We start from the raw sequence: 131,229 nt of genomic DNA, 5'->3' as shown, positions 1-131,229 counted from the left end.
TTTCATCAGGTGACCCAGAGTTCTTTTGTTATGTGAAGGGGTAAATAACACTTCCTTGTTACGCTCTCTACACCAGTCATGATTTTTTGACCTCTATCATATCTCCCCTTAGTTGTCTCTTTTCTAAATTGAACAGTCCCACTCTTTTTAATCTCTCGTCGTATGGAAGCTGTTCCATACCCTGATCATTTTTGTTGCCCTTCTCTCTACCTTTCCCAATTCTGATATATCCTTTTTGAGACGGGACGACCAGAACTGCATGCAGTATTCAAGGAGTGGGCATACCATGGATTTATATAATGGAGTTATGATATTTTCCACCTTTCCTGATGGTACCTAATAACCTGTTAGCTTTTTTTTTTCACTTCAGCTACACACTGACCAAATATTTTCAGAGAACTATCCACAATCTCTCCAATATCTCTTTCTTGACCCCATTATTTTATAGCTATGGTTGGAATTATTTTTGTCAATGTGCATTACTTTATACTTGTCAACATTGAATTTCATCTGCCATTTTCTTGCCCCGTCACCCAGTTTAGTGAGATTCTTTTGTAACTCTTTGCAGTCAGCTTTGGACTTAACTATTGAGTAATTTAATGTTGACCTCAAATTTGGCACCTCTGTGTTCACCCCCTGTCATGACTATGGGGAGAATGGTAGCAACCTTTATGTATGCAGTATCATAAAATCCCTCCTTGGCAGCTGTACTGGATTGCCTTATCTGTAAGGGGTTAAGCAGTTCAAATAACCTAGTTGGCACCTGACCAGAAGGACCAATGAAGAAAGAAGATACTTTCAAATCTGGGGTGGAAGAAGGATTTGTTTTTTTGTTCTGTGTGTTGTTCCCTCTCCGGAGAGAGGGAGAAGCCAAGCAGGTACAATATCTCCTGCAAATATACCTGGAATAATCCATCTGAAATCACAGAAACTGTGAGTAAGGCAAGGAAATGTGTTAGGTTATCTTTTGTTTTGGCTTGTGAATTTTTGTAAGCTACAGAGGTAGTTTTTTTCCCGTTTTTGTAACTGTGAAGCTGAGCAGAGAGGGGAATCCTCTGTGTTTTAAATCTTTTTATTACCCTGTAAAGTTACCTTCCATCCTGATTTTACAGGTGTGATTCTTTTATTTTTTTCTTTATAAATAAATTTCTTCTTTTAAGAACCTGATTGATTTCAGTGTCCTGAAGACAAAGGGTCTGGTCTGTGCTCACATTGCTAAGGCAACTGGTTGGTTATTATTCTCAAGCCTGAAGGGACTTGGGGGGGATAGGGATTCCCTTCCCTGAATTTTTGTGTCAATCACTTTGTGGTGATAGCAATACTGTCCAAGGACAAGGAAAGGAATTTGTAGCTTGGGGAAGTTTTAACCTAAACTGGTAGAATATAAACTTAAGGTGTTTTTCATTCGGGTCCCCACATCTGCACCCTAGAGTTCAGAGTGTGGGGGAACCCTGACACCCCCTTTACCAGATCATTTATGAATATGTTGAATAGCACAGTCCCAGTACAGATCCTTAGGGGACCCCACTATTTACCTCTCTTCACTATGAAAATGGACCATTTATTCCTACTTTTTAACCAGTTACTGATCCATGAGAGAATAATAAAATCTCAGGAAGTCATCTAGTTCAACCCCTTGCTCAAAGCAGAACCAATCCCCAGTTTTTGGCCCAGATCCCTAAATGGCCCCCTCAAGGATTGAGTTGACAACCCTGGGTTTAGCAGGCCAATGCTCAAAGCACTGAGCTATCCCTCTCCCCTCCTATCTCATGACTGCTTACTTTGCTTAAGAGCCTTTGGTGAGGGACCTTGTAAAAGGCTTTCTGAAACTCCAAGTATACTATATCCACTGGATCACCCTTGACCATGTTTTTTGACACCCCATTTGCTTGGTACCAATGTTAGGTTTACTGGCCTGTAATTGTCAGGATTGCTCTGGAGCATTTTTTAGAAATTGGCATTCCATTAGTTACCCTCCAATCATCTGATACAGAAGCTGATTTAAGCAAAGGGTTATATAACACAATTAGAAAAGGAGGACTTGTGGCACCTTAGAGACTAACAAATATATTTGAGCATAAGCTTTCGTGAGCTACAGCACACTTCATCGGATGCATGCAGTGAAAAATACAATAGGAGGATTTTATATACACGGAGAACATGAAACAATGGGTGTTACCATACACACTGTAACGAGAGTGATCAGGTAAGATGAGCTATTACCAGCAGGAGAGAAAAGAAAAAGGAAAAAAAAACCTTTTGTGGTGATAATCAAGGTGGGCCATTTCCAGCAGTTGACAAGAACGTGTGAGGAACAGAAGGGGGGAAAAAACATGGGGAAATAGTTTTACTTTGTGTAATGACACATCCACTCCCAGTCTTCATTCAAGCCTAATTTAATTTGCATCCGATGAAGTGAGCTCTAGCTCATGAAAGCTTATGCTCAAATTTGTTCGTCTCTAAGGTGCCACAAGTCCTCCTTTTCTTGTAACACGGTTAGTAATTCTGCAATTTCATATTTAAACTCCTTCAGAACTCTTGGGTGAATACCATCTGGTCCTGGTGACTTACTACTTTTTAATTTATCAATTTGTTCCCAAACCTCCTCTATTCATACCTCAGTCTGGGCCAGTTCCTCAGATTTGTCACTGAAAAATAATGGCTCACATGTGAGGATCCCCTCCATATCATGTGCAGTGAAGATCGATGCAAACAATTCATTTAGCGTCTCCACATTGGCTTGTCTATTTCTGATGTCCTTACATTTTTTTGCTGTTAGTGTTTGTGTATTTAGCTAGTTGCTCTTAGATTCTCTCTTGGCCTGCCTTGTTATACTTTTACACTTGACGTGCCAGAGTTTACGCTCCTTTCTATTTTCCTCACTAGGATTTGACTTCCAGTTTTTAAAGGAGGAATGTCTTTTTGTCTCTAACTGCCTCTTTTACTCTACTGTTTAGCCATGGTGGCATTTTTTTGGTCCTCTTACTGCTTTTTTTGATGTGGGGTATACATTTAGTTTGAACCTCTATTATGCTATTTTAAAATAATCTCCATGCAGTTTGCAGGCTTTGCACCCTTGTGACTGTACTTTTTAATTTCTGTTTAACTGGCTTCCTTATTTTTGTGTAGTTCCCCTTTGTGAAATTAAATGCTGGTGCGGTGGGTTTCTTTGGCATTTTTCCCCCTACAAGGATGTTAAATTTAATTACATTATAGTCACTATTACTGAGCTATATCACCTCTTGGACCAGATACCGTGTGCCACTTAGGACTAAATGAAGAATTGTCTATCATATTGTGGGGTCCAGGACTAGCTGCTCCAAGAAATGAAGTCTAGAAATTTTATCTCTGCATCCATTCCTAAAATGACATATGCCCAGTCAGTATGGGGATGGTTGAAATCCCCCATTATTATTGCGTTTTCTGCCTTGGGAGGGACGTTCAGGGCCCGGCGGGTGGCTCAAAAGGGGGAAGAGGGACTGTTCCAGGATGTTCTCTCTTCTTACGAAGGAGAATTGCCCACCAGTTCATTTCTATCTGTGGCCTATCAACCTTGGGGTAGACTCATGGGGTCTCACATAGCAGTTCTCAGTTACACTAAGAACAGTGTGGAGGAGCAAGTGCTAATTGCGGAATAGCCCCTTCTTGAGCAGTAGTGTCAAGTTGTATGGTCCTAAGTACTGGCATCTAAAAGCTGCTTTGTTCCCTGCTACTCCTGACCCATCAGTGTTTGCTAAGGACATGCATGTGTAGAAGGCTCTGTCCTCTTTCTGTGCAGGAGGCTGTTCCAGCTTAGGTGGGAAGAGATTTCATTTTAAGCAGGTGGGGGACTGGTACCCATATAGACAGTGCAATGCAGGACCTGGGAGATTTAGTGGTGACACATCTACAGGCTGCCATGCCCCTTTTTCCTCTTTCAGGAAGGATAAAGAGATCAATTATCAGAGGGGTAGGCGTGTTACTCTGGATTTGTAAAAGCGGCAGAGTCCTGTGGCACTTTATAGACTAACAGACGTATTGGAGCATAAGCTTTCGTGAGTGAATACCCACTTTGTCGGATGCAGGTAGTGGAAATTTCCAGAGGCAGGTATAAATATGCAAGCAAGAATCAGGCTAAGGATAATGAGGTTAGTTCCATCAGGGAGGATGAGGCCCTCTTCTAGCAGTTGAGGTGTGAACACCACGGGAGGAGACGCTGTTTTTGTCATTGGTGAGCCAGTCACAGTCTGTGGTTAATCCTGAGCTGATGGTGTCCAATTTGCAAATGAACTGAAGCTCAGCAGTTTCTCTTTGAAGTCTGGTCCTGAAGTTTTTCTGCTGCAGGATGGCTGCCTTTACATCTGCTATTGTGTGTCCAGGGAGGTTGAAGTGTTCCCCTACAGGTTTTTGTATATTGCCATTCCTAATATCTGATTTGTGTCCATTTGTCCTTTTACGTAGAGACTGTCCAGTTTGGCCGATGTACATAGCAGAGGGGCACTGCTGGCACATGATGGCGTAGATTACATTGGTGGACGTGCAGGTGAATGAACCGATGATGGTGTGGCGGATCTGGTTAGGTCCTGTGATGGTGTCACTGGTGTAGATATGTGGGCAGAGTTGGCATCGAGGTTTGTTGCATGGTGTTAGAGTTAGCGTTAGAGTTACTATGGTGCGGTGTGTAGTTGCTGGTGAGAATATGCTTCAGGTTGGCGGGTTGTCTGTGGGAAAGGACTGGCGTGCCTCCCAAGGCCTGTGTTGCCGGCACCCAGTGCCAGAGGCGAACAACAGCAAGATTCGTTGCCCGGTGTGCGTCACCCAATAATCACAACGGGGTGGAGAAGCAGAAAAGTTTATTTGCAGCTGCAACAAGGTACAGGGAGAATAGAATCTCAAATCCTGCACACAGAGCAGGAAGTTACACAGGCTTTTATACATCCTTTCTCCAGCATACTTATCCAATAGCAAGCTGCCCTAAGTATCCATATAGCCAGCCAATCCAGTTACCAGCTAGTTCCCTTGTTCTCTGTACCATCTGTTAAACCATACATAAAGCTGCTTTATTCAGCATTGTTCTTCCATATCTGCCCTGTTTGGCCTTGTTTAGTTTCAGGCAGTCTGACTTTGCAACATCTTGTTGCAGATCCTCAGTATAACTGCTGTGAGTGCCTCCAGGCCGGGGGGCCAAGGACACTTGGGCCTAGTACGCATAACTGCTGCAAGTGCCTCCAGGTGGGGGGGGCCAAGGACACTTGGGCCTAGTACGCATAATTGCTGCGAGTGCCTCCAGGTTGGGGGGGGGGGTGCCAAGGACACCTGGGCCTAGTGCGAGGGGGCTTCATCGACACTCGTGGTCTTCCATCCCCTCGAGTTACCTAGTGGCCATGCCTAGTGTCCCCAACACCTCCCTCCTTTGAGAACACTCAACAGCCTTGGCTCTGAGTTTTCTCACTTGGGCTACTTATTTCTTTACAATAGGACTTTGCATAAGCACTTTGTGATAGCCTTGAAAAGAATGACTTATTAACTTTTGCAAAAGGGTCCTGACACATGATACTGCACAGCATAATACCATTAATACAAGCAATACACGAAAGAGAAGTTTCAATAACAGGCTAAATAAACCACCCAGCCAAAACGACAAACCCCAGCCTGAAAACAAGGTTTGCAACCAATCGCTCTCGGGGGCAGTATAGGCAACCTGTGCTCCGGCTCGGGCATGGGCCTCAGCCTGTACCACCTTTTCATAGATCTCATAACTGCTATTATTTACATATACACAACATCGGGGCCCAACGAGGGCACAAACCCCCCCTTGGGATGCCAAGAGATAGTCCAAAGCCAGCCTGTTTTGGAGGGAAAAGGTCCTGAGCTGCTGTACCTCTTTATTTAATGTTTTTACTGCTGACCCTAAATCACTAACCGAGTCCTCTAACTCTAAGGCAACTTTCTCAAGTACCATTTGCAGCCTTACAGTATAGCGGCCTATGCATGCCATGGCTGGCCCGGTAAACAGTGGTGCTATTCCCAGTACAGAGCACCCTACAAGCTTCTCGGTTGTGAGGGAATTCTTTATATTGCCCTCCAATGCCGTAGTCAGTCGCCGCAGGGTCTTTTCTTGTGACTCAACAGAGGTATCTCGGGCATTTCTAATCTTTGGGCAGTGTGGCAGTTATTGACAGATGAGGAACTCCATGAGCTATAAGAAAAGGAGTACTTGTGGCACATTAGAGACTAACCAATTTATTTGAGCATGAGCTTTTGTGAGCTACAGCTCACTTCATCAGTTGCATCCATCACACTCAGACGAGAGTGATGGATCCAGTTCTTGTGTTCCTCGATCTTTGCCGCTGTATGGGAGATCAGCAGGACGGTATAGGGTCCTTTCCACTTTTCCTGGAGAGGCTTGTCTTTCCAGGTACGAACAAGCACAGAGTCGCCGGGCTGTAAGGAGTGGACGGGAGAGTCCAAGGGGAGAGGCTGGGAATCCTTGGTATACCTGTGAAGAGACAAAGGAACAGCAGACAGGGAACACATATACTGAGACAAAAAAACATTACCCAACTCCCATTCCCCTGACAGAACCGGGGTGCCATTCATAAGCCATGCCCTTCCAAACATAATTTCAAAGGGACTAAGCCCTAATCTACCCTTTGGGAGAACGTGGATACGGAGCAGGACGAGGGGCAAAGCATCAGGCCATCACAGTGAGGCTTCTTGGCACACTTTTGAGAGATGCCGTTTAAGGGTCTGATTGGTATGCTCCACTACACCACTGGCTTGCGGTCTCCAGGGCGTATGGAGTTTCCAGGGGATCTGTAAGGCATGTGAGATGCTTTGAATGATTTTTGACGTGAAGTGTGTCCCGTTGTCAGATTCCATCCACTGGGGGAGTCCAAAGCGGGGAATGATCTCCGTAACAAACTTGAGGGCCACTGTTCTGGCAGTGGAATTACGGCATGGGAAGGCTTCTGGCCATCCGCTGAACTGATCCACTATGACAAGGAGATATTTGAACCCTTGGGTCCGGGGAAATTCAGTAAAGTCTATTTGCCACACCCGTCCAGGGCCCGGAGTGGGTTCTAGGGCAGCTGGTGGCACAGGATGTCCCGGTCGGGGGTTATTCTTTTGGCAGACTAAGCAGTCTGCTTGTACCTGGGCAGCCAGGGGTCGGAGTCCGGAAGTGATAAAGTATTTTCCCATTAGTTGGATAAGTGCTTCCCTGCCAGCATGAGTGTTTTGATGTAGTTTCTGCAGCACCGGCCGGATCAGGCCCTTTGGTAGGAGGACCTTCCCTTGCGGGGAATGGAGCCATCCCTCCTTTTCCCGGAGACCGAGTTTGTCAATTAGCTGTCTCTCCTCCCCAGAGTACTGAGGGGTTGGAAGCTCCCCTACTGATGGGATAAGGGCATGCATATGGGCGTTCTCAGTCTGAGGGGATGGCAGGGTGGCAGCATGCTTAGCCTCTCTATCTGCCCGGGCATTACCTCTGGCCACGTCTTGATCTTCCCTTTGATGGGCTTTACAGTGTACCACCGCCACTTCTGAGGGAAGTTGTACGGCTTCTAGGAGCCGGAGGATTTGAGGCCCGTACTTGACTGGGGAGCCTTGGCTGTCAGCATTCCCCTTTGCTTCCATAGGCCAGCATGAGCATACAGCACACCAAAAGCATACTTTGAATCAGTAAAAATGTTGACCCGCTTTCCTTTTGACAGTTCAAGTGCACGGGTCAGGGCTATTAGTTCGGCCAGCTGGGCAGAGGTCCCAGCAGGCAAACCTTCAGCTTCCACAGTGTTATGGAGGGTCACAAGAGCATAACCCGCCCTCCTTTGCCCATCTATTACAGTACTGCTACCATCAGTGTACTACTCATAATCTGCATTTGGGAGGGGTACATCCTTTAAATCCGGACGGCTGGAGTACTGGGCATCTATGATCTCTAAACAGTCATGTTCCTGGTCCTCTGTTTCTGCCAAGAGGGTGGCTGGGTTAAGGGAGGGGCAAGGCTGTAAGGTGACTTCAGAGTTTTCTAACAGCTTAGCCTGATACCGAGCAATCCGAGCCTGGGTGAGCCAAAGCCCTCCCTTTGCATCCAATAAGGCTCGGACCATATGGGGAGTATAGATTTGCATAACCCCTCCCAATGTTAGCTTCTCAGCTTCCTCAAGCGCTAGGGCAGTTGCTGCGACCGCCCGTAAACATGCCGGCCAACCCTTTGCAACCTGATCCAGTTGCTTAGAAAAATAAGCCACGGGACGTCTCCATGCTCCTAACAGCTGTGTGAGCACTCCTAGGGCCACCCCCTTTCGTTCATGTACATACAACTGAAACGGCTTAGAGAGATCTGGCAGGCCCAGAGCCGGGGCTTCCATCAACTTCCTTTTCAAGATTTTAAATGCCCTGTCAGCCTCTGGGGTCCAGTAGAAGGGGTCATGATCTGCTCCTTTTACACAGTCGTACAGGGGTTTAGCCCATAGTCCAAACTCTGGGATCCATATCCTGCAAAAGCCTGCCATACCCAGAAATGTCCTGAGCCATTTACGATTACTTGGGGTAGGAACTTGGCATATAGCTTCCTTCCTTTTGTTTGAAAGCTGACGCTCCCCTTGCCGTAAGTGAAACCTGAGGTACCGTACCTCTGGGAGGGCGATTTGAGCCTTACTTCGTGCTACCCGATATCCCCGGAGTCCGATAAAATTCAGGAGGCTCACGGTGGCTTTAAGGCAGGGGGTTTGGCCCACAGTGGCAATTAACAGATCATCTACATACTGCAGAAGGAGGGCCTCCTCATTATCCCACTCCTCTAGGTCCCTGGCCAGAGCCTGGCCAAAGAGGATGGGGGAGTTTTTAAATCCCTGGGCCAACACTGTCCAGCAAAGTTGCTTTTTAACCCTATTTCGGTCCTCCCACTCGAAGGAGAAGATCTCCTGTGACGGGGTGGCAACTGGGATGGTAAAGAAAGCATCTTTCAGATCGAGGACTGAAAAATGGGTATACTGTCCCCCTATAGAAGCCAATAAGGTATATGGGTTAGGGACAAGAGGGTGCAGAGCCTTAACCCGTTCATTGACTGCCCTTAGGTCCTGTACCAGCCGATACGTCCCATCAGGCTTCCGTACGGGTAGAATGGGAGTGTTCCAGGCTGACTGACATTCCCGGAGAATACCATACATTAGGAATCGATCTATAGTTTCCTGTAAACCTTCTCTGGCTTCCCTCTTGATTGGATGCTGTTTTACTTGCACTGGGCCTTTCCCTGGTATGAGCTGAATAGTAATGGGGGTCTGGTGGGTGGCCTTTCCTGGAATCCCTGATGCCCACACGAGGGGGTACACCTGGTCTTCCCACGGGCTCCATTCTGGGGCTTGCATAGCTGAGGGCTCAACTGCAAGGGTCATGATCTATGCATTCTCAGGGGGTAAGGTAAGGGTTATTTCATCCTCAGTAAAATGCAGGGTGGCACCAAGGCGACAAAGCAGATCCCGTCCCAGCAGAGGTGTTGGACACTCAGGGAGGTATACCAGCTTGTGGGATATAGTCCTGTTTCCCAAAGCGCATTCTGCTGGGGCATACACTGGGCACTTGGTGTCTCTGCCTGTGGCTCCCACCACGGTAAGGGAATCTGCTACTGGCAACTGAAGGGGTCGATTTACGGCAGTTCATGCCGCTCCAGAGTCCACTAAAAAATCTATTTCTGAGCTTCCCACCTGCATCTTTACTCGGGGTTCTGAGGGTAGGGTGGTCCGTCTCCCCTGACATCCCTATTCCTGCTCCGCCATCGCCATCATAGAGGTGCCCCCCTTTTCTTTCCTCTTTGGGCACTCATTTTTCCAGTGTCCCTCCTGTCGACACAGGGCACACTGGTTGTGACCCAGTCGTCTTTCCTGCGAGCCTTTCGCGTCCACGGCCCCTTCCTCCCCGGCCACTTCCCTTAGTGCCGGCCTGTACCGCTGTTACCATCAATCTCACTTGCTTTCTCTCCTTCTCTGTCTCTCTCAGACTATAAGCTCGGTTTGCAGTCTCTAAGATTTGTGCCATGGTCATGCCCATTAAATCCTCCTTTTTTTGTAACTTTCTCTTAATATCAGGGGCTGCTCTGCTCGTAAAAATTCCCTTAATAATTGACTCAGTTGCCTGCTCATCGGGGTCTGCATTAGTGTTCTGTTGAATCGTGTCCCGAATACGCTGTAGAAAGGCCCCTGGGCTTTCTTTTAAATCCTGCATTACTTCATATGGCTTTGCCCAATTATTATGTCGGACAGCCGAGTGACGGAGTCCATGCAAAAGAAACTCCTTATAGGAGGTAAGGTGGGTCATATCCCCAGGATTATTTGGGGTCTGCTTGGGGGACTTGTGCATCCGGGTCAGGGACATTAATACTATCCTGGTCGTACCGTTTCTGCACCTCCTCCCTTGCCTTGGACACAACCTGTTGTCTTTCAACCTCAGACAATAAGGTTCGCAGGAGGATGTTACAATCATCCCAGTCCGGCTTGTGGCTGCTAAGACATCCCTCAAAAACTGAAATAAACCTGCTTGGGTTGGTGGAAAACTCTCCTGCCTGTGCTTTGAAAGCAGCCAAATCCACAGGATTAAAGGGCACATGAGTATAGATCTGCATAGTCGTGGCCGGATGCCTGTCCGATCCAGACCGGGCGACTTTAGTTTCGGTGATTAAGGGGTATAAGCCAACCACTGCGGACTTATAAGGTGTGGGTGTAGGGGCTGAAGGGGACACCGGCTCTGCCATTACAGTGGGGGTGGGGGTCTGGGGACTAACATTAGCTGTTACCGAACCAGTCGGAGGCAGATTACATTGCTGTAAAATATCTAGTCGAGTACATAAAGCCAAAAACAAATGCGCATACATATGTTCATTCCATTTCCTTGTTTTCTGACAGAACAGGAGTAACTGGAGGATCGTGTTGTAATTAATTGATCCTCCTGGTGGCCACCACTCCTGGTCGTCTAGTTGATATTGAGGCCAGTCAACTGTACAGAATCGTTTTAATTGACTCTTAGTCAGCGGATCCGCACCAAATACCTTCCAGTTTGCTAGAATGCATTCTAGGGGCGTACACCGTGCCCTACCCCCCGAGCTCTGTCCCTGTCCCATACCTACAGGGTAACTCTGGGCATCCCCAGGTTCCAACAGAACATACAATCCGGATTTCAAAAGGTTCCTACCTTATCCAAGGGACCAGTTCTCCCAATGTTCCTCACCGTCGCCCACAGCTGCTCTCCACTATATGAGTGCGTTGCACCGTTGTGCCGTCCGGGGTCGATCAAATCGTGTCTCCTCCGAGGCCCCCGATAAACTCACCAGTGTGCGCTGGGTGTCGGTTCTCACCGCAATCCTCGACCTCCAGGAGGGGTCCGGCCAAGGCTAAATAGCAGCCTTGTCGCCCACCCAGGGACGCCAAAAGCTGTTGCCGGCACCCAGTGCCAGAGGCGAACAACAGCAAGATTCGTTGCCCGGTGTGCGTCACCCAATAATCACAACGGGGTGGAGAAGCAGAAAAGTTTATTTGCAGCTGCAACAAGGTACAGGGAGAATAGAATCTCAAATCCTGCACACAGAGCAGGAAGTTACACAGGCTTTTATACATCCTTTCTTCAGCATACTTATCCAATAGCAAGCTGCCCTAAGTATCCATATAGCCAGCCAATCCAGTTACCAGCTAGTTCCCTTGTTCTCTGTACCATCTGTTAAACCATACATAAAGCTGCTTTATTCAGCATTGTTCTTCCATATCTGCCCTGTTTGGCCTTGTTTAGTTTCAGGCAGTCTGACTTTGCAACATCTTGTTGCAGATCCTCAGTATAACTGCTGTGAGTGCCTCCAGGCGGGGGGGCCAAGGACACTTGGGCCTAGTACGCATAACTGCTGCGAGTGCCTCCAGGTGGGGGGGGCACCAAGGACACTTGGGCCTAGTGCGAGGGGGCTTCATCGACACTCGTGGTCTTCCATCCCCTCGAGTTACCTAGTGGCCATGCCTAGTGTCCCCAACACCTGTGAAAGTGAGGGATCGTTATCCAGGATGGGTTGTAGATCACTGATGATGCGTTGGAGAGGTTTTTGCTGAGGACTGTATGTGATGGCCACTGGAGTTCTGTTGGTTTCTTTCTTGGGCTTGTCTTGCAGCAGGAGGCTTCTGGGTACACGTCTGGCTCTGTTGATCTGTTTCCTTATTTCCTTGTGTGGGTATCGTAGTTTTGAGAATGCTTGGTGAAGATCTTGTAGTTTTCTGGAAGATCACCAATGCATTGTAGTTTTCTCAGGAAATCAGTGGTGTCACAGAGATAGCTGGGAGTGCTGGTGGCGTAGGGCCTGAGTAGAGAGTCCACATATCCAGACAGTCCTTCAGTGAGAGAGCCAATGCCCAAGATGATGGGGCGTCCTGTTGTACCAATAAATTAAAAACCAGCAGGATCTTATTAAAGGGAAAAAGGCAAAATACCACATTTATTGTGAATACAGAAAGAATCATAGTAAGCAGTTAGTTACAGCTGTAACATTCCATTCAATCTCATCTTTATTCACTCATTCATTCATACTCACACACACAGGTTCTGCAAGGTTGTTATCATAGTAAGCAGTTAGTTATAGCTATAACATTCCATTCAATCTCATATTTATTCACACATTCACACACACACACACACACACACAGAGGTTCTGCAAGGTTGTCATCATAGTTACCAGCCTTAGAGTTGCTCATGCCAAGCCACTGGCCAGGTGGCCTGGACATGAGGAGGGAGCAGGGCCTTGTCAGATGCTCATCTGATGCTCCTGGAAGTTGGTTTGCAGAATCAGACCCCAAAGTTCTCACTTTTTAAGAGTCTATTTTTATAGGAATTTCTTCCTATGCCAGTCTATGGGAATTGCTTCATCATGCTGTTGCTGAATCAATCAGCAGATAGCACATTCCTGACGGCTCCAAGAAGTTATCTTGTTCTTTGGTTCTCCCATTCTTGAGGCTGTTGGGTGGATTCCAGTCTGCCCTCCGGGGGTCCTCTGGTTATTTCCACTTGACGCCTTCTTCAGCCGATGGACACTGGATTCTTAGGCTGGCACCTCCCTGATCATTCAGTTATTATCCACACCAAGCATCCATCCACATACATCCTCTATCTCTATTTTAATCACAATTGTTAATACAACAAAAGGGCGAGGAGTCTCTGGGTGCTGTTTCTGTTGTTAGAGTATTGCTTTGAGTCTCTGTGAATTGCTTTGAGAACAGACTCTGTCTTAGAATGTACTAACACAATTAGCAGCTTGCAAGTTTCACACATAGAGGGAGAGAAACAGTACCAAAACCCAAGAGACCTCTTAATTAGTAATACCCTGGAATTTAAACTATGGGGAATCAAACTCATTTGTGATTTTAATACAGAACTTCTTTAATATGATCCAACAGTCCAGGATTTCCAGGTTGGTGGATCTTGGGTAGTAGATAAAATAACCCCGGTCAGGGCTCTAAGGGTATGTTCATTTGTTCCTGTGTTAGTGTAGTGATTGTCCTGAGTAGATGGTGCAGTTTCTTAGTGTATTCCTCAGTGGGATCTGAGGAAAGTGGCCTGTAGAATTTGGTATTGGAGAGTTGTCTGGCAGTCTCCTTTTGGTAGTCAGACCTGTTCATGATGATAACAGCACCTCCTTTATCAGCCTCTTTGATTATAATGTCAGGGTTGTTTCTGAGGCTGTGGATGGCATTGTGTTCTGCACGCTTAGGTTATGAGGCAAGTTATGTTGTTTTTCCGCAATTTCTGCCTGTGCACGTCGGCGGAAGCATCCTATGTGTAGGTCCAGACTGTCATTTTGACCCTCAGGAGGAGTCCATGTGGAGTTCTTCTTCTTGTGCTGTTTGTGGGAGGGTATCTGTGTATCAGTGTGCTGTTCAGTGTTATCTTGAAAGTATTCTTTGAGTTGGAGAGGGCAAAAGTAGGCTTCCAGATCACCGCAGAACTGTATCGTGTTTGATGTTCCTCGAGAGGACAGTTTGAGTTAAGTACACTTTGAAAGCTCTGCTCATGCCAAGGGAGTGACAGCATGTCCTCAGTTTGAGTCAAGGACAAAAATGCTGGGGAGGAAACTCGCTTGATTCTTGTGGAAACTGGAAATGGCCTTGGGAAAATGCCCCAAGACTACAAGCTACTTAGACTGGATAGAAAATTCGGTAGGAAAAGAGATGCAAGGGCAGCAGACTCTTCCTTCAGGCTCAGGAATGTAAAGGACTCCAACAAGGCCACCTTCCAAACTGCAGGGTAAAGGTGGGACAGCTGTTAGCAGGATTTCAGATGGAGTGAGGTGAAAGCTAGTGAAGCACTATGTTAAGTTTCCAGGGAGAAACAGGAGATCCTGCCACAGGCCTGAGAAAAGACCGAGAGACTGGGGGGGGAACTCCTGGGTGATCCCATTTACAGATCCCTGAGAGACCCTAACGTGGCCACTTGCACCCTGAAAGAACCTGGGGATAAGCATTTATCACATCCAGATTGAAGAAGGCAGGAACCGAAGAGCCCCCTAGCCTTATTTTCCTCTCCCTGAGCCATGATGTAAAGAATCCCCACTGTAATAGGCATCGTGGTGCCTGCTCTCCAGGAGACCAAGGGTGTGGTGATAACCCTGCCTGAGGAGCAGTTTGCGGGGTGGGCTGACTGACTGAGCTGTCTTGGGGTCTGGGTGGGAGATGGTGTGTTGCGCTCAGAAGGCCTGGAAACACAAGCAACCTGATTGGACATGCCAGCGCAAACTGGAGCTGCTTTGTAGCAGGACCTTCTGAGACCGCTTCCGGCCTGCAGGACCTCCTTCGTTCTGCCCTGCCTTTTTTAGAACTTGTCTGCAGTGAGGTATTGGAGGAGCATTGAAGACACATGGGGAAAGTTCCCTTGGACTTGTGTGTCCAGGCCTGGTGGGTTCAGGGTAACAGTTGCAGATTTTACACGCTGACTTTGAATTTGTGAGGAGGGCAGCGGGCTGGATGGAGCCCACGCGGGCAAAGTACGAGGCTTTAATTTGGAGGCTGAGTGACTCCTCCCCAATGACCTGCTTAGCTAGCCTGCCTTTGGATTGTGGGATGAAAAAGGTTCCTTCAGCCCACAAAGTGCATTCTACCCACACAAAGGATTTTGTGACTTCTTTGAGGTTTGCGCCAGTTGAGATCCAGCACTACGGCTGGATTGTCCAATCTTACCAGGACGTGTTGACCTTGAATTTGAGGGGACTTTGGCTTGATGGCTTCTGACAGCCCTTAGTGCCAGAGAGGCTGTCCACAGACAATCACATTGCTTGAGCTGTAGGTTGTGTATAGGAATCCCCATTCCAGAAGATGAGTCCTTAGTGATGTTAAGCCATCAGGAGATAACTCTTCAGCATGTTCTTTCTGCCTTATGCATTTGGATGCCTGGAGGAGGGGACAGCTCCACTTTTGGATGGTTGGGAGAGCGTCAAGTTTCTAATAGGAACAGCGGCATGGAAACAGCCACTGCCACCGTCACCATCGCCTTCCGAAGGCTGGAGAGCCATAACCAGATTGGGTAAAAAAGGATGGAGCTGTAGGGTGAATCGTAGGATGTCATGGATATGTAAACAGACCTCCTTTAAATCTGTCCAGGCTGAAAGGTCACCCAGACTGCTCACTGCTGGACATGAAACCAGATTCTGAGCTCTGCATCAGCACATGTCCGATACACTGTATTAGCTAAAGAAGTTGGCATTTTAGGTCTAGTGCTGAATGCATCCTCATGGCTACATGGCCCCTGAGAATTCTCTTGAACATGTTCCTGTATGCAGCCGCTGCCCTGGCACATGGCCTATGGCCTTTACTGCAGCTGAGAAAGCTGCTGCTCAACACTGGAAGAAAGGGAAGAAAATATTAGTTTGGGAGAAGGAGGAGGCGCCAGAGTCCGTGAGACAATTGAGTAACCCATTTGCCCTGTGTCGTGGCTGCCCACGTTTGCTGAAAAAGGAAACTCTTGGTCCTCTGAGTGTCCTGCTTAGAATTGGGAGAGGCTGGTTCAGAAGTGGAAAATGTGGGAGACAGGGATGTTTCTGTCAGACTGATAGGCCTGAGGAAGGAAACGAATGAGGAATCTGTCTCTGGGTTGCTTGTGCTTTCAGGGAGGTTAGCAGATGGAGGAGGGAAGGTCAGGGGCTAGACCTGAAAAGTTTTTGAGAACAACTCCTGTCGTTAATCTGTGGTAACGTTTTCAGAAGTATCCATGTGACTTAGGAGCCCAAGTCCCACAATGATTTAGGTGCTAGGAGCCTAATGCTCAGAGGACAATGTTCACTGCAGTACAGGCAGCCACCTCCAGCTGCAGAGGCAGAAAGGAAACTGACTGGAGGCAGGAAGGGGTGGAGCTGATAGTACCAATGAAGGCTGCTCTCTTCATAACCTGCCTGACTGCAGCAAGGAGGATGAGCTGTCCCATGAGCCCTGAGCCACAGAAACGTTGCTGGCTTTAACATTTTGTGGCTGCCTGACACGAGCGAACTGCCTGGTGTTGTACAGTGTCATCTTTGTGTTCACATGGGTTTATAAAGGGTTCACTCCTTGGGGCAGGTCTGTCATTCCGTTCTGGGTTTGGCAGCTACCAGCTCAGTGGGACTTGGGTCTTTAATTCTAGCCCCTAGGTGTTATTGCAATACAAATAACTAATAATGCCAAGCCTTGTAGAGTAGGAAGCATTTCTGCTGTCCTTGTGTTTGACACCATAAGTGTTCACAGCAAGATGCACTGACCGGTTGATAAATTGGATGTAACTTCAAATCCTAGTGGAGCCGAAGAACAAAAGGCCCCATGTGTGCAGGAGGTTGGGGTTTGGGACGAGGGCTAGTCACTTATCACAGTAGTATCTGAGCACCTTCGAATTGCACATTAAATTACATGACCTACATCGATCACGTGTCCATTCTGTCATCCCCTGACAGGGAGAAGGGTGTGCAGTAGTGGGTTTTAGTTTTGAGTTTTTGTATTACTAAATATATACCCCTGTGGCTAGACATTGACGTTAGAGAAGGCAAAGTCAAAGACATTTTCCGTGTACTGTGAGCAGAAGGTGGGGAGGGCTGGAATGGTCCTTAGTTCCTGGAAAAGTTAATTCCACAGCCTCGGACCAGCCCCTGAGAAAGCTCCATCTCCCGTTCAGGCAAGGTTTACCCTTATTGTAGAGAGCTCCATTGGGCCAGAGGAGTACGGTGGACCACAGAGGTTCCCTCTGTGTAGGACTGAGGCTCTATTGAAGGGTTGGGGAAGCAGTAGGAGGAAGTGGAGAGTCTTATGTCAGCCCTGCTGATTGAGGGAGTGTGTCTGTCATTTGTGAAGTGGGGTCATAGCTTAGAGGCTGTGTTAGAGCTTTGGCTGCTGGTGGACTCCCAGGGAGTAGTTGTGCTAAGAGGAGTCCTTGTGGCACCTTAGAGACTAACAAATTTATTTGGGCATAAGCTTTCATGGGCTAGTACCCACTTCATCAGATGCATGGAGTGAAAAATACAGGAGCAGGCATAAATACATGAAAAGATGTGAATTGCCTTACCTCACACTTGGTAAGGCAATTCACATCTTTTCATGTATTTATACCTGCTCCTGTATTTTCCACTCCATGCATCTGATGAAGTGGGTACTAGCCCATGAAAGCTTATTCCCAGATACATTTGTTAGTCTCTAAGGTGCCACAAGGACTCCTCGTTGTTTTTGCTGATACAGACTAATACAGCTACCCCTCTGAAACCTGTGCTAAGAGTGTTTCTTCCAACTACGCCTGGCAAGATGAGGGTGACCATTTATATTGGATGAAGGGAACTTGCTGCTTGTATCTGCACCAGGCTGCTGTAACGTGGTCTTCATGGGGCTGTCTCCTAAGGAAACCTGGAAAGTGAAACTGGTGCTGAATTTGGCTGCCTGGATTTTTGGTGGAGCTTCATATCGGGAGTCCTGGCTCTTCACTGAGTGTTTTATTCTTTACTTGTGGAGTTTGTTTTAAACTATAAAGCTCTAGGGCAGTAGTTCTCAAACTTTTGTACTAATGACCCTTCACATAGCAAGCCTTTGAGTGCAACTCCCCTTATAAATTAAAAACACTTTTTAATATATTTAACATCTTTATAAATGCTGGATGCAAAGTGGAGTTTGGGGTGGAGGCTGACGCTCGCGACCCCCCATGTAATAACCTCGCGACTCCCTCAAGGGTCCCAACCCCCAGTTTGAGAATCCCTGCTCTAGGGCCTGGCTCCACAAAGGACTTAAGAACGTAGAAAATCACAGGAATACATAGAGATTCCCAGAGTCTGAATTAGGCACCTAGGCTCCCTATACAATGAGTGGGGAGGGTTAGACATCTAAGACTGGGATCCCCAAAAGCCAGCACACTGTGCAGGGACTTGCATGAGCTAGCTAGTGGAAGATACTGAGGAGAGGGTGTGTTCTAAGCCCTCTCAGGGAGCACCTAGCATCCAGGCTGTAGGGAACTACCTATCTCTGCTTGTGATCCACCACTGGGAACCCCTCTCTGGAGTCCAGCGACTCAAGGACGCAAGTTGTTTCATGTGAGAATTAATTAGTCACCTGCCTGACTCCACACACAATGGCCAGAAAAGGAGGAAGCAGTGGGAGTTCTACCCTTATCACTTTTAGCCCAGTGGTAAGAGCACTCACCTGGGATGTGGGAGACCTGGGTTCCGTTCCCCCCATGCTTGATGCAGAGAAAAGATTTGAACAAGTGTCTACCACCTCTCAGGAGATGTGCTAACTACTGTGCTTTGGGATATTCTGATGTGGGGCTCCCTGAATCTCTCTTGTTGAAGCCTCTTCCTCTGGCCAACTTTCGAGTGGGACATGATCCAGTAAGTGGTCTCTGAGCATGCCTGCCAGATTGGGCCCCACAGATGAGTTGGGTGCTCCTACGCCTGTCTTCTGTCAGGTCGGGGGTTGCTGTGGGGAGTCAGGTGGGAGATAGGCACCTTAACCCCCAGAGGGAGGCAGCAGTGTTCATGCCCAGAGGCAGGAATTTAGGTGCCTAGGGAACTTGTACAACAGAAATGTAGGCACTGAGTGATTTTAGACACCTATGGGGTTAGGTGGCAGCTGAGCGGGGGTTTTGTGCATTGCCGTAGCACCTAAAACTGGAACTTAGGCTCCTAAATATGTAACCTTTTTACAATTTTTCATAACATTTTCTTTGCCAGAAGACGCTGTTTGGGTTTCACGAGCCACCCTCTTCAAAGCCCTGGGGGCGCTCTGTGTGGCGTGCGCTGGTATTATTGGAAGCCAGTACATGAATACTCACACCTGAGACTGGGGTCCCATCGAGCCTGCTCCCTGCCCACAGGTGGGTGTCCTTTGACTCTACACTGCCAAGTTACATTTAGCCATTAGCAAACGAATCTGTCCACAGCGATGTCCCATTAGTAAACCCATTTGTCTAACATAGTCTGTATGCCAGATGGAAGCTGGTTAAGTGACTCACACTGTATTCTAAGTAAAATATGCTTAGCAGTTCATTAGACTTTGGCATCCATAACTAATTGCATTTGTAGCATCACTCATAGGCACCGACTTTTTGGTTCCCAGGGGGTGTTTGACCTCACGCTGCTCTGGGCCCCGCCCCTTCTCCACCCCTTCCCACAAGCCCCCACCTCTGCCTTGGCTCTTCCCGCCACTGCCTCCCCCACCCCGCCTCTTCCTGCTCCCTCTCCCCCAGAGCCTCCTGCACACCCTGGAACAGTTGATCGCGGTGCGTGGGAGGCACTGGAAGGGAGCGGGAGGAGCTGATCAGCAGGGCTTCCGGCGGGCGGGAGGTGCTGGGGCAGGTATAAATATGCAAGCAAGAATCAGGCTAGGGATAACTAGGTTAGTTCAATCAGGGAGGATGAGGCCCTCTCCTAGCAGTTGAAGTGTGAACACCAAGGGAGGTGAACACCAGTTTCTCCTCGCTTGGTGTTCACACCTCAACTGCTAGAAGAAGGCCTCATCCTCCCTGATTGAACTAACCTCCTTATCCTATCAGGTGCCACAGGACTCTTTGCCGCTTTTACAGATCCAGACTAACACGGCTACCCCTCTGATGCTTATAAGGCAGGGCTCTTACACTGCAATATGCTCATGTCACAGAGACACTGCCCCAACTCAGGGCCCATTCGTGGCGATAATAGTTTATATGGTCTCTGGTCAGGGCCTTTTATCTGTGGATCTCCCAGCCCTTCAGGAGGCGCTCTAAGTAAAACTCTGTTTCAGTCCAAGAGAGGATGTCCCTTCTTCCTGTTCTAAGTACCTTGGGCCCGATTTTTCTGCCCCGGTTCAAGCCCCTTTGCACCACCCAGTTGGCACAGAGAAGCTGAATCTGGCCCTCAGGATTTCCCCAGCATAGCATAGTTAATGCAGACACCAAATACTCCCCACCCTGCCCTGGTGTGGGGTGGTGCCCAGGGTGGAGCATGTCCATGTTACACTGATTCGCAGCTGGCTCAAGGCATATAGGGTCCCTATATTGCTATGGCATCTAGAGGCCAACCAGGTCAGGACCTTGTTGCACTGTGTAAACCTAGTAAATGACAGCCCCTGTCCCATCCGATGAAGTGAGCTGTAGCTCACAAAAGCTTATGCTCAAATAAATTTGTTAGTCTCTAAGGTGCCACAAGTCCTCCTTTTCATTATATGCATGTTACCTAGAACACACTGCTGCTATCGCCTAACCTGACGTATGTATTTTCATTTTTTTCCAGATCCTCTGTCCACCTGGATCTCACCTGTCATCCAAAATAAAAAACATCAGCACCTGTTACTGTTTTGTGTTTGTGTTAATACAGAGCTCCAAAATTAAGGTTGTTGCAACGAGCTTCTATTATAAAGTCCTATGTTAATCCACCAAGAATTTTGGCTTTGAAAATTGATTTGGTATGAAAGTTACCAGATTTGCTCTGAAGGCAAAGGAAAATATTTCTGCAAAGTTTGAAGAAAATGAATAAAACAGTTTTTGAGATACAGATCATTTAAAAAAATACCCCATGTGAAACTAGGCATGTCTAACATTTTCATTGGGTCCCTCTAGCTCACAAAAAGACTTGTTTGTTATCCTTCAAATTTTCATAGAGTTAAATTTCCTGGAAAACACATGCCTTGGCTCTGTTGGGAGAAAATAGATGTAATTAAGCAAACTTTATTAATGTTTTTTGCTGGGACCCAGTTCTGTTCCCATTCCTAAGTATGTGATGCATTGGGGTTTGTTTGTTTGTTTGTTTGTTTGTTTGTTTGTTTGTTTGTTTGTTTGTTTGTTTGTTTGTTTGTTTGTTTGTTTGTTTGTTTGTTTGTTTGTTTGTTTGTTTGTTTTTGGTTATTGACTGCCGTGGGAACAGGACCAGGTACTATAGGTGTGTGTGTGAGTAAGTTGATCTCCATTGGTGGGTTACAGTTTAGAAAGGATATAAGGTTCCTTCTATATCTGAGAGCTAAGCATAGCTTTCTTTTACTTCAAGTTTGGACTGAGTTTAGAGCTTCAAGATCAGGGTTCTGGATCCACCTTCTGCACCCTGTGTGGTTTGTAACTGTGAAGATATAGCCCAGGGGTGGGCAAACTTTTTTTTGGGCCACATCTGGGTATGTATGGTGGGCCATGAATGCTCACGAAATTGGGGGTGGGGGTGAGGGCTCTGGCTGGAGGTGTGGGCTCTGGGGTGGGGCTGGGGATGAGGGGTTGGGGGTGCAGGAAGTTGCTCTGGGCTGGGACGGAGGGGTTCGGAGGGCAGGGGGGATCAGGGCTGGGGAAGGGGGTTGGGGTGCAGGAGCGGATGAGGGGTGCAGGCTCTGGGCAGCACTTACCTCAAGCAGCTCCCAGAAGCAGTGGCATGTTCCTTCTCCGGCTCCTACGTGGAGGCATGCCCAGGCAGTTCTGTACGCTGCCCTGTCCACAGGCGCCACCCCTGCAGCTCCCATTGTCTGCGTGTCCCATGTGGAGCCCTCTGGCTGCCCCTATGTGTAGGAGCTGGAGGAGGGACATGCCGCTGCTTCTGGGAGCTGAGCGGGGCAAGCCCTGGACCCCTCTCCCCGGCAGGAACTTGAGGGCTGGATTAAAACGTCTGGAGGGCTGGATACGATCCCTGGGCCGTAGTTTGCCCACCCCGATACAGCCTCTTCATAGGTAAGGTTACAACGCATTAGAAAGCTGACTTTGATCCCCTTTGTTAGACAAGAAAGAAGGGGGTTAAAAAGACAAACCATCTTGTTTTCACATTTATAGGGTGGGATATCAGTGACAATAGAATATTTTCCAAAGTTTTTGAGTAAACTGAGTAAGGGCTTCTTGAGATTTACGTAATTTGAAGTGCCTCCTTTTTGTAATGTGTGGAGTGTGTCTGTTGTGTCTGTGTAATCATGCTGGGCCAAGAGAGGGACAATGTACCGTGAGTGTGAAACATAAGTAGATCTTGAGAGGGGCTGAAGCAAGAGGCAGTTTTCAATGTTAGGAATAGTAAATGTTTACAAAATTGCCATTATTTGAAAACTAGACATTAGTGTCTGTCAGTGAAACCAAGGAGAAAAAACTTGGTGATCGAGAATTTTCACTGTCAACCTCTGAACTAGCCCAGGTTACTCCTCAAAAGCGAGAGGAAACATCAATGGGAAAATTCTGGCCCTTTTGAGATCAATAGAGATTTTTCCCTTGACTAAGGTGGGGCCAGGACTGCACCCTAGGGCAACTCTTCTTGCCTTTCTGGCCAAAGTGCCCCCTTCACCTATGGGTAATACGTACTGGGGTAACTTTTTTGGGGGGAGGGATAACTCAGTGGTTTGAACATTGGCCTGGTAAACTCAGGGTTGTGAGTTCAATCCTTGAGGGGGCCATTTAGGGATCTGGGGCAAAAATTGGGGATTGGTCCTGCTTTGAGCAGGGGGTTGGACTAGATGACCTGCTGAGGTCCCTTCCAACCCTGATATTCTATGAAAATATAAATTCCTTGGAAAAGGTTACATAAGAAGTTTTGGATAAGGCTGGGGACAGAATCCTGCTACAGATTTAAGACTAGAAAGGAACATTCTGATCATCAAACATAGCACAGGCCAGAGACTTTCACCCAATATTCCTACAGAAAGCTGAATAACTTGCTAGGAGACCCATGTTGTATCCAGTACACCACACTGCCTGTCATTGTTTCAAATCTGTGCACTTAGGTCAACAGTCAGTTTCAGCTAATACATCCTCTCCACCCTTTTAAGATGATTTGGGAACTACATGTAATAAAGCAATATAAATGCAAAACATTAAAACACAGGTTCAGTAGCCTAACAGTAATGTGGCCTAGGGAGTTAGACACTAGCTGTGGAACCAGGAGAGCCAAGTTGTAGTCTTGGTCTGATGCTTAATCTGCTAAAACTAATGATTTGTGTTCAGAGTGGTGAAGGCCGGCTGTATGGTGTGTGCAGGGCTCACTTAGCTACGTTTGTGTAGCTTGTCGGCTGTGTTTTGAATGTGGCAGGGCTCTGCAGGAACCAAAATCAGTTTAGCGGGCACCACCCACCTCTTTAATTTAATAATTTGGTGACATAACCCATTAATTTAACGCTTTAAAAGCTTTCTTCATTTACTTTACAAAATATAAGAAAATCGTGTGTGCTTACATAGGCAGTGTAGGATTTGTTACCCAGACTTAAAAAGTATGATCAATAAGAAGACTTTGCAATTACATTGGGCCAGAATTTGATCCCTTTCTCAGCCTTAGTGTCTTACACTATCTGAAATCCTTTTGGTGTGAATGAGTCTCCTCTGGAGTGAGGTGCTACTCAGAGCAGGTAGGGCTTCAGAGTCTACCCCATAGTGGTTTTCTTAAGTGGTAGAGCTCAAGGTGGTTGTTCATGTTTTCCTGCTGGCCTGACTACAGAGATTTGAAATGGCATGCCTAAAATTCTGTGGGCTAGTGGATAAGATGGGGGTCGACCACCTTAAAGGTCAGGGCTGTCACAAGCTGTACCTCAAATCTCCTATGTTGCTTTCAGCAAGTCATTAAAATGTTGGTTTTCTTATTTCCCAACTGATAAATGCCCATTCCTTTGAGACTAGGGCTGTGCTGGCAGGGTATGGAGGAAGAAGTCATTTTGCCACATTTTAGCATTTAATTTCACTTTTGAGAAGTAACCCTGGCTGATTTTTGCAGATTAACAAAAAATATTCTCTCACCACTTGTGTCCCCTGCACATCAGTTCCATTGATAGAGACTCATATTTAGTATTCAAATAATGCAATTTCTTAAACATGTTTATTCTTCTTGCCTTTAAAAATTGCCTTTGTCTTGAACCATATTCAGAATCTGCCTGTGTTTTAGATGTAATGGCACACTATGATTTTATTGGGCAGAGTGAGGGAGACAGAAATATTTGATACTTTGATACTACATGATTTAGGAGCACATCTCATTGACTTTCTTTAGGATTTGTGCTCCTAAGTCACTTGGGCACTATTGAAAATTTAATCCAAAAATACTGTTGCACATTTTAGTTGTAAACTCTTCAGGGCAGGGACTTTCAGACTGTGGGTCTGTATAATGCACAGCACAATGGGGCCCCAATCTCATGGGGCCTTTAGACTTTACTGTAACCACTAATTAATAACACTTTTATCAGAATTTTTCAGAAATTTTTTGAGTGTCAGAGACTTAACTCCTCCTGCTTCCACATGGTGAGGGTTTTCTTTGTAGGGTTGCCAGGGTAGGTCAAAATTGGTCTGATAAAGGGATGGGGGTTGCAATGTAAATAATAACACACAACTGCAGAGTCAGAACCCTCTTCTAGCTCCAAAATACCCAGGCATCCACCACTTAAGAACATAAGAACGGCCATACTGAGTCAGACCAAAGGTCCATCTAACCCAGTATGCTGTCTTCTGACCGTGGCCAATGCCAGGTGCCCCAGAGGGAATGATCCATCCCCTGTTGCCCATTCCCAGCTTCTGGCAAACAGAGGCTAGGCCTAGGGACACCATCCCTTCCAATCCTGGCTAATAGCCATTGATGGACCTATTCTCCATGAATTTATCTAGTTCTTTTTTGAACCCTGTTATAGTCTTGACCTTCACGACATCTTCTGTCAAAGAGTTCCACAGGTTAACTGTGCTGTGTGTGAAGTAATCTTTGTTTGTTTTAAATCTGTTGCCTATTAATTTCATTTAGTGATCCCCTAGTTCTAGTGTTATGAGAAGGAGTAAATAACACTTCCTTATTTACTTTCTCCACACGAGTCATGATTTTATAGACCTCTATCATATCCCCCCTTAGATGTCTCTTTTCCAAACTAAAAAGTCCCAGTTTTATTAATCTCTCCTCATACGGAAGCTGTTTTGTACCTCTAATAATTTTTGTTGCCCTTTTCTTAATCTTTTCCAATTCCAACTGAGCTAAAGGAAGATCTCTTTAGCTGTCGCCTATAGAAATATCCTTACGTTCAATCTAATCTGAAACCAGCCAATAAAGGGCAACAAATATACAGTGCCCAATCTTGCAATCACATAAACCAATGGCAAAAAAAGCCTCAGCTGATACCAGCAAAAGCAAGATTGAGCTGAAAATTATCCACAACAAAAATCATTAATAACTTTGGTTAATTACAACCTATTTTAATCAAATTTAGTGGCTGAACAAGTTCAAAAGGTGATTTAACAATACATACAATTTAAAGGGCCAAAAAACAACCCATTTCTGAGCTAGAAGGAGATGAGCATTAATTCAGTGATATTTAAAACAATGGAATGGTTTATGTGACTAATTGTTTTCAAAACGTGCGGAAACATTTTCCTTTGCCTTCAGAGTAAGGCTATGTTTACACGAGCACTTTTGTCCATCAGGAATGTGAAAAAAGCGCCCCCCAGAGTGACGTAGGTTTCAGTGACAAATGCACCGGTGTGGACAGTGGTATGTTGGTGGGAGATGCTTTCCCGCCGACACAGCTACCATGGCACAGAGTGGCTACGTGGGAGATGGTTACAGCGGCGCAACTGTGCTACTGTAAGATCTGTAGTGTAGACATAGCCTAAATGTGGCAATTTTCAAGCCAAATCAGATTTCCAAACAAAAGGAGCCTAGGATCACAACAAAGGGCACAGCAAAAATGACAAGATCATGGAAGAGAGGTGGATGGGGGGGAAGAAGCCCAGATGAAGCACCTGCTGCTCTTGGGGCATGCATTTTGTCCATGGCAAAGAGATCTGCCTATTGTTTGGCTCAGTTTTCCTACATTGGAAAGACTTTTTTAATATAATGTTGGTACACCAGAGAGTTCTATAGTCATGAGTCCGGCACCAAGAGATTGGTTTAAAAATCATGACTTTAAAGATAGATAAACACAAGTTGCTTTTTTGTTTTGTGTCTTTTTTTTATTTGCCTTTGGCTTCTGTACAGTGCGGGGTCACGTTCTCAGGCTTCTCAGTGCAAGCACAAGGGTTAGAAACTTCCTCTTTTTGAAGTGAGAGGAGAGTCTCATGGAACCACCTGACTCCAGGCGCTGGGGCTTGGAGAAAAACACCAGGAGCCTGGCAGTATCACTCCAGTGCCTGGGGTGGGAAGGCGTGCTGCGGGGGCACTATGGCTGGGTGTGGGGGCCCCAGGGAGGCAGGGCAGTGGGTACCCCCTCAGGGAGGGGCCAGCCTGGCTCAGCCCCCCAGGGCCAAGCTCTAATGAGCCACCGGGTTGTCCGGGACCAGCAGCGCTGGGGGCAGGGCCTGGTGCCAGGGAGGGGCGGGGGAAGCCGGCTGCGCTGGCGGAGGAGAGGCTGTCCCAGGCCCGGGGGCGGGGCCCTCTACAGCCTCTGCACATCTCAGACCTCCGGGCCAGGCGCTACCCCTTTAAGGGGGGGAAGGGGCGGGCTCCAATTGTGGAGACAAAGCCGGGCGCGCGGCCTCTCCGTGGTACCCGGATGGATATGAGGGGGGATGCGCTCCCATTGGCCGGCGAGGGAAGGAGGCGGGGCTAGTAACGGGGCCACAAAATGGAGCCTTGCTTCCCTCCGTTTACATAACGTGACCTTTCACCCTACGCGCTCTGCAGCCGAACTTGTCCACTAAGTGGGCGGGGCTAGCCGAGTAGACAGGCGCGCTACATGGCCACTAGAATGTGCATGGCCCAGACTGCGACCAATCGGGCTGTGCCGTACGCGGGAAGGGCTGGCCTGGCGGTAATAGCAGGTTAGGGTGCGCGCGCAGCACTTCTGCCGGCCTCTCGCTCGGGAGGGGGGAGGGGAATCTCCCGCCATTTTTCAATCCTTCCGCCCGGGTCGCACCGCTGCCGGGGTTGCTGCGGGGAGCCGCCGGGGCAACTCCCCTTCCCGTCATGGCGCCACTGCTGGGCCGCAAGCCCTTCCCGCTGGCCAAGCCGCTGCCGCCAGGGGAGGCAGGCGAGAGGTTCATCGTCCCTCACACGCAGGAGGCCTTCCGCACCCGCGAGTATCCGCCCAGCCTGTGGGGCCTGAGGGAGGGGGCCGGTGCGGGGCGGGAGAGGCGGTTCCGAGTGGGCAGGGGCCGTGCCGGCTCCGTACGGCTGCTGACCCCGGTGCCGGGAGGGGGGTGACTGAGCGGCCGCTGCCCGGGCTAGCGTAGGGCTGCTGGTGCTGTCCCGCGGCTGCGAGGAGCTCCCGGCTGGGCTGGGGCGGGCGCTAAAGCGGCGCAGGCGGGTCGAAAGTGCCCCAAGCGCCGGCCGCTGCCCCTCGTGGCTCGGCGCCCGTCCGGGGGCAGGGGGGCGGCGCCCGCTCCTGCTGACCGGTGCCCGCGGGAGTTCCCGATGGGGGAGTGTCAGAACCCCCTGGGCCCGCCGTGCTGTTGACAGCGCTCCGAGCCCCGGCGCTGTCAGTCCCCTCGGAGCCCCGGCGTCTCGCACAGCGGCTGGTCGCGAAACATCAGCAGGTGGTCGGGGGCTCGGGAGGTGGGGTCCTGCCTGGACCTGCCGGCCGGAATTGGCTGCATCTCCGGTGATTGCTGTCCAGCTTCTGCCCTGGGCGGTGCTTCGCCCGCCAGTCCAGCCTCGCACCGAAAGTCAACTAGTCAGTTTCCGTTTTGTTTATAGTCCGTTTCTGTTACCCGATGCTGTGTGATGTGTGTGGCAGATGCTTTGCAGGAGGGTTTAACTCCTAGCTTACACTTCTGTTGAGAAATCCCAAACGTTTCTGTTAGTTTGTCACGTCTTCAGAGTTCCACCAAAGCTGCTTTATAACTCCCTGTTTACTAGATTATTGAATGGTTTGTCCTACCGGGCAAGAAAAAGGGCTTCAAGCTCCAAAAACTGATCAAGTAACTGAATTCTTAAGTTTATATCGTTAGCCTGCTAGTAAATGCAGATGGTTTTAGGAAAAGTTGCTTGCGTCTCAGGATATCCTTGTAAAATTCAGTGTGCGTGTTATGATTTTTAACTTTATAAAGTAAAGGGAATGGGGGGAGGGGAGAAAGAACCCAAGTGTAAGGGTTAATTTGACAAAGCATAATATTTTAAGAATTTCTGACATACATGCTTGCTGCTTAAACACTTGAAATGGTAAATATGTTAAGAAAACTAGTCTTGCTGAAGCTTAGGCCCTAGAACATTGCATATTTTGTTTGTTTTTGTAGCCTGCATTGTAGGAGCTTGCGACTATAACTCTTTTTGAGGACAGATAACTATTAGATTTAACCCATTTTAATTCTTCTTGATTATTATTGGCCCTCCTTGGCATATAAGTGCAGGTCTACATTTTAAACACTGCAGCAGCACTTAAGTGAAGATACACCTACATTGAGGGGAGAGCTCCCATCAGCGTAGTTAATCCATGTCTGTGAGAAGCAGTAGTTATGTCAATGGAAGATGATCTCCCGCTGACCTAGCATTGTCTACACCGAGAGTCAGATTGATGTAACTACTTTGCTCAGGGGTGTAGATTTTCACAGCCCTGCGTGATGTAGACCTGGCCTAAGTGTTTGTAGGATCAGAGCCAGAGTAGAAAGTTAGTGGTTCCTGCTTGACAAATTTATACTCCAACTTAAGATGTGGCAAAATAGTTTACGTAACAAGAGAATGAGGCGGACAACAAGAACACATAAGCTGGGACTGTATGCAGGCATAAATGTTTGAATGTCTTAGTATGAATATTAATGAGATAAATATCAGAAGGCCCAAGTGGCCATCTATGTAGTAGTTGTCAATAGGCCTCAGTTTACTGTAGTCATTGGAGCAGAATTGGGAAGGGATTTAAAGGATTGATTTATTTAGCAAGTGTATTTCTTGCATAAGTGGTGGTGTGGAAAACATAAGTCTTATGGGAAAAATTAAGAAATAGACAACAGAAGTTGCTTGCCTGCAGTGGATTCTTTTCTCTATATATACAGTTTGAAAGCCCTCTGGGATTCTCCATATGAAAGGTAGGCTATAAATTCATGGTATTACAGCATAATAATCAGTGTTCATCACTTCTTGGAGGGATGAAGAGGGAGAAGTGGGTGTTAGGCAAATCAAACAACAATCATAGGAGATGCACCAGTAATTCTGTGCAGAGGACTTAGTGTCTACATAGATAGGTGTGTGTGTGGTGGGGTGTGTTTTTTTTTTTTTTTAAATGGGCTGTAACTCTGCAGACTACTGCCCCTGGAGACTGATCTCGCCTCTGTACAACAAGTGGGATGGAAACCACAAGGAGAACTTAGATTATGGAGGAAATGTATAAACGTCTATAATGTGTGAGAGATCTTGGCAGCGTGTGAGACAAAGGGTCTCCACAACTTGTAAAAGCTCTTACGTTAGAAAATGTTCTGTTATTTCACTATGAAGTGTAGCCAGGTAATGCCCATAGGAAGGATTATGTAGCCTTTGAGAAGGAAGTGTACGTCTGAGATTCAGACAGGTATTACTAATGCATTCAATACAATGAAATGGTGTTGGGGTGCCTTAACTCAATGTGAATGTTCATTTTAAATCATTTAAGTCTGAATAAACCTACAGGTTTCAGAGTAACAGCCGTGTTAGTCTGTATTCGCAAAAAGAAAAGGAAGACTTGTGGCACCTTAGAGACTAACCAATTTATTTGAGCATGAGCTTTCGTGAGCTACAGCTCACTTCATCGGATGCATACTGTGGAAATTGCAGAAGACATTATATACACAGACACCATGAAACAATACCTCCTTCCACCCCACTCTCCTGCTGGTAATAGCTTATCTAAAGTGATCATCAAGTTGGGCCATTTCCAGCACAAATCCAGGTTTTCTCACCCTCCGCCCCCCCACAGACAAACTCACTCTCTTGCTGGTAATAGCCCATCAAAAGTGACCACTGTCTTCACAATGTGTATGATAATCAAGGTGGGCCATTTCCTGCAGAAATCCAGGTTCTCTCACCCCCTCACCCCCCTCCAAAAACCACACACACAAACTCTCTCTCCTGCTGGTAATAGCCTATCCAAAGTGACCACTTGCCTTACAACCTGAATGAAAATCAAAGTGGGCCATTTCCAGCACAAATCCAGGTTTTCTCACTCCCCCACCCCCATACACACACAAACTCACTCTCCTGCTGGTAATAGCTCATCAGAGACATGAAGGTCGCTATCTTACAACAAAAAAACTTCAAATCCAGAGTCCAGCGAGAAACTGCTGAATTGGAATTCATTTGCAAATTGGATACTATTAATTTAGGCTTAAATAGAGACTGGGAGTGGCTAAGTCATTATGCAAGGTAGCCTATTTCCCCTTGTTTTTTCCTCCCTCCCCCCGACGTTCTGGTTAAACTTGGATTTATGCTGGAAGTGGCCCACCTTGATTGTCATGCACAGTGTGGGGAGAGTGGTCAGTTTGGATGAGCTATTGCCAGCAGGAGAGTGAGTTTGTGTGTGTATGGGGGAGGGGTGTGTGTGAGAGAACCTAGATTTGTGCTGGAAATGGCCCACCTTGATTATCATGCACATTGTAGGGGGAGTGGTCACTTCGGATGAGCTATTACCAGCAGGAGAGTGAGTTTGTGTGTGTGGTTTTTGGAGGGGGGTGAGGGGGTGAGAGAACCTGGATTTCTGCAGGAAATGGCCCACCTTGATTATCATACACATTGTGAAGACAGTGGTCACTTTTGATGGGCTATTACCAGCAAGAGAGTGAGTTTGTCTGTGGGGGGGCGGAGGGTGAGAAAACCTGGATTTGTGCTGGAAATGGCCCAACTTGATGATCACTTTAGATAAGCTGTTACCAGCAGGAGAGTGGGGTGGGAGGAGGTATTGTTTCATGGCGTCTGTGTATATAATGTCTTCTGCAATTTCCACAGTATGCATCCGATGAAGTGAGCTGTAGCTCACGAAAGCTCATGCTCAAATAAATTGGTTAGTCTCTAAGGTGCCACAAGTCCTCCTTTTCTTTTTAATAAACCTACAGTTCATGTGACTGACATCTGAGGTGTGGTGGGATATGACATTGAAAGGAGCTTAGAAGAGCAACAAGAATGGGGCTTGGAGGCCTCAATGAAGATTAGTTTCAATATATAGCAGGGTGGATTGACTTTAATCATTGGTTTTAATAATGTTTTAAATCAGTAAGCAGTAAACCTTGAGTTAAACCATTTGATTTTAATTGTTATACATTTGTACTTATTTATTTTCCTAAAGAAAAGTTGCTTTTTATTAGTTGGTAACTATTAAAACATGTTAATTTGCAACTAAATATAGCATTTACACTAAATTTGGTCCTTCCTTTTTGCAAGGAGGATATACTAAATTGATATACATTTATTTAAGCAGTTCTATAACATAAGGTACGTTTATTCAGATTCTTTATTCACCATTTTCTAAAAAAATGTAAAAATTATGTACTAGATTAATTTTTTACTTGTGGTTTATATCAAATTCTTATTTGGTTGGGAATTCCAAAGCAATTAAAAATGCTGAAAAACAAAAAAAACACCCCCAACATTTAAAAGCCTTTTTACATTTTTTTAAATAAAACTACCTTAAATGTGCTGGAATACATAAGAAAAAAACTTCTGAAAACATGTTTTGCATTTGAAACTAACTGATTTATTAAGCGAAGAAAGTATTATCTGCAGTTAATGAATTAAACTTACTGTTTTTTGTCAGCATGCCCTTCAGATTTTAGAACTAGTAGATCTCACTCTTACGCCTAGTTTTCATTCATGGTTTGGAAGTGTGTATTTTCAGTTTACTATTGGTTTTTAAGAACTAATCATTTAATTGAACTAGCAGTGACAAATATATTCTCTATTCCTGCAGAACCAGCTACTGCTGTCAAAAGCTGGTTTAGCACTTCAACAAACTTTGGTTACAGTGCTTAGCCAGTGGCCTTCACCAGTTCAGTGGTTTGCTTCCAACAACTTAATGAAAGTCAAACGTACACTTTTTATTGTTTAATTTAAATTATTTTAATAGATTAGAATACATTTACACCCCAACACTAGTTGTCATAATTTCAAATATAATTTTAAATAGGTTAAATTTTAAAAATAAACCTGTATTAAATTTAAATTAAAAAATCTGATTTAAATAAAATCATTTTAAATCATATATTTATCCACCTTGATATGTATGTGTTGGTTAACTAGTAAGGGGGTGTGAGGTATATGTCTGCAAATGGTTGAAGGGTGTAATTGCCAAGGAAAAAGAGGAATTGGTTAGTGTCAAGAGAGGTGAGGGGAGTGGCAGGGTGAAGAGTCTACTAAAGCTGCTTTCAAGGCAATCAGACTCTAAGACATTTAGGCCTTATCTTCCCTAGGAAAAAAGGTGCGTAAGGGCATGTCTTCACTAGCAACCTTAAAGCGTTGCCGTGGCAGCACTTTAATGTGGCTGTGTAGTCGCAGCACCTCCACGAGGGGAAGTAGTTTCCAGGTCTGGAAGCATGGTCTATACTGCCGCTTTACAGCGCTGACACTTGCAGTGCTCGGGGGGTGTTTTTTCACACCCCTGAGCGAGAAAGTTGCAGCCCTGTAAAGTGGCAGTGTAGACAAGGCATTAGTGAAGAACGAAGGTGTCAGTTAAGAACACACTGTTTTCCCTAGCTAAGACAACCTTCAACACTTTCCTCTGTGTTGTGTAGGTTCTTATACTGAATCCATCAACATGATGGAAAGTGGAATCTGGTAGCACCTTAAAGACTAACAGATTTATTTGGGCATAAGCTTTTGTGGGTAAAAACCCACTTCTTCGTGTAAGAAGTGTTGGTTTTTTTTACCCACAAAAGCTTAGGCTCAAATAAATCTGTTAGTCTTTAAGGTGCCGCCGGACTCCTTGTTGTTTTTTGGATACAGACTAACACTGCTACCCCTCTGATGATGGAAAGTGAAATTCTTTGGATTTTGTCTACGGGTTAACCGTAGGTCATACTTACTAAAATACGGAAATTAAAGCTCTCTGCGGGAAAGTATGAAGGGTGGCAGACAGTGGTGAGCTCAACTTCCATCTGGGCAGGGACACAGGAAGTGTCTAGAGAACAGAGTGGGTGGAGGGATGGGCTGGTCAGTGGAGCTTGAATACTTATTTGGGCTTAGTGCTTATTTGCAGCTGTGCATGGCTGCCCTCCACCACCAAATCCCCTTAAAGCCTTTTTAAAGGAAAAACACCCTGCAGAGTCTACTGCATGCTAGATGAAACCTTAAGCTTCTGGTCTGTGACCTGGAATGAGCCTTGTTAATTGTGTGGCTCTGGAGAGAGAGGTGGGATGAATCACTTGGCAAAGCCAGAAATACTCTTCTGCACAGGTTGGCTAATGAGTCTACCCAGAATCAGGTAACATTACTTGACATCTGACTTGGCTTTATGCAGGATACACATGGGAATGGGAGCAGTCTGCAATATGTGTTTTCCTAATTCAGGAATCTGATATCCTGTCAAAAAAACAAACTTTGCCTTCTGTGTGGCCCAAGTGTCTCTTTTCCAGTGTGTAGTGTTGCTAGCTTGTGACTTCTTTAGAGATGTATTTCATTTACACTGATTGTGGTTTGGAAAGCTGCAACTGGTATGCACTGTGCAAAATGCACAGTTTGAGACTCCACTTAATTGAGCTGAGAGTGAGGGAGAAAATGCTGAAATCAAGTGGCCTGCCCATAAGCAGTATAATTTGTTTGAAAGCAGTGTTGCTTTTCCCAAAAATAAAGCTTGCTGCTCTCACTTATTTGTCTCCTTTTGTTTAGTAAGTGTTCTAAGGCAATGCGCTGGGTCTGAAAGAGTTCAAGATCTCCTACTTTGGAGTAGCACAGAAAATGGTAGAGGGAGAGGTTTCACAAAAGGGAAATGCTTTGCAGATGGGCAAAGCACAAACTTTCAGATCTTTGCATGTGGGTGTCCAGAAAGTTAAAATATGGTTGGAAAATAGTATTATTGGCAGCACCAAAACAGTATTGCATCATACTGAAGTGACTCTTAGTCATAGGAACTTTGTTACCCTTGTGGCAAATTATTTTTAAAGCCAAGACAAAGTAAAAGCATGTTTGATATTAAACACTGTAGTTACTACAAATGTGACAGTGTCATCATCAGACTAAGAATCAGTTTGTTGTAAGTACATTAACCATGTTTATGGTAAGTGATTGCTTTCTCGGTGGTTAATGCAAATGGCAGTAATTCATAGATGAATTCTCAAACTGTTGCCTGGTTGATACTACTTGTAGGAATATTAATGGCTTCCCAACAATGAATAAACTGCGTAGTTGCTTTAATCAGTCTTGTATGCGTTAAATTGGGTTTTGGTTTTGTTTTTTTTTTTTTTTAGATTAAGCATTCTTTAAAAAGTGTCTTTGTTTTAGCACAACTTAGTCTTCCACTTTTTAACACCTGAATGCTCTTTAGTGTTTTACCTAAATGTGAGATATTGTCTATTGCCAAAGTGCTACTCATCTGTTAAATTGAACTTGCATGTTATCCATAGCTATTTTTGCAAGTTGATCAGTAGCTGATGTTCTGGAATTTTTTTTATTAATACATCCTCAAGGCCCATGGAAATTGCAACCACCAACTCAGTGCTGTTGGTGGAGAAACTATTTGGTTATAACACAGTGACACAGTCCTGAATCTGACCTGTCAGGTGGCTTGGAATTAGAGAGATTGGATCTCTTTCCAATTTAAATGGAAAGAACTAAATAGAAATTGCACACCTGAATGGTTTAACATATAGTAATCTCTGTACTAGCATCATCCTGTTTTTCTGGGTTCAGCCCCTGAATCACAAAATGCTGTCTAGCCTATATGCTTCCTGGCACTGTTTTGTAAGAACTGGGAGACACAAAAAGCAGGCTAGCCTTTGTGAACATGAAGCTGGAATACTAGTTAAAGAATGTGGCCAGAGGTCAGTGTTGATGGGCGCTAACCAGCTGTAGTTGGAGTTGAGTTGCATTTGGGCAACAGAGCTGGACTGGAATGGGGAGGCACCCTCTGGATTGTAGACTGGTGAGTTTTTATACCTGCTGGCTTTAAAATTATACTCTAAAAGCATAGAATTTTTATACACTGGGATTATGCTGCTTTGTCCGTGAACACAAGGACAAAATGTGTACAGAAAACCTGGAAGTGTGGGAAATAGTGTTAGAAATTTGTTAGTCCCAGCTAAGACAAGGCATTTACTTGCTCTCTTTCAGACTGCCCACAGAAAGAGCTGAGTCTGTCTTCAGGGACAGAGAGAACAAAGGCCCAGCATGTTGTGTGGCAGCAAAGCAGACCCTTAACTATCTTCTCCAGCCACAGATGCAGCACGCAGTCTACCAATTTTGCAAACATTTAATCACTTTTAGACATCAAAGATGTATGTTCTGTTACCATTTGTTAAACATTACGTTAAATATTTAACAAGTAAGGGCACCCTCTCCCAGTCTTTCCTCTGGCAATTATGTGTGCTAGTGTAACTGAACACTCGGTGTTAAAATATTGTCTTTATTTGGTGGGTGTGTGGGTGGTGTGGGGGATGATTCCCAAAAGACGGTTGGGACAACTGCTGCTTGCATGTTTGGGATTCTGTCTACACAGAGAGCTGAGATTGTCCGTGCTTCTCAAGAGAAATGGATTTAGGCACTTTTCGTTCTTGCTAGAAAGTTGTGGGTAGGGATTTAGTTCAGTGGCTGCAGTTTCTCAGTTTATTGCTGAAATGGTTGGTAGTGGCTGTATATGCAAGTAGCAATCGTAGTTTCACAATTAGCTGTCTCTGCCTGGCATCTCTAGAGAGCTGGTTAAAATAACATCTCAGCCAACCTGTGTACTTGATGCAGTATCAAGAAAAGACTTCTATCAGGGTTCACTGCAAAAAATAATTTGTAAAGGATATTTCCTATAAGTGAAGGCAAAGATCAATTTCTGGAATTTGAAAAAAGAAAAGGAGGACTTGTGGCACCTTAGAGACTAACCAATTTATTTGAGCATAAGCTTTCGTGAGCTACAGCTCACTTCATCGGATTTGAAAGTTAGTGATTCCATCTAGCATACTAAACAGGTATTTAAAATGGAAACAGGGCACAGTGAATGCTTCTGTACACTTAATATTGGTGCAAAGATTGGGAATTCCAGAGGCTTTTTTTTTTAAACACCATTTTATCATCAAAGCACACTTTTGGAGGAGGGGAATTTCTAACGCTTTCGCTAGTGGCAACCTTCTCTAAAGATGAGCTATTCCCAGTTTAGTCTCTTGCATGACATCGGTTGCTGTGGATACAAATACAATAGCTACTTGCCACATGCATCATATCATTTGTGGCTCAGTTTTCTCCATCTGGAGTAGTGAAGGGGGACCCACAAACACTGGGATTAATTGTTGTATGTCTTTCCTTCTTAACCAGACTCTGTGGAAAAGTGTAATGCTAGTATCAGTAGCCCAAAGCTTAGTTTCACGGGGAGACACTAACTGTAGGCACCATAATATCCTAGAAGTAATTTCCAAAACTAAATAGCACTGCCTTCCATAGGAGCATAAGAGTGAGACATCCTTCACAGGAAGGGTTGTAAACTACTCAGTTAGCCAAACTGGATTTATTCCTCTGTCATTGCAGTGATACATAGTTATTGTAAGTGTGCTTTACCTTCCATGCTTGGTGTTCTATTGCAACTCTGTTTCCAAGGTAAAGACACTTTTCCTTGCCTCTCCTCTACTTTTTGCCCCCTTAATTCCCAGTGTTTAATGACCAAAAAAACGGCAGCTTGAGGCTGGTGTTGATATATGAAAAAGCTAATATTAAAGTTCAGCTGAATGGAAAGGAACCAATTCTACTAACTTAACAAGTTGCTTGTTTTGGGAATTCAAGGAGACTTGCCATGCAGTAATTTTAAATCTCTAATAAACTGTCTTTAATTCTGGAATTTGAGTACAGGATGGAGTAAGAACCTCGCCAATATTAATTTTCTTTTAATCACATTGTTGCGCATTAGTACAGGTGCTTTTTATACTATTTTTCAAACACAAGCTCTCCAATTTAACTTTAAAATTTAGAATAGTGTGTACATACGGAAGCTAAGGTTTGGCTCTGCAGAACTGCAGCATAATATTGTCTCCTAGCCTAGTCAAATGGAAAGGGCTACATAGTACTTCGGTTTTGCTGTCTGCTCCCTGAATCCTGTTTTCCTGAGCTGATGCTCCTACAGAGAATATGAAGCACGGCTAGAGAGATACAACGAACGAATATGGACGTGCAAAAGCACAGGAAGCAGCCAGCTGACGCACAAAGAAGCTTGGGAGGAGGAGCAGGAAGTTGCCGAGCTGTAAGTAACAGAGCAGAAGTTGGTATGCATCCATCTTTAGAATTTGGGGGCAGGAAAGCTGCCTTTAGAATGATAGGTGGCTGCTAGTTACACAGCAAGGAGTTTTTTTTAAGGTTATGACTAGTTCCTTAGGACTTTGTAAGATGAAAGAAATTGGGCTCCAAATTTGACATACTCACTAATGCAGCTTAATCTGTAATGATACTTGTACAGGACTCTACCTCTTGATGTTCTTTTCACAAAATAACTTGGAGTACAACATTTGGCTTATATCTCAAAACTACCTACACAAAGAGGGAATTTTTTGTAATTTCTCCTGTTCCACTCGTTGAAGGAGGGGAAAAAACAAAAACACCTAGGTATTGTGACTTTTATTGATTTCCACATAATGATGGTGTGCATACCAGCTAACTTTGCAGCAATTATTTTTCCCCCCAGATCTGTGCAGGTATCAACCAGTGAACTGGTGCCATTCAATTCAGTGGTATTTTGGAATAAGGTATAGGTGATCTGCTCCACTTGAAACAAACTGCAAAAAAGCAAAATTGCAAGGGTAGTTCTGCCAAGCTCTCTCTCTATTTCCCTACCAGTTGGCCTACTCCCTTTTGTCAGTGTCACAGAGTGGCCAGACCTTTGGTTTATATCCAACATAAAACTCGCCATGGTGAAGGAACCTTTCAAAAGGCAAGCCCTTGATTGAACTGTTTAGGTACCTTATTCCTTAGTTGCTGTACCCAATGAAAGTCAGGGAGCTGAACACCTAACAAAGGGCATATCTTTCTCAATTTTACATACTGGCAACTTTGGCTTTGTCTCTTTCATTCTATAAAGATGACCTGATCCCACCTTTTAGTGTGTGTGTTTGTAGATTAAATCTGTTTTAGATATTCCTTCTACTGTGTTTACTGGAGAGAGAATTCATCATTTTGATTGGAATAAGAGGTGGTAGTCCGTGACCTAGAGAGGAAATGCTGGCAACATTTTTCTTGTGCAATTAAATTGCACCCTTTAAAAATCTACTCCCCAACTGTCCAAGGTGCCAGGAGCCTTAGACAGAGATATTGTTGTCTTTGATCTCTCCCCAGCTAATACTCTTCAGTATGAGGGAAATGTATGTTGCCGGTTCTGTAATTGCATAAACTTAAAGTAGCTGAGTCAGTGGATAACTTGCCTAGCTTTGCTGTCTTAATCTGATGCAGTGATACAGGATTAGTTAACTGCTCCTGTTTTTCTGAAAGTTTTCAGTTACATAAATGAGAGAGTGTCTCAATTCAGGTTAGATACAGATTTTATATTCTTAAACCAAATAGACATTCAGTAAAATGTCTCTTAGAGACCAGTCTCCATGTTGAATGAGAATTACAATAAAAATTTCATGCAGCTGCATATTTAACATTTTAAAACATTGATCTGAATGTACAAGTTTAGTCAGCCTTTGTCGTGAGGAATCCACTGGTGAGTAATCTTAGAATAACTACAAATGAGAACTCAGTCAGCAAGAGCTACCTTAAATCTAAGAAACAAGAAAACTTTTGATAGGGTGAAGTGGAGTTTTTCTATCACTAAACAAACTTGAATTTGGTGCTGTCATTCATTTTTTTTTTTTTTTTTTTTTTTAAAGGGAATGTATGGCAAGAATTCAAACTGACAAATTGCTCTCATTTAGGAATTGACCAGGCAAGGTTTCCCCCATCCTTCTAATTCAGTGGTTCTCAAACATTTTTTTGTACTGGCGATCCCTTTTACACAGCAAGCCTCTGAATGCCCCCCCCCCCCCCCATACATTAAAAACACATTTTTTTTATATATTTAACACTTTTTAAAACTGCTATTTTGTTTGTTAATATCACTTTTCACAGCAGACTTGCTGGCTAGCTGGGTGGCAGGTACTCGTGACCCCCACATAACCTTGTGACCCCCTGAGAGGTTGTGACCCCCCCCCCCCCAGTTTGAGAACCTCTGTTCTAGTTAATCATCCTTCATGCAACTAATTCAAAATCATCCAACAATATTAGATACATCAGTTAGTGGAACACACATTTGCACAGACTGAAATATTGCACAATTATTTATTTAAGTAAGTCCTACTTACTGCATTATAAGAAATATAAAATATTTGAACAGTATAAACTTAATATGGGAGAAAATGCGAAACTTCAGTTGGGATTGCAATACTCCTAAAGGGAAAACGTGTCTTAAAATTAAAAGTTGAAAAGTAGGCCTATCAATTAATCTCAATTAACTCATGCAATTAACTCAAAAAAATTAATCGCAATTAATTGCACTGTTAAACAATAGAATACCAATTGAAATTTATTAACCTTTTTTGGATGTTTTTCTACATTTTCAAATATATTGATTTCAATTACAACACAGAATACAAAGTGTACAGTGCTCAGTGTATATTATTTTTTATTAAAAGTACTTGCACTGTAAAAATGATAAAACAAAAGAAACAGTATTTTTCAATTAACCTCATACAAGTACTGTAGTGCAATCTCTCTAGCCTGAAAGTGTAACTTACAAATGCAGATTTTTTTTGTTACATAACTGCTCTCAGAAACAAAACAATGTAAAACTTTAGAGCCTACAAGTCCACTCAGTCCTATTTCTTGTTCACAGAGTTGCTAAGACAAACAAGTTTGTTTACATTTACAGGAGATGCTGCTGCCTGCTTCTTATTTACAGTGTCATCTGAAAGTGAGAACAGGCATTCACGTGGCACTTTTGTAGCCAGTGTTGCAAGGTATTTACGTGCCAGATATGCTAAACATTCGTATGCCCCTTCATGCTTCGGCCACCATTCTAGAGGATGTGCTTCCATGCTGATGATGCTCGTTAAAAAATGAGTTAATAAAATTTGTGACTGAACTCTTTGGGGAGAACTCTGTGCCTTCGGCTCGGTTTTACCCGCGTTCTGCCAGATAGTTCATGTTCCATCAGTCTTGGATGATGACTCAGCACGTGTTCGTTTTAAGAACACTTTCACAGCAGATTTGACAAAATACAAAGATACCAATGTGAGATTTCTAAAAATAGCCACCGTACTCGACCCAAGGTTTAAGAGTCAGAAGTGCCTTCCAAAATCTGAGAGGGACAAGGTAGGGAGCGTGTTTTTCAAAGTCTTAAAAGAGCAACATTCAGATGTGGAAACTATAGAACCCGAACCACCAAAAGAGAGAATCAACCTGCTGGTGGCATCTGATCAGATGATGAAAATGAATACGCATCGGTCCGCTCTGCTTTGGATCGTTATCGAGCAGAACACATCAGCATGAACGCATATCCTGTGGAATGGTGGTTGACGATGAAGGGACACATGATTCTTTAGCGCATCTGGCATATAAATATCTTGCAACACCAGCTACAACAGTGCCATGCGAATGTCTGTTCTCACTTCTAGGTGACATTGTAAACAAGAAGTGGGCAGCATTATCTCCTGTAAATTATAACCAAACTTGTTTGAGCGATTGGCTGGACAAGAAGTAGGACTGAGTGGACTTTGTTTTATTTTTCAATGCAGTTATTTTTTGTACATAATTCTACATTTGTAAGTTCAAATTTCTTGATAGAGATTGCACTACAGTACTTGTATGAGGTGATCTGAAAAATACTATTTGGTTTTTACAGTGCAAATATTTGTAATCAAAAATAAAGCGAGCACTATATACTTTGTATTCTGTGTTGTAATTGAAATCAATATATTTGAAAATGTAGAAAACCTCCAAAAATATTTAAATAAATGGTATTCCATTACTGTTTGTTAATGCAATTGAGATGAATTTTTTAATCGTTTGACAGCCCTAATGAAAAGATAGTGTTCATATGTCTCATAACTGAGTTACATAAACTAAATTGTACACCTCTCCTGGACAGAGTACAAAATAACCTGAAGAAAGATTGGTTCCTCTAGGCACTACTGCAGTAGAAATGTTTAAGAATAAAAAATATGAAACTTATTTTTTTGGATAGGAATAATATTAAAAAAATCTACTGCCATGTTTTTGGGTCAGTAACACATGTTTGGTGTGCAGGCAACACTTCATAGGGAGATGGCAATCTCCATCAAGATAAGCACTGCCAGCATGGCCCTGTTGCACAGATGTGCTTTGTATTTCTTGTGGGTACAGAAGGGAATTTATATTGGTGACCGTATGAACATTTTTTTTTTCTTGTGATAAATCCCACTCTGACCACTTGCATTATTATATATTCTAACGTGGTGTCACCTTGAAGTGTTTAATTCACTGTCAAAATGCTCTCAGTGGCATGAACTGGCAGATCATATTGCATTTCATATTTTGTTCGCTGGATGATGTAAACTTTTCATATCCTTGTTCAGTTTGAAGGAAGAATTTCCCAGCTGGTATGAGAAACTGGTACTGGAAATGGTCCACCACAATACTATCTCCTTGGAGAAGCTTGTAGATGCAGCCTGGCTAGAGATCATGACCAAATATGCAGTGGACGAGGAGTGTGACTTTGAGGTGAGGCTCTAGTTTCAAATACTTGCCATGCTTCTGCTTAATTCTGCTATCCTCAGGAGAGAGGTAAGAGGGAGCCATAAACATTTTTCCCCCTCCAATCTTAATGACTCTCTAAATTTGGTGCAGAATGGTAGTAATCTCACCTCTTTGTGGAATTCCCTTGATAATGCCTATTTCCAAAGCAATAGTATGGAAACCGGTTTCTTAAGCAGAGGCTAACGTGGTGTTCTCAGAAGATAGGAGTGGCTTGGGCAACGGAAACTTATGTCATGCCTAGCAGAAGAAGAGTTTCACATCTAACTGCTGCTTCTGCTACAGACACTCTGCTATTCCTCTTGGGAACATGCTGTGTAACTGACACAACTTGCACTAGTTCAGGGATGGGCAAACTTTTTGGCCCGAGGACCACATCTGGGTATGGAAATTGTATGGTGGGCCATGAATGCTCACAAAATTGGGGGTTGGGGTGTGGGAGGGGGTGAGGGTTCCAGCTGTGGGTGCAGGCTCTGGGGTGGGGCTGTGTATGAGGGGTTGGGGGTGCAGGAGGGTGCTCCGGGCTGGGACCAAGGGGTTTGGAGGATGGGAGAAGGATCAGGGCTGGGGCAGGGGCGCAGGCTCCGGGCAGCGCTTATCTCAAGCAGCTCCCAGAAGCAGCGGCATGTCCCATCCCAGCCCCCTGGCTGCCCCTACGCTTAGAAGCCGGAGAGGGGACATGCTGCTGCTTCTGGGCACGCTCCCCGGCTGGAGCACTGGAGCAAGGCAAGCTTGAGGGCCAGATTAAAAAGTCTGAAGGGCTGTAGTTTGCCCACCCCTGCATTAGCTTCATTCTCCTGCTTCTTGGAAAGGTCTACAGCAGTGGCAGAAGCTCAGGTGTGATTAGAGGAAGCCTTCCCCACCTTCAATTAAAAAAATTGTGGGTTGGGGGGACTGAGTGGAAAGTCAGGTTTGTCAAAAAGGAAGGGGAAGATGCAGTCGTGGTCCTGTGACTGTATATATTTTGGACTGAGTTGTGTCGTCTGTTTCCTGAGCTGGGACCATTGAGATGGCGCACAGAACCCCTTGCAACACATCTGGAAGACTGAGGAAGTAGCAATGGTGGACTTAGGAAAAACCGCACACCAGCTTTTCTGTTCATTGGAGTAATAAGCAGGACTTCTGAATAGGGCAGGTAATAGGGAGATCTTGTAAGTCTGACAGAGGAAACTATAGGAGTGTCACACTGAGGTCAAAGATTAAAAATAGTGTGTGTGTCTCATTTTGTTTCTCCTTCCTTCCTTCCCTTTAAGTGTTTAAAAAGCTGATCAGCTAGTATTACCTGCCTAGTTACTGTTTTTTTGATGCATTTTTCTGCTCAGGTTGGAAAAGAGAAAATGCTGCCGGTAAAAATTGTGAAAGTACATCCATTGGAGAAGGTGGATGAGGAGGCCGCTGAGAAGAAATCGGATGGAACGTGTGATTCCCCATCCAGTGACAAAGAGAACTCCAGTCAGGTAGCCCAGGACAACCAGAAAGAGTCAGTCCTGAAGGAGGATGACAGCAGAAGAGAGATTATGAGTGAGTAACAAGACAGCCTACTTTTAAGGGGTTGTGGTTTCGAGGCAAAGGGGAAGGACAAACCCAAATGTCCTCAGGCCTGGGTTATGAAATACTGTACATGCTCTCTGAAGAGCACTGTGTCGATCTTCTCACTCAAAGTAACCAGATACATCACTAGCTGTCACAATTTTGGTGTAGTTGTAATGGAATTAAAAAGCACTGAGAGTCACAGAAATCAACATGTGTTTAGATTTGCCTTTGTCCAGTATAGTCATAGGAACCTTTCTTTAGTAGTCCTGTTAATTACAGCATGTGTGCAGTTTCTTTAGGACCTTTATTGAAGCTAAGAAAAATTGGGCATGTTTGTCACTGGTGGAGCTGCTCTTGTGGTGGTGATGATAGAAGCTGTAGTATAGCCAGGGCTTGTGTCTTCATCAGTATGTTTAACTTCACTCAGCGTAAGGTTAGATCAGATAAGGGTAGATACAACTGAGCCATGACTATGCTGTAGCTTCCAAAATTGCTGCCGCTGGCTGACAATTGTCAGTCTAGAGGCAGCGTTATTTATTAATCCCAGGCACATGGAGGCATACTCATCGCACTTGAATGACATACACCAAGAATGTCGACTATCCAATGTCCTGTGCACACTGCAGCTGAAATAATGTCACTGAAACAATGGCTAAGCTTCGCTCAGTTGATGCTGTGGACAGGACCTAGATGTTGCTGTCACTTTGTTGGTGTTTAGAGGGAATCATTGAGAGACTTTTCCACTCTGTTGTGGGAACGCTTCAAGACTCTTCCTGTATTTCAACCCCCTGCTGGTACCAGACACTTCTGTTCTCCACTCAGTCATGAAGATGCATCTCATTCTCTCTGGGTTTCCTGCTGGAGCATAACTGATTGCACTGATACTTGCAACATTGCTGTATTTAGGGTCACTTTCTACATAGTGACCAGCAGACAGCAAAATGCAGCTAAAACAGAGCATTGTCAACAAAAACATTGAATCAGCAGAACTAGGGAATGGTTTGCACTTCTGAAAGGTCAGTAGTATTTAACAAGGAAGAAAATACCCTCTGAGAACAACTGGGGTGATGCATGCTTCGTGATGGGGCTGGGAGTTAGGCACTAGCTAACATCTAAGTGTGGTAGAATTTCTGAGTTAGATTTATATTTCTGTCAACCACATCTTGAATTTAGAAGGCGTAGCTTGACACATGAGGTCCAAAAGAATGGCTGATATGAGCAGGAGGCAAATCAAAAGCAAGGAAAACTACAGCTGAGCTTTATGCTCTAGAGCTAATTTTTGTTGTGATTTCCCATCCCCACTTTCCTTCACAGCCCGACCATAAAATCGACCAACCCTTGACTCTAAAAGTTGTGGCTCTCTATTTTGAGTCAATATTTAGTGTTTTCTCACCTCCTCAATAGGCCTTAGGAGCCATTTCTTTCTTTCTTTCAGGCTTAGAGCTGATTGGAAAACCAAAATCAACTTTGGAAAAATCTGGAGGTTACTATTTTAAGGTTGGACATAAAACAATTTGTTTAAAAATTGTTTTTCTTCCTCTTTCTCTCTCTCCACCCCTTTTTCCCATTGAACACAACAAAATGAATGTCCAAGGCTTTTTCCATGTTTTCATTTTTGTCTTTTGCTCTTTTATAACTCTTGAAAACTTCCTCAAGTTTGGAAAAGTTAGTGTCAAAAGGAAAAAATGGAACTCTAACACTACCCTCTGTAACTCTTAAGAACTTAAACTTTTTGCAAAAGTTTGTGGTTAAGAAAAGGCCACTTGAATGAAAAGTTTCAGCCATCTCTGACCAGGCTAAATATCAAAGCTTATGTTTAAAGACACTTCACTAATTCTGGTAAGGTGCTTGTTATTTAAACGTATGTAACACCTGAGGGGGATGAGCATACTCCCCATTTTACACATGAAGAAACTAGTAGTACAGGTGAAGTGGCTTATGCACAGTGACACAGCAAATAACTGGCAGAACTGTAACTGGAACCAGATTTCCCAACTTCCAGTCCTTAGCTTCTATGGATTCTCACTGCAGATAAGGAGCTTTTGTACTGAAGGAGTATTTGAGCTGTGGACTATGTACATGTTAGTAATATTTGTAATTGTCCGTACTATCTGAGAAAATGTTAACATATGGAGAAACATTCTGGCCTTATAGGGTAGACACAGCCTTAGAGTTTAAGTAGAGTGTGATTCCTCTACTCTGTGTACATACTCGTGGTAGCTTGGGGAAAGCTAGCATGCATATTAATAGTAGTAGTGCTGAGCAGTGTCAAGTACAAACCCACTTGAAACTGGTGAATATGTACTTGGTATGGCCTGCCATGCCTCTGCGGTCACTACTGCTGTTTATATTCACGCTAGCTCCTGAGATCTAGTGCAGGTATGTGCCCATAGGCAGGGGAATCACACCCCTAGCTCATAATACAGACATAGCCAATCAATTTATTAAACAAATTGCTGCATTAGTAATGCTTGGAATGGGGCTAAAGTGCAGTAATTTGGTTACTGAGGAAGGAAGAAATAGCAAATGCTTGTCATTGGGCAGTAATTGGCAAGAAATCGTGGAATATATTTGGTTTATTCATAGTATCATTAAACAAAATATTACAGGAGCACAGAAACCCCCAATCAGTTAACTTCTGTATGGGGCTGTTCGAGGAACACAGCCTAGCCATCTGTGCTTCAGTGTGGCTTTGTGGTTGTGTCAGAGTTAAGACTCCTGAGTTTTATTGTGGTTTTGCCACTGATTCTGACTTTGGTAAAGTGACTGGTCTAATCTCTGTTTAAAGTTACCCCCTTGTAAAATAAGGATGATGCACACTGTAAATAGGAAGTTTAACACTGTAAAGTGCTTTCAAATTATCAAAAGTGTTGAGTATATAATTCCATACAAAATAATCTCTTAATAGAAATGGTAAGAGTACACCTTTAAACTCCCAATATTAAGCAACTTTAATTCTGCTATCTTGTGTGAATGCACAATATTCTTTTAATTACATGGCTGATGCATTGTATGAAAAATAGTAACAATGCACTTTTTCTACAATTTTAGATACCCATGTGTATGTTATAATACTTAGCAGAGTTCCAGAGTCCTTGAAAATAAATATGAAATGCTTACTGTACTTATACAACACACTATAGATGTAGTAATGAAAATGTCTGGTATATATGCCAACTTCAGTTAAGGGGGCAGAGTAAACCGTAGCACTTTCTTGGCACTCTTTGTGCCTTTTTTTTTTTTTTTTTGGTAAAAGGGATACATAAAGTAGCTTCAGCTCTTGGGTTTGAAGCCCTGCTGCCTTGCAGAGGTTCATGTATAGTGCATGTTGATTCTATAACCTGGATATATCTAATCTGCAGTAGGCATCCCCTGTCCTACAGACACTAGGACGGGGTGGGCAAACGTTTTGGCCTGAGGGCCACATTTGGGTATGGAAATTGTATGGCGGGCTATGAATGCTCATGAAATTGGGAGTTGGGGTGTGGGCTCTGGGGTGGGGCCAAAAATGAGGAGTTCAGGGTGCAGGATGGGGCTTTGGGCTGGTGGAGGGGAAGAGGGGTGAGGGCTGGGAGTGCAGGTTATGGTGTGGGGCTTGGGATGAGGTATTGGGGGTTCAGGAGGTTTCTCCAGGCTGAGATGGAGGGGTTTGGAGGGCAGGAGGGGGATCAGGGCTGGGGCAGGGGGTTGGGGCATGGGAGGGGGGCAGGCTCCAGCAACGCTTACCTCAAGCAGCTCCCAGAAGCAGTGGCATATCTCCCCTCTGGCTCCTCCTGGTCAGTGGGAGCTGCGGGGGCAGCGTGCTGAACCCCCTGGCTGCCCCTACATGTAGGAGCCAGAGGGGGGACATGCTGCTGCTTCCAGCAGCTGTGCGGAGCAGGGCAAGCCCCCGACCTCGCTGCCTGGCTGGAGTGCCACAGTGGCGCAAGCCCCGGATCCCGCTCCCTGGTGGGAGCTCGACAGCTGAATTAAAATGTCTGGAGCACCGGATGTGGCCCCCGAGCCATAGTTTGCCCACCCCTGCACTAGGGCTTGGGAAGAAACCCCTCCTTTTATATATCATATGAGTAGTTCAGCTGGAAAGGGCTCCTAAGATGCACAAACAAGGCCTGCATTCCTGCATGCCTTTGGAGGTCCACCAGCATGGAATGGGAATAAGTGGGCTGGCCAGTTTAAATAGATTAGGAGACTTCAGGAATCTGGGAAGCCATAAATTTAAATCCACTAATGTTGGAAAAACTAATTTCATTAGCATTTAAGCTGTTTTATGATTTCTGTGTCCATGTGCGCAAGTCTGTGGGGTACTCTTTGCAAGTTTAGTGAAAAAAATGTACTGTATAGTCATAATGCAGTTAAATCAAAAGCAACTTTCTCTGGAGCAAGGCTGAGTATTGCTCCTCAAAGGCTATTTCAAATTGCTTAAAATGAGTCAAACTTCTTAGAAAGTGAGCCAAAAAATCTGAACAGAGGCAAAGTATTAACCTTCCACTTGAAAAGTATTTTCCTAAGACTCACTCTGAGCCACTGGAAGCAGTTATATAACCTGAACTGTAGCCGTCACAAAACATTTTTGGAATATCCAAAATATTCAGTAAACAAAAGGAGACCGTTTCATTTGGATGATTTAGGATCTTAACACTGTTTGGTTAATCCAGGTCTTGCTGGAGAATAACTTGTACCTGTAGAAGACTTTTAAAATCAGATTGTAAATTTCTAAAAATGTGGTCGCATTTTTAACTCTAACCTTTATTATATGTAGTCGATGTATGCACAGCCAAAAATGTGTCTTAGCATTCGGACACTGTTCTGCTCATTCAGTTCTTTGCTTTCTTTTTCTAAGACCCAGATCCTCCAAGCTATTTAGGCTCCTAACTTCCACTGAAATCAATGGGAGTTAGCTGCCTAAATAACTATTGAGGATCTGGGATGAAATGTTTTGCACACAACTTTCATTGTGCTCTTGAGCAGTAAAAACATAATATGGTAATGTCCCTTCTATGACTATAGTCAGTAATAGACTGTTAAAATGTTAACAAATATTTGTAGAACAAATGCATAAGACCAACTTATGACTTATGCATCCTGAGCAGCCAAGAGTGCCTCTCTTGTTAGCTGATCTTGACAAGAAGAGTGTAGCCTCTTCTTTCAGGCCTCTGCTACTGTGTTTTGGGCCTTTCTCTTCAAGACCGAGCTAGTGTAGTGTGCTATGCATGCGGGCACCGCCTTTTAGACTCTGGAAACTAAAGCTAGTGCAGAATGTGGTTGCCCATTTATTAAATGGTACTTCATGCAGAGAACACATTATACCTATGCTCTGTAATCTAATCAACAATGCCTCCTTATTAATTCTGGAAGGAGTTTAAAGTGTTGGCTGTTTAACTTGTAAAGCCTTAATGCTTTAAGACCTGGCTGTTGGAGACTGATTCTCTCACCGTGCAATAGTGCCGTAGGTAGAATCAGCTGAAATATTTGAGCTTATGGTCTCCTGGTTTAAAAAGGAGAGATTTTCCCTCTTGCATAATGTTAGGGGGCTTATTCCTTCACCCACTTACTTCCCTGGTCCTTCTCGCATGAACAGAGAGCAACAATACCCGAAGTCCAAAGGTGCAAACAATTCGATGTTTATTGGGGTGAACTTCCAGCAAGCATGATTCCAGTTTCCTTCCTTAGTGTCCCCCTTCCCAGCTCTGACACCATAGAGCCTTACATCTGTGTCCCTGTTCCCATTTCCCCCTTTAGCCAAACATGATTCCAATTTCCCCACCCCATTCCCTTTTCCCATTCCCCCCCACACCCACCCACTTCCTGATTGACTGCAGACTATATAGTAAAACTTGAGTTCTGCTTAGCTATACCTTAACCAATCATTTTCCTGAAATTTAACTAACCAATCCTAACATATTGTAACATGATTATGTAACCGATTATATCCCACCACCTTAATTAGTTTACACCCAGCAAAATTAATTATACAGTAGACAGAAACAATCACAGAACCAGACAGATTATACAGACAAACAATAGCAAAGTGGGAACTATAATGACAAAACAATACAGAAGTGAGGATTTCACATCCCAGCTATTGATAAGTGAGTTCTTGCCAGACAGGATGCTATCAAACTAAGTTTCCTTTTACATCTTCTAGGCACTTCCCTTTCTCTGGAGGTGACAGGCATTATCAGGACAGGAGTGTATTCCTAACAGCCCAATAGCACCTTATTTCAATGGGACTAGTTTGGAATGTGAGGATGTGACCGGTCGCTTCCCAGCTTATGGCTGCCTCTGTTGCTTAGCCAAAGGCCTTAACCTAAGAACAGGGCCTCAGACTGTCACAGTAAGAGAAGGACCTTACACTGGCAGACAGTGATTTTGATTCTTTCTAACTAGCCAAGTGATAAGAATACACCTAAATTCTTAAAGTACAGGCCTTTGCAGACAGGCCTGAATATCTATATCCTAACACATAATATTTTTCTGTGAGGGTGTGATGCTTCCCAGGGTTGTGAGGCACTTTGCTACCACCGGCCCTTAGCATGAGAGAGCCTTATCTATACCTGCCAGGGGTCAGGTCCCTGACAACGCTGGCCACAGGCAACACAAGTATTACCTTCTCTGGCTCTGCTGTCCCTCTGCAGGCAAGCGGTAAGTACACACCAACCCACAAGCCCTTCGAGCGTCTCTCTGGAGTGCCCAGCCACTGTTCTACTCAGCACTCACAAATTCACTACTCCCAAAGGAATAGTACACACCAGCTTACTAGTTCTAACTCAGGATCACCACTCCACTTAACAAACAGTACTTGATAAACTTTTTTTCCACTATAAATATACATAAGAACTCAGATTCAAATTATAGAAAGTAACAATAGTGGAAACAAATGTTTACATATAAACCAAAATCATAACACGCTTTCTAGAGCCTAAACTTAACTCACCTAACTTACACCAAATGCTTTTCCCAGCATTTTTAACCAGGATGGCTGAGATCCCCTTTCAAAAAGATCAAGTCTCCTTGCAGTTTGTCTCTGCAGATTGAAGGATGCCAGTGTGTCTCACTGCACCCCCAGATGTACCAGATCTCTGATCTTCACCTGAAAACTGTCCCATCTGTCCCTCCATCTTCCTGTGCTGTTTACCTTTTCCTATTAATTTCCTTCTGAAGTCTCCGCAAGCCCTTCATTAGCACTTGACTCAGTATGCTAGTAGAAAAAGAAAAGGAGTACTTGTGACACCTTAGAGACTAAAAAATGTATTTGAGCATAAACTTTCGTGAGCTACAGCTCACTTCATCAGATGCATGCAATGGAAAATACAGTGGGGAGATTTTATATACTCAGAGAACATGAAACAATGGCTGTTACCATACACACTGTAACAAGAATGATCAGGTAAGGTGAAAAGAAAAGGAGTACTTGTGGCACCTTAGAGACTAACAGATTTATTTGAGCATAAGCTTTTGTGAGCTGTAACTCACGAAAGCTTATGCTCAAATAAATTTGTTAGTCTCTAAGGTGCCACAAGTACTCCTTTTCTTTTTGCGGATACAGACTAACATGGCTGGTACTCTGAAACCAGGTAAGGTGAGCTATTACCAGCAGGAGAGAAAAAAAACTTTTTGTAGTGATGATCAAGGTGGGCCATTTCCAGCAATTCACAAGAATGTCTGAGGAACAGTGGGGAATAAACATCGGGAAATAGTTTTACTTTGTGTAATGACCCATCCACTCTCAGTCTTTATTCAAGCCTAAGTTAATTGTATCCAGTTTGCAAATTAATCCCAATTCAGCAGTCTCTCGTTGGAGTCTGTTTTTGAAGTTTTTTTGTTGAAGAATTGCCACTTTTAGGTCTGTAATCGAGTGACCAAAGAGATTGAAGTGTTCTCCAACTGGTTTTTGAATGTTATAATTCTTGACGTCTGATTTGTGTCCATTTATTCTTTTACGTAGAGACTGTCCAGTTTGACCAATGTACATGGCAGAGGGGCATTGCTGGCACATGATGGCATATATCACATTGGTAGATGTGCAGGTGAACGAGCCTCTGATAGTGTGGCTGATGTGATTAGGCCCTATGATGGTGTCCCCTGAATAGATATGTGGACACAGATGGCAATGTGCTTTGTTGCTGGGTTAGTGGTTCTGTTGTGTGGTGTGTGGTTGCTGGTGAGTATTTTCTTCAGGTTGGGGGGCTGTCTGTAAGCAAGGACTGGCCTGTCTCCCAAGATCTGTGAGAGTGATGGGTCGTCCTTCAGGATAGGTTGTAGATCCTTGATGATGCACTGGAGAGGTTTTAGTTGGGGGCTGAAGGTGATGGCTAGTGGTGTTCTGTTATTTTCTTTGTTGGGCCTGTCCTATAGTAGGTAACTTCTGGGTTCTCTTCTGGCTCTGTCAGTCTGTTTCTTCACTTCAGCAGGTGGGTATTGTAGTTGTAAGAATGCAAGTACAGTGGTCTCAACCAGTGGTATTTGTATCCCTGGGGGTACGCAGAGGTCTTCCTGGGGTACATCAACTCATCTAGATATTTACTTAGTTTTACAACAGGCTACATAAAAAGCACTAGTGAAGTCAGTACAAACTAAAATTTCATAGACAATGACTTTTTATGCTGTTCTATATACTATACACTGAAATGCAACTACAATATTTATATTTCAGTTGATTTATAAGTGTGTGGTAAAAATGAGTAGGTAAGCCATTTTTTAGTAGTAATGCGCTGTGACATTTTTGTCTGATTTTTGTAAGCGAGTAGTTTTTAAGTGAAGTGAAACCTAGGGGTATACAAGACAAATCAGACTCCTACAAGGGGTAAAATAGTCTGGAAAGGTGGAGAGCAACTGTGCTAGTAGACTTTTGTTTTAAGACGCATGCAATATGCAATGGTCCAGCAAGGGGATAAGTGTCTCCTGTTTTCTGTCTGGAGAAGTTTGTCTCAAGGCACCTATGAGTGACCTGCCTTTAACTACAAGACCTAGAGAACATAATTTTCAACATATCTGCATGACTCCTCACACATGTTCCGTACACATATCTCACAATGATTGATGACCAATGTGACACATGCTTTCATTAGAGACCTCACATGACATTTTGGTGAATCCAGGGATCTGTGTACTCCTGTGCCTTCTGCCAGTTGGCATCAGGAGGTCCTTGGGTTACAAAGAAATCCTCAGTCTAGATACTTGTTCCTCATTGACATTGTCTACCAGATCTCAGCTGCCTTCTGAGCAGACTGCAATGCCATCTTTTTTCCCCTTTACATCCAGATTGTAAGTGGAGTGAGGGATAAAGGTGATTAGATGTGGCAATGTTATGATTTTGTTGACATACTGATGTTTGGATAGTCTGTTGCTAGGGATTTATCTTTGATATTTGTATGACGTGCTTTAATTGTTGGTGTCTAGAGGTGTTAAGTTTGTTAAAACCATAATGTTTACAAATAGACACAATGGTGTATAGAAGTCTGTTTCTAGCCTACGTCTAGAATTTGCCTAGGTACACAAACATGATCTCTTTTTTTAATTCATAGCAATGAGTGTTAAAAATAAAACTTGGGGATGGTCTTCCACAGCAAGTTCTTTTTTAATAAGATTTTTTTTTTTTAGGAAAGACAAACTTCTGGCTATTTTCTGGTCAAGAAATGTCATTGTTCCTTTGAACAACTTAATTGTAATATGTGTATTTCAATAGACTGAGCATCTTGTGTTGAAGAGAGCTGACCCACTCAAATTCTCCTGATTATATCTTTTCTCAGAATCTGAGTAACTTAGAATTCTCACTCACATTTTCATAAGCCATTTAAGACCATTAAAAGGTTAGCTTGTTCTGTACCATTAGTTTGTAGCAAGTCTCCGTGGTGGAATTATTTCCAGAAATAAGTGGTCTGATCAAATTTCAGCAGCTCTAACTGGTTGTTAAAAATAAGCATGAATGTCACACCGAAAACACCACTAAGAAATGTATACTTAAAACTTCAGTCTTGCCCTGTTATGTTTAGTACTACAGCTCTTTTGGGATGTGATCATCTACTTTATGCAGGCCATTGCATTTGCTAGGCACTGCTGGGAGGGATAAAGTGAATGGTGCATCTAAGTATCAGTTTCACAACTAGAGCTTTTGGCAGCAACACTGACCAATTTTATCTGTTGGTGACCAGCTCAAAGGTTCTGAGCAGGTGTAGAGGACTAGATCACTATAAAACCCTCCTCTCTGTGAGTAGATGGTTATAGGCAAACCACTGTGAAGATGGGCTCAGTGGTGGTCCCTCATGCATGTTAAGGTGTCCTAGGTGCTTTACTGAGGGAACTTTAAAGACTGGGGGGGCATTAAAGGAACATGTGACAAGTCTAAGCATGATCTTTTAATGGTCTGACTGTAGTCTTTTTAATTCTGTAGCCCCTAGGTGGGTCTGTCTCAGCAGTGCATCAATAACTGTCTGTCTTCTGGTTGATCAGGTGACCGGGCACGCAGGTCCCCTCGGAAACTTCCTACTTCTCTGAAAAAGGAAGAGAAGAAGTGGGTGCCACCTAAGTTCCTGCCACACAAATATGATGTCAAGCTGCAAAACGAAGATAAGGTGAGTTGCCTGTATGAATCTTCTACTACGCAGCATGACAGAAAAGGATGAAATGAATAACCCCTATGTGCCATCAAGCAGCAGTGAAGATTCCTTTAACCACATTCAGTATTGTATAGAAAAGTTGTCTGAATGGTGTGACTTATGCCTTGGTGAGTAAGCTGGCTGTTAACTGGCTAATACCTGATCTGTCTGCCAATTGGTTGATGAAACCTGGCCAGTGATATAAAATTTTTTATTAAAGCTAATGTAAAAAAATATATATAATACACAGGTTAGGAAAAGTGTGTCTGTACATGTGGGTATAGTGCTTAGATTGTCCACAAATACAAAGTTTGTTTTAAAAGTCATAAGATACGTATAGCACATAATCAGCAATAACCTAAATTTAACAATACAGTTTAGATATTAACATCCAAGTATTCGGGTACATCACTGATAAAAAGTTGCACAGAGTTGTTTGTGGAAAGCAAAATATATCCAAGTAAAGATTGTCCCGCAGTAATTGAGAATTTAGGGTGGGTTGTCCATTTAGAATATACAATCCATTAGGAAAATATTTCAGTTACTTTCCCAACTGCTCTTCTCATCGGCAGTCTAGCTCAGCGTTTCCCGAACTTTTTTGGCCACGGAACATCTGGTATATATTTACGGAACACTTCTAATATTATTTTGTAGTAGTTTGGTTTTCAAATAAAAAATTGCTTTATTTATGCTCAAATATATTTTATTTTATAAAACAAAGCAAAAATGCAAATTTAAAATAACTTGAACTAACAATTTCTAACTGGAAAGCGGGTATAAACTAGTACAAAATTCAAGTGCAAGACCCTTTTTTTAATTAAGATTCTTTCACGGAACACTTATTCACATTGTGCAGAACACCAGTGTTCCGCGGAACACAGTTTGGGAAACGCTGCTCTAGCTCATCCCTCCTGGTATTGCTTGTAGAAGTGACCAAGAGTAACTGCTTATATGTAACTGCATCTGAAGAAGTGGGTTTTTGCCCATGAAAACTTATGCCCAAATAAATCTGTTAGGCTTTAAGGTGCCACCAGACTCCTCATTGTTTTTTGTGGATACAGACTAACACGGCTACCCCTCTGATGCTTATATTTAATTAACCAGTAATACTTTGAGAGTGACATCATAGCTAATTACACTTCAGGAAGCTCTCTGGTTTGCAGCACTGCTGTATTCTTTCTATCAGCTGTTCACTAGGGTGATCATAATCCTGATAGGAAGGCAGCAAGGACTTCAAACTAATGATTACAACTTGCAGAGTAACTCTCCTGGTCTCAAAAAGGGTTTGATAAACTAGTCTCTTTTCTTTAACCAAATATTAGTGATTGGGTGGTGTTGCCAAAGCAAAGTAGTAGACTTTGGCAAGGAATCTGCAACATAAGTTAACATTTCAAATATTTCAGTGACAGTTTTTAGCTAATTGAACATCCCACCAACTTCTTTCAACTCTCAGTGCTACAAGTGCTATTTGTTCTAATCTGAGGTTGCAATAATCAGGGGTCACACAAAGAAAGGGGTGGATGCGTCTTGGCTAAGAGGTGATGTAGTGTACCATACCTGTGCTCTTGTGCTGTGTGGTGTTTGAGAGAATACATAAAAATTGAATGTTACCAATCTGTCTTTGTGTGATGTTTCAAAGATCATCAGCAATGTGCCAGCAGATAGCTTAATCCGTACAGAGCGACCACCCAACAAAGAAATCCTGAGGTATTTCATCCGCCATAATGCACTACGGGCTGGCACAGGCGAGAATTCTCCATGGGTGGTAGAAGATGAATTAGTGAAGAAGTATTCTCTTCCCAGTAAATTTAGTGACTTTCTGCTAGACCCACATAAGGTAAGAACTCTCATTTAAAAATCTGCTTGCAAGGTAGGGCTGGGGGTGTGGAAGGGACACTGGCCAAGATTTTCAAGTGAATAATTTTTTTTGGAGGCTCCAAACTTGAGACATCTTGTTGGGGCTTAGTTTTCAGATTGAAAGCCCTGCAGTTTCTGAAAATCAGCTCCTTTAAGGCAACTTTAGATGAGTACCTAAAAATAGTCCTCTTTGAAAAGACTGGCTGGAATGGGTTTAGCTGGGCTATGGGAGGCCTCAAACCCTCTTAAGGAGTGGAACTAGGAGTGGAGACACTTCATTTGAAGTTAATTCTATTGTAAATTGTGTTTCTCCTTGCCAATCAGTGGCAATTATATAAAGAGCCCCCACTCTTGGACAAGAAGAAGAATAAGTTTAGATAGACACAATATTGTCAGCAACAGATCAATGAAATAAACGTTGCTTTTTTCTAGGTGGTCACTCTTGACCTTTTTTTTTTTTTTTCCCCCAATCCCCTAACCATCCAGAAAAAATACTTGTTTGTGAAACACTGAAGTGTAGAAAATTTTGGTAAAGGAGACCTACAAATACTATTGTAAGGCAATGTGTTTATTCAATGAACTTATTTCATTTAGAGGCTTTTGTCCCTGACACAGGGCACTGAAAATCTCATGGCACAATTACGGTGGTTGCATTTTCTTTGCCTTAGACAAGCAATGTAAATCCCAACTGTTGAAGCTAACTTGAGATGTCAGGAGTTTACTATATAGGAGAAAACTATAACCTTTATCCAATAGTGTGAATTACTGAATCATTTATCTGTTTATGGTAGTTTAGAGGTTGTAGTTGAGATATTAAATATTTTGGTTTTGTAACTGTTTCCGTGGTCCCTGCAGAATTAATACTTAACTTTCTTATAGTGTGCTGGATTCACAGATCTTAAAATACTTTACAAAGGAAGGTCAGGGTTACCCCCTTTTATAGGTGGGAAATTGAGGTGTAGAGGTGAAGTGATTTGCCCGAGTGCGTTAGCACGTCAGTGGCAGAGCTGAAAATAGGACTTGACTCTCCCAGTCATGTACCCTACTTTTGGACCATACTGTCTCTAGAATAGATAACCTATTCTATTATGTTATCCTAGATGCAGGTTTGCCATCCCCTAACTGAAGGAGCTACTTTTGGCAACCCCGTGGCAATTATCAGATTTCATACTGAAAAAAGAACAGGAGTACTTGTGGCACCTTAGAGACTAACAAATTTATTAGAGCATAAGCTTTTGTGGGCTACAGCCCACTTCATCAGATGCATAGAATGGAACATATAGTAAGAAGAGAGATATAGATATAGATATATAAAGTTAAAGTTGCCATACAAACTGTGAGAGGCTAATTAGTTAAGATGAGCTATTCTCAGCAGGCGAAAAAAACTTTTGTAGTGATAATCAGGATGGCCCATTTAGACAGCTGACAAGAAGGTGTGAGGATACTTAACTTAGGGAAATAGATGGAATATGTGTAATGACCCAGCCACTCCCATACTGAATATTCCACATAGCAATGATAAAAGGGGCTTTCAGTATTGTGGTTAAACGAGACTCATCCCTCACCCCCAAAAAGGTTAAGTATTGCACCATTGCCTCAATATACACCATATTGAAACCCTGCTGGAGCACGGAATTTGCCCTTGAGAGGTGTGCATGTTGGGAAAGTCCTGTTTTTTTCCTTTATGGAATAATTCTAGCATGGTTCAGACTTAGTAAAACTGCACCCTAGAACAAAAAAGGATTTCCTTACATCTTTCTACTTGCCCTAGTAGGATGGCTCCATGCTCTAGCAGGAATATTTAGGCTCACATAGAAGTCTGGTGTAGGTTCATTTAAAGGAAAGATTAATATAAAATCATTAATATGCAGACTGCCTCTTAATTTGGTATAGTATTTGGGACATTCAGTTACTGAAAATACATAATTAAAAAGTATTTGACCACCCTTAAATGCTTTGAGTATTCAAAGTACCAAAGGAGGTATGCTATCAATGTAAATAATTTTATTCTATTTGCACTTGCAGTGACTTATCTACACTGCTGCAAGTCTTTGGTAAATAGTACATTTGCTGTCCCTAGAACAAGAGAACTGTTTTTATGAAACTCTTAGCCCTGGTCAGCTTGAGATGGTATTTGAGCCTGAGACACAAGTGTTGTGCCTATCCCCTGTCATTGGAGGGCCTACAGTACACTCTGTTTAACAAGTGTAGCAAAAAACTTGCAAATCTGTTGCAACCTGTTTTACTTTGGGCGGGGGGTGGGGAAGAAGAGCTACTGTTACTTTAATCCCATTCACTGCCACTTCTAGTTAGTTCCTATGAGGAAACCGTAAAACTGAATCTGTGGGAGAAGCTGAAAATTGTTTTCAATTTCAATTGAAATTTCAATTTCAATTATTTCACTGTAAATATTTAGGGAGTCCTGTCCATCTGTTGAAATGTTAGAGAATTTTTGTCATAACAGCCAATGTCTGGTTTTTTAGAACTTTTACTGGCAAATTCTAAGGGTATGTCTTCACTACCTGCCATAGTGTAGACGAGGGCTAAGAAGGGAATTGGGGTAGCATACTGTCTGGAGAACTGGCAAGTGAAGACAGGACATAGGAGCTAAAGTTAAATAATACCAAGAGCTTGACAGAAAAAATAAATTGTCAACATTTGACTGCTCTTACTTCCCAGAAATTTCCCCAATATAGATTTGTTCTTTTCTTGTAAAGAAATGCCTAAACCATATGATGATTTGACAGACAACTTGTTGCCAAATGTAGCTACTTAAAAAAAAAAAAAAAATCAGTTATCTATAGTTATGCAAGTACAAAAGAGCCTGCAGGGACAATGATATAACTGTCAAGCCAGAGGAGATCAAAGTATGGAATAGAAACTTTTTTGATCACTGGTCCTGGACCAATGCTTGGGGAAAGTTTTTGCTAATCCTAAGAGCATCTGCACTGATACTGCCAAAGTAGAGTTAACCCTGATACGTTATGAAAGACTTTCTACTGTGGGTTGTTATAGTTGTTTGTAATCTCATAAAACATCTTAATCGTCACAGAGAATGTAAAGTCAAAATTTTCACCCATGCTGTTTCCCTCTCTGAAGTCTGCAGCTTAAACATACCTTCAGTAAAACACCTGCGGCTGGCCCACATCAGCTGACTCGAGCAGGGTCTGTAGGGCTATAAAATTGCAGTGTAGGTGTTTGGACTCTGGCTGGAGCCTTGGTTCTGGGACCCTCCCCTCTGGCAGGGTCCTGAAGCCTGGGCTACAGCTAGAGCCCAAACATATACACTGCAATTTTATTGTCCTGCAGCCCAAGCCCTGCAAGTCTGAATCAGCTGACATAGGCTGGCCATGGGTGCTCTTTTCAGTGTAGACATCCACATGGCTCTCAGGGTATACCTTAAGGATTTCCTATGTTCAAGAGGCAGAATGTAACCGACTTAAGGGAGAGTAAAAGCAAATGACTCTTCACCCCGTAGCTTCTCTTAAGTGGAAACAAGAGCTGCTTATGACAGCTGAATGTCAGCTAAAGTGCCTTCATTGCCCTGTGGGGGAGAAAGAATAACTCTGTAAGTGCCTAGGAATTAATGTAGTAGTTAAGGTTACTTGAGGACTTTCATAACCACAACTCTGAGAATCTTTAGGGAGGAAGTTTTCCATGCTTGGCCTTAGCTCAGTGGTAAATTCAAACCATTTTAAAATCTGAAATTGTTGGAGGACAAACCAATCTAGAATTAGTTCCTCAGTTCTGCCAAAATAACGTTGAGTTGTCAGCATGTTCAACTGGCGCACATGCAGTTGTAATATCTAACATAAATGGTTATGATGGTTATCACTAATATGCTGAAAATAACTTTCTCCATAGGTGGTCTCCTGCAGTGTTTATATGCTGTCTTCAGTGGAGCTTTCTGCAATAGGGACACCAAGGGCATTAAAAGAAAACTAAATTTTCATTAAATGGTTAATCTTAATGTAGTAGTAAACATTCAGAAGTAATGAAATAAAAATGCTAACAGTGCTATGAGAAGTGTAACTTGATTACAATGGGCATGTTTACTATATCTGTTCTGAAATATGTACCTTATTATAGCAATTTTTAGACTGTTGCACATCCTGTATCTTTTGTTATGCTTGACATGACAGAATTTTTCACTAAAACGTTAACTTTTTCACTCTGACTTCTGATGGTTATAATCTTCATGTTATAAATATTATTGCAAGTATCGTGTGTTATTTTTGAGTTCTTGAAATTAACCCATCCAGTGCTCATAAGGCACATATGTGACCTGAATCTCAGAAATGCTGAGCACCCAAATACCATTGAAATCAATAGGAGCTGGAGGTGATCACAGCACCTTAAAAATTAGGTCGCTAAACTACCACTGTGTAGTCCTTTATTGGACCAACTTCTGTTGGTGAAAGAGACAAAGGAACTTTCACCAACAGAAGTTGGTCCAAGAAAAAGGCTTTTTGTCACCCACCTAGTCTCTCTAATATCCTGGGATCAACACAGCTACACCAATGCTACAAACAATTGTGTAGTTCTGTTGATTAGGTAACAACAGTCCTGAACAATAGAACTGCATTGACAAATGGATCACTCCAAAGGCTAAAAACCCTCCAAATCTACCCCTGTATCCTCAGGAAAGCCCTTAGAGCAGGCCTCCGACACTAATCTGAGACTTCTTTTTACCATACAAACTTTCAAGCAAACAAATTCATAAATCTGTAAAAACTAGAAAGCTTTTTCATGTAATGCAGTTGGAAGTGACTTTAAAACATCATTGAAGCAAACAAACTTAAACAAATTTTAAAGCTGAAAGTTAAATCCTCCTAAGATGGGCTATTAACTTTATAACCTGAGGAACTCTTTATAGCAAATTGAAAGCCATTGTAGTGGTCTGTGTCCCCCGTCCCCCACCCTTACCTGTTAAACTGAACAGGGAACTGAACTAAACTTAGATGTTAAAAATAATTTTCATAGAAAGGTTCTTCAGACATTGCCCCTGCTTAGATTGGTTTTATATTAATATCTCTTCTTAAATTCTAGTACATGACTCTCAACCCCTCAACCAAAAGGAAGAGCTCTGGATCACCTGACAGAAAGCCCTCCAAGAAGTCCAAAACTGATGGATCTTCACTGGGTCAGCCACTGAGCCCTACGCTGTGGTGTCATGTGCATTTGAAGAAATCTATTATTGGCTCCCCACTAAAAGTGAAGAACTCTAAGAACCCAAAATCCTCCAAAGAGGAGTTGGAGGAGGTGATGAAAATGGTGTCTCCAGGCAAACTTGGCGCTGACTTCCACATTCCTAAGAGGAGCCGACTAGGGAAGGGCAGCGACAAATCCTTAGACAAGAAACAGAAAGGCAAAAGGGTTCTGAATGGGCAGAAGTCCCCTGGGAAATCAAAATCACCTAGGAAAGGTCTGAAGAATCCCAAGATGAAACTGAAACAAATGACACTACTGGACATGGCAAAAGGCACCCCTAAGGTGTCTAGAACTCCGAAGAACTCAGCAGGGACTCCCAGGTCCTCCAGCAAACCCCAGAAACATCTTCCTCCTGCTGCACTCCACCTCATTGCCTATTACAAGGAAAACAAAGACCGGGAGGATAAAAAAAGTGCCCTTTCCTGCATTATCTCCAAAACAGCCCGGCTACTCTCAAATGAGGACCGTGCCCGCCTTCCTGAAGAGTTGCGAGGGATAGTACAGAAACGCTATGAACTCTTAGAGCACAAAAAAAAATGGGCCTCCATGACAGAGGAACAACGCAAGGAGTATCTGAAGAAGAAACGGGAGAAGCTGAAGGAGAAACTAAAGGAGAGAGCAAAAGAGCGGAAGGAAAAGGAGATGCAGGCAAAACTGGAAAAGCAGAAGAGGTATGAGGACCAAGATCTTAAAGGAAAGAATTTGCCTGCTTTTAAACTAGTGGATACTCCAGAAGGACTTCCCAATACTCTCTTTGGGGATGTGGCCATGGTGGTGGAGTTCCTGAGCTGTTATTCAGGCTTACTGATGCCAGATGCTCAGTATCCCATTACAGCAGTCTCCTTGATGGAGGCTCTGTGTGCCGAGAAAGGGGGCTTTCTCTACTTGAACCGGGTGCTGGTCATTCTTCTGCAGACCCTGCTGCAGGATGAAATTGCCGAAGACTATGCTGAGTTGGGAATGAAACTCTCGGAAATCCCCCTTACCTTGCATTCTGTTTCTGAGCTGGTCCGCCTGTGTCTCCGCAAGTCAGATGTACAGGAGGAAAGTGAGGTTTCTGATGATGTAGATGAGAGCAAGGATTCAGCTACCTTTGAGGATAATGAGGTACAAGATGAGTTTTTGGAGAAGCTGGAGACATCAGAGTTCTTTGAGCTGACATCTGAGGAGAAGCTACAGATAGTTGCAGCGCTCTGCCACCGAATCCTAATGACTTACTCCGTGCAGGACCACGTAGAAGCAAAGCAGCAGATGTCAGCTGAGCTGTGGAAGGAGCGGCTTGCTGTGCTGAAGGAAGAGAATGACAAGAAAAGAGCAGAAAAGCAGAAACGGAAAGAAATGGAGGCTAAAAACAAAGAGAATGGGAAAGATGAGAATGGGGTGGGAAGGAATGACAAGAAAAAAATGGAGATGGTAAAAACAGAGCAACAGATGGAAATAGAGGCTGAAGATATGATCAGTGCTGTGAAAAGCAGGAGACTTCTTGCCATTCAAGCCAAGAAAGAGAAGGAGCAACAGGAGAGGCAAATGAGAGGTACAATACTGGAGTGTGTGAGAGAGCGGGGGAATGGGATACAAAAGTAATGTAGACAATTCAGTTCTCCATTTTCAATAGTGTTACCTGGCCATGAGGGATTTTATGGCTGGTGTTTAAGGTCTCTAGTTCTGTTGATGGGAGGCATTGTGCAGCCTGCAGGATTTTCAAAACCACAGCTATGTGGTGTTTTAATATTACTCCAGTAGCTCAAAATTTGGTGTGCTATGTGTCAGATCCTCTTTCAGTTTTGCCTCTTCAGAAGTCCCCCGCAAGTACCTTCCAGCAAGTCTATTTTTGGTGGAGGAAAGTTCTCTTGTGCTTACCAAAATCTGGCTCCTTCCAAGAGATGCAGAAGACCTCTCTCCATGAGCCAATTCCCAGGAATCTGGTCCACTAGCTCCCTGCTATTGCTAAGTGTATTACTTTGCATATTGCGACATTATCACCAGCAGCCCCTGCCTCGCATGAGAAACCTGTAAACTTCCATTTTAAAATTGAAGAACTCATTAAAAAATGCTCACTGGGGGGGGATTTGTGTAGATCAGTAATACCAGCACTTTTCATATCTGCCATGTGATACCTTATGTTAACCATGCCATTATTATTTCAGACTTTCATAGAACCATACACTGCAGTTTTAAAGAAGTGTAGATACAGTGCTGTCAAAAGCTGCCAGGTTAACAGCCCTCTGAAAACACCAGCACACTTTTCTTGTTCATTGAGGATTTTTTCCTGAAAATAAATGATAAAATCATGAGAAACATGCCTCCTTTCTCCCCAACACTCAATTGTACCTACTTTACTGGAGACTGCTATATGTATACATCTACTGTCTCATCAGCATCCCCCACACACCTGGGATCTGAGAGAAACTATGACTTTGTCTCCAGTTAATGGTTACACAAAGCCTCTATGGTAACCCCTTAGTTCCCTGAATCAAATCACTTACCTTTCCATAGTTTTCCATCTTATACTAGATCTCCTCTGCTCCTCCGCCATTCTTCCCCCCCCCCCCCCCCCCCCCCCCGGCAAGAACAGTAATACTTCCCCTATAGGCTTCATTGTAGAAGGTGAAGAAGGGGAATGGAGTTTAAGGAACTCGCAAGGCCAGGTAGAGAGGCCTGGAAGGGTGACCTTCCTTGGGGCCACCTAGCCCAGGCCACCTCTGTGCCTGGATCATAGAAGGAAATGAGAGAGCAGCTGTTAGTTTTTCTTCTAATGTTTATTTCCTTTTGTTTTATGGCTGAAGTAACAGCAGCTGAACACAGGTGAAAAGAATAAAATTAAGCTCCTGTTCCCTCAAGCACTGATTTCCAAAGGTGTCAGTGATTGTAGTAATAAACCCTAGGTCCCCAGAATCAATCTAGGGGTGGAGGCAGCTGTGGACCCTGTTTCATAGAATTTTCCAGGTGTGAGGAACCTCTGCCAGTCATGCCACTGAGTGGTTCCTCATGTGGGACAAGAACCAGATGAATCAGAAAATGGAACAAATTAATAAAAAATGGGAAATGGTGTAAATATACCATAGACAATATAAAAGAAAAGGAGGACTTGTGGCACCTTAAAGACTAACATTTATTTGAGCATAAGCTTTCGTGAGCTACAGCTCACTTCATCGGATGCATTCAGTGGAAACTACAGTGGGGGAGATTTATATACATGGAGAACATGAAACAACGGGTGTTACCATACACACTGTAATGAGTGATCACTTAAGGTGAGCTATTACCAGCCGGAGGGGGTGAAACCTTTTGTAGTGATGATCAAGGTGGGCCATTTCCAGCAGTTGACAAGAACGTCTGAGGAACAGCGGGGGGTGGGGAATAAACATGGGGAAATAGTTTTACTTTGTGTAATGACCCATCCACTCTCAGTCTTTATTCAAGCCTAAGTTAATTGTATCCAGTTTGCAAATTAATTCCAATTCAGCAGTCTCTCGTTGGAGTCTGTTTTTGAAGTTTTTTTGTTGAAGAATTGCCACTTTTAGGTCTGTAATCGAGTGACCAAAGAGATTGAAGTGTTCTCCAACTGGTTTTTGAATGTTAATTCTTGACGTCTGATTTGTGTCCATTTATTCTTTTACGTAGAGACTGTCCAGTTTGGCCAATGTACATGGCAGAGGGACATTGCTGGCACATGATGGCATATATCACATTGGTAGATGTGCAGCCTCTGATAGTGTGGCTGATGTGATTAGGCCCTATGATGGTGTCCCCTGAATAGATATGTGGACATAGTTGGCAACGGGCTTTGTTGCAAGGATAGGTTCCTGGGTTAGTGGTTCTGTTGTGTGGTGTGTGTTTGCTGGTGAGTATTTGCTTCAGGTTGGGGGGCTGTCTGTAAGCAAGGACTGGCCTGTCTCCCAAGATCTGTGAGAGTGATGGGTCGTCCTTCAGGATAGGTTGTAGATCCTTGATGATGCGTTGGAGAGGTTTTAGTTGGGGGCTGAAGGTGATGGCTAGTGGCATTCTATTATTTTCTTTGTTGGGCCTATCCTGTAGTAGGTGACTTCTGGGTTCTCTTCTGGCTCTGTCAGTCTGTTTCTTCACTTCAGCAGGTGGGTATTGTAGTTGTAAGAACGCTTGATAGAGATCTTGTAGGTGTTTGTCTCTGTCTGAGGGGTTGGAGCAAATGCGGTTGTATCATAGAGCTTGGCTGTAGACAATGGATCGTGTGGTGTGGTCTGGATGAAAGCTGGAGGCATGTAGGTAGGAATAGCGGTCAGTAGATTTTCAGTATAGGGTGGTGTTTGTGACCATCGCTTATGACCACTGTAGTGTCCAGGAAGTGGATTGCTTGTGTGGACTGGTCCAGGCTGAGGTTGATGGAAATTGTTGAAATCATGGTGGAATTCCTCAAGGGCTTCTTTTCCATGGGTCCAGATGATGTCATCAATGTAGCGCAAGTAGAATAAGGACATTAAGGGATGAGAGCTGAGGTTCTAAGTTAGCCATAAAAATGTTGGCATACTGTGGGGCCATGCGGGTACCCATAGCAGTGCCGCTGATTTGAAGGTATACATTGTCCCCAAATGTGAAATAGTTGTGGGTGAGGACAAAGTCCAGCAACCAGGTTTTCCGTGACATTATTGGGGATAGTGTTCCTGACGGCTTGTAGTCCATCTCTGTGTGGAATGTTGGTGTAGAGGGCTTCTACATCCATAGTGGCCAGGATGGTGTTTTCAGGAAGATCACCGATGGAATATAGTTTCCTCAGGAAGTCAGTGGTGTCTCGAAGATAGCTTGGAGTGCTGGTAGCGTAGGGCCTGAGGAGAGAGTCTGCATAGCCAGACAATCCTGCTGTCAGGGTGCCAATGCCTGAGAAGATGGGGCATCCAGGATTTCCAGGTTTATGGATCTTGGGTAACAGAATACCCCAGGTCGGGGTTCCAGGGGTGTGTCTGTGTGGATTTGTTCTTGTGCTTTTTCAGGAAGTTTCTTGAGCAAATGCTGTAGTTTCTTTTGGTAACCCTCAGAGGGTAATGGCTTGTAGAAAGTGGTGTTGGAGAGCTGCCGAGCAGCCTCTTGTTCATCTTCCAACCTATTCATGATGACGACAGCACCTCCTTTGTCAGCCTTTTTGATGATGATTAGACACTGTTTCTGCTCCAGGGAGCTGTGCTAGGGTGGCCAGGGGACCTGACAGGGTTTGGTCAGATCAAAATCTGATTTCTGCAGGCGGGGGAGATGCCAGGTCCTCACCTGTGCCAGCCACTACTCAGCTGGGGTTGCCTCCTATCTGTGACGGGTGGCTGCAGCTCCCGGCCCTGGTTCCATAGGCAAGTCTGATCAGGGGAGAGGGGAAAGCAGTGAGCAGTGGGGTGTGGGAGTTTCCCGCACTCTTCCTGGTGTGTCTGTTTTTTAAATATTACAAAGTTGGCAACCCTAAGCTGTGCAGAGCATTGTAGGATCGGTGCAGGGAGAGCACCCAAAATAGGATTGTCAATGTGGAAACTTGGCACTTTTGCAACTTTCTCTCATTCAGTCACAAATGTGTAATTGTTTAATAGAGATGTAGCTAGGGAAACGCAGCACTGTGTCTCGGGTGGAAATTTCCTTCACCACCATAAAGGCTAGAAACCTATGGAAAGTTTGTTTTAAATGAAACTGAGATTCAGCAGCAAAGCATACAGCCTGTTAAGGCCCTGTCCAGATCTGTTGCCATCCCTTGAGATTCTATGCTGTCCCCATAGGAGACCCCTTCTGGTCCTATGGCTTCTGCTGCTACCTCTGCTAATGCCAAGCCTGCTGCTCCGCTCCCCATTCTTCAGCAATCACTTTGATGTCATCTTTTGGTTGTCTCACCACTCTCTGAAACTGTCTCTCGGTAACTGAACTCAACTTTCCTCAGAAGTAGCCTCCTTCTGCATCTTTGACAACTTCACTGTCCTTGCTGTCTACTTGCCTTGCAGCCTCTCACCTTTGTGAAGTGCTCTACTCTGCATCCAGCTTTTTGTCAGTCCTGTTGCTGCTGACTTATCACTAAAATCTGTAAAACAAAAAACAGGGTGGTGGCTTCTGTCACCCCAGTTTTTGCCATGGTTGTCAGTTTTAGGGTCAACATCTATAATTAGAGAAGAGGGCATGAGGCTCCTATTCCTTGCTGACTGGTTCAAAACCTACTTTGTGAGGAAGCTGTCAACCAGGAGCCATCTTTATGCTATGTGGCTTCAAACAGGAAAGAAAACCTGTTTGTTTTGTGAATGTTGCATTTAAAGTGAAAGTTGTCTTCCAGTGTGACTGTTTTTGGTAAGAACAAGTGTTTCTGTTGCTTGGTATATCCCTCTGTTTTTGAGTAGGAACATTTTCCCCCCATGTAAAATTTCATGTTCATTATTAGCTCTTGATCTGAAAACCCAGTTACTAAACTGAGCAGTGTGAGAGTTATTTGAGCATGAAAAGATATCTTGGATAATGATGCACTTCAGATGAAAAAACTCAGCTTAAAAGGAGGAGGAATGTGGCACATGAATAGAAGTCAAGAGATCCAAGTTCTGTTCTTAGCTCTGCCACAAGTAGTAGTCTTTGTTTCTCAATCATTAAAATGGGAATAATATATTCCCTACCTCATAACTGTGTTAAGCTTTACTCTTTTTATCATTTGTAAAGTGCTCAGGTATCGTGAAGGATGTCATAGATGTTACCTACAAATGACTTTGCTGTTTGCATTCTAATTTAAATGGCCCAACTAGGCATTGGAGGTAACATTTTTCAGAGAAGAGGGAAATTAAGTACTATTATACAACTTGCATTGCTGTGTTGTGATTGGAGGGAGTTACCAACAGGACAGAATCCTTGCAATCTGATCTGACTTCTTTAAAAATGAGTTTCTATGCTTTGAGGAAAGTGACAGAAATCTTGGAAACCTCAAAGTGCAGAAACTGCTCTTCCCATCATATAGGACATTCCCTGTTCTTTCTAATGAGTCAGACATAAGAATTGACAGGACTCGAAAAACTTCCCAGGCATGTACTGGCCAGAAAGCAGAACCTACCAATCAGACCTTGATATGGAGAATGAGTTGGGTGCCCATCAATTAGCTTCCTGAGCAATACTTTAGTGAGAAGTCCAGCACCCACCAGAGCTGCTGGGATTCTTGGGGACAGCACCCCTGTATGGGCTCCATCTTTTTATTAACATCTGACTGATAGGCACCTCATAAACTTTGCTGCCTTTCCTGTCTTCATCTGACTACTAGAAGGGAGAGAGCTTCATCTCCCCACCAAATCTGTTTCTCCCCCTTACCCCACAGAGCATTCTGGCAGCAGCAATGAGAGATTCTTCCTTCAAAATATGCCTTTCTCAGTTTTCCCAAACAGCAAAAGATTAAATTGATAACTCATTTGGGTGTCACTAAGGCCCATGTGGTTCTGGGTAGCAGCAATGAAACTGATCAGAATGGTCAGTTGCACTGTGTTGGTTGGGAAAGCTCTGAGCAGGGACAGAGGCACTGGAGCTGTCTGCAGGCTCAGGAACAAATTGCATTCATTGTATGTTCAGGTGCCATTTGGAGGTTTTCTTTGGAATCTTAAGGGCTGGAAGTGTAATTTTTTGAGAGCTTAAATTCAGTAGAAATTGGTGGTGTGGGTTCTGACAAACTAGCCATGACAAACTTCTCGCTTGTCAATGGTGAATGGAGTTTTCAAACCATGGTAGGGGTCAAACCAAATCAGTGCTCCGAATCTGGTATCATATCAGCAGTTAGGAGCCAAAAGTAGTGCTTTAGAAGTATATGCTGACTCAGTACAAAGCTTGTAGTAAAGCTTGTTCAAGTAACTAGTGAGCTCTGGAGGGTATGATGGTAAATGGGATGGAATGGGGAAGAGGATATGCTGTTAAGAAATTAGCAAGTGTCAAAGCTGACAACCTTTCTAGCCTAGGTGCAAGCCTCCCCAGTGAAGGCTCCCACATTTGAAACTGGAAACTTGCTGATATGCAGTAGAAACCAGAACCAACAAATTGCTTATTAGGGTTTTAATCACTCTTTAAAAGGCCTTCTTGAGAACTGGCCCTGTAAGAAGGTGCTCTGAGCATGCACTGTTCTTGTAGTCCTCAGCTAGCTGTTGGCTATTATGTATACCTGTCTGCAGCCCAAATGTAGGTTGTAGATCTTTTAAGTCCTACTCTCCACTGCCTGTAAAAAGGCTGTTGTGAAGTTCTGGCAGCTATACAAGCGGTAAGTATACACAGAATGAGGCTTCAGTCCTAGGCTTCAAAAGAAGGCATGGGGAACGAGGACTGTAGCCAACATAGTGATGCGAGGAGCACTTCCAGCTGTTAGCAAGATAGGGGGAAGATGCCTCCTGTATGTTTTGGAGGAGGGTTGTTGCCCCACATTGTCTTGTTGCCTATCTCCCATTGTGATCAGAATTCCCCAGGTTGGCTTCAGTATTTTGTTGGTTCCATTTTCTCAAGGATTTGAGCTCTAGTATTTAAGTTCTGAATCTACTTAATTAGATTTTTGGTCAAGGATTGTAATAAACTTTGTCTTTGGGGTCTAGATTTCAGCCTGACTTTAGACAGATTAATTTTTGTTCACTTTTTCTCAATGCATCTTTTACATAGTGAGGTGGGCCTGTTCTTCAGAGGCAGGTAAAGATGCAGGAGACATCTGTAAAGTACCCTGAGCCCCTCAAAAAAGCTTAAAGCCCTCTGATCTCAGTTCTTTGCCTTCTTGGCAGAAGTTGGTTATTTATCCTGATCATGAGATGAAATGTCAAAGTAAAGCTCTTGGGTATGTTTACACTGCAATGGGAGCTGTGATTGCAGCTAGGGTAAGCATATCCATGCTAGCCTTAGTGTAGCTAGTATTTCTTAAAAAGCTGTGAAGACACAGCAGCATGGACCCTGGCATGGGCTAGCAATATGAGTGTGTGCTCTTGGTTCTGGGTGGGCTTGTGCAGCAACACAGGCTTCAGTGTAGGCTGTATCTTCACTGCTCTTTTTGGCTGTACTAGCTAGATTAAAGATAGCATAGGTATGTCTGCCTGAGCTGCAGTTGCCCTTCCAGTTGCAGGGTAGACATACCATTCATCTGCAGGAATCCTGCCACCTTTCACTATTTCATTCTGTTTGTGGATATCCCAGGGGATGTGGGAGCTACTAGGATGCCAAGATTTTTGTCCTGACAGGTAACCTAGGCTTGCTGTTTTTGAATTCTTCTGCTGACATGGCAGAATATGTGGGAATCTGAGTTACTAGAGCATGTGCTTGTCCCTCCTATAGTCAGAGCAGAACAGCTGCGCTTGGAAACCTATGTGGCTAAGTGGGGCGTGCCTTCCAATCTACAATTGTCCATTTGGTAGGCAGGCTTTAGAAAGGGTCCTTTAAGGTGAGGACCTGAGTTGAAGCAACTAGTCAAAGTGAAGAAGATGCATAAGGCCATGCTGAGGAACAGGAGAACAGAAAATAAAATACCAGTAATATTAAAGTCCTTCTCTTTGCCTCGGGCCAGCTCACCCTCCTGCTTTGGCTTTGTTCTGCATTCTTGTGGGAATCTCTCAAACTGAAATTAGCAGCGTTTGAGCTTGAGGTTTGGGCTTCTTCAGATGCTGGACCCTTGGGCAGTTGCGTGGTCTGAACTGGGAGAAACTCTAGGGTTTTTTCACATGGGGGGGCGGTGGAGGGAGTCCGTAGTAACTGGTGCATACTAGCTAATGTTCACAAGCTACTCTGCAATAACTCCCCATGTGGACACTCCCATTGCACACTGAGTGCCTTTGTGTGCATTAGTTTAATTTACTTTGGAAATGCATTAACAGAAGTTACCAGTAAATTAATCTTCTTTCTTCACCTGACTAATCAGCAAAATAGAAAATAGCCTATTGCAATATGTGGTGAATCTGGTTACAGTAGTTTTCTTTTAATATGTCTGGTAATCCCTGCAGTAAAACTGGAGAAAGAAGCAGAGGAGGAGAGAATCCGGAAGCATAAAGCTGCAGCTGAAAAGGCTTTCCAAGATGGGATTGCCAAAGCTAAGCTGGTGATGCGCAGAACGCCAATAGGAACTGACCGTAACCACAACAGGTAGAAGAGCTAACCATAAAGCTTCCCTGTCCTATCTGTATCCCTTGTACTGCTAACAGTCCTGTTAGGTGATCACCTCCTTTCTGTTGGAATAGAATGTTACAAATGAATATTTCATGTATTTGAGATCTTTTGTACCAGTATGCAGTGCATTACTGTGCATCGAGAACTTCAGGGGCGGCCTACTGTAAAGCTAAAATAGAGATGAGACCATCTCCAGACTGCTGTAGTCTGCGGGACCTACATCTCTGCAGGAGGGATGCATGACTCTGTCTAATCCAGTACTTTTCAGTCTACTCAGGCTGGCACCTTTAATTCTAAATCAAAAACTTTTCTGACGACCCCTTGCCCCACGCTTACAATAAACTAAGAGTAAAAAATGTCAGTGATAACCCTATGTAATTGATTTGGGTTTTTGAGAGGCTGACAGGAAGTGCTTCACCTTGAAAAGTAAGAGTATGCGGGGGAGTGAGGGAGCAAGAGTTTTCTTTGCTTTAGATTGTAATACAATTTCAATTGCTTTGTCTCCTGATTAGCTTTGTGGCCTGACCCAGTAGTTGAGAAACAGTTGGCTAACATTATCAAACTGCTGGCTATAGTAGTTACCATTATTATCCTTCTCTCATTCAGACTTGGTGTATGGTAGACTTCGAAAGAACTGTAGGATAGTTTCTTCTTCTTGCTCATGCTGCACTTCTGCTGAAGATATAGATGCATGCACATATTTTAAATGCCTGCATACTTGTGTTCTCGCTTCTCGTGTGTATGTATATGTATTTTTTCCGTGCAACTCTTGTCCTCCTGTGGTTCCTGCAGTGAAGTCTATGCTCTTTACAGGTACTGGCTGTTTTCAGATGAGGTTCCTGGCTTGTTCATTGAGAAGGGCTGGGTACATGACAGTATAGACTACAGATTCATCCGTCACCGCCAGAAGAAGGAGGAAGTGGTAGATGATGATGATGATGATGATTACTACCCAATGGGTAAGATCAGCCAACTTCTCTTGCGTATCCTCTTTTGTCACTAATGTATCCTCTTTGTTACTAGCTGGGGTTGGGGATGGATCGGCAAATGGATGACCATGTAACAGATCAGCACAGGTGCTGTTCTTCAAGAGCGTCAGTGTGGATCCCACTGTAGATGTGCATGAGTCTCGTGTGTGAGATTGGAGTCTTTTGAATAGAATTGTCAAGGGTTGTGCTTGTACCTCATGCTCCTTATTCTCCCATCTAAGGGGGAGCCATGATCTGTCTTCAGTTCCCTCTTAACTCTTGTGGCAGTCAGATGGAACCTGGCATGTGTCCAACCCACTAATTCTTGGCTTTGGTTAAATTTTCTCAAACTCTTCATAAAACCTTCATCACTTTTCTGATCCACTGACGACAGATGCTGAGAATGATAGTGACTAATCTTGACTGAATAGTCATGGTCAGACACTCCCCCGCCCAGGGCTTCTGAGCATGCTGGATTCAAAACCTTCATGCTTCAAGCCTTGCGTATCCTGCAGTGCACTGAATCTGTTGAAAAACAGATGTGAGGGAGCAAGAGTCCCAAATACTGAGCAGATGTTTGGTGTGCCTTTAATTTGCCACAAGAACACGTAAGTCGTGAGAAGCGTGGTTGAAGCTTCATTTTCTGGAGCAATTTATGAAGATCTCTTCGGATTCTGAGAAGAGCTCTAGGTTCTTAGTAGCAGACAAGGGACCCCAAAGACCAGTACAGAGAAAATGGCACAGAAAAAAGACTGGCCTCCTCACCAAAGTAGACTCAACTAGCGCCGCAGACTCAACCAGCACCACAGACACTATCAGCATCTCTGGTACCAAAGTGCAGCTCTGAGAGGGACTGCTGTGAACATACAAGCAGAGACACTAGGAAGAGCTCAGTGTCTTCTCACCAAAAGACATCTCATCTTCATCACCTGGTGAGGTGATATCCTCAACACCGATACTGGAGCCTGATTACTTCAAGTTTCAGAGTAGCAGCCGTGTTAGCCTGTATCCGCAAAAAGAAAAGGAATACTTGTGGCACCTTAGACTAACCAATTTATTTGAGCATAAGCTTTTGTGAGCTACAGCTCACTTCATCGGATGTATGCGTCTGTGACCTGCAGCTCACGAAAGCTTATGCTCAAATAAATTTGTTAGTCTAAGGTGCCACAAGCACTCCTTTTCTGATTACTTCAAGTAATTCCAAGAGCTCCTATGAGAATTACTTAGATCCTGGAGAGACGGACGCTGATCATATTGAAAAAATATAAGCTGATATTTTGACAACACTCAGTCCAGCCAGTCACCCTCCTCATAAATGACTAGGCTAAGGCCCTGTGGCAGGTGGCTGCCACAATAACACCCACTGTAAAATGGGTAGAGAAGCAGTACCCAATCCCTCAGACAGGGTTTGAATACTTCTTTGCCCGCCCTAACCAGGGCTCCTTATCTGTGTCAAAGGTAGAGGAAAAATCTATAGCAAAACGGAATGCCCCTAAAGACACGGACCCCAAAAAGGCTCTATCTACTTACTACTCTGCTTTTCTGCAACTGCAAGAGGCAAATTACTTTTTGAGCTGTGATAGTGATGCCCTTTCTCTTGAAACTCCTGTGTGACAACAGGAAGGCACCCAGGGAAGTAAAAAAGGTAGGCCAGTTGGTGGCAATTGACACTTCCAACACTATGGTCAGATCTATGACCATGGCAGTGACAATGCACAGAACATCCTGACTCCAAGTATTGGGCATCCTTCGAGAGGTACAGGGTATGATTGGGGACCAGCCTTTGAAAGCATGGAATTTAGGGAGCAAACAGACAGCTCTTCATGCTCTTTTGAAGACTCAAAGGCTCCCTGGGGACTGTCACCCCAGCCTCATGCTGTACCAGCCTCAGTCCCAGTCAAGACAACAAACACCTTGCTGTCATTCCAAGCAGCCTGAGTGCCATGCCAATAAAAAGCTAAAGTATGACAGGAATCGCCCGACTCCTCCTTCCTTGGCAATGTATCTTGCTCCTCTGTCATGTCAGCAAATTTGACAGGATTGTCAGGAGCCTCACCAGATCCATTTCAGAGAGCATGACTTTCAGAAGCCATCTCACCCCATTCCACCACGGGTGATCTGCCATAACATTGTACAAATTGGTGCTAGAGGCCATTGCCCCTGGCTTCCCCAGCGCCCTTCAGGGACCCCTCTCATGAGAGCCTGCTACAGGCAGAAGTGGTCTTGCTGCATCGTCTAGGAGGCTGAGGAGCTGCCACCAGATTTCAGGGGAAGGGGCTTCTGCTCCCAGTATTTCCTTATCCTGAAGAAGAAAAGGGGTCTTTGTTCTGTCCTAGACCTGAGAAGACTCAACGAATACATATGCCATTTCAGGATGACAACTCTTGCCTCTGTTATTCCATATGTTTATGCTCACGGCTGGTTCATGGCTCTCTACTTGCGTGATGCATCTGCATACTTCTATACTGCTCTCTATCTGGGCCATGGGAAGTACCCAAGATTCCGAGTGGAACCCAACTGTTACCAATCCAGGGTATTGCCCTTTGGACTCTCCACAACAGTGTTCACAAAATCCCTGGCAGAGGTGGCAGAACTCTTAAGGAGCAAGGGAATCCATGTCTACCTATACTGAGATGATTGGCTGATCAGGGATCGGTTGCAGCAGGAGATGTTAACAGCTCTGGAATACATATTTTCCCTGCTCTCCCAATTAGAACTCCTTCTGAACTACAAGAAATAGCCTGTAACAGCCATGCAGATGATGATTGATCAGAGTGCCTATGAACTCTCTCAGGGAGAGCTTACATGTCAGGTGTCTGTCTACAGTGCAGTTAAACACCCGTAGCTGGCCCGTGTCAGCTGACTCAGACTGCAGGGCTGTGAAACTGTGGTGTATGTATTCAGGCTTGGGCTGGAGCTGGACTATGGGACCTTCTCCCTCGGAGTCTCACAGCCCAGGCTCCAGCCTAAGCCTAAACACGTCCACTGCAATTTTTTTATAGCTCTGCATCCAGAGCCCTAAAAGCCTGAATCAGCTGACACGGGCCAGCTACGGATGTTTAATTGCAGTGTCATCATCGGCAATGATCCCTCCATTCGAGGATGATCTCTACCACGGATTTACATATGGGTCCTGAGATGACTCAGGAATCCAATCCTGGAACCACAGATCTGCCCACAGTAGGTACAGACATTTCCTGGCAGGCCCGCTGCCTGCTGGGAGAAAGTTCTCTTTTTCCTTCCTTCTCTCTTTTCAGCTTTTGAGGGCAAGGCGCTTCTCAAAGTGGGCCACTGCCCGATGGAGGATGTAGCCCAATTGGGGTCGGTTGGTGGCTTGCTGCTCCCAGCTTGTGATGTCCACATCAGTTTTCTTGAGATGCTTTCATTGTGTCTTTGTAGCGTTTCCTCTGACCACCACAGGATCTCTGACCATGGGTGAGCTGAGAGTAGAGAACTTGTTTTGGGAGGCAAGAGTTTGGCATCTGTACACAATGTCCAGCCCAGCAGAGTTGGTGCATTAGGATCATTGCTTCAATGCTGGTGACATTGAATCATAGAATGTCAGAGTTGGAAGGAACCTCAAGAGGTTATCTAGTCCAACACCCTGCTCAAAGCAGGACCAATCCCCAATTTTTGCCCCAGACCCTTAAATGGCCCCCTCAAGGATTGAACTGACAACCCTGGGTTTAGCAGGCCAATGCTCAAACCACTGAGCTTTTCCCCCACCCCCACCATTGGCTTCACTGAGGATGCTGGTGTTAGTGCAGCAATCTTCACACTGGACACAAAGGATCTTCCAGAGGCATTGTTGGTGGTACCTCTCCAGACTCTTGAGGTGCGGTCAATAAGACATCCATAAAGGAGTATAGGAATAACCATTGTCTTATAGACCTGGATCTTAGTGTCCTGCGGTAGGTCACGGTCCATGAAAACGCTTTGGAGCAATTTCCCAACGGAAACACTTGCACACTGGATCTCACTGTTGATTTTTTGCGTTTTGAGAGAGTTGGCTACCAAGGTAGCAAAAGTGCTTGACTGTCTCCAAAGTCTGACCTTTGGTGTGCATGAGGATGGCACAGTCATCATCAGCATATGGAAAGTCAGTAATGGATGCCCTGAGGACACACCTCAGAGGCCAGGTCTGGGGCTGCTAGGCATCCAAGCATCACTTGATCAAGAGTCATAGTCCCTCCCAAGGTCCTACAAGAACTTGGTGGATGGACCTGGAGAACATTTTGAAAGGTTTCCTTCTTGACCCCCTTCCCTACGATGACTCATAGCAGATGCTTCAGGAACAGATTGAACTGAGCTATCTGAACTATCCTTAGATGCAAGGAACCTGGTCCCAGTACGATTTGAAGCTGCATGTCAATGTCCGGGAACTCAGGGCCATTTGGCTAGCCTGTGTGGTGTTCCTGCACTGCAGAGCCCTGCAGCCCATGCAGATCTTAATGGACGAAATGTCCACAGTGAACTACGTAAACAAACAGGGATGTGCTCTCTTATCTCCTGTGTGTCAGGAAGCCATCAAACTATGGACCTGGTGGTATCCCCATGGGATAACCCCATTGACGCTGCACATTCTAGAAGCCCAGTTGTTGCTGGCTTCTTACACAGGCATGCAGGCACTTGAGTGGACACCGCAGATGTCCATCATAAAGCCAATATTTCACCAGTTGAGGGCTCTCAAAATAGACCCATTCGCCAGACAGGACAGCACCAAGTGCCCAAACTTCTGTTCCAGAGAGTGCATGAGCCTGGGCTGTTCACCAGATGCATTCCTGCTCCAGTGGACTCCAGGCCTCCTATACAGCTTTTCCCCCAATTACCCTGGTCCCCAGGCTATCCTCTGGTGGGACAAGACCATGCTGATCATAAATAGCTCTTTATTGGTAGAGGCTATTTTGGCATCAGACCTCATTCACACTTCCATTCTGCCTTCTCTCTGTCTCTGTCTGCCTGGATGTGAGATCCCAGCTCCACTGTCAGATATTCCAAGGACTGCAGGTCTGAGTGCACCTGACTGTTTGGTTGTTGGCTGGCTTAGCATGACAGACTTCTCCACAGGTTCAAGAAATCCTCCTACAGAGCAGGAAGCCATCTACTAGGAAGACATACTTTGCCCATATGGACAATTGTTTCCATTTGGAAATCCAATATAATCTAGACCCAGTTGAGGCTCCAGTACCAAAGATCCTCCACGATATGCTGCACTTGAAACAAAGTCGATTGGCATTTAATTCTCTCCAAGTTCACCTTGCAGCAGTGATGATGTGTCATACCACAATACCGCACCCACCTTGTGTCTCTAATATCCTGGGACTGACACAGCTACAGCAACACTGCATGTAGACTCTGGTATGGTCAGACTTGCTCTTCGTACATCAGACCGTACCGAGACTCCTCACAGGCTTCCTGCGTACTTACCCACCTGTCAGAAACTCTACTCCTGTGTGGCATCTCAACATTGTTCTCCTGAAACTTATGGAGCCTCTGTTTGAGTCGTTACCAGACTGTTAGATACATCATCTTCCCATTAAGGTGGACTACTTGTTGCCATCACTTCAGGGTGGGTCAATGAGTTCCATGCCCTAATGGCTGGTCCTCCGTAAAATCCTTTCACAGGAACAAGGTGGTTTTAAGACTGCATCTTAAGGTCATCCTTAAGGTGGTATCAAGTGTTTAATCTAAATCAATTGATTAATCTACCTGTCTTCTTCCCAGAGCCCCATGCAACATGCAGAGAGAAGAAGATATATACTTTGGGTGGTTTTCAGAGCCTTGCTCTATATTACTTTAGCAGGACCAAACCTTTTATGCTTTATTTTTGTCTTTGTGGCTTTAATGACACATTGAAAGGTCCAACCATCTCATCACGGAGACCCTGCATGATCCACTTCAGATTATCTCCACCTGTAATCAGTGAACCTCTTCCCTCCAAATGTCAACAAATGCTGCCTGTGCTCTCATGGAGTACTTCAGTCTGCTTTAGAGACATGCCAGTCTCTGAGATTTGCAAAAATAGCAGCTGAAGTACATAACCCACTGACTTGTTACACATTTCATTCTTGACGTTGCTGGTTGGTCTGATGCCACAGTTGAGAGGGCAGTACTCCAATCTTCGTTTGTCTAATGCTGTAGGCATGCCTCATTCCCACCATCTAGATCGTTCTTCTTGCCAGTCACCTACAGTGGGATTCACATTAATGTATAATCAAAGAATGATTGGTTATCCTACAATACAACATTTCAAAAAACCAGTTAGTGTGGATCCCACAACCTGGCCTCCAGCCACTCTTTTCAGAGTCCGCAGGAGCATGGGCTTTGAATTGCAAGGGAACTGAACAAGGGCCACAGTCACCCTTGCCTCATACAGGAGTATGAGGCAGCACAGGGCATATGTGGTGCATGTGCACATACAGTGAGATCCACGCTGACTACAACATATCTCTCAGAACCACATAGACTGTGTGGTGAGTAACCTGCTACATAAAAGCACTCTAACAGAAAAGAAACAAGATAAAAGTGGTCTGCAACTGCCAAGATTCTAAATGAAACCAAAAACAAGTGTTTTGAGCCCTGTAGCCATAGAGCCTTTCCTGCAATTGCCCTAACTGAAGAGAACTTGGGGCTACTGCTTCAGGTCTCCATAAACAATTGCTTGTACCGAGGGTGGCCAAACTTACTGACCCTCCGAGCCATGTGTGGTAATCTTCAGAAGCTCGAGAGCCAGGCACGCCTGCCGGGGCTCAGGGCTTCAGCCTGGTAGGGCATGCCTGCTGGGGCTCAGGGCTTCAGCAAGAGTGGGGCTGAAACCCCGAGCCCTGGCAGGTGTCCCACACAGGACTGAAGCCCCAAGAACCCCCTCCCGATGGGCAGAAGCCCAAGATTGACCACCCTTCTACAAGGCAGAAGCCCAGAGCTCCCCCCGCCACCAAGCCTGTTGCGGGAGAGACCTCTGCAAGCTGCACTCATACTGTAAAAGAGCTGCATGTGGCTTTGCCATGCCACCCCTGGCCTATACCCCTCTCGGCTCCTTTTGATAGCTTGAAGGTAAGTATTTGGGACTCCTTAAAATAGCCACAGTTGGACTGGCCATTGCCTAGTGGCAGCCACTGTGCAGAGGTGGCTACTTCAGGGGGTCTGGTTCTCTGACGTGAAGGTGGAGAGAGTGCTGCCATTTGCCTTCAGGCTAATTGGAGATGGTATCATCTACACCAGTGATGGTGTAAAAGGAGATGGGAGGGCAACACTGAAATGAAGGTGCTTCCATTTCCCTGGGAATCAAGTATCCTCTGCCAACTTCAGCTGAATTTCAGTCATTCAGCACTTCCTTGTTTATGGGTTAGTAGATGCTGGGTTTGCTGTGGAAGTGGCTTATTCCTCTAACAGCAGTGCTTGGCTGGAGGGGCAGTTGTGCAGAACAATTCTGTCAGTTTCCTCTAGTCCTCCACAAATGAGGATAGCTATTCCATGGGCTCTTCCCTCCCTTAAATGTTCACTGCTTCATTTCCCTGGGAAACTACTAGAATGCATGTGTTATGTCTTCAGAGGTCCTAAATTAATTGGATGGTTTGCTCTTCTTAAAGATTACATGTAACACCTGAAGTCTGCTGTAGAGAATTTGTGCCTGACATTGCTCTCTACCACCTAACACTCTTTGTCTAACAAGTGACATGCAATCCATGTGTTGAAGTGGATTTTCTTATAACAGAATAGCCCTATGGTATATCTACACTGCAGTAAAAGACCTGCGGCATGGCCATGGCTGGCCAGGGTCAGCTGACTTGGGTTCTTGGGGCTTGAGGTGTGGGGCTAAAACACATATTGTACATGCTCTGGCTGAAAGCCTGCGAGATGGGTGGGTCTGAGCCCGGGTTCCAACCTGAGCCTGGAAGTCTGCATGGCAATTTTTAGCCCTGCAGCCCATGCCCTGCAAACCCAAGTCAATTGACCTGGGCTCAGACTCAGTGCTGCAGATTTTTTATTACAGTGTAGATGTACCTTCAGGTATGTCTACATAGCAGTGTAAGCCTAATTTTCCCATTGCGTCCCCTCACCAATTATGTTAACCTAGGGCTCAAACCTAGGGTCCCAGGACACTGCAGGGCTGGAGGGTCCAAGCCAGTGTTAAACTGGGAGATAAGATCCAAGCCTTATTGCTTTCCTGTGTGCACATGGCCCCAGCTTGTCTCGGGTCTCAGAAGTCTTCTGCATGTATTCCAGAGTTCTTTGAGGTGACTTCCTGAGTCCTCTCTGTCTGAACAATCTGTGGAGCAGTCTATTGCAGTGGAAACCACACCTCCCTTTGCAAACTGTAGCAGCTCAGATGAGCATTAACCCATTGTCTGCTGAACGCTGGTCTGCAAGCACACTACCAGGGAGCCTGCAGGGTTTTCAATGGAGACCTATCAGAAGAAGCTTTTTGCAAAGAGCTGCTTGCTGGTCATAAGAGCACAGCCAGATTTTGGTGCATGTTGCCCAGGCACCCCTACACACACAGCCCCAGGGAGTGCAGGGGGGGCCAGAGAGCAGAGCGGGGAGGAAGCGGCTGCCCTGCAGGAAGAGGGAGCAGCAGAGCTCAGCACAGCCAGGGGAGGGATGATCCCCAACACTCTGGTCACTCCCACTCCCTACAGGGCAGCCGTTTGGTCTTTGCTCCATTTTCTTGTGACCCCGTTCTTCCTGGGGCTGTATGTGCATAGGAGCCCGGACAGCATGCACTCTAAGGGCAGTGAGTGGGAGCCAGCCCCAAAACTTCCCCACAGCCTCCTGGGTTCCCTTATCCCTACCTCCCTGGGTGCGGTAGAGGCAGGGCTAAGGGAACCCCATGGGGTGCTGGAGCACACTGCACCCCAAGTCCTGGGGAAGCCCTTCTCTCTGTAGCTGGCAGCAGCCAGGCTGTGGGGGGGAGGGGTGTTTTTCCTTTGAAACCTACATTTTATGTCAAACTTGAAAACAGACAAAGATAAATAAAAAGCCAATCAAACAAAAAGACCTTCACTGAACATCCTATTTCAAAAATTAAGAATTGCAACGTTTCATTTTAATAGTTGACAGTCCTGGAGGTTGATGTACTAATTATTCTCAGACAGGTGCACACAGGCTTTTTCCTGCCAGTGTGACTCAGCCTAGAGCTGAAGAGCCCAGTTCTCAGGTTAGATGGTAGTTCAGTATAAAGCCTTCTCCACTTGCAGTCATTCTACTGAGACAGCCACCAAAGAAACTAATTATGCCGTTATGTGCTCCGTATGCCACCTGAGTCCCATCGGTAGCACCTCACAGTTAGGAAACAGGGTGGGTAGTAGCATTTTCCCACAGTGAAACACATTCAAACACTCTGGGATAGGGGTACTTGGCATCTGTGCATTAGTGTGGACGCCAGAGCTCTAAGTTTGAGGATGGATCCGAAAATCCTTAACCTGGGGTTAAAATGCTGCGTAGACGCTCAAGCCCCGGGTTCCCTGACACGGGTCAGCTGACTTGAGTCCAACTAACCCTAGGCTTATATTGCTGTGTAGACATACCCTTAGTTACCTCTTCTCACCAAAGTGTAACTCCTTTTTTGGCATATATCCCAATGTGAACAGCATAAATGCTGAATTCTATTGTGAATTCACGATGATAGGAAGAGAGCATTCCCTGAGACACTTGAGGGTTGGGAAGGGAGGGAAATGGCATTAATTGCTTGGCTTATATACTTCACCTATAAAGCATATAGGCAAGGATTCTTTGTGTGACTGATGGAATTGGTGAATATATTTTCATAGCATGCACATCCATACATACATACTTGAGATTATTAGCTATTTGGTCATAAACATTCACTGACCTATTATTTATTTCAAAGGAATTATACACTGGAGTTCAGTTGGAAAGGAAAGACTCAGATTTGTACATTGTAAGGAATGTATTTGCACTTCCAAGCACTAGATGGAGTATCTGATCAATATATACTGAGAAGAGCCTTTTGTAAAATTGAGGTGTTATTTCTAATGTCCCTTTCTTGTACTGTGCCTTAATGCCATAGTGATATCTTTGTAAATACCAGGATAGTAACTGACAGAGGCATATTCACTGTTGATTTGGTTTCTTTATGGAAAGCAAATTATAGGTCTCCCTGGCCAAATATGTGATGAAGCTTACTGAGCAATTTTGGCTCCTTTGCTGTCTTACTACCCCACCAGCAGTCTGATATAACCATTTTAACTAGTCAGTATAGCTTTGTGAAGTAAAAAGTTGACAGATGCGACCATGAACGAGATTGCATTTTAATTTTGTGTGAATCTTTTACAGATAAGCGAAAGAACATGGCTACAGGTGGCAGAGTGAACACTCATCATAGATCCATGCATGTTACAGACATTCCGATAGAGACCACTGTACCCAAACAGGGACAGAACTTATGGTAATATGCTTTCTCATAGCTGCACTTTTGTGCTCATAACCAGACAATTGGGTTCAGTAAAATTTGCTGGAATATTTAGCGTGGTCCCAGAAATGAGGTGTCTCAACTCCATAAGAGACATGGGGTTCTGATCCACCTTGGTGTGTTATAAAGACCAGTATCTAGTATAAAAGGGAGCTGTAGATCATTGGAAAAAATTGAAGTGTGGAAAGCTAAATGAACATCTTTAAGGAGGCAACCATTTCATTTTGTTTTACACACCGTGTGTTCTTATTCTGCAGTGAAGTTAGACACAATAGGAGTATCCAGTAATATTTTTCATAGAATCATAGAGTATCAGGGTTGGAAGGGACCTCTGGAGGTCATCTAGTCCAACCCCCTGCTCAAAGCAGGACCAATCCCCAACGAAATCATTCCAGCCAGGGCTTTGTCAAGCCTGACTTTAAAAACCTCTAAGGAAGGAGATTCCACCACCTCCCTAGGAACCCATTCCAGTGCTTCACCACCCTCCTAGTGAAAAAGTTTTTCCTAATATCCAACCCAAACCTCCCCCACTGCAACTTGAGACCATTACTCCTTGTTCTGTCATCTGCTACCCCTGAGAACAGTCTAGAGCCATCCTCTTTGGAACCCCCTTTCAGGTAGTTGAAAGCAGCTATCAAATCCCCCCTCATTCTTCTCTTCCGTAGACTAAACAATCCCAGTTCCCTCAGCCTCTCCTCATAAGTCATGTGTTCCAGTCCCCTAATCATTTTTGTTGCCCTCCACTGGATGTTTTCCAATTTTTCCACATCCTTCTTGTAGTGTGGGGCCCAAAACTGGACACAGTACTCCAGATGAGGCCTCACCAGTGTCGAATAGAGGGGAACAATTTTGTTTGAACAAATGCTTTTTATTCTTCTCAATGTATGATGGTCCCTTTGTAATAACCATCTGATTACAGCTATTCCTTTTTCAGTTGTCCTGTTCAGTTGCTGAATTAGTCTGGTAGCCTACCAATCCTATACTTTGGAAGTGTAACATGCGGTACTAGTAATTGTGGGTAATAAAGACAGACGAGCCAAGAGGTGATAAGACTTTGACTTGCTGCTGCTAGAAAGAGTGATTTTTAAATCAGTAGATAAAAAAAGCTGGACTTAAATAGGGTTTTTGTTTTAATTTTATGTGATTCTCATTCTTGGGTACACCAGCCAAAACATTTATTCTGGTCCATTAAGAACATGTCTGTCTACCTACAATACTAATCCTGTCTTTAATACCATGCACATGACCTTGTTTGAGAAGTGACCTTGCTTAAATTATGATAGCCTGTGTGGCTCCCACTTGTGGTGCATGTGAAATTGGAATCTTTTGACCAAAAGTGACCTTTGGGGCCATGCTTGTGCCCTGCATTTCCTTGTGCTCATCCACCCTCCTGCAGTGATGAGACAGAGCAGAGTGGCCCCAACTGCCTGTTCATTCCTTGTTAGTGCTGGTGGCAGTGAGATAGAACGTTGTGGTCTCTGCCCCCCACCCCCTGGGCACCCTTTAATTGAAACACTTAATAAATGTTAATTAGTATTAACTAGTTTAGTTACTTAGTTTATGGACACTTTCCTGTCCTGTTGGAAGCCCCTTTATTTTTTTATATTTTCTTTCCTTTGTATGATGATTACTACTTATCACCAAGGTGCTATTCCACCAAATGGGTGAGGCTAACCCCTCTGGCTGCAAGCTCTCCCTGTCGTGTGACAGGCTTATTCCATCAACTGATGGGTGCCCTTGGCCATTGCCCTGTAGGTTGGTCTTCTCCACCAGAACTGACAGCGTCAAAGTCATTGATGGCTAAAGTTGTACCTACTGGAGCAATCCATGGGGAGAGCATCAGATTCAGAAAGATGCTCCTCCGATTCCATAAAGGGTTCCAACTCCTTCAGCACCCCTATTAGTAGGGACTTGACCTAGAAGGCTACCAACACAGAGAGAGGATCTCAGCTGACTTAGTCCTCCAAACAAAGCTTGGTGCCAAAGCCTGGTATTATTTGCTCCCATTGAGGTAAGGCAGATCTGAGCTGCTCTTGAAGGGCAACTCAGGCTACTAGTCTCCTTTCCCAGAATGGGTGAGGTGAAAGAAATGAGGAATTATGGACCTTCTGTCTCCTCTGAACCATGAGCACAGAGGCCTGATTGCCCTGGAGAGGTTAGTGGAAGGCTGATGCTTTGTCTCAGCTGGCTGCAAGTGGAACTACATACATATAGACATCGAAGCCCAGTACCAGTGCCCCCACCCTCTATACCAGTCCTCCTGTTATACAGAAATCCTGAACAGTACTTGCAAATCTGTTACAAATTAATGACATTTGAGCCCCTGGCACTGTCCTCTGTACTAATGCCACCAACACCAGGAAGAATTATACTCTCAGTACTGGTATTCTTCTGCACTGCATTGAACAGTCAACATCACCTCTAGAACAGACATACTCCTCCTCACTCACTCTCTCTCTTTCTCCAGGATCAAGCAGAGACCCTTTCCAGATATCCGTCCCCGTTTTCCTCTCCCCAAGGATTCCCTGAGTTGAACAACTCCCAGATCATCCTCTCAACCATCAACAGACTTTAGGGCTGCCCAGAGATCTCCAGCAAAACATCCTTACATCTCTTGTCAGACATCACTTTGAGCCATAGCACTTTCTCAGTCTTATCCATTTGACTTTACACCTTGGTCTTATTGGGCAATCTGGTCCCACTTCTGTAGGAGATGCTGCTGTCCCTCTTGCTTCTACAAATGACCTAGGGTCCACTTCACCAGTTAAGTCCATGATTAGACGACTCAGTGAAGTAGACCTCCAAAAAGGGAGTGAGAGAGTGTGAGGAAGGAGGCAGAGGCTTAGGAGGAAGATTGGAAAGAAATGACTCCAAGATCACAAGAGACTCCTCTCAACCCTTTCTCCCCCCCTTCCCCACATGAGGAGATGGTGACATCTGCTCCAATAGCACCTCCAAGAATGACCTGTTGTTGGCAGGAGTTGCTGTGAAGGATAGCAGACAGTCTGGACATTGAATTATTTGTAATGTATATGCTTTCTCTATTCTGACCTCCCAAGTACATGGGCAAAGCTCATAAATGGAGTCCTAGGTTTAAAACAAACAAAAGGAAGTATTTCTTCACGCAATGCAGAGTCAAACTGTGGAACTCTTTGCCAGAGATGTTGTGAAGGCCAAGACTATAACAGGGTTCAAAAAAGAACTAGATAAATTCATGGAGGATAGGTCCATCAATAACTATTAGCTGGGATGGGCAAGGATGGTGTACCTAGCCTCTGTTTGCCAGAAGCTGGGAGTGGGCAACAGGGGATGGATCACTTGATTGCCTGTTCTGTTCATTCCCTCTGGAGCACCTGGCATTGGCCACTGTCAGAAGACAGGACACTGGCCTAAATGGACCTTTGGTCTGATCCAGTATGACTGTTCTTACGTTCTAAGATTGTTTAAAATTGGCATTTGAATTTACAGCCATCTATCCAAAGGGTTAGATTCACTAAGTTATAGCCATTTAAGTAAACTGAAAAATCAGTCTGTGCTGGAAAGGATTGGTATGTAATGCATTGCATAGCACAGCAATTTCATTTTCTGTCCTGTATAGTCCATAACTTATTTTATTACATCCTAGTTTATGGCACAGCCACTGGTGCTCACAAACTCATTACTGCAAGGTTTACTCCCTCTACAAGTGCAGAGATTGCCACGAGTTTTCAAAGCTCTGCAGGAGCTTCCAGAATTACCACCAGCTGCCCATGGATGGCAATCGGGGGAAGTCCTGGACGATTGGAAAAAGGCAAATATATAGTGCCTATCTTTAAAAAAGGGGAGGCGGAGAATCTGGGGAACTACAGATCGGTCAGCCTCACCTCAGTCCCTCAAAATCATGGAGCAGGTCCTCAAGGAAACAATTCTGAAGCACTTAGGGGAGAGGAAAGTGATCAGGAACAGTCAGCATGGATTCACCAAGGGCAAGTCATGCCTGACTAACCTAATTGCCTTCTATGATGAGAAAACTGGCTGCGTGGATGAGGGGAAAGCAGTGGACGTGTTGTTCCTTGACTTTAGCAAAGCTTTTGACACGGTCTCCCACAGGATTCTTGCCAGCAAGTTAAAGAACTATGGACTGGATGAATGGACTATAAGGTGGATAGAAAGCTTGCTAGATTGTCAGGCTCAGTGGGTAGTGATCAATGGCTCAATGCCTAGCTGGCAGCCAGTGTCAAGCAGAGTGCCCCAGGGGTCTGTCCTGGGGCCGGTTTTGTTCAATATTTTCATTAATGATCTGAATGATGGGATGGATTGCACCCTCAGCAAGTTCGCAGATGACACTAAGCTGGGGGGAGAGGTCGATACCCTGGAGGGTAGGGATAGGGTCCAGAATGACCTAGACAAGTTGGAGGATTGGGCCAAAAGAAATCTGATGAGGTTCAACAAGGACAAGTGCAGAGTCCTGCACTTAGAATGGAAGAATACCATGCACTGCTACAGGCTGGGGATCAGCTGGCTAAGCAGCAGTTCTGCAGAAAAGGACCTGGGGATTAACGTGGATGAGAAGCTGGATATGAGTCAACAGTGTGCCCTTGTTGCCAAAAAGGCTAACTGCATATTGGGCTGCATTAGTAGGAGCATTGCCAGCAGATCGAGGGAAGTGATTATTCCCCTCTGTTTGACACTGGTGAGGCCACATCTGGAGTATTGCTTCCAGTTTTACTACAGAAAGGTTGTGGACAAATTGGAGAGAGTCCAGCAGAGGGCAACAAAAAAGTTTAGGGGGCTAGGGCACATAACTTACGAGAAGAGACTGAAGGAACTGGGCTTATTTAGTCTACAGAAGAAGAGAGTAAAGGGGGATTTGATAGCAGCTTTCAACTACCTGAAGGGGAGGTTCCAAAGAGGATGGAGCTAGGCTGTTCTCAGTGCTGGTAAATGACCGAACAAGGATCAGTGGTCTCAAGTTGCAGTGGGGGACGTCTAGATTGGATATTAGGAAAAACTATTTCACTAGGGGGGTGGTAAAGCACTGGAATGGGTTACCTAGGGAGGTAGTGGAATCTCCATCCTTACAGGTTTTTAAGACCTGGCTTGACAAAGCCCTGGTTGGGATGATTTAGTTGGGGTTGGTCCTGCTTTGATCAGGGGGTTGGACTAGATGGCCTCCTGGGGTCTCTTCCAACCCTAATCTTCTTTGATTCTATGAAAGCTCCCGTACCTCATGTGCATAATGGAATTGTGCTCCATAAGGGCTCCCTGAACAGAGGATCTCATAGCAGGGCTGGCAGATCTGCAGTAGTAGGAATCTGACAGCCTCTGCAGGGGTGCTGGGCTATGTGCAAGGGGCTATTGGAGCACTGTGAAATTACAATTTAAAAATAGTTTAAGTGACTGATCTTTAGTGCCAGACATTACATTTCAGCTACATGTAAACTGTTCTCAGTTGCCAAATGTTTTTTGTTACCCAGTATTTTTTAGGGTGCCATGGAACCCCTTGTTCAATTCACTTCAAATTCGATATAAAAGTTCTACCTCTGCTCCTGGAAGCTCCAGGCTTAATCAGGGTACGTCTACACTACCCATTGGATCGGTGGGTAGTGATTGATCTGTCGGATCGATTTATTGCGTCTCGTCTAGACGCGATAAATCGATCCCCGAATCAATGCCTGTACTCCACCTTGGCAGGCGGAGTAAGCAGAGTCGATGGGGGAGGCGCCGCGGTCGACGCGCCGCCGTGAGGACTGCCAGGTAAGTGGAACTAAGATACTTGGACTTTAGCTACGCTATTCACGTAGCTGAAGTTGCGTATCTTAGTTCGAATTCCCCCCCTAGTGTAGCCCAGGCCTGACATTCAGGCAGATACTTCTTTATTTGTGTAGTAGAGAGGGAGTGCCAACGTTGGGTTTAAATTGGAAATACAGTTATGCATCGTCGACTGTGGAATGGTTAGTACTGCTCCATAACAGTTCTAGTCAGCCAAACTAAATAGTCCACATAAGTTCCCCTTGTGTTGTGTGTAAATGTAAGAGATACAGGTGAACCACTAGAAAGAGATTGTTACAGCTCCTCTTGGGATAAGACAGTATTTGCTGGGGGGGTGGGAGTTTTTTGTTTTTGTTTTTTTGTATTTTTAAAAGAATAACCAAAGTTGTTGAATATAAAATCCAAGGGAAAAAAAATAAAAACAGTTTTTGAAAATTTGAGCCTGGTGGTTTTAGTGGTTTGACTCATTCTAGCAACACAGCTACAGAATAAGTTAGTCCAATAAAACAAATGTGACTTACTGTGACAAAAATAAGAACTAAAGAGAAGAATGGCTTTGTATCGTACAGTTCAAGATGTTTTGTCTGTGTGGATTCCACTAACTGTATGCATGAGATGCAAATCTTTTGACCAACACTGTTTGTAGGGCCCATGCCTGTGCCCTGCATGTCCTAATGCTTCCCCCGCCAAAACCCAAGGGTATATAGGACTGAGTTAGCCCCAACTGCCTCTCAGTTCTCTCACTACTCCAGACTTCTAGCAGAGATGTACTCTGAAGGAGCAGGACAGAGGGTGGGTAATGGGATCTATGCAAACAAAAATGAAAATTACAGTTACTATAAGGTAAAGTAAGCATTCCTTCGTCTGAGTCTTTCTATGCAGATACCACTTACGGTGACGAGCTAGTGGTTTCCATATTGAACAGGAAGGGTCTAAGAAGTCCTAACTACACCTACAATGATGTGACAATGATTCGCGAAAATGCTGTGGTTTGGACATGTCGTATGAGTATATAAAAACTGCATTTCTAGAGAAGCTCCTGACTGAATACCACCTCATGAAAGACGGAAAAGAAGAGGACAATGAACTACATAAGAAAACTATTGAGAAAAGTGCCGCAGTCTTGGAAATTGCCTAGAATGGAGCAAAAAATGTGTCGCTAGATGTCAGTGGCAATACTACGTTGCCTCGTGTCACAAGGCATGGGAATGTGTAAACTAAACTATACTACACCTCGCTAGCTAAGAATTGCTGAACAGCTCTCTGGAATTTGGCATCCGATCTAGACTCCACATCTAATGTGTAATCATAGAATATCAGGGTTGGAAGGGACCTCAGGAGGTCATCTAGTCCAAACCCCTGCTCAAAGCAGGACCAATCCCAACTAAATCATCCCAGCCAGGGCTTTGTCAAGCCTGACCTTAAAAACCTCTAAGGAAGGAGATTCCACCACCTCCCTAGGTAACCCAGTCCAGTGTTCCACCACCCTCCTAGTGAAAAAGTTTTTACTAATATGCAATCTAAACCTCCCCCACTGCAACTTGAGACCATTACTCCTTGTTCTGTCATCAGCTACCACTGAGAACAGTCTAGATCCATCCTTTTTGGAACCCCCTTTCAGGTAGTTGAAAGCAGCTATCAAATCCTGCCTCATTCTTCTCTTCTGCAGACTAAACAATCCCAGTTCCCTCAGCCGCTCCTCATAAGTCATGTGTTCCAGTCCCCTAATCATTTTTGTTGCCCTCCACTGGATGCTTTCCAATTTTTCCACATCCTTCTTGTAGTGTGGGGCCCAAAACTGGACACAGTACTCCAGATGAGGCCTCACCAATGTCGAATAGAGGGGAACTATCACATCCCTCAATCTGCTGGCAATGCTCCTGCTTATACAGCCCAAAATGCCGTTAGCCGCCTTGGCAACAAGACTCATATGTTGACTCATATCCACCTTCTCATTCACTGTAACCCCAGGTCCTTTTCTGCAGAACTGCAGCCGAGCCATTCGGTCCCTAGTCTGTAGCGTGGTGCATGGGATTCTTCCATCCTAAGTGGAGGACTCTGCACTTGTCCTTGTTGAACCTCATCAGATTTCTTTTGGCCCAATCCTCTAATTTGTCTAGGGCCCTCTGTATCCCTACCTGGCGTATCTACCACTCCTCCCAGTTTAGTGTCATCTGCGAACTTCTGCAGTCCATGCCATCCTCCAGATCATTAATGAAGTTATTAAACAAAACCGGCCCCAGGACTGACCCTTGGGGCACTCCGCTTGATACCGGCTGCCAACTAGACATGGAGCCATTGATCGCTACCCTTTGAGCCCGACGACCTAGCCAGCTTTCTATCCACCTTGTAGTCCATTCATCCAGCCCATACTTCTTTAACTTGCTGGCAAGAATACTGTGGGAGACCGTGTCAAAAGCTTTGCTAAAGTCAAGGAACAACACGTCCACTGCTTTCCCCTCATCCACACAGCCAGTTTTCTCATCATAGAAGGCAATTAGGTTAGTCAGGCATAACTTGCCCTTGGTGAATCCATGCTGACTGTTCCTGATCACTTTCCTCTCCCCTAAGTGCTTCAGAATTGTTTCCTTGAGGACCTGCTCCATGATTTTTCCAGGGACTGAGGTGAGGCTGACTGGCCTGTAGTTCCCAGGATCCTCCTCCTTCCCTCTTTTAAAGATGGGCACTACATTAGCCTTTTTCCAGGCCTGGTATTATTAAATCGTGTATTACGGAAGCGCCTAAGGATTAACCGTGCTGTGGTAAAGGCATGGGCTGAGCTTCAAGTGGCTGGCCTCCAGAGGTCTGATATAGGAATATTTCTCAGTCATGCTGTGGCGGTTGCCTGGGCCCTGATGCCTGAGGGAAGGGGCATACATGCTAGTTAGTAACAAGCTGTGATGTATTGAGTAATCCACTTGCATAGTCTCTGGGACAGATCACCTGACCTGTTACAGCCTTCCCCAAGGTCACAAACATCCAAAGTTATTTCCCAAATGGCTTTGTCCTGTTTAAGAAATAAAGGAGGGTTTAGCAACATCCCAAGTACGCAGCTTGGATTCTCCCAGGTTAGAGTAGGGTTTGGGGAAGAAGACAAGGAGGTTGATTTGTTTAGTTTAAGTGAAAAAAATCAGACAACACTCTAGTAAGAGACTTAGGGGGAGGTCTCAGCACTACCTGCTGTGAGGACTGTCATTAGGGGACTGTCGTCAGTCCCGAATCTCACTCACACCTTGCTGAGGAGATAACCGCCTTTTCATTGCTTGGAGAGCAAGTTGAGGGAGACAGCACTTGGGTGAGGGTTAAGAGAGGGAGTTCCCGAAGGTTTATTAGTTCTACATTCAAATCCATGGATGGAGGAGGCATGGTAAATGTGTATGAACAGAAATCTGCTGCCTTAAAAATATACATTTATTTTTACTTAAATAAAATGACACCACCACCCCCACCCACCCATCTTCTGTTTTTTCTCCACCCTAGACTTAGCTGCATCTAAGACATAGCAAATGGGGGCAACTTTAGGCTTCTGTGTCACCATAATAGAACTTGAATGATTTGTCACTTTGCCTGGTGGGGATTGGATTGGGTCATAGCTCACAAATACCTGTAAGGCAGGAAGTGGGACTGACCATCTCAGAGGAGGCTTTTACGCTACCTGTTAAGGCAGCAGAGCTGGTGTCAGTGCTTGTTATGTCTTTCAGGTTTCTCTGTGATAGTCAGAAGGAACTGGATGAGCTGCTGGATTGCCTGCACCCCCAGGGAATAAGAGAGAGCCAGCTGAAGGAGCGGCTGCAGAAAAGGTGAGGCTGCTATTCTTACTTTGCATACACCTTGCCTGTTGCAAGGTGCGTTCTGTTCAGGGTAAAGCATCCTGCTACCAGCATGGGTGCACAAAGCGAAGCTATGATCATGTGCGTATAAAGGAAGGGGGTGGGAAGAGTGGCTGCTTTTCTTTTCAGGAACATATTGCGAGTTCTCCATCAGCAAAAGTCTGAGCCACCAAGACACCTTGTCAGCTCTTAAACTGCTGCAGTCACAGCTGAAAATAAGGGCACTGTTCCTCAGCGGCAGGGCTACAGCATGCTGTTGAAAATTGATAGTTCTGTACAGTTGTAGCTGATGGAGTGTGCAGATTAAACTTGGGCTTCTGCTGTTCCCTCCAGCACACTTCAGCCATTACTGACTACGTTCTGTGTAGTAGCCTGCATCTGTTCAAGAGGTGGTCTCTTGTTTTTTCCAGGTATCAGGACCTCACACATTCCATCCACTTGGCTCGGAAACAAAACCTGGGCCTGAAGTCCTGTGATGGCAATCAGGAGCTGCTCAACTTCCTCCGTAGTGATCTTATTGAGGTGGCAACTCGGCTACAGAAAGGAGGGCTGGGATATGTTGATGAGACATCTGAGTTTGAAGCCAGGGTGAGGGAACACAGGAATTAAAATTATGCCCCTGTAGTAGCTCTAAAGGTGAAAAATTAGGACAAAGTTTTGGCACACCAGGGCTTGTAGCCATTATGGGTTCCTGCTCTTAAGTATTCCCTTGAGCAAATAGCTCTAGAAATTCAGTTGTGACTTGCCCTTTTGTGTATTGTATTTCCATAGTGGTATTTCTAAGCGCATCATCAACATCTAGATAAGAGCCGGTAGCTCACGTTTCTCTGCATAAGTGCCATCTTAAATTTGAGGCTGGAGATCCAGCAAAACTGTTAAATCAATTGATTTCCCACAACTTTGGATGGCTTCTTAAAGGGGAGTCTTTTAGGGGAGTTCTCAGCAGTGGTTTTAACTTTTCTATCCATACCCGCAGGTTTTTGTGGTGAAATGTTACTGCAGGATGGCCAAAACAATTGAAAACTGCTCCAAATCCTAAGGATGACCCTGAATTGGCAGTTTTCAATTCTTTTGGCCTTCCTGTAGCGACATTTCACCACACCTGCCAGTACTGATAGAGAAGCTAAATCAGCTGCTGAGAGCTCCTCTGAAAGTCCATTGACAACTTCTAAAAATATGCACTTCCTTGCCCCTCTTGCCTCTGAATGCTATGGGGTCAGGGGACCTAGGCTGCTGAAGTGCCTAAATGGGTGAACTACTTGAAGTCTACTATGGTGCTTAATTACCATGGTGAGAGGCATTAAAAAATGTGGGTTCTGTTTGTTTTTTATAGGCTGCTTGTGTTGTCAGGGTTATCCAGGAAGACCACCACCCTGAGTTGGGAATCTGCAACCTGTTGTCTGTTGCCACCAGACATATGCTGATGCCATAACTAAGTTGGGGGTAGACTTTGGACTTAAGATATTGTGGTAGTGATCGAGTGTCTACACCAGTGATACTCAGACCTCAATGGTTCAGGTGCCAAATTAGTGATCAGCATTACCCAAAGGAGCCACAGTGGTGTGAATACATTGTTTCATTTACTATACTACTATATATTCGTATTTAAACAGTATGATGCGGAAATATTTAGTTTTTATATTCTCACAGCAAAATGACTGACCAGGTATTATTTTATCAACTACAATTTGTTAACGTAGTAAAAGCATCCTGATTGGTTAATAATCTAGACTGGGTAATGATGCAATCAGTGTTTTAATGTCATATGCTGCTGACAGACACATTAAAGAGCTACTTGTGGCTCTGGAATCTGAGTGTCACTGGTCTACACTTGCAGGACTAGCCTACTTGGGATGTTGGTTAGGGTAGGTTGTCCTATTATTACATGGTTTTGTGGTGTTCCCAACAGGTGTTCTCGCTGGAGAGCCTAAAGGATTTTGGGGAATGTGTGATTGCCCTCCAGGCCAGTGTCATTAAGAAGTTCCTACAAGGTTTCATGGCCCCTAAGCAGAAGAGAAGGAAACATCAAGGAGAGGACTCTGTTGCCAAGGTGGAAGAGGTAGATGAAGAGAAGAAAATGGCAGAAGAAGCCAAGGTAATATTGGTTACTGTAGGATCCATTTCTTCTTTCTTGGGCTTACTCCATCTGGTATGAAGCCCAGTGCCGCCTCCTCATCCTGCCCCATTTCAGGTTCTGTGTGCAATCAAATCAGCATTGTGGGGTGGGTGACTTGCCTCATACGTTCTAAAATGGGTGCTGTCACAATAAAAATCATGTTTCAGAATCCATAGTTTATTCCCTCCCTAAAAGTATTAAACTGATTAGTGCATTTAGCTTTCTGGTTTCTATGCCCCTACTACACTGCTGGTAGGGGTCGTAGGTTCCCTGCTCTGTGGGTGGATCTTCAAATAAGAGCTTCACAGGGAGTATTTTTTAAAAACTTAATGAAAATGTTACATCCATTTGGAAAGGGCTAGTAGAGGAGGTGCCAAGTGTTCTTAATCCCTTCACCTATAGAGAGGGACCTGTGGGGTGCTGAAGTTTCCTGGGGAGTGGGGGTGCAGTAGGATAGGTGCTATGCAAGGGGGACAAGGGCAGAGGTACTAGTAGGTTGGGAGATCCAGAGTTTGCTGAATTTGAGGGTTCCATGCAGTTTGACTGGGCAGCTGGGGAGATGAGCTGCATCTGCCTGCAACAGAGAAGCTACATTAGCAGAAGTGAAGAGGTGTACTTAAGATGCAGGAGGCCAAGAAGACCTAGAGAGAGACGCTGCAGCACCATCTCTCTCTCTCTCTCTCTCCCCCCTCCACTCCCCCTAATCCCTCCAGGGCAGTGTGGTGGGAGCACTGCAACTATCTAATCAAAGGAGCTGTTCTGGTGTCTAAAGAGGTCCACCCTGGTGCAGATGTGGAACAGAGGAGCACTGTGTAGTTTCAGTGCACTGCATTATGTGGGGATATGTTTCCTATGACTTATTTCAAAAGCACTCCATGTTGGCCAAGTCTGCTCCCATTGACGTTACAGAGGCTTCCAGCACTATGAAAGAGCAGGAGTTTCTTGATGCTTCCTATGATGCATTCATTTCTGCATGTTTTGAGCTCTTATCACCACTGCTGAGCTGCTGTTAGAAGGGAGGGGAGAGCCTTTGTCTGTTACACTGTGACCTTCAGAGAGGTTGCGGAGTTGTCTCAGGTGTGACCAGACCCTGTGGGAATTGATGCATCCCTCAGTTTGTTTTGTATAGAAAAGTCCAATTACGTAGTTCTTGATGAATCCTCCAGCACAACAGAGCAACTCGCACAAAGGGAAGGTCTAGTTATCCTACTAAACAAACTCTAGAGTTAATAAATCTCTGATGATCCAGATCTTTTCTAGTCCAATCTTCCCATATTTACAGGAACATTCACAAGAATAAGCTATTCTTTCATACCTGTAGAACTGGGTCCATACTAGGGGAGTACCAATTTAAGAACATTGGTTTGTGAATGGATATAGTTATAGCAGTACGAAATCTGTAGATAAGCCTTTAGCTCCTTCCATACTAGTACTAGATCCGAACTAGTTTTCAAAACTATGTGGCTGTTTATCTATGTATCTACCCCAAACTCAGCCATTTTTGACAATGGGTGTCAAGTCAGCCACTGTAGCAGACCTTGGATTGCTCTCTCCACTCCTTCAAGCACGGTCAAACAGTACCCCTATTACCATGAACAGGGTTATGGACTTCAACACTCCTCATAGCAAAGCCAGGTGTCTAGCATGCTTTGCTCCAGTGGGTGTTGAACTTGATTGATCCGGTTCACACCAGAGCTGGGAATAGAGAATTTTGCCACCCATTGTCAACACAGGCTTATTTTCCTAATGTCGCTGAATTTCCTTCAGTGTTGTTAAGACTGCTTAGAACATTCAGACTCCCATTCTGTAAATAAAAAACGGGAGTGGTGGTATTCTAAACACAGTTTGGGAATGCATGCCCAGCAGAGTTCAGTGTTCAGGTTAACTCTTCTAGCACCACCTAATTTGTCTAGTGTGACTTTGAGCAGGGGGTTGGACTAGATGAGGTCCCTTCCAACCCTGATATTCTATGACTTCTATTCATATTATCCAGTTGAGCTTAAAGGTGACTGTGTAGATTTCAGTACTACCAGAACGTGGCAGTCTAAACCACTCCCTGGAGTCACAGATCTCTTACAAATAATTTTCTTTACTCTTACTGTCATGCCTGTATCTTGGCAGCAGATTGATAGGACAGCCAGTAAAGTACCAGTTACATCTGGCTATGCTGGTGGGAGTCTCCTGGCATAACCTGGTATGTTTAGCATTAAAGTACATTGTCTTTTCACCTCAATATATCTGGAATTTGCTTTTTGCCAAACTAGGAAATGCTTTTTAAGGTGACCTTGTAAGGACTGTTTGGATCTCAAATGTAATTATCTGACAAGAAAATGTGATTACTGCAGCTTTGAAATGCAAATGAATGTTACAATTGTTGTAGCTCACCTTCCCTCTAAGAAAAGCGCCCGCATGGACCTGAACTTAAATACTGAGTACATTAACAGACTGACCTAAGGCAGTATGTGAAAACGAGCCTTGGTTTCCATGCAAATGGCCCTGACTAGCAGATGTACCCCATACTGTACATTAGGGAGAGCACGCAGAATTAGCCATATGCCTTTTGCCTATAGTACAATATGGGTCACAACTGACTGACCAGAGTGAGAGGGATAGGCAGATCACTAGCCCTTCTGCTGGTCAATGGTATTTGCGTGGGAGCAGGCAGCAGGCCAGTTCTTGCTTTTTAGCCATAAGTTTGGATGCATTGGTCACTAACAGTATGTCTGCACTGCAGTTAGACACCCATGGCTGGCCCATGCCAGCTGACTCGGGCTTGCGGGGTTTCGGCTGCAGGACTGTTTAATTACAATGTAGACATTTGGACTCAGGCTGCCTGAGCTTTGCGATCCTCCAATCTTGCAGGATCCTAGAGCCCTGGCTCCAACCTGAGCCCAAATGTCTACACCACAATTAAACAGCCCCATGAGCCCAAGTCAGCTGGCATGGGCTAGTTGCAGGTTTGTAATTGCAGTGTAGACATACCCTCAATGCAGCCAGGATTTTTTTTAGTGAAGGTCAGTAACAAGCAATTAAATCTCTTATTCAGATGGGAATTTTTTCATTCTCAGGTTGCCAGACAATAGGCTTTCTAGCCTGCTCTTTGTCCTTCTCACAGCAGGCTTTTCCTGTCACGCTCTTTTTGTTCTTGATATTTTTCTGTGTTTGTTCATTTGTTGCAGTGGCAGAGTTCTCTCTCCTCTAGCCAGGAGATTGCAAATAACTTCACTGAATCTCATGCTATGCCTGACAGGTTAAGGTGCAACAATAAACAGAGTTCCCCTGGACACTGGTAATGCTGAAATGCCCCAGCCTCATACAGCTTAGGAAACAGTGTTACAGATCTGGTAAATTCCATGGACTTGGGTAGAAAAATCTGAGCAGAATCTGCCAACAGCTTTTGCAAATTTATCTTGGCCCAGTGATCCAGTATGTTAACTGCAAAAGCCATGGAACAGTTACTTGGAAAATCAATTACACAATATGTGAGGCACCCCAACAATGTTCTGCAAAAAATGGCAGGATGCCCTGCAATCTGCACAACTTTCTGTGCAGTTTTCTACTGGCCCTGGCAGTGTCTCCTGCTCTAGGTACCACACCAGCAAGCGACAGTGAGGATATTAGGATGTTAAAACAGTTTGTGTGGTTTTTTCCCAAACAGCCAGTATACACTGCACTTCCTCGAAGTCAGTGGGAGGGGAATGTGCAACTCTGCAAAAATCCTGGGTTTTGTTTGGCTCCCAAATTGCTGTCAGCTGCAGAGTTTAGTCTTCTCCCATCTGACACTTCACTGTTTGTGTTTTTTTCATTTTCCTGGGGTAGAAGAACATTAACTTGCGTCCTATTATGTCCCTGTCAGGACTAGGCCATCACCTCATAGTTGTAAAGCAGAGGATTAGCCTTTTAGTTGAACATGCAGTGGCTGGGGATTGCTTCTGTTCTAGTGCATTTCCAATTTACTGCAACTTTGTTTTTAAACCTCTGGTGCTGAAATGTAGATTTCACGGGTGGCTTACTATGTGCAGACTCCAGCAGTCATGTTGGTGCAAATCCCAGGTTTTAATACTGTGGTCTCATTTGCAGCTAATGGGAGGACCTCAAATGTGCTGAAGTTATCGCAACTCAGTGAAAATAACTGTTCTTGTATTTGGGGCCTGGAATGCTTTGCTTGTCAAAGCTGACTGGCTGATGTCACTGTCACCCACCTGTCAACTAAACAGCTCTGAGGGCAAACTGTTTAATGGATCTTTGCTGACAGACATGAATGCTCTTCAAGTGTCCACTGGAGGGCAGCACAGGCTGTTCTCGGCAGTCGTGACCTGAACAATGCCTGCCAGCTGCCTTTTAACTTTCATCCTACTTTTAATGGGGCTAAAATTCTGCCGTTTATTTTCTTTGACTGACAAGTATTTGGGTTAGACTTTCAAAGTAAAGAATGTAGTGCAGTTTGTGTAGGTTGTTTCAGGCTGGTCATGAAGCACAAAAGTCCGTAGTGTTATGAACAAGATGTCTGGCCCAGTGAGGCTGGTGAGAGGGTAAGCGTCAAATAGGATTGAGGCGCTGTGTAGAAGGTAGAAAATACAATAGCTGAATTATGGCTGACAAGTGCCCCAACTAAAAGATGTAAAAAGTCTTCAAGTTATAGTGAGCTGTGTTCCTGTGCTTTGGTATAAACTTAGTTCTGTCTGCAGGTTGCTTCAGCAGTGGAGAAGTGGAAGACAGCAATCCGGGAGGCCCAGACCTTCTCTCGCATGCACGTGCTGCTTGGGATGCTGGATGCCTGTATCAAATGGGATATGTCTGCAGAGAATGCCAGATGCAAAGTGTGTCGCAAGAAAGGTATGGATTCCAGCCCCAAGCTTGCTTAACAGTGGGGAATGCTGGTGCCTGTCATGCGCTACCTGGGCAGCACGCTCCTGTAGTGAGTCACCACATCCTGCTCTTGGCTGCGCTTTCGTTCTGAACATCAGGATTCACTCATTCAGAAGCAGAAACACACATGTCACAGGAGCCCTAAAACCAAAAGTCAAATTAAATATCTTTATATAACTTACAAACTTACAGAACACTGCAGGACTGTGATTTACATAGCCTCTCCTGCACGCCAAGATGTTATCATTGGTTCTCTCTGCAGTACACTAGGTCTTTCTTAGCTTTGCACATCATCAGAGGGCTGTTCCCTGTGTCTTTCTGTGTTTATGAAAGTTCTGTGTTCTAAATATTGGATCCCTGGATACAAGTCCCTATCGTATGAAAGTGCCTCTTCAGAATAACAAACCCTTCTGGGAATGGTCATGCCTTCATTTCATATCCAGAGTGCATGCCATCCTACACAAACCTGGGGCTTACTCTGAGTTCAGCATTTCTGACGGAAATAACTCTCAAGTGTTTGTGGTTAAATGAAACTGTCATATTTCTAATATGCACTGTAACTTGGCTCTGTGATGATAGGTGAAGCTACTGCATGCTAAGAGCTATTTATATATGCCCTCTGTTAGTGCTCTTCCATTTGGTCAAAGCAGACTGCCTGAAAACAATTATTGTCTTGTCTGTATTCACATCACACACTTTCAGGCTTGAATTTTCTAGGGGCCTTCTGAGTTGTACCCATCTCTTGGTTGCTCCCCACAACTGAAGAGGGGAGAACAAGGTGGGATTAGGCTGAGTGAGGCTATCCACCATCAACCTATGCTCTGCTCTAGGGAGCAGTTGATGGGGGTGGAAGAGAAGGAGCTGGGAGAGAGCAACTCCTGGCTGTTGCTCTTCATGTGAGGGTAGGCAGAGAGGTGAGGCCCCATGTCCTGAACTAGTACTACTTTGGCAAGTGGAGGAGGAAAATGACCTGGGCCAGAGGAGTCCACCTTTATACCATGTCTTGCATACAGGGGAAAATCTGCAAAGGGGAGCTACGTAAATTGAGGGTTATGGGGGAGGGAATGTAGGGAGAGAGTCACCAGCAGTCACCCTGCCATGATGTGCTCTGGATGGGAGGTGTGCACAGGCAACAGCCATCTCTCCACCCTTAGAGAAGAGCCTGGCAGCACAGAGCACCTCATTGTAACTTTGTCTTGTTTTGAATTTGTGCACTGGAAGATGCTGAGCTCTCTTGAAATGCTCATGGGAGGTGGGGGCAGCAAAGGTTCTATTTCCACACAGACTTTCTCTCCTAGTTTGCCAGGGGCTCATGCTAATTACCTTTGCGCTTTTAGGTTAGCCTTTGGGAACTAAGCATCAGTAGAAAGAGGAAGCTGGGAGGACTGAGTGAGATGTCCTCTTGAACAGCTGAAGTGCATCCCTTCTGTGGGCAATCTTCTGAAGCATTGCAAAAACTGTTTGTCCATTGCTAGCAGAGGGTGCCCTAGTTGAATCCAAAGGCACCCACCTAGGTCCAATTGGCTTGATTTCACAGAACTAGAATTTCAGGTGTAGGGAGGAGAGTCACATTGTGAAGTTCTTGTTTTTACTAAGCAGCTGGCTCAAAATAGGTTTTCGCTCAAGTTAGTGAGGAGCACAGAGGCAGCATTCCTACTGGGCAATTGCGCTGTGCTGTTCAAAGCCAGACTCAACAGGGCTGGGAAACTCCCATAGGTTTTAAAAGGCTGCAATACTGTTTGAGGAGTTTTTGTGGCCCTCCACCTCTGTCCCTTTCTCCATTGTATTGGTAGCTACTTCTGCACAGGGTGAGCAGAGCTGTGCTACTAAACTTCATGCAAGTTCTCCCCTCTCCTAGGTGAGGATGACAAGCTGATCCTGTGTGATGAGTGTAACAAAGCCTTCCACCTGTTTTGTTTGAGACCAGCACTCTACGAGATACCAGATGGCGAGTGGCAGTGCCCAGCTTGCCAGCCCTCTACCGCCAGGCGCAGCTCCCGGGGGAGGTGAGACCCTCCTTTCTCTTAATGCTTTCACTGGGGAGGAATTCTAATCAGGCTCTGAGAACTAAGGAGTCTTTCACAAAGAGACCAAAGCATTCGTCCTTAATCAGTAACTGCTTTTAGAGGAGGGAAATACCTAGATTACCTGATGCACTTGAACAATAGCAGAGCAATCTTTTCAGGCTGCTCTTACATTAGAGCACCTGTGTTGTTGTAACCCATGACATTTTGAGGGGATTAAATAAATAACTTCACTGTAGCAGTGGAAAAAAGTCTCTGCAGTAATAAAGGGCTGCTATTAGTGCTGAAACTCACTTGGTGCTTCAGCTCATTTGAGCAGTGAGTCTGGCTGCTTGCTCATAGGAACATGCTTCCTAGCACTGCAGTCCTTTCTGACTTCCAGCTGAGGTGAGCTCTCAGAAGTGGCCTTAACTTCCTGTCCATCCAAAAGAGAGGCATTGAGCCCATAGTCTGCTACTTAGCAGAGAACAATGTTGAGCATAACTGTTTGTTTGTTTACACCATGATAGCCAGATATCACTCACCTTTGAACTCAAAAGACTTGATACCTACTTTCTCTCCTCTTTTAATCATAACTGTCTGTGGTTCGCATTTTCACTTATGCCAGAGGGATGAGACTACCAACTACCACCTGAAGAATAGGTATCTAGCCAGCCTTCCCTCCAGACCAGGGATACAAAGTATATTAGACTGTCATATGCAGATGGTATATGGGCCTAACAGTATTAATTACTCTCTGGGCACGGTTTGAAAGGAGTTTATCAGGCTTGTTCTGAAATGGCAAGGCTTTAACACAGCTGTTCTAGCATGAGATCACAGTTGCTTTGATGTGTCAGAGTCATCTGCAAGCTGCTTTGCTCCTGGATGTGAGCCATCAGGTGGAGTAACACCTATCTTATCTATTTACTACTTTATTCTTCCCAGCTGGAATAGATGGGAGAGAATGTTGGCCTTGGAACACCCTCCAGCTCTTAGTGTTGCATGAACTTAGTCTTTTTCCATTTAATTAATGATGGACACTTGACTCATGCGAGGCAGAAAATTCAAAGTTGTAGCTCCAGAGCCAGCATACCTCTGTCTCTTTCTGCACATGCATATTGTTCTCTGTTCCTGTTTTGTTATAATTGTTACCCCGAATTAGATGTATGTAAAGGGTCAGACTCACTGTGCGAACCAGAACTTTGCATTTTATGACATCTGTGCATGTGCACCCTCAGTGCTGTGCTCGGTAAAGGTGGGAACGTAACTGTGATGTCTGCCTGATTGTTAGCACATTAAATCAGCTCTGCTCCACGGAGGGCATGAAAAGTGGCACTGCTGTGAGATGGAGTAGGGAAGGAGACACTCTTATCTCCCTGTCTCCTCCCATAAACTTCTTAAGCAGCCCTTTAATGGGGCCTCTCAGATATGACAGTGTTTGCTGGCCACCTTCTTTCTTTCTTTGCTCCACTACCACTTGCGCACTCATGTTACATCTCCTGTTCGAACAAACTTAGTATGGATTCGGAGGGAGGAGAGTTGAGGAAGAACTGGCTGACCAAATGCGTGGAGAGTCTGGTAAGGCCACCTTGGCTGCATTGCACTTGCACAGTGGAAGCTGGCAGTGACTGCATGTTTCAGATGCTTCCCATGCATCAGTAGTATTGTACCTCATGAGCAAGCGGACTGCATACAGTCCATGTGGTATCCTGACATTCTTCCTCAAACCCCAAAGCACTTGTCCTTATTGAGGAATAACTACACTACAAACAGTGTTAAGTGTAGTTGTCGGTAACATATTGCCGAGACGTGTGGAACAGCAGCAGAGCGGTTTCTCTCTGCACATGTATTCAGCTGTTGAAAGTTTTTAGCATTTGGGCTGAAATCTGTCAGCCCCAAAGTGATAGCTTGGAAAGTAGCAAGAGACTGAAAGTGCCATCTAAGCCATGACTCTAACATGATATCCTGGCTGAAAAAGAACAGGTTGCTATAGTGTGAAGCAATTTGAAGCAAATGTTTGTTTTAGATTGAGGTGGTCAGCAAGTTTGTGTGTATGAACAAACGTGCAGTGAAACTGCCAGGGTCAAGGCTAGCCAGGCTCTGCTAGTTTATTCAGAGAGTCTGACATCTAACTAATTTTCTTGCTTTTAGAAACTATACCGAAGATTCTGCTGAAGAGGAGGCTGAAGAGGGCGAGGTAGGCCCAGATGAGGAAGATGCTGAGGAGGATGAAGAAGAGGAAGAAGATTATGAGGTTGCTGGACTGAAATGTAAGTCTTTAGCTACAAGTTATCATGTGGGCTCAGCTGTAGTCTGTTCCATCTTTGTCATGTATCCTATCTGAGGCTTTGTGTCCTATCTGAGGAAGAGGTTGGGTTCTCACATGGATGTGTAAGGAGGCCCGTTTCAGAGAAGGCTGCAGGCATGATACATTTGTGGAGAACTGGGAATCGACTTCCTTCGGTCCCCTTGCTACTTCAGGACTGAGACTGTCCTTGCAGCAGTTTAAATACTACGTCCACTCAAAGGAGTGGGAGCATGCTCGCATTCCAGTGTAAGGATCCACACTTCTTGATACACAGCTGATACCATAAAAACTGCTGCTAAGCTGTCAGCAGGGGCCTGCAGCAGTGAAGGGTTAGCAAGCAGCATGATTGATTATTTGTTAATAGCCTTTTTACTCTTCAACATTTGCTGTCCCTGGGCAGTGGAATGCTGTCTCTCTTCCTCCGCCACCTCAAAACTTAACTTTTAGTTTTGCATTTAAAAAAGTATCTTTGTTTTGGGATTAGGGGTGGGGAGTTTAATTCTTGCCTGTCATGAGATTCCCTTTGTACGCTATTAAAATTCACCTTCACTTGACACTGGCTGTTCTACAGGAAGTGACTATTGTCCAGGCTGTAGTATGAGTCAGGTCCCCTCCGACCTGAACAGACATTGACAGGGAAGCTTCTAATAGGGCTGTAGTAACTGTCTTCAGAGATTGATCTTTCTCAGGAAGCTGAGGCCTGGTCTACGCTGGGGGAGGGAGGGAATCGATCTAAGTTACGCAACTTCAGCTATGTGAATAACGTAGCTGAAGTAAACGTACTTAGATCTACTTACCGCAGTGTCTTCACTGTGGTAAGTCGACAGCTGATGCTCTTCCGTCGACTCCGCCTGCACCTCTAGCCCTGGTGGAGTACCGGAGTCGACAGGAGAGTGCTCGGCTGTCGATTTATCACGTCTAGACTAAACACGATAAGTCAACGCCCGCTGGATTGATCGCTGCCCGTTGATCCAGCCACTAATGTAGACAAGCCCTGAGTGAAATAAAGTCACAGGGTTCAAAATGTGTACAGTGTTGTTGTAGCCGTGGGTCCCAAGATAATAGACACACAAGGTGGGTGAGGTAATATCTTCTATTGGACCAACTTCTGTTGGTGAGACAAGCTTTTGAGGACCTGAAGAAGGGTTCTGTTTTAAGCTCAAAAGCTTCTCTCTCTCTCCAACAGAAGTTGGTCCAGTAAAATATATTACTTCACCCACCAGGGTTCAGAACGGCATTCCAGACTAAGTGAAACAAATGCTTCTCCACCCCAAATCCAAAAGTTTCTTTCATGCCACGCTCCACCTCCTTTTTGTTTTTGGGGACTTTGACGCTGCCCTGCTGGAGTAGATCAGGAAGCATGAACTGGAAAGATCCCTGAAATGCACATGCACACCATTTGCTTTCAGCTGAACCGTCACTGACATGAAAGTTGTAGCTTCAGACCAAACACTTCAGCTAAAGCTGGTGATGGAATTAAGTGACCGAGACCTAGGGGATTTGTATACGTTCTCCCGACTGTCTCCAGCCGGGGAGTGTTTTGTACTACTGAGCTCCAGCTGACTGGTTCAGGCCTTACACGTTTTTCCATTTTGTTCAATTTTGGGGGTGTTCCTTGATCTTCTGATATAGATTGCTCTTTGTTCTTTGGAGTATCCATGTCCACACTTGGAGTATGTTCACTTGATGCATTCCAGTTCCAGGACCAAAGCAAGGGTTTTCAGACAATAGCAAAAGAGGGTTACTGTCTCTAAAAATAAAGCCTTAAACTCAACCCCCAGCTTTACAGGGCATTAGCATGGAAAGGTCATAGTGGAAAACTTTTGTTTTAGTGGAGAAGTCCCAGTTAATCCTTGTGTAGCGTTTATCCTGAGGATAGAATATAGAATGTTGGATTGTCAGACATTTAACACATGCTGTGAACTTGACACACAAGCAGGAGCAACAGTATACAGACGTCCCACTGCCCTGACACACGCTGCTCCTGCAGGGGGCCTGACAAGATGATTTATTGGACAGGGATGGATTAGAGGCCACAAGTGAAGGACTGCTGCATGTTGGACATGGCTTTCGTATGCATTTATGACCAGGTGGAAGGCGCTTGCTCGGGAAGAAAGGCCAACGTACACTCAATGCACAGGGGTCGCAGGGGAAATTTAAGACAGGAGACAGTTCGTCACCACACTTGCATTCCCTCCATTTAAAATGGTGACAGGCAGGCTGACAAATGGGCAAAAACATTTATCAGGAACATAATGCAGCAGCCCCAATGTTTGGAATAAAATTCCATTGTTTACCAATTCCAGCATGTGGAGCAGCTCCCTGCCAGAGTAACTCGACACCCACTGTGAACACAGTTAGCTTTTCAGGGGGACTTAGCAACTGGCTTATCCCATTGTGTGGGCCACTTGTAAATGCCTGTAAAGGCACCCATTCAGCCATCCACACTCTGGCAGTGAGCAAGTGGACAACAGGAAACCAAGGGATTCCCACACATTTCTGGTCTGAACAGCAAAGGAAGGTGTAAGTTATCTCCAAGGCTTAACTCACGCCCCACTCGCCCCCGGCATCCTTCGAGGGCTTGGGGGTATAAGGATTTTAGCACTAGGACATTTCTGCTTCAACACTGCCACAGCTGAACCTTGCTCACAAAGACCTCAGAAATCCAAATCCCCTCCCAGCTAGAGGGCCTGCTAGCTCTGTGTGTGTGTGTGGTCACCCATGAGTAGGAGTAACATCCTTGCCAACCACCAGTGCCCATTCTGGAAAGGGGACATTTGCTTCACCTGGAGAAGGCCTATGATTGCTTGGCTTACTCAGTGTACGAGAAGTGAGTAGAGACTGGTGAAAAGCAGCACCTGTCCAGCCACAGTGTGACCATCCCTGCTTTGGTACGACTGGGCAGGGATGGTGCAACTCTGTTTTAACCCTCTGGGGCCACTCCTCAGGGCACCAAATTCTTCTTTGAATGGTTGCACTATTGCTGTTATATGTGACTGTCTCTGCAGAGATTAGATTTTTTTGCTATTGTGTTTGTGATGGAGGCAATCTCAGTGACGTGGCTTCTGCTCCTAATGTTATCACCTCTCCAAGAGGCTGAAGGGCTCTTGTCCATTGTCATCCTCTCTCCTTGGTTTGAGGCTCTCTCAGATTTCTCTCCAAAAGTGAACCTGTTCTTAAAACTGGCTGTTTCAGTGAGACCCAGGAAGGCAGCCAAGGGCAAGCAGAGTACAATGATGTACCCTTCCAGGCAAGGCAGGCACCAAGGGAAGAAACAGTCACTGCATGCCACCAGAGGACCCCGGCAGCGGGCCACACCTGTCAACGGAGCAGACATTGATGAGCTGGTAAGAGCCAAATTGCCCCCAGGAGATTGCTCACTTCATGAGTTATAAACTCAACAGGTGTCACACTTCCTTCCCCTCCCCTTCTCAAAGAAATGCCCTGAATTGTATTGTGAAATCCATACGGGACTGAGGTCTGTCTAACAAAGGCCATGTATCCTTAAGGGCCCAGCACAAACGGAGTACAGATATGCCAGGCATCCTTCCCCAGCCGCTTTCACACATTGTCCCCCTTGATTAGCAGGCGGCCTGCAGCTTGTTAAAGGGTTTTTAATAGTATCCATATGTCTGTGCAGAGAGGTGGGGGAGGGGGTCCGGGATGGTGATAGAATGCCAGCAATGCCGGACCCTCGCTCCCCGAGCTTGGCCCATTTTCTGACAGTTGTTGTCCGGACGGTCACTCCCCAACCTTCAGGACATAATTTAGCTGGTTTAGGTTTCACTTGACATTTAATGAATAAAACCTTGTGTGTTTGAATAGAGCCAATCCTGTGGGTGCCCTGGGAAGGGTGGAGCTGGGGGTTCTGTGCTGACTGTCCTGGGGATGTAGCCATTAGGGTTACGTGGGGATATTGGCATTCTAGCACCATGGTGCGGTGTGGCAGGAGCTTCGCACAGATCTGCTGTACATCTAGTGACCAGTGTTAACAGTACTGCTGTTATAGCCTGTCATAGGAGCTCCTCCCAAAGTGCCCAGCATCAACAGCTGTTGCGTCTTGGGCTGGAGTGCAAGGCTTGGGGCTCAGGCTCCTGCTGCATTAGGGTGCCTGGGGTTGGGTAAAAGAATGGCTAGTGGTACTGTAGTTGCCTTGTGCTAACGTATACAGGAGACCCCTTTTCTGCTGGCCTTTTCTGGTTGCTTGCTCGCATGCTCTCCAAATCAGGGGAGGTGCACCATAGCCAACTAGAGGTACCTTTGAGTGAGGAATGGTCTCATCTAAACAACATGGTTGGCTGCTGGGAATTGTGGACCTTGGTAAAATATTGTCACTCTCTCTAACCCTCTGGCTGAGGAGACAGGTCCTGTTAGCTTCCTGCCCCTCTTCCCAGTACAAATCTGATTTGTTGACAGTTGTAGCCTAGGTCCAGGATGGGAACTGCAGTTCCCTCCATATCAATGTATCTGTATGCAGTGATCTCTGCTGAGCAGGACGCCAGTACAGTAGTGGCTGACCTGCTACAAATCCCTAGGCAAATGGCTGACCTTGTGCACTGCTTGTTTCTCGAGTACAGCAAAGCTTGGGGCCATCAGCTGCTGTTTGGTATTTAAAATGGCATGGTAGCCTCTGCTGCAGGCCTGTTAACACGGCACCACAACTGCTTTCTTCCTCTCCTTTGCCTGTCTTATGCTGTCTACCCAGGGGGTAAGGAGGGGAGGGATTTGCATACTCCATTTGTTATTTATTCTTTGGCCACTTGCTTTGACCATGCTGTCTTTGAACCTCCTTTGAAAAAGCTTCCTGCCCCTGGAAAAAGGACAGGGCTGCCTGTAAACTATTCCTGTGAGAGCATTTGGACAGGGTTCCCATTTTGTAACTCAAGCTGCCATGGCATTTCTTGGCTGCTAGCATCAAAGCACCCGCAGCCAAGCAGTTTGCTTCTTGATTATTGCAGAGATGATGGTGGGGTTTGAACGCCTTAAGCTTCAGTTTTCACAGAAGTATCACTTCTCCCCTACCCACTGATGCACCTGCTTGTGATAGGATTGAAAAGGAAAACTCTACTCCCACTTTCCTCTGCTTGGGGCTTGTCCATGCAGTGAGCAAGCTAGGGTGTGAGTGAATGCTCAGCGCACTAGCCTGCCACACACAGTTACTGTGACTACCCTGCTGGTGTGCATTAGAGAACTTTTAGTGCATGGTAGCAGGGTCCTCATGGCGACTTAGTGCATGGTACAGTCACACCCTGACTTGCTGCTCACCAAGCCTCAGTGTGGGCAAGTCCTTAGGAACTGTTTTGGCTACAGTTAAATCATATGCCAGTTCCTCTCCTTTTAATGGCTTGCTCCACTTTGTGTGGTTAGGTGCTTCAAACGAAGAAGACTTCACGTCGCCAGAACCTGGAGCTGCAGAAGTGTGAGGAAATCCTCAATAAGCTCATCAAGTACCGCTTCAGCTGGCCCTTCAGGTGAGACACTTAGAGCTTCCTTCCCTGTGTAAACTATCCTTAGTCCCACTGCACGAGCAGAGATCCGGCTAAGCCTCAGGGCTGCACGTAGCCATGGTTGCAGGCTGCTGCTGGCCTGGAGGCCTGGGTGTGTTAGAAGCAGAATAAGTACAGAGAAAGAAAAGTGGGTCTGTCTGTTACATTAGGGACCCCTGTGCTCAGTGTCTCTGGAGACTAGTTTCTATGGAGGGAGCCAAGATTGACCCCTAAAGCTAGGGAGTGACATGCTCCCATTCCCTTCTCTGCACAGTAATGGAAGCAGCCAAGCATTGAGGTAGGAGAGCAGTGTATTCTCCACCGCCTCCCCTGAAAACCACTCAGAGTTCCCTCCAGAGGAAGCATGTTCTAGTGGATATAGTCATCTCCAGAGTTCAAATTCAGCCTTGCCAGCAATTCCCTTCAATGAAAGGCAAGGCACTTTAACTGCCTGAGTTTCCCTGTCTGTAAGCAGGCCACCTCTCAGGGGACGTTGGGTATTTGTTTGGCTTGTAAAGGGCTCTAGGCATCAAGGTTTATTGTGGTGTTGCTGGGAGCTGCAGGTCCGTGTCAGTGGATATGGCCGGTTCGTGTGAGTGTCCTGCTAGAATCTAGGTAATACCAGTGTCTGACGCGAATTCTCCTGTCTTTGACTCCTTCCTCGGCAGGGAGCCAGTGACCACAGAGGAAGCTGAAGATTACTTTGAGGTCATCAGCAACCCCATGGACTTCCAGACTATGCAGAGCAAGTGCTCATGTGGCAGCTATCGCTCTGTGCTAGAGTTCCTCTCTGACATCAAACAGGTGTTCTCTAATGCTGAGCACTACAATCAGAATGGGAGCCACGTACTGTCCTGCCTGGAGAAGACAGAACAGTGTTTGATTGACATGCTGCACAAACACTTGCCTGGCCATACGTACTCACGCAGAAAACGCAAGAAGCCCTCTGCCAGGCGCCAGGGACTAGAGGAGCAGGAAGGGGACAGTGAGTCAGAGGCCACTGAACATTCCAGGGGGCGAAAGAGAAAGAAATGAGGAGCAGGGAGACTGGGGGGAGACAGAGTTGGAGCAGGCCTTCTGGTGCTGCTGGGCAGCAGGCTTGGCTGTCTGAAAGGATTTAGGAAGCAGCAGACACTTCTTGATTAATCCAGCCTTTCCCGTGACCAGTTCTAGTTTGTAATTTCTCTGTATCTTCCTGAAGTATTTGGCCATCCATCAAGTGAGCAGAGGTGACTTACTGCTTCCAGCAAAATACATAAAGCTCTTATGGGATTGTCCTGCTAGAAGAAGAAGGTGGGAGGGCAAGCGGAAGAACTGGCCTAAGCCTCATTGGACAGGGGAGTGTGAAGTCTCCTCCAGTTTGGAGCACTATCCGCTTTCTCGGAATGGAGCTGCTTCCTTCCCCTTTAGCTGAGCAGCCAACACTGGAGCGCTGTGGGACCTCCTGCCATCTGCTGCCTGTGATGTGAAACCAGCCCTCCTCTAGTATGGGGAGGGATCATGTTGCTTCACAGAAGGACTGAGTGTGATCAGGCCAATGGCCCTTAGTTCTTGTATGTGTATATTTATATGATGTTAATTTTGAGCCCCCAATGAAGGGACACGTAGAGTGAGCAAGCACATACATTTATGGAGATATGGCTTTCACCAGCATCATAATACAAATGGCTTTGAGGTGCTCTTGCTTCTCTCCTCTGTTTCTTCTGGGGCAGCGGTCTCCTGAGGTCGTGCTCTGAGGAGCTTGTCCTTTCTTCTGACTGCAGCGGTCCACTTGGACATGGCAAAGAATAGACTGTTGGTTCCCCTGCTCACCTTTAACAGCACATAATCATGTAGCCCTTCGAGTGGACAAACCAAATGCCAGAGGCATATCAGAGACATGGCATTCCCACACATCCCGTAGAAAACCCCGGGAGGGGAAGCAGCAGAAACTTGTTCCATGTAACTTTTTAAATTAATTTTCTAGTTTAAGTCACTTGTTTCTAGCAGTGAGCTTGTATAAAGAACACCTTGTAAGATACCTTTGTCTTGCTTTGGCACATGTACAGTACAGTTTATATGAAAACGTGTTTGCTTTATATTTTTCCCTCTAAAACTCCTGTTTTCCTCTCAGTAGCTGGAGTTAAGCTGGGGGATTTGTTTGGGGAGGGGGGAGAGAGGTCTCACTGATCCCTTTCTAATTTGCTCTCTACTTTTATAGTAATACCTCCACTAACTCAGCCTCCCTTCCCCCCAACCCACCTGCCATGCCCTGTAATGCAGCAGAAGGGCAGACTCTGACTTATACAGCGGTTGACTAGTGGGAAACATAGGTTGTGCTGGGGGGAGAGACATTGCTCTGTCATGAATCCCCAACACCTTGTGCCACTTGAGTTATTGATTTCTGTTTAAGCAAAACTTTTTTTGCCACTCCCTCTGTATGACAGATTTTGGTCTAACAAAATCAGGGTTTGAACCTCTTATGTCTTTAAATTGGAACAAAATAGCTGTGTGGCTATTCTGTACTGATCATTAAATTAAAAAAAAACCTGGTGCAACTCCTATGATTTGAGAATAAAAAGGTTAATGAAGATGGCAGCCCAGTGTTGTGTATTTGTTTTTTGTTTTTTAAACCAAGCACTTGGTTCAGTCCTGGACTGTTAGTCACTGTTGTGAGCCTAGAACAGAAGTCCAGCCTCCTTCTCTCCTCCCCCACAGCCCCGCCATCCTATCCCACAGAACTAGCACTGACACTTGTGTTTGACACCCCCATGAAGGTGTTGTTTTGTCTTGTGTAGCTCCTACACAGTGAACCCTTTGGAACTGTACATTATTTTAAAAAATAATTGTCATTTGGGAGGGGAGGGGGGTTCTGCTAAGGGCTGTACTTGTAATAAATTGGAAATTTAAAAATAAACATTATGTACTTGTGTTTGTAAAACTGCTTCTAGAGAGTCCTTTCCTGCTGCCAGTCCATGCATAGCCGAGTGGTGCTCGCTGCAGGGCTCTCTCCCCCCATCGCAGCCCATTTCTGAATGGTTGGCATCTTGAGGAGAAATGGGGCTGCTTTCACAAAGCAACTGCCCGTGTTCCATGAATGAGCTGGGGAAGAGGGGGAGACTGGATGAGTGGAACTAATATGTAGGAGGAAATATACCTCATGTGCAACTGTTCAAGGTCTGTACAAGAGTCTGATACTGTCACTTTCAAAACTTTAAATAGTGTGGCCTCTTATTGCTGGGGGTGTGTAACAGCCCAGAAGTTGAGACTGAGAAGGCTCCCACCAAGGCTACTTCTCAGGCACCTAGAATTCTGAAGAAAACTGCCTTTTAGGCTAGAGAGGAAGGCATGGCCCGGTTATTAAGGTACTGTTGTGAGACTAGATTCATAGGGTGCAGTTATCCCAAAGTAATTCCTGGAGCAAAGCTTTTAGGGAAAAACCCAGTCTTGATTTTAAAAACTGCCAGTGATGAAGACTCCACCATGATCCTGGTAAATTGTTCCAGTAGTTAATTACCTTTACTGTTAATGTAAGCCTTATTTCCAGTCTGAATTTGTCTAGCTTCTGCTTCCAGCCATTGGACTTGTAACTGGGTCTTGGGCAAATCACTCTGGTCCTCAATCCCCATCAGTGAAATGGGGATAATAGCACTTCCCTACCTCAGTGGTATTGATACATGAAAGAATGTGAGTTGCTCAGATACTCCCATGACTGTACAAGTGCAGTAGGCTGCAACTCTTTGCTTCCCCACCCCCAAAGTGAACTTTCTGGGGAGTTTACAGTATCATTTGGCTGGTACTTTGAACAAAACTTCCTCGCTAGTTTCATTGAATGCTTGTCTGGCTCTCACGATCCCAACAGCTTCATTTTCAATGTTATTGAGGACACGTCCCTTTGGCATGTCTGAAGAAACATGACTTCCAGATAATGAAGTTAGCCACTGAGGACATTTCACACTGCTTAACACACAGATGAGTCATGCTGCAGATCTACACAGAAGCCATGCGGATTGGGACATGATGGGTTACGATGCTTATCTCCGTGATTAATTGCCCATTCGAATAAACAGAAGAAACTAAAATCTTGGGCCAGATTGGAAACTTTTGCTGGTGTTTATACTATCAGTTCAGGGTGTGATTATTTTTGTGGGGAGTGTGGGGAGGCACCATTTTTATACTGGCAAAAGTCCTCATGTAGACCCAGACCAGCATAAAGGTGCTTTTGCCAGTACAGCTTCTTTTACTTGGGACCAGGTATAAGCTATAGCCATATAAACTTTTTTTTATGAACAGTATAAGCTGCATCTGTGCCTGGAAGATATGCCAGTATAGCTACACTTGCAAATCTTTCCTAGCAAAAACTAGGTTTCTTCTGATGCCTTCTTGTATTTAAAGGCAAAATGCTAAATAAAAACTAGGTTTGCATTTATAGCAACTGTCTTGGAACTTACCAACTTGGAACCATGCACTGCTACAGACTAGGGACCGAATGGCTCGGCAGCAGTTCTGCGGAAAAGGACCGAGGGGTGACAGTGGACGAGAAGCTGGGTATGAGTCAACAGTGTGCCCTTGTTGCTAAGAAGGCTAACAGCATTTTGGGCTGTATAAGTAGGGGCATTGCCAGCAGATCGAGGGACGTGATCATTCCCCTCTATTCGACATTGGTGAGGCCTCATCTGGAGTACTGTGTCCAGTTTTGGGCCCCACACTACGAGAAGGATGTGGAAAAATTGGAAGGAGTCCAGCGGAGGGCAACAAAAATGATTAGGGGGCTGGAGCACAAGACTTATGAGGAGCGGCTGAGGGAACTGGGATTGTTTAGTCTGCAGAAGAGAAGAATGAGGGGGGATTTGATAGCTGCTTTCAACTACCTGAAGGGAGGTTCCAAAGAGGATGGATCTAGACTGTTCTCAGTGGTAGCTGATGAGAGAACAAGGAGTAATGGTCTCAAGTTGCAGTGGGGGAGGTTTAGATTGGATATTAAGAAAAACTTTTTCACTAGGAGGGTGGTGAAGCACTGGAATGGGTTACCTAGGGCGGTGGTGGAATCTCCTTCCTTTGAGGTTTTTTAAGATCAGGCTTGACAAAGCCCTGGCTGGGATGATTTAGTTGGGGATTGGTCCTGCTTTGAGCAGGGGGTTGGACTAGATGACCTCCTGAGGTCCCTTCCAACCCTAATATTCTATGATTACAATGATATGTACTGAGACCAAACATGACATATTTACAAGGAGTCTGAGTTGCTCTGTTGTGAAAGAACTGAATTTCCTGGCTTGCTGTAGTTTAAAATCTCAGTGGGGCTCTGGCTTGTGCTGTATGGTGGAAGCCTGCCAGTCTGTTCCAGTGGATCTCAGGGTGGAATGGGGAGGTGTGAATGCTCTCTCCAGCAAAGATGCTGGACTTATCTGAGGCTCCTCTGGAACCTAATTTTTAGCTCCTGGAAAGTACAGTAGAACCTGAGTGCATTAAAATGTGAGACTCAAACTGGTCTCTCTCTAGCCTTTAGTATGGAGACCTCACTCTAGGACCTGCTCTGAAATCCAAGACTTTTACAGCATATCCTTGCTCGTGCTGTTGCTAGCGTCCTCCGTGGTATCTACACACAAACTGCCTACAACTCAAAAGAACAGTATGTTTTGTGATGCATAGAACACATTTAATAATTGCAGTGTTGGGATGAGGAGTTTCGGGTGCAGGAGGGGGTTCTGAGCAGGGGCTTGGGGTGTGGGAGGAGGTGTGGGGTCCCGGCAGCGCTTAGGCACATGGGCAGCCAGGGAGGTTCTATATGCTGCCTTCGCACCTGCAGGCGCTGCCCCCGCAGCTCCCATTGGTCACCGTTTCCAGCCAATGGGAGCTGCAGAACCAGCACTCAGGCGGGGGCAGTGCACAGAGGCTGCCCATGCACCTAGAGGCCATAAGGACCTGATGGCCGCTTCTGGGAGCTGCGCAGAGCCAGGGCAGGCAGGGAGCCTGTCTTAGCCCCAGGCCCCATGCTGTGCTGCTGACCAGACTCTTAACGGCTCGGTCAGCAGTGCCACTTGGAGCTGTCAAGGTCCATTTTTGACTGGGCGTTCCAGTCAAAAACTGGACACCTTGGCAACCCAGCTGAGCCCAAATGTCTACATTGCAATTTCATAGCCCTGGAGCCGAAGTCAGCTGATCCAGCCCAGATGCAGAGGTTTTATTTAGTGTAGACGCACCCTCGGGCTCCATCAGGAGCTCTGTAATGAGCTGGAAATCAAAAAGGATTCCACCAAAAACTGGAAACATGGATGCATTAATAAGGAGAAGTACAAAAGAACCCGATTTCCTGCTTTGATTGCATTACTGGCCTAGTGGATAAGGGCACAAGCAGTAGATGTGATATCTTGTTTTTAGGAAGACTTTTGACACAGCCCCACATGACTTTCTCAAAGCAAAGAGGGAAAGGTGGGTGTGCAACTGGCTGAAAGACTGTACTCCAAGAGTGGTTATCAATGGCTCACTGTCAAGCTGCAGGTGGGGTGGAGTTCCCACATGGGTCAGTCCTGGGTCCGGTGCTGTTCAGTGTTTTCATTAATGCCTTGGACTCGGGAAGTAATTATCCTGCTATGCTCGGTGCTGGGGACTGTGTCCAGTTTTGGGTGCCACACTTTAGGAAAGATGTGGACAAACTAGAGAGAGTCAAGAGGGGAGCAACAAAAATGATCAGCGCTTTAGAAAACTTGACCTACGAAAACTAGGCATGTTGTCTTGAACAAAGACTGAAGGAGATTTGATTGCAGTCTTCAAATATATGAAGAGCTGTTATAGAGGACAGTGATCAGTTGTTCTCCATGTCCACTGAAGGTAGGACAAGAAGTAATGGGCTTAATCTGCAGCAAGGGAGAGCTGGGAAATGCCCTATGCAAGTGCTTTGCTCACTTTCCTTTTGTGGGAACAGAAGGTGGGGCTTCTGAGGCCAGAAATAGTACAACTGTGGGCATGGATTTCTGCATGCAAGGTGTTACTTGCAGGGGCAGGGATTTCAGCCACTGGGTCTTCTGCCTAAGTCAAGCTTGGTTTCCCTTTTCCCTTTCCAATGAATTGATTGTCAGAAGTTTGGAATAAATTGACTGATCAATGGGGGAGGAGGGTGTAAGCAAGAGGAACAGACAGTTTGGATAGTTTGAAAACTTTCTGGAAGGTGTAATTCACAGCAGCTGCCTCCCCTCCCGCACGCCTGCGCACACACCCTTCTGCTGCTGGTAAATAGTTTATGCCACTGCTTCTGAAAAATGTTACCACTTCCTCATCTCTCCTTGCCCCCAGCCTAGCAGCCAGGCTGTACTGTCCCTGGGGAAATGCCTGCTTGGCTCCTGGTTGGCAGAAAGGAGGTGTACTAAAGCGAGTTGTGGGAACTCCCATGAAAGGGGAGAAAAGCTATTGCTAGGGCCAGTGGTGTTCACCCGTTTCTCGAAGGATGCCGAGGCAAGGGCAAATAACTCAGTGTTGCGCGGGGCTGGGCAGTAAGCACCACGCTTTCCTCTGAGCTGTGGAGGGGGGGCCCAGAATAGTGAGGAGCGAAGGGGGTCGGATGGCGTATACAAGCTGGAGTGGATTTCTGGCGCTGGACCAGCTTTGTTGTCTGTAATCACTAGTGCGTAGGAGGGGAACGAGGCCCCTCTGGGAATGTGACATTGTTGCACTAGAGGAGTCACCTGGAAGCCCAACGTGCGCAGTCAGTGTCCGCACCAGAGCGGGAGCCATCAGTCGGCCTTAGTGCATGCTCAGAAAGGGCACAGAGGGAGAGTCAAACATAAGTGCTGGAACTAGGGGTGCTTGGGGTAAAGCAGCACCCCCTGGCTTGAAGTGGTTTCCCTCATATACAGGATTTATAGTTTGGTTCAATGGCTCTCGGCACCCCAGCTATAAAAAATTTTCACCACATTTGCAAGGGGACCCAATGGGTGAGAGTAAAGGGGAAAGCCTGCTTCTTCTAGCAGTCCCTGCCTCCCTCATGGCCTGTTCCCTCCCTTCTGGTCTGTGAAGACAATGGAGTTTGGCAGCTCTGGTTTTGTCCCCAAAGTCAGGTCGGTAGGGGGTGCTATAGGGAACTGTGCAGGAGGGCTGGCTGTGGGGGGCGCGGGAGGAAACGTGAAGGAGCAGTTACCACAGCCGGACCCTGCTGACATAGGTGCTGGACCTGGGGGTGCTCCTGCACCCCCTGCCTTGATGTGGTTCCATCACATGCAGCGTTGACAGCTCCAGTGCCCCTGCCCACTGATGACCCTCCAGTGGCCCTGGCTGCAGTGAAGGTGGGTCAGTCCATGTGATGCCTTAGCGCCTGGGCCACAGGAGCACTGTTGTGTCTCAACCTCCGAGTGGATGCTCTGAGGCGCTTGCGTATCCCGAATCCATTCGTTGCCTAGCGTGACGCTAGCAGGGCCCCCAGCCCTGCTGGGCTGACCTCCAGCCAGGCATTACACTCTTGCCTTGGCATAGGAGCCAGCACGCCTCTGTGCCCCGGGGGCTGAGCAGCAGGAGCCAGCGTTCACTTGAATGGCCCCAGCGCCTCAGCCACCAGGCCCCGGTGGGGGCACAGGGTTGATAAGGGGGTGCTGGTCCTAGTTGTCCCGAGGTGTTGGATAGCGCGGCAGTCCCAGCTCCAGCCGAGAATGCGAAGCAGCCTCGCCTGGAGCTGGGAGTGCCGCGCTATCTGCCCCTCGCGCCCCGGCCCGCGGGACCCACTTATCTCAGGATACTTGAGGTGAGGAGTTACTTCATTAGCGCAGCTGCTCGTCAAGGGCAGGCTGCCCCTTCCCGCTAGCCAAGCGCGTTTGCCTGGCGGGGACCCAGCTTCTCTGAGCCCCTAAGGGTGCTCAGCTCAGGTTATAACTGGGCTGGGCTGGGCTGTAAATGGGACCCTCCTCGCATTCCAGACCCATGGGCTCTCCGAGGTGCGGGCCTGGCTCTGGGATACACTGAGGGGCCTGCCTGCAGGTGGGGCGCCAGCTGTGGGGAACCCAGTTGTTTGAAGTGTAGGTGGGCTCCTAAAAGGGCCATGGGGGTCAGACTCACTGCTTCCTCTCTCCACCCTGCACCCCCCCAGTCTCCACCCTGCACCCCCAGCCTCCATGGAACAGAAGGTCCACCACCCCTACTGCTGTGAGTGAAATCTGCCTTCCCTTCCTCTGCATGGAGCCTGAGCCAGCAGCCCAGCTCCCTGGACTCAGCATCCTCTTCCAAGCCGCTATAGGGAACAGTGCAGGAGGGCTGTCTGTGGGGTGTGGTCCCAGCAGGGGGCACTATAGGGAACGTTGCAGGAGGGCTGGCTGTGGGGGGTGCTGGAGGAAACGTGAAGGAACGGTTACCACAGCTGGACCCTGCTGACATAGGTGCTGGAACTAGGGGTGCTGGTGAGGTAAGGTCGAGTCTCTCTCTGGATCACACCAGGAGCCACGTGCGTGGAGGCTCTGGAAGAGGGTGGCATTGACACCTCAGCCCTGCACAGCTGCTCCAAAATTGGAAAGTCTGAACCATGGGAAATTCTGCCATTGGGAATTGGGTCATTCTGAACCAGACTGAAATGCGGATGTTTCCTGCAGAACAAAATTTCAGTTCAGGCCCATAGAAAGGTCGTCCTGCAATACGGTGGAGTTGTTTCATTTTGATAAGGTCCAAACGCTTTGCAGTGATGTCAAAAGATCCTATAGAATTAAATATTTTATCCTATATAATCAGGCTTAGAAGGAGCTAAGTGAAGTTGAATTCACTGTACACACACAAACCAAGAAAAAACATTTCTCTCGGTAACTGAAATTTACAGGTAGGAAAAGTAAAAAGAAAAATCTGCTCAAGAACTTATGGGCGTTTAAATAAAGCTCCTGATTGGATATATTTTCACATGTGGTGGTGACAATTTGTGTTTTACCGGTTCTAGAGCTTTAACTTTGAATCTCAGCATCTGTCATTAAATAATTTAGTGTGTGACCCCCCCCCATTGCCCGACACTGCCCCCCCACATAATTTTCTGTGCCTATTAACATTTAATGCTATAAACGTAAAAAATGCTTTAAAATCCATATTCTCCCTTGAAATTATGAAAAAATAAAAATCTAATTCTGTCAACCCTAAATCTGTTACCGGTAATATTGAAATAGACCAGTTGAAATGAAATGAAACGATAATGTAGAAATGAAAGGGTTTTATCTGTTTTGTTGAACCAAAACATGAGAGATGAGACTTTTCCCTGTCAACGATTTCGCTGAAATTGACACAAACCCTTTGGATTTCCAAAACCTGCCGTTTCTGAGCACAACTGGCTGCATTGGAAGGGCTCTGCCCATCTCTGATCCCTGTTATCAGGGGGATGGTGTCAAGGGGCTCCAGTCACAGAATGGGACCCATGCTGCAAGGCCCTGTACAAGCAGAATGGCACTAAAGTGCTCTCCAAGGCATAGGCTCCTCATTCCCTTTCTAGCTGAGCTCTCAGGTGCAGAGGGGAAGGGACTGCCCCAGGTCACAGGCAGTGAGAGGCAGAGTGGGGAGCAGGCCCCACCTCTGCTGTTCCTACTAGGCTGTGTTGCTCCTGGCCTGGATGCTAGCCCACTGGCTCTCAACCTTTTGGGGCTCAGGCCCCATTTGTAAATCTTGGGGGCCTGCTGTGAGCTAGTGACAACCCCCCTGGCTTACTACCCATGTCCTAGCCACGCTATGTCAGACACACCTTAACGTGCTCCAAACTGAATAAGTGTCCATGCGTACCGTAGCTGCCGCTCCTGTGGCTCCTATCCCGCAGGGCTGGCTGGGCTCACCGCTCCACGCCGGGCATTGGGATCTCCATTGCAGCGCTGCTCAGGTTTGGCCCAGCGCCCTGAGGGCAGGCCCTCAGCTCCCTTGTCCCCCACATGACTCTGTGACCCAATGCTGGGTTGTGACCCACAGGTTGAGGAGTGCCCCCCAAGTGCCAGAGCTATCCCAGTGCATGCTGGGGCAGGACACTGTGAGCCATTGCAGGGCTGCCCACATGGGACTGGTGGTAGCAGTGGTGAAGCCTGCCCAGTTTATCATGCCCAGCTCCAGACACGATGTCTTTGGAGATGGATTTCTAGATCTTCTGCTCAGCAATAAGAGCTGTAATCCCAGCCTCTCCCAGCAGGGGGTGCTGTGGGGAGCGGGACAGGAGCGCTGGCTGTGCGGGTGCTCCCAGCTATGCCAGCCCAGCCTCTCCCAGCAGGGGGCGCCGTGGGTCACCGCGTGTGCTGGTAACAGACCAAGCACAGCTGCCTCCTAATTCCCTGAGTATGGGTTAGGAAGAAACCGCTCCCCACGCGCCAGCCCAAGGCAGTGCCCCCTGCTGACAGGCCCATGGGCCCGGGGTGGCAGCCGAGCGACGTCTCTGCTCACGCGGCAGCAAGACGAACCGGAGTCCAGGACAGTGAAATGAATCACAGCCCCCTGCCCTGCCACAGCTGCCTCCCCCAGACCCTACCTGCCTCCTTTCCCCTCCCCTACTTCCTGTGTCCCATCACCCCCTCCTGTAGCCCTCCCCCCCACACCCATCACCCCCCTCCTGCAAACTCTCCCCCCCATGTCCTACACCCCATCTCCTCCTGCAGCCTGTCCCCCCAACCCCTCTCCTCCTGTGCCCCCTCAGTGCCCACTCGCCTCCTGCACCCTCTTACACTGTCACTCCACTGACGCACCTTGCCTGTTTCCCTGGCTCCCTCCCACACATGCCAGCCCCTGCCCCCAAGTCCCTCTTTGCTCTGGCAATGCCCTGCCCCGGCCCTGGATCGCTCACCTGCCTGCCTAGCAGCACTGCCCTACTGCGCCCCACTGCCCACAAGCTGTAGGTGCTTACCCCCACCCCATCAGCACCCGCCTCGCACCCCTCTTGCAGCCATGTGCCTTGCCAGATCTACCTGCCCCAATGCCCCTTGTCCCCTGTCGGCCTCATCTCCACATCCCTATCCCCGTCCCTGGGTTCCCAGCTCTGCCCGGTCCCCGTGTTCCCCTCTCGGCCTCATCTCTACGTCCCTATCCCCGTCTCTGCGTTCCCAGCTCTGCCCGGTCCCCATGTCCCTAGCTCTGCCTCATCCCTGCGTCCCTATCCCCGTCCCTGCATTCCCAACTCTGCCCGGTCCCTGTGTTCCCCTCTCGGCCTCATCCCGATGTCCCTATCCCCGTCTCTAAGTTCCCTGTGTCCCCCCTCTTGGCCTCATCTCTATGTCCCTATCCCCGTCCCTGCATTCCCAACTCTGCGTTCCCCATGTCCCCATCCCCACATCCAGCCCTGCCCCATCCCCATGATCCTCTCATCCCTACATCCCAATCCCCGTGCCGGCATCCCCATCCCCAGCTCTGCCCTGTCCCCGGCCCTGGCTCTGTGCTGTCCTGGGCACGTTTCCATGTGGGCTCAGCCTGGCGCCTTTGGGAGGCAGCCGTGAGGGGTGGAGGTGTCACGGGGCCCAGCGCTGTGCTGAAATCTCCTAAAAAGGCAGCAGAGCCAGAGGGGCAAGCGCAGTGCAGGGGCTGGGGGGGCGGGGAACCCGGTCATAGGGGCATTACCCAAAACAGCCATGGCCGGAATCCCATTGGAGCAGCCAAGCTGCGTATTAATGAGTTATAAATATGGCTTGGCGGATGCCTTCGGTCCCCCCGCCCCACAGCACTGTCCTCTGGGGTGACCTTCCCTCTGGCCCAGCACAAACCCCGGCCTCTGGGTGACCTGCCCCCCATGTCCCCCAGAACAGCCCCCTGAGCCGCGCTCTCTGGGCGACCTTCCCGGGTTCTGAACTTTGGATTCTTTCCCCGGAGCCAATATTGACTTTTGCTGCCCAGGAGTCGGGGCTGCTGCTTTCATCTTCCCCAAACAAACAGCCGAGCACAACAGCTGCTGGGAATCCCATCCAGGGAGCCAGCCTGGGCCACCTCCCGCTGAGCCCCACCTGAGCAGGGGCAGGCTGGCAGCACACTGGGGGGCCCTGCCTCCCCGACCCCGAGCCGCGGGAAGCTTCCTGAGCAGCGGGGCAGGGCGGGGAGTACCCCACTCGCTGCTGAGTCCCCCAGGAAGAGCAGGCCCTGCCCTGGAGCGTGAGCTGCTAGACCTTGCTCTCCCCAGCCCCCGGAGGACCGGGCATAGCGGGAGGGAATGCCACTTGCCAGAGACAAGAGCTAGCCAGAGAACTCCTTGGCCCCCATCTCGTGTTTTCCACCTGGCCTCTCAGGTGTCCCCAGCCACAGGAGGCAGCAGAAGTGACCCAGCCCCAGCGCCTGGGAGAGGCCTCGGCTCCTGGCCTGTCCTCGAGTGCTGGCCTCGCTGGGAGCCTCCCGGGGCTCGGCTGCAGTTCTTCACCCTGGGCCTGCAAACCTCTGCAAAGACAGCGAGGCCTTAGCAAATACCATGCAGCTTGGCCGACAGGAGCAGGCTGCGAGCTTCCCAGGGAGACACCCCTCCCCATGGGGCTTCAGTCCATTGTGACCCACAGAGCGGCAGCACCGTGGCAAAGCCTCCACCAGCCAGCTGGGTTCGAGGCCCTGCTCCAACTGAGGCCAGGACGTGAACCCAGGGCTGCCCTCGCCACGGGCTCTCACACAAGAAAGGTCTGGGTTTTGGGTCCCCACGCAGCAGCCCTGGCTGCCAGGAGACGGGTCACAGCTGAGACTCTGGCGCCAGGATGCCTAGCAAGCCAGGTCAATGGGAGTTAGGTGCCCAAATATCCTGGAGGGGATGGGGCTAGGCCCCACACATTTTCTCTGTGGTGCCCTCCAGGGCTGTGCGGCTCCCTTCCCTGACACACACAGCTGTACCCAGGGCAGCGCATGGAGCCCGGCGAGCGCCCTCCCCCCCTGGCTGGTGGCTCGCAGCACGGCCTTGCTCTGGGGATGGGGACACGGGGCGGGGGCGGTGCAGCAGGGCTGGGAGGCTGACGCCAGCTGGAGGAATTACCTTGGCCTTGGCCTTCACATGCTGCTGCCTCTGGGCCTCTCAGCGGGCAGCGGGGGAGGTGGCTGCCTGGGGAGGAGGAGAGGGGCTAGGCGGGGAGCATTTGGAGCCCTGTGCCCCGCTGGAGGGCAGAGACAGGCAGGAGTGGGGCCCCAATGCACTCAGCCCACTGGCCCATGAGCTGCAAACTCCTGCCCCCCAGCTGTGGCTAATACCAGATGCTGCATCCAGGCTGGGGGAGAAAAGCCCCTAACACTGCTATTTGGGGGCGGGGAGGTCTGTTCCTGACCTCGAGGCAACCAGCTCATGCCTGCGTTCACACTGAAGCCGGATCCCTGGGCATGCCAGCTGCGTGAGCACCAGGGGGCATCCGCCATGGGCAGCACTGCCTTGTGGCACAGCTGTGGGAGGCAGGACAGGAGGCACGCAGCAGGCAGCAGCCCCAGAACACAGGGCCCCATGGGCGGGGGGCAGGTTCGGGGGTCGGGGCGTGGACCAGTCTGGCACTCAGAGCAGATCTCGGGTCAGAGCTGGGTTGGGGGCTGCAATCCAGGCCTAATGCTTGGCTAAGCAGGCTCCGTCTGCTGCCAGTTCTGCCCTCACCCAGCGGCTGGCCAGAGAGCCTCATGCCCCACTGGTTAGCGCCAGGGGTTCCTTCCCGCAGCCAGGATCTGCCACAGGGAGCAGGGCCAGCAGGAGCCGCAAAGGGACTTGTGGGGGGAGGGGATGGGAGCACACTTGTGGTGAGAGCACAAACGGGCCATTCATGAGCACAGCAGATGTTTTCTGTAGGAAGGTCGTTAAACCAGGACACTGCTCCTATTGAAGGGCCCACCCCCACTCAGCCTGGGCACCAGCTCCAGAACCCACCCCTTGCCCGGGCTGGGCACCGGCCCCAGCACCCACCCCCTGCCCGGCCCGGGCACCAGCCCCAGAACCCACCCCCTGCCTGGCCCGGGCACCGGCCCCAGAAACCACCCCCTGCCCGGCCATTGGCCCCAGAACCCACCCCTTGCCCGGCCTGGGCACCGGCTCCAGAACCCACCCCCTGCCCGGCCCGGGCACCAGCCCCAGAAACCACCCCCTGCCGGGCCCGGGCACCGGCCCCAGAAACCACCCCCTGCCCGGCCTGGGCACCAGCCCTAGAACCCACCAACAGCCCGGCCACCGGTCCCAGAACCCCACCCCCTGCCCGGCCTGGGCACCAGCCCTAGAACCCACCAACAGCCCGGCCACCGGTCCCAGAACCCCACCCCCTGCCCGGCCTGGGCGCCGGCTCCAGAACTCACCCACAGCCCAGCCCGGCTACCAGCTCCAGAACCCACCCCTTGCCCGGCCTGGGCACCAGCCCCAGAACCCACCCCCTGCCCGGCCCGGGCACCGGCCCCAGAACTCACCCCCTGCCCGGCCTGGGCACCGGCCCCAGAAACCACCTCCTGCCTGGCCTGGGCACCGGCCTCAAAACCCACCCACTGCCCGACCTAGGCACCGGCCCCAGAACCCACCCACTGCCCGGCCACCGGCCCCAGAACCCACCCCCTGCCCGGCCTGGGCACCAGCCCTAGAACCCACCAACAGCCCGGCCACCGGTCCCAGAACCCACCCCCTGCCCAGCCTGGGCACCGGCCCCGCAGGGTAGGGAAGGCTGGGCTCTGCCCCTCACCTGGCAGCCAGCAACCCCCTGCCCTGAGCTGGGTGAGGCTGAAAGCTGCTGTAGTTCTGAACCCTGCTGTCCCGCAGCCCAAGGAGCTGGGGGTTGGGGAGTTACCTGGCCTCCTCTGGGACCCTCTGCACAGTGACCGCCCCACTCCTCCTGCCCAGAGCTGGGTGTGGGACTCAGCTCCACTGCCGGTGTTTCCGCCCAGCGGCCTTCAGAGTCTGCCTCTGACCTCCAGCGCTATGAGCAGCCTTGGAGATGCAGCCAGCGAGACCCCTCCTCACTCCCTTTGGTCGCCTGCAGCAATGTCCTGCTGGGGGGGGGGAAAAGGGGGAGGGGGAGAGGACCCGGTGCAGCAGCTCCCACCACGGCTGCAGGGGACACTGTAGGGAAAGGCACAGGTGCTGTGGGGCTCCCATCCCGTGTGCTTTCATCCATCTGTCTATGGCAGTTAGCACAGGAGCTGAATGGCAGTGATTAAATGCCCTGCCGATCAGGATCGCTCCTGGCAGCCTGCTCTCCAGTGCCTCAGGGGTTATTATTACAGCAGCTCCTAGAGGTCCCAGCTGAGATCTGGGGCACATTGTGCTGGGTGCTTGGCATGTACAGAGCGAGAGACAGCCCCTGCCCCAAGGACCTCACAGTCTACATAGACCAGACAGGGTGGAAGGGGAAACTGAGGCACAGAGAGGGGAAATGACTTGCCCAAGACCTCACAGCAATTTAGTGATAGAGCCAGGAATAGAACTCAGATTCCCCCTGACTCCCTAACCAGTGCTTTAGCCCAGCAGTCCCTGTGATATAGATCTGCTAATTGGGCTATTTCCCAGGATATTCCACTTCACTCCATAATTCCTAGTTATGTGACCTTGGAGCCGCTCCCAAAAATGATCCGTCCTCCTGCACAGAGTGTTGACCTTCCAGGTACCTGTCACTTGCCCTCCCGTCATTGGTGTTTAGCGCTTTATATTTCACCTGTTGAATTTCTCCAGCCCCTTAAGCATGAATGCTGCTCTTCTCTGTGTTTCTTTCTGTTTTCTGGCATCTGTGGCATAGAGAGAGCCTGGTACCCAGCTCTCAGCTGCTTGCTGAAGACAAAGGAGTATTTCCTTCTGGGAAGACTAGCTGCATGATTCCAGACTGACATTGTTGATGTAATCACAGTCTATCTTAACCAGGAAACATTTACTAAAGAAAATGGCTACAAACCATAGACGCAAACACAGTTTGAGTTCCAGTTCTGTTTTCCTTGTTTACCAGGGATCACAAGCTGTCTGGAATGCCTGAATACTATACTGCAAGGAAACACATTACAGCCTCCTGCTTTGGAGTTGAACTAACTCAAGGGAACCTCAGGGACTAGCCTGCTCTGCTTGGTGGGTATCAATCACAGCTGTACTATTCAAGCTGCCTTACAATCCTTGCATGGGGAGCTTTCACAGCTGGATCAGACACTGCAGAAAGTTGGGCGCTGGGACTCCTCTGTGCTGGATGTGGGTACTGGACTGACAGGCTCCCGTGCTCTAATACCCCAGGCCCCACAAGGCTCCAACATGACAGCACAAGGCTCACTTGCTGCCTGTTACAGGCTCAGTATGTGAACTCTGAGCACCGTGTCTCTTGGAGGAAGGAACCTCAGATGTCTGATTTCTCTTGGCAGGTGCATGGTGGAACCAGCATGTTCTCTATCAGCACTGCTGAGCTCCCATCCTGTCTCTCCACCTGACACGACGCTGAGCATCTTCCAGCGGGAGCTCCAACACTGAACTGGCCTTGTCCAGGTGACCTTCTGGTTCCCCTGCCTGTCTCCCCAGCGCATGGAACCTGGCTATGCAGGACACAAATGTGTGTCCAAGGGGGCCCTCTCCTTTGGCTCTGGAGCATCAGTGGAGTGTGGCTGAATGGAGTGGCCGCCTTTGGCTAGGAACACTGAGACTGGGTGGAGGTGGCCTTTGGCCAGCTGCACAGATCCACCCACACTGGGCCCGAGACAAGGGAAACTGTGTTGTTAGAAAGTCTTGTCCTGGCTGCTGTGGATTGTCATGTGTAGCTGGTTCATGTGAAAGTAACAGATTCTCTAGCTTCCCAGTGACACAGCCCTGGGGACATGCGGTGAATGCACTAGTTTGTGTCCCAGTGTGGCTCTCTGCACCTATCCAGCTCTCACAGGGCAGCACCTGGCCCTGCCAGGGCAAGGGCGTTGGCTGGCATCAAAGGCTCTGTCCTTGTCATTGGCTTGTGAGGCGGATTCAGAGCTTCCTAGCATTTACGGCCAGAAGGGACCATTCCAGAAGCTAGCCTGGCCTCCTGCATAGCACGTCCCGCCAGCTACCCCCAGAGCAAGTGCAATAGCTTGCATTTAGCTGACATATCTTCCTGAAAGGCCTCCAGCCCTGAACTGCACACACCAGGCCCTGGAGACTCTGCCTTTCCCTTGGGTGTCTGGTCCAGAGGTGACTCACCGCAGTGTGAAAAGTTTGTGCCCTGTTTCTGGTTGGAATTTGCCTGGCTTCAGCTCCTGGCCATGGGGTTTGTTCTGCTTTTCTCCGCTAGGTTTCAGGGATTCATGGATCCTAAGGCCAGACGGAACCTCTGAGATCATTTTAGTCTGACCTCCTGCAAGACCCAGGGCAGAGCCCTGCCCTGAACTAGAGCAGATCTCTTAGCAAAGCACCCAGCCTTGTGAGGCTGACAGTGCACGCTCAGAGTCCCCACTCTCAGGGGTTGTTACTGGCCCCCACGTCTTCCTTCTGCTCCTCCCTTGCACGCGCAAACACCCATCATGCTCCTCCCTCAGGTCTGACGTATTATCCTAGTACAGTGGGGTAATGGGCCCTGAACTCTGCTCAGCAGCGCCTCTGCACACAGCACACTGCCATGCACATCCCTGACACCTGCCAGGCTCAGCCAGAGCTCCCTGCTCCAAGCTGGCTGATGGCTGTTTGTCATGGGAGACTGGCTCACTGGCTCCTACGGCTCTGACCCACACCTTGTTGTGACGGGATCTGCCCAGGGTGCAGCCTGTGGGGATTGCTGTGCCCCCTTAACTGTCTCCAGCCTGGGCTGTCTCTCACAATGCCTTGGTACTGACCAGCAGCAAACCCCTCCGGGCGTTGTGATCACTCAGCACAACAGCATGTGGAGCCCCCACACCCAGCTAGATTGCATGAATGTTCCCTGAGCCACTCATGAATCACACAGAGAAAGGCACCAGAGCCAAATCCCCCCCAGCTCCCAGCACTGTACCCCAGGAATATACAGTCTTGCACTGCTCAAGATGGGCAGTGCACATTTATAAATTGGTGTCACGGAGTCCCTGGGCGATGCTCTGGAACTGCTCCCTACATAGCCAGTCAGGACTCTGGGGAAGTCTTCTCCCTGTGAGCAGCCTGTCTGCAGGACACACAGCTCACACGGCTTCCACCTTCCTGAGTCTGACCTCGGAGCATTCAGCATCCTCTGCCCCTCCGTGAGCTTCCCACAGCGAGTCTGCCCAGGCGGGGTCCTGGGGAAGCCAGAGGGTCCTGCCCCCCAACTCCGCAGTCAGACGTGACTCTCAGCCAGCCAGTAAAACAGAAGGTTTATTAGATGACAGGGACACGGTCTAACACAGAGCTTGTAGGTGCAGAGAACAGGACCCCTCAGCCGGGTCCATTTTGGGGGGGCAGTGAGCCAGACAACCACGTCTGCACTTCACTCCATGTCCCCAGCCAGACCCAAACTGAAACTCTCTCCAGCCCCTGCCTCCTCTGGGCTTTGTCCCTTTCCAGGCTAGGAGGGCACCGGATCCCTTTGTTCTCCAACCCTTTAGCTCTCACCTTGCAGGGGGGAAGGGCCAGGCCATCAGTTGCCAGGAAACAGGGTGTCGGCCATTCTCTGTGTCCAGACCCCTGCACACACCTGCCCTCTAGGGCTCTGCAACGATCATACACCCTTATCCCACCCCCTAGATACTTAAGAACTGCATTGGGGAAAATGAGGCACCCCCACACTATTCAGAGGAAACATTAAGAACAGTCCTGCTTCGTCACAATTGGTTCACCACTTCATCAATGGAAAGTGGACATACACCAGCCTTTGTCAAACCTGAGCAGATTTGCCCCACACTTCATACAAGCTCACTGGTAAAGATAAACAATTAAACAAATTTATTGACTATAAAAGGTAGATTTTAAGTGATATTAAGTGATAGGCAAAAAGTCAGAGTTAGTTACCAAAAGAAATACCATATAATCACGCAGTCTAAACTCTCAACCCTATTAGACTGGGCAGCAACTAGATGAAGCAGTTTTTCTCACCCCACTGGATATCGCAGTCCTTAATATACAGGTTTGTTCCTTAAACCTGGGCCAATCTCCTGTGTACACTCTGTCTGTTTTGAGCAATTCCCCTGGTGGGGCTTCATGCAGGTGAGTCATTGCATTGTAACTCCCTTGCTGGACAATGGCTGTTGATGGGTTGTTTGACACCCCGCCCGAGTGTTGGTTACTTTCCTTGCTGTTGCCTCTGGGGAGCTAATATCTGGGTGATTCCCCAATTTACAGCATCTTTTAGTGACCACCATACAACACAATTCTCATAACTTCATATGCATGAATGATACACATATATGGATAGAGAAATGACTTTCAGCAAATCATGACCTTTCCCCGACACCTTACAAGGCATGCTTTATATGTGAGCTCATGATTATATGAAAATGAGGAATATGGAGGTTACAGCGTCCAAGGTACAGAATGTCTCACTCGATCCCTTCTGCACTGCGTGCCAGGCCCCCTGCTGCTGCAGGGCTACAATGGAACAGGCGGGAAGCCTGCAGTCTACCCGCCACACGCACGTTAAACCTCTGCAGCCAGGCTGGGCCTGCAAAAGCTGCCTAAGGGATCTGGACACTGATCTCCTGCAAGTTCCTAGTGAGAACGGGGCATTTAAATTCCTTGGGTGGCCCCTGGTCTTACTGTGCCCCCCCTTTCATGGAGCAGCAGAAGGAGAATGGATGGGCCAGTGGTTCAGGTGTGTGCCATTCAGTTCCCTGCACTGCCATGAGTGCCCGGGGTGGCCTTGGGCCAGTGAGTCAGTCGCTGCGCCTCAGTTCCCCAGCTGTACAGTGGGGGTGAATGGGGGCCATGTCCTGCCTTAGCGGGGGTGTGTGTGAGGCTAATGACTGTGAAGAGTGTGAGGCGCTCAGGTCCTGTGGTGATGGGGGACATATGAGCGATCGGTAGACAGAGGGGGGTGTATGAGGATAGATAGATAGATAGATAGATAGATAGATAGATAGATAGATAGATAGATAGATGGGGCTGCATGGGGATAGATAGCTCGACAGATCTGTGGATGGGGATGGACGGATCTCTCTGGGCTACCCAGGAGCGCATTGGTCGGGTTCAGTTCAGGCTGATATTAGGGACCCTCAGGTGACAGCTGCATTTGCTCAGGGGGTTGTTTTGAACCCGACAGGATTGTGAGGACGTTACTGTCCCCTTCTGCCCTTCCCAGCTCTCTGGCTCTGCGGTGCTGTTCCCCTGTGACCTGGAGGAGGGCGGGGGCTGGTCATCCAGAGACTGGTGCCAAGTGGTTGCAAAGAGGCCCTGCTGCCTTCCTCAGGAATTGTCCCAGTGCAGACCCTCCTTGCCCAGCACAGAGACATACCCGCGCCCAGCGCCGAGACGCCCCCGTGCCGATCCTCCGCCCAGCGCAGAACCCTGCCACCCAGCACAGAGTCCCCCCTGCCCAGTACAGAGTCCCCTGGCCCAGCGGAGAGTCCCCCAGCCCAGTGCACAGCCCCCCTGCCCAGCACAGAACCCCCAGCCCAGCACCAAGTGCCCCCTGCCCAGTGCAGCCTCCCCCCCCACCCAAGCCCAGCGCAGAGCCAATGCGGTGCTGCCTCCATTGAGGCCCTGTGCTCTCGGGGACAAGGGGAGGGGGATGACTTGGGCCACTCCTGCCACCAAGTGATTCCCCTTGGCCACAAGCCCCAAGGGGCTCTAGCAGCAGGAGCACAAATTCGGGCAGCCTGGCCAGGATGGCGGTGCTGCTGACAAGGGGCATCACTGGCTCCCCATCCTGTCCCGCTGGGCTCAGCCCTGCTCCTGGGCACCAACCGCTCGCACCCACCTCCCTGGCCCTGTGGGCTGCCTTGGGCTGAGCCTGGGGGCTCATTGCCAGTGTGGGTCCATAGCGCCCAAAGATGGGCCAGCGTGGGGGCGAGATATGGTTGGCCCTGCAGGGACTCAGCTGGGGACTTCCCTGCAGGCTGGGCCTGACTAGCCTCTTGTCAGCATCTTGGGAGCATATTTCGGGGGGTTGTGGGCTCCGGGCCCAAGGTCTGCTGTGGGATGCGCAGCGGGCTGGGGGCGGAACAGAAGGGGGCAGTGCGGTGGGGGACGAGGCTGCGTAAGGAGGGAGACACAGAGCCTTGAATTGGAAGGACCAGGGGGCAGCCAGTGGGGACACTCAGAGATGGGTGCGTG

At 46.4% G+C, this 131,229-nt stretch overlaps 1 protein-coding gene across 1 annotated transcript; it reads left to right on the top strand.

Moving 5' to 3' along the window:
- The first annotated feature begins 27,136 nt into the window (after positions 1-27,136).
- Positions 27,137-111,979, top strand: BAZ1B (bromodomain adjacent to zinc finger domain 1B). The gene is made up of 19 exons (XM_074975018.1): positions 27,137-27,402; positions 37,530-37,646; positions 41,989-42,133; positions 43,489-43,687; positions 54,149-54,270; positions 55,934-56,131; positions 61,201-62,896; positions 71,286-71,424; positions 72,262-72,407; positions 82,713-82,824; positions 92,301-92,399; positions 92,840-93,017; positions 94,339-94,524; positions 99,234-99,381; positions 101,273-101,420; positions 103,569-103,687; positions 106,921-107,072; positions 109,093-109,196; positions 109,880-111,979. The coding sequence occupies exons 1-19, from the start codon at positions 27,290-27,292 to the stop codon at positions 110,244-110,246; spliced, it is 4,488 nt and encodes a 1,495-aa protein (XP_074831119.1). The 5' UTR covers positions 27,137-27,289; the 3' UTR covers positions 110,247-111,979.
- The last annotated feature ends 19,250 nt before the right edge of the window (positions 111,980-131,229 follow it).

This window comes from Natator depressus, chromosome 17 (assembly GCF_965152275.1).
Source record: "Natator depressus isolate rNatDep1 chromosome 17, rNatDep2.hap1, whole genome shotgun sequence".
Taxonomy (NCBI): Eukaryota; Metazoa; Chordata; order Testudines; family Cheloniidae; genus Natator; species Natator depressus.
Note: the sequence above shows the minus strand (reverse complement) of the source record. Positions and strands in the feature narration are given on the sequence as shown.

Bases quoted from the DNA above. Each gene is read 5' to 3' on its own strand.
- BAZ1B (XM_074975018.1), top strand. From the start codon at position 27,290: ATGGCGCCACTGCTGGGCCGCAAGCCCTTCCCGCTGGCCAAGCCGCTG. The intron at 43,688-54,148 runs GTGAGTAACAAG...CTGGTTGATCAG, and splicing joins CAGCAGAAGAGAGATTATGA to GTGACCGGGCACGCAGGTCC. The intron at 92,400-92,839 runs GTGAGGCTGCTA...TGTTTTTTCCAG, and splicing joins AAGGAGCGGCTGCAGAAAAG to GTATCAGGACCTCACACATT.